Raw genomic sequence first — 144,179 nt, forward strand, 5'->3', positions numbered from 1 at the left:
TAAAAGTTTTGTAGCAGTAAATCCCTTCCCAAAACACTGGAGTTTTCAGTAATGCTGTATACACCATTTTTCTCAGCAATGAAATACTGAACTTATCCCACTTGATTCGTCCAGCTGTAGATCTTTTAGCATCAGGAGGCATTTCTTAATTTGCGGTTGAGCTATACAGAGATATGTACAGTATTGTTTCTAATGAAAGTAATACTTTCACCTGTCAGGCTACTGGCTTTATCAAAGCCATTAAGAAACATAAAATGTCACCTTTATTCTTTTCTCACTGATAGATCATAAAATACCCCGCTTCTAATATCTAAAGTAATTTTAAGCAGTGAAACATTCAAAAAGCTTTGGAAATTCTGTCTGTCTCACTTGAAAGCATAGTATTATGTTCTGTCATGTACTGTAATACTCTGCTGCAGTCCTTAACATAAAAATTAGACTTTAAGTTTTCCCATTTGGCTGTAAGTTCCACTGATTTCAATTTATGTGTTCTGAATAACATGTATTAATGCAAATCTAGATTCATCAACTTTTCTAATAGTTTCTAACTGTCCTACTATTTTAAGTAAGCAAAGGGTTAATGGGCATAAACAGTTATTAACATGAAATAAAAGCATAACCGTGTAATTATTTCTTGTATTCATTATCCATCAAAAGATTGATTATCCTATTAATTTTATTATTCAGCTGATAACAAAGGTCACACACACCAGATGTAAGTGAGAGAGATACACAAACACGCTGGTTTCTATTTGCCCTTGCAGTTAAAACTTTCCTCCACAAACACCCCATCAGAAACAGTCCACTAGCAATGAATGTTGCTGGCTAACAGGCTGTCACCTGTGAGGTACAGGCTAGGGCAGCATGAGATTTGAGGTTTTATTTCACTGTGAGTCCCAGGTGTCCTTTGGAAATGATGCGTCTCTGCATGAATTCACCATGTGGTCATTTGTGTTGATGCAGCAGAGAAGAGACCATTCCAGAAGGATTTTGACCCCACAAGGTGTGCCATCCTGTGTTTCATACAGGTCTTGAGTTCTTCACGTGGGGGGGGGGGAGGGTTGCATGTGCATATGTGTGTGTGTGTATGTGTGTTTGATTGGCATAACCCAAAGTCTTCTGAGGCAGACTATTCTCTGTGTGAAGTGCCTGCCATGATATAAGCTACTCATTACTTGGGTTGCTAGATGTGGCAGCAGCAACAAGAGCAGCAGTTTGTTTCTGGATGCATAGCATTGACTGATACAGGGAACATCCTGCACCATGTGTACTGAGAAAGATGCAGCAGCTACAATATATTTCTTACTGCTGATGGAGGAATCATGCTCCCTATTGATATTCTCCTCTGATATTAGGAACTGTACTCTTTCATTAGCATTCAGGTCTTCTGCTTGTAGAGAACAGCAGAAGGAATAGACGTGCTTCTTCTCTTTCTTTCTTGCTGTTAACGTGCAGAAGTTGGGGTTTTCATTTACGTATTTTGCATGGCAGAAGCGATAAGAACCAGCAGATAAAGTCCAAAGCGTCAGTGCAACGAGGTTCAACATGTCATCCATTTGAGTAAGGGACTTATCATTAACAGGGAGGAGTAGGACTAAAGGACACAGCTGGCCTTCCAGATAATGTTCTTAATCATATAGAACCTATCAAAATACACGGCAAATATGCTGAGGATTATTTATTTCTCATACTTGTGTGTACTGAATTTTTTATTGGACACAGAGGGGAAAATGACATAGGTCCTGTATCAGTGCTGTTCTTCTTAGGACAATTACAAAAATGAGGAGGTTAGAAGGGCTTAGCTATGGCTGACCTCAGACCGTCAGGAGGTGTTCTCATTGCAGGGCAGTCGTAATGGTGTCTGCCTATCTTTCTGATTGCAGAGACTACTCCATTTCCTGTGACAATAATCTTCTGGAACAGGACAGAAAAAGACAAACCTCAAAGAGATACTGTCATCATATCCCTTTTCTTTCTACCTTGCATTGGCCTCTTCTCTCTGGGGAGTGTACAGATCGCAGCTGTGTTCCTGAGAATAGTTGTGCTAGAGAGCAGGAAGTTCCTTGCTCCCATTAGCTTTACTGGTTATTATTCACTTGGCCTGACCCACAGGGTACACTACCTCACAAATACATTTTCATGAAGGAGGAATTCAGTTTTCTATTGATGCAGGACTCCAAAATATTCCAAGGCAACATTGTGGAATATGTACATGTTCAAATGCAGGCTTAGTGGCAACAGACTCCTACCTAACAGTCAAATCAGAATCAATAGCGGCATTGTTTTAGTGAGAACAGGCTTAAGGGAGGAATGCTGAGTTGGTGTTAGAATAACTTTTAATTAAGAAGCTGACTTGCTGTTTTGAATTTACAGCTAGCAGTTATTTGTGTATTGATGTTTGTGGCTGTATATTTGAGACAAGAATGAATACTTGAAAAACTAAAACTTCACTTTGCATAGCAACTTATTTTAGGTCAACTGTCCATGCACTTATCAAGGCTGAGTAGGCTTGCATATATCCATGCCATAATAATAGTACCTGTCACGCCAGTGACTGAAAGATTAGAAATACATCAATGAGGTTTACAACATGGAATTAGTCATGCATTAATAATTGTCTAGAGAGTTACACCGAAGAATAAAAAAACACCCAAACACCCAGGCATTACTCATAAGACGTTAGAAGATTTCTCTCTTGAAATCTTCTACATGTCCCTCATGCACCTTTTGCAAATACTACAGAATTACCTAAATTTCAAAAAGAGAATCATAATAATTGAAAGCAAGACTGAAAAAAAAAAGAAATCTGTCACAGAATTTTCCTTTTATTGACTTCTGGATCCTTTTTCCAGTCAAGTTGACATTTCAATTTTAAGTAGTACTTTGTTCAAAATCACCAAGGTATGAAATTGTTGTCTTGCAAAGAACAAAAATAGCTTAGTACATAGAGACAAAAAAGAAACAAGAGTCTCTGTTATAATAATGACTCTCATATTATTTGGATGCTGATCTCTCTCAGGCTTCTTTCTTACACAGATTCTCAGAAAACTATCATGCTGACCCATTACTGGAAACTGTTAACAGCTCTTACACCTTCATCCCAGTTGAGGATTTACATGGCAGTTTTCAGTGCCATTATTTCATCTGTGTGGTAAATTAAATTTCATCATTTCAGCACTAATAAGGTTACATTAGGAATACTGTACGGAGTTTGGGGTTCCCCAATACAGCAGAGATATGGACAGACTGCAAACAGTTCAACATATTTCCACTAAGGATAGGGGACTGGTGAAAATGCATACAAGGAGCAATGAAGAGAACTGAATTTATTTACAATGGAGAAGAGGAGGGTAAGGGGAGATCTAAATGTCTTAAATTATTAGTGAGAATTGTAGAAAAGATAATTAAACTTTTCTCAGAGGTACAAAGGAAAGGAGGAGAGGTAGGGATCTCAGGCTGCAGCAAGAAAAACTGTGATTTAATGCACGGAAAATAAATCCCTCAGAGTGTTGTGAGGCACTGAAACAGGCAGCTGTGGATTATAACCAGACACAACTCTAAACCACCTGATCTAACTTCAGATTTAATCCCACATGGAGCAGGAGGTTGGCTTCAATGACTTCCATAGCCTTTGCAAACCTGAATAATCCTTTGATTCTAATCACTACCTGGGTGAAACTCTCTCTACAGCTTCCTACAGATGCCACAATAGATTTTCACTATCTTCTAAATTTTGTTGATAATGATGACTCTTCAAGGCCATGTATGGAGTAGTATCCTTCTTTACCCTAGCCTAGCCCAGAAAGCATTCAAAACAGGGACAACATCTCCACGCTGTTTTCCATCAGATAGCAACTAAATTACTCATGCCATATCTCTGTCAAACAAGGCCACTGGAGGTGTAGTGCTATGTCAAGTAGAAATCTGACCCAGACCTAGCACAAGAAAAGAATTCAGAACAGTTCATGCTTTCCAGGTCCTAGCATGTGACTCACATAGTGAATGCTTTTGTCTTTAGCTTACATAATACCATTTTTACAAGTATTCTATGGCTTGGAAAACATCTTTCAGCCTTACTTTAAGCATGCAAACTTACATATATGCATGTATACACACATATCTGTGTATATATGCATTTACAGTGTGAGAATACATTCCTGTAGAGTTAAGGTTTGAAGAATGTTTAAAAATGGCAAGCTTAGTTCTTTCTTATTTTACATGAATGAAACTCCCTTTTTTCAGGAAATTACAAAGAAAATTCATTGCCTTTATGAAGACAATTCCTAGACTCATAGAACTATAGGTTGGAAGGGGCAACTAACCCATTCACCCATGGAAAGAAGGTCTGCTGCTAGCCCAAGGGCAACCACAGACTTCATGGGCAGCCTCTACCAGAACTGAACCACCCCCCTGAAGAGAAAAGAACGAAAATGCAAATTAATAGATAGATAGATAAAGAAGAACCAACATGTTGTTTCCACACCTATGTTCCTGAAAGTCTACACAAATATCTCATCATAGTCTTCTGGCAGTAAAAATGAACCTTATTAGTGATTACATAATGTGCTCTCATGGCACAAACCAAATGTGTGCAATGGTCTTGCATGTCTCTGTTTCTGTTAATGTTAGAATATACAGAACTTCTGTCTGAGTGTAAAAGCAGCATATGAAATATGTCCTACATCTGAACAAGCTTAGTTACAATGCTTTTCCCATGAAAGATATTTAATTTACCCCTACAGTGAATTCATTGTCTTCCCATCACTGACTAAGCTTTGGGCATGGTTGCACTACGAACAGTACGAATCCTTAGCCTCATTAGTTTCATTATTAGACCCGCTGGTTTTATGCATTTAAAATCCCCAAGTGTGTGCCAAATGACAGCTTTTGAGGAGTCTGCACAGCTTTCCACCATTGCAGAGCTACAAGTCTATCTGATCTCCCAAGGAAGCTTGACATTTTTCTATCATTTTGATCTGTGCAGCACAGTAATTATTCAGCAGTAGTTATTCAAGACAATAAAAAATGAATATCCACTCTTTAGAAATGATTTGGCCTTTTCTTAGTTGAACTGTCTACAGTTTCTGTCTGTTTTTTTCTTCATGGGGAAAATACTGGTATCTTCCCTGACCTTTTTCCAGGAATGAAGCTAATGTTTGGTTATATTTTTTCCATACATATCCATTTTGAATCAGCAGAATTTTTTGTTTTTATTATTTATTTTGCTTGCATTTTTTAAGTTTACTTACAGCACATAACTGCTGATTCTCAATTTCTTGCCTATATTTCAGCAAAACAATCCAATTATCATTTTCTAATGTCAGCCTACGCTGGAATGTAGAGTAACAGTCACAGCTAATACAGCAGTCATATCTCCAATATATACTTAGGTTATGTAACTTTCAAGCTAATGCTCTGAAACATGCATGTGCTGTTGTGACACTAGCTCCTCTTGGAATGGCATCAGGGCCAAGGGACGGAAATGCCTCTTGTAGCTCCAGGCACACCGAAGTGCCACATGGGATGCTGTGCTGCTTCATTACACTCTGTATGGCTAGACAGCCTGCAGCTCACACTGCTGAGAAAATCTTTCTCCTTCTTCTACCACCTCTTTCCACATCAGAGAGCAGAATCTGGATCCAGTTCAGCAGAGGAATTACTATACACTCAGTCAATATTCAGCAGAGGGGAACAATTATTTTACCTAAATGCAAGGACAGTCTAACCCCTGGTGTTCTGTATAGAACTGGCTTCTATTCAGATTTATTCATAGCTGATGGGTTGCTTCCCTGGTTGGTAGAATATGAGTGGGAAGGATAGGAATACTTCATTTCCTTTTTAAAAATGTGGTATCTCAGTCTCAAAGGGTAGCTGTCAGCAGCAATGTTGCCAAAATCCAACCCAGTTCCACAAAACCCATGAGTCTCCTGGGCATCCTGCAAAAGGCTAAGCAGAGATGAAGGGGACCAGAAAGGGTCAGGCTATCAAAGTCTCAGGAACAGTACTTGTGATCTCTGGAAAGTTTAGCAGAAACCTCACTGAGGATTGCACAAAACTGGTAGGGCTCCTGCAGCAAGAATCCTTGCATTACATACATTCAACACACAGGACAGCTGCAGTGGAGAAAGACAGTTTCAGTTTCCTTTCATCTGGACCCAAGAACCTGTGATTACTGCCTGCCTGTGCTCTGGGGAAAAAAAAGGAAAAAAATAAAAATAAAAAAAGGAAAAAAAAAAAGAAAACCCATAATGAACACTTGGATGTTAGCGAAGTTCCACTTTTCTCCGGTACCAGGAAGAAAATGCCTTTAGCTGAAGAAACACGTATAATTTTCCATCACCAGTAATGAAGCAGTCAGTGAATTTCCAGCTCTTAAGAGTGTGACTGATTGCCTAGCACAGACAGCAGGTGCTGATTCCCTTTTTTGCTGAGCCAGAGTTTGAGATCAGAAAAAGCCCAGAAGGAGCTGCAAGCCACTAATCGTGCCCCAACATAGGATTAGGAAGGAACCTGAGATTTTTGATGAATTTCCAGCTGCCCCACTTTAGATGTGTATTGCGATTGTTCAAGCAAAGAAATATCTAAAACTACTCCAAATCTTGTGGACATTTGTAACACTGAGGTGAACTTCCAAGCCTGGCTGGTTTGCTGACTGGTAACAAAATCTTAAAGGATGAGAAATACTCATATACAAAATGCAAGAATGGTAACTTATGTCTTGTGCTATGAAGCTATTGGAAAATAGTCCCCAGTTTCAGCTTGCCTTTAGTTTGTCTACAAAACAGAGATATGGATCTTGGCAAGAGGCTGTGGTGACTGGATCCTGTTTTCTGAGTTCTACTACTGCACTCAGTGCAACAAATGGTGCTGTTCCGAATATTACTAGGAAAGAAAGATAAAAGGATTTTCTTTTTTGCTTACTAAATTCCAGTTTTGAAATTAAATTGAAATTTGTTTATAGTAATTCCAAATTGAGACAAATCATTAATGAACAGAGTCATAGATTATTAGCTGCAATAAAAACATACAGACTGGAACAGCAATCCCACAAACAGTTTTCCTAGGATTTATTTTCAGCTGGGGTTATGCTAACATGAGGAAGGTTGTATTACAGTGCTGACCAGCCAAGAAAGGTTACCAGGATACTTTAATAGCAAATCTTGGTATTGACACATTGCTGAAGATGCCTCTGAAATATTCTCTTTTAGCCATGAGACTGGCTCATCAGTTTGTGATGAAATATTTTAAATGTTAGTTTCAGCTCAATTTAAAATGTTCCTAAGACTCTTTTGAGATCCCAGTTTTGCTTTGGTTAGGTGAGCTACGTGTATAAATTATTCTAATTTTAATATAGCCTAACTCATTAAAACACTGATATTGCATTTACCCAGTTAGCAAGTTCTGACTCCTTATAGACTGAGCAAATCTTATGTAGTTCAGCACCACAGTCCTCAGTAGAGCACAGAAGTCTCTCGGTAGGCACCACTAACCTGTTCTGCAGGTACCTGTGCTGTCTGTGAGTCTTACTCCTCCACAGCTGAGTCAGCAACAACACTTCAGTAATACAGACCTAAACCAAAATATCTACCAGGGCAGATGAGGATCAACTTTCATATTAGTGTATTGTGAATGGAGAATTCAGCTTGTAGGGCTGTAGTGTTATCCATCTGCTGGTATTCTTAGTCTGATTTCCTAAAGAGCATTCATAATAAGAAGTACAGGGCTAAAAAACTTATTTTGCATTTCAAATATGTAGGCTTCATGCCACTGGGATTGTTATCTCTACAAAACTTTGAGGCAACTCCCAGCAGCTTTGATGAGTGATCCAACATGTACCCAGAGGAAATTAAGCTTTTTTGATGGGTGGTTCTTCTACTCAGAGCCTTCATCTTACTCTTCAAAGTCTGTAATTAGCCCAATCTCAATGCCATAAAAAGCACCCATCTCCCCTCTTCAAGAGTTTTATTTATAATACCTCTGCTCCTTAGAAGTGCCAAACCCACTTGACCTTAAGCATTTAACATGTGAAAGCAGGAAACAAAATTTTCTCAGCTACTTTCACATAGCTCTGTAGCAGAAAGAAACAGAAATGGCCACAAATGTGTCCACCTGAGACCAAGATGTCAAATGCATTTTTGCAATTGGTTACATACACAAGGACAAAAACAATGATAAAAAACATACAGGAAATGTGTGTGGGGAGGTGAAAATAGAAAGTATTAGTAGAGGGCTGAGGGGAAGGGGTCAGAACTGCTGTGAAAGCAAACCATCAGTCTCACATGTACTTGTGAGTGCTCCCGTAGCCACTGAGAAAACCCTAACAGTGAGGAAGAAATAGCAGAAAGTGGAAGAAGCTTGGAGAAAAAAAACAACACAGTAAGTTAATGAGGAAAAGATCCCAAGTAGTAGGACTCGAACCTTAGCCAAAAGCATGGACCCCACAGCCTCTTATGGTATTTATTCAAAGGTGTTTGGACACTGGGTGGTGACAGTGACATAGGAGTGCAGAACAAAAAAATCCGCTTTTTTGGGGTGTTCTATGAAAAATGACTATGCAGAATTTTTCTTCTAACCAGGGGTGAAAGGTCATACATCCTGTCTCTAAGCTCTTTCTAACTTTTTAAGTCATTAAAAAAAAGAGCCTAATCATCCATAGCTGACATTCATAGGTGTCAAATTCAGGAGCTACATGAAGAAACCGAGAAACCAGGTTGGTATTTGCATACGCAGTTCTCATGTTATATACACTTTTCCCTCCTGTCTCTCTGCACTCAGTGTGTTCACCTATTTTTCAGGCTGCTAGAATTCATCAAGGGTCAGGTGCAGATTGTCAAAGGCAAGACCTTTCAATTTGTAGAACATGAAATGGAAAAAAAAAAAAAAAAAAAAAAAAAAAAAAAAAAAAAAAAAAAAAAAAAAAAAAGGTTGTAAAAGTCAACATTTAGGAAACACTTGAGGAAGTGAATACGATGACAGATACTGGATACTTACAGTTCACTTACTTTATGCATGAGTAATTATCGCAGCATCGCTGCCATAAGAGCATTGTTTGTACAGCTAATGCAGCAAGCCCAAATTATTTGTATACTGATTTTTATTTTTATTTTTTTTACAAATTTCCAGCTTTGTAGCATAGACTATGCTGAAAATTCTTGATTTTTTTAAACTTTATGTGACTTTTCTGTCTTCTTGCAGCTTAAATGTCTTTCACCTGTATCAGCGTACACACTAATCACTTTTGTCTGGCAGGTAAGTGCATCTCTTGTGTCACTGGATAAAATGCTAATGTCACTGCATTATCAACTTGAAATAGGAAACCAAGAGCATACTTGAGAAAAAGATCCTACTTCTCAGAAGGGGAAAAAAAGAAAGCCAACACTGTATTATTCAAAATGAAACCTAATGTAAAATAAATAATAATAATAAAATGAACTGTAAACGTACACAAATAGGTTAGTATACAACACAGGACAGACTCATGCTTCTTTCCCACAGTGTTGAAGCTATCCCTTATGTAGCTGAATGGTAAAGATGCTTACGCATATCTCAAGACACATTTACCGGTTGCCTTGTCCTCTTGAATGAAATCCTTATTTGTCTGTCACCATCCCTTTCTGGATTCTGTAGGCTCTGCTTTAAAGTACAGAAGGTGAGTAACATTTCTTTTCCTGAGGTGTTTAGTAATCAGTTTGGATCATCCCATCTTAGATGGGGATGAGCCACGGGAGGAGGCATGTGAGATGGACCCCTTCCCACACTGGACTATTGTCAAAGCCCACCCTGCAGCAGGGAAGGTGCACAGGTTCTTCCTTCCTTCTGCTCTGCCTGCAATGCTGTTTTTGCTTTTTGAACAAGAGAGGCACTTTTTTCCCAAGAGGTATTGCTCCAATATCTCAACATCCAGCTCTCCACACAAGAACATTTAAATGTGGTTTGTTGGTTGTTTTTTTCAACCATAGCTCAAGTGTACACTCACTGTTTTCTGATCTGTATTTTCACGGGTTTCTGCACAATTTTTAGCAGGTTTCTGAAAGCTGCATTTCTGAATGCTTGCTTTGCTTGCTACATGGTGTTCTAGGCCTTGTACTCTGGGCAAGCCCAGCTAATTTCTTATTTCCAGTCAGAGAATCATAGAATAGAATCATAGAATTGCTCAGGTTGGAAAAGACCTTCAAGATCGTGGAGTCCAACCACAACCCAACCATACTACCCTAACTAACAACCCTCCACTAAATCATGTCCCTGAGCACCACAGCTAAATGGTCTTTAAGCACATCCAGGGATGGTGACTCAACCACCTCCCTGGGGAGCCTATTCCCATACTTAGTTACTCTTTCTGTAAAGATGTTTTTCCTGATGTCCAACCTAAACTTACCTGGCACAACTTGAGGCCATTTCCCCTTGTCCTGTCACCTATATGCAGTGAAAAGAGACCAACCCCACTCTTGCTGTAAGCACCTTTCAGATACTGGAAGAGAGGAGTAAGGTCTCCCCTCAGCCTCCTCTTCCCCAAACTAAACAGCCCCAGTTCCTTCAGTCTCTCCTCATATGGCATATTCTCCACAGGCCTTGTTGCCCTTTTTTGGATCTGCTGCAGCACCTCCATGTCCCTTCTGTACTGAGGTGTCCAAAGCTGAACACAGTACTCGAGGTGAGGCCTCACCAATGCTGAGTACAGGGGCATGATTACTACCACCTAGTTCTGCTCACAGTGATCATACTAAGTGGAAGTGCCAATTTGATTTCATTTCTAAACACTGGACAAGATAAAGTAATAAAGAGGTGTTTTTTCTAAGTTTGAAGTTTTCTCAAGAAAAATGATTAAGTATAAAGACTGGACTGTTGCATGATATTCAGATTTTGACAGGTAATATAATGCCATGCTTCAGATGGTGCTTCAGAAAATCAGTACTTACATTTCATACTGTTCTAAAAGTATCCTGTTTACCTCTGCAGAGATAACATATTTATTATTTGGAAAATTAGCCTAATACCCAACATTAAATTTTAATAAAATTCAGATTTGTTTCCAATATTTTGTTCTTTGCTGTTCAAATAGGTGAAAGACACCACACTTCATAGCTTTAAAATACCTATTTATTTTTCTCTGGCAAAGGAGAGTATTTCATACAAGAACTAAATCCGGAAGCTTTTTAATGACTGTTTTTAGCTTAGAACAAAACAGACAGAGTACAAAAAATATGTTGAGTGAAACCTTAGCCCCAATGAATTCTGTGGCAAAATCCCCACTGACCTCACAGAGCCAAGACCTCACCCAGTAGCTACAGGATGAAGACAGCTGACACTGCACTACCATTAGAGATGGATGAAAGATAAAAAATCTCAATGTTCAAGATACAATCAAGTTTACATTTAGCTGAACTCTGAGCTAAGATCTAGCAAGTGGTTTCAGTCAGCAGAGGAAAATGATAGCTGTGATAGAATTTAAGTGTGCTAGGAACAATCAAAATATAGCTTCTTTTTAAACCAAAATACCAGGCTCTCCCTGTAATTTAATGCACAAAAAAAAACCCCACTCCATAACCTCCACAGGCTATGAGAGTTCAAGGATGACCTTCTAGCCTGGTCAACTGTAAAGCAATCTTCTGAAATACTTACCATGACATAAGGATAGCAACAATGGGAGTGGGAGGGCACTGGGGGGAAAGAATGGGACAAAGCCAGTCTGTGCATCCTGGCATAAAGGAGCGGAGGAGGGCAGAGTTCACTTTGGATGTTCTCGGTGCATCTTTATGTGTTTGCTTCCATGATACTGGAGTAATATCCCAGATATAACAGGAAAACAGGTCCTGTGTGCCTTCAGAAATACTATAACAGATCAAAGAAGAAACAGTAGATTCTTTTGATGAAAAGGACCCATACTATGTAGCATAAAGAATAGGGAAGGATACAAATCTATCTGAGCAGTAAGTACGTTTTACAGTCCCATCTAATATGAATGACAAAGGCTTATTGACTTCAGTATTGTGGCCTGCAATCTTTAAAAAGTATTTCATTGTCGTCTAGAGGGAATTGGAAGGCATCTGAAACAGCAGTGCTTCCCTCTCAGCTCTGTGGATCACTGTCTTTTTACATACCCTTCACAGAGAGAGGTACTTTTGGGACAGTACTGAGAAACGTTCTGCAGAAAATAATTGTCTTAAATTAAAAGTGACATCCCAATAAAAATAAGTTTTGTACAAGAATGACAGCACATTTAATGTATTTTTTTTTTTATTTGTGGCCTTAATATCATAACAAAATTATTGGTACTTATGTATTTTGAGGTAGGATATTAAGAAATAAGCTGCAAAAATGAGTTAATGGCATAAGTTGATAGATTTTCTATAAATATATGGCAAAAAGAAGGAAAGTAGGTTTATCTAGAACTGTGCAGAACAGAAATAACACTGAAGTTTCAAAAGGATTTTCAATTACCTGCACATGTAACGTTGCATGCCAGTGAGGGCACGCTCGCTGAGGTCTGATCCTCATGGAACTTAATTATACATCTATTAACTCTAAGGACACAGCTGACTGCACTGCAGTCACAGTTAAAATTAAACCTGTGCCTTGCTGTTTGGCTGAAATAGGGCCGAAGGTGAACTAAATCTTCAGCCAGGTTTGCCATATTCCTGGGCTCGCTCTAGGAGTCAGTGTGCAGCCAGGAGCCAGCAAGGGCGGTAGCTCAGGTTACAACCTTGTCTGACATTCAGTTTCCTACAAAAGCAACAAGGTCTTCTGGGACAGAGGAACAGGCAGGCTGGCTACCAGCAAGAGGGAAAAGGCCAGACAGTGTCCACAGCAGTTGTTTGAGAGCAGAGGATAGTGGGAACTGGATGGATTTGAACAGTGAGCAAGAAGGATCACAGAGAATTATTTAGAATACTGGAATCGCTTTGCAATTAAGGAAAGTCTGAATTCTTCAAAACCTTAATATAAGCAAGCATCTATGCCAAACTCATTTCATGCTGAATAATAGTGCTAGCACGACTTATATGCTCGGTATGTATATAATATCATATAACTGATATGTATATATCATGAGTAACTGTTCTCACTGCTGTCTTCTTGTTGCTTAAACTTGTGCACTGGAAACACAACAGTCAGTCTGGTCTAAAGCAAATTAAAAACAATCTGCAGTAATTCTCTCACCAAAGCCTTTTGTCTGAAGATTTTGGAAAGATATGAAGCTCATTAGGTTTCTCAGGCCATTTGCATTTCTGAAGCTCCAAAAATTAAACCAGAAATGAAGAAATATTTGCCTGCCAGAACACAGATCGGAGATGATGCCTGCAGCAGTGAAATATTCAGCAGATTTCATGAATGGTCATGAAGAGGGAGGGACAAACATGCTACAGTTTCCCCAGAGTAACTGATTAATCCTCCGGGGAAGCAACACCTCAGTAATCTTTGGTGTGTGAGTCAGCATTATGTGTGGGAGAACTGTTCACTTCTTTACAGCACATGATTTGAATTGGACAATTTGCAAAAAAAAAAAAAAAAAAAAAAAAAAAAAAAACAGAAGAAAAAAAGAAGAAAAAAAGAAAAAAAAAGTGCAAACTTGTAGATCTTTTGTAAGCTTTTCGTCAGCATTAGAACCCTTTTGCACTAAGCTGGAGACTTAAACAGATGCATGTACCGTAAACATTCTGCTGCTCGGTGAGAGTGATTTACTGGTCTGCTCTGTACTGATGTAGAATGGGAAAAAAAAATGAGCTTAAAGGCTTTATTTAAGTCTATTTCATTTCCAGAGCTTCCCTCAAATGTATGGTATAAACGTTATCCCAGAGTGCACTCCTGTGTTATAGAGAAAAGGAGCACAGATGTGAGAGCCCTTCCAATCCCTCATCTTCTCTGGTGCTCTGGGGGAGCATAGCCATGGGTCATTGGGCCTTAGTTGCCCAACAGGGTGTTTTACCCACAGAGAGTATGACCTTTCCCATAAAATTGATATCTGAAGGTAAAATAGGTCACTGATAGATAATCTGTGGCATATTTCAATGTTAAGCTCCCACCTTCTGAATCCAAATATTTGAGTTTATCAACAAGGCACTTTCCTTTCAGTCTGCCCTGCCTTGTATGATACCGGCTGTTTCATCTACCAGAGGAACTACAGGAAATGGTCCAGTGATTGTGGTGAAGTACTGTGCTTTCTTCTTCATACGTGCTGCGCCTGAGTATTTTTGTTGATGGGCAGCTACAATTCTGGTAATTATGTATCTCAAATTCCTCATGCACAATACTGCATTACAGCATTCTATCCATCACTAAATTATATATACAGTCAGCATCAGTTCAGGTTAACTATATGCAGGTATGGGCTGAATTACAGTGGGGAACTACCTCTGCATGGATTGTAAGGGATCACTTCTTCATTGTTACTTATACTGAAAAAGAAAGGGCTCTCAGAAGGAAGCTTTGTTGTTTGCTTTCCTGGACAATGATATGACATTAAGTCAGAATTAATCATGTGAACAGTCACAGGAATAAGTCAGAAAACAGCTACCCTTCCTGTCTACCACTTTACTTCTTGTCGTCATTGACACAACTCAATTATGTAAAACACTTGAGATTTACAGTGCCTTCACACCACATAGATTAGCTTGCACTCACTTCCCATTTCTTTTAAAATTTAAAATCAAGGCCTTTTATTTAAAATTTAAAATCAGGCCTTTTTTATTATTTCATCTTTGGGCATTTTAATGATACGGAGCTATGGGTTCAGAGCCTCTTTTAGGGTAAAACAAGTAGAAGGCTAAAATGAATGAATTCACTTTATTCTAGAGTGGCCAACTCTGCAGACGCCATTCTTAAGGAAAAGCACTGTAGACACTGCTACCATCTCTTTTTTTGTGCAATTCATAATAAAAATTACTTCATTTCCCAGACTTGCATCTTACTGTTATGTTCCTTCTGCTTGTGTAACATGCCAGGACAGAGCATTGCAATGGAAACTGAACAGGCAGGCCCATTACTATTCATTGTGTGGTGGGGAAAAAAAATGTTGCAAAACTACAAAGCACCAAGATGTAAGGCTTGAAGCATTCATATTCAGAAGAAGGTCAACTCAACAGATGAGCAGTGTTGTCTCAGCTGAACTGCCCTTTTTTCTTATTTCTTTTATACCTCCCAAGGCCATATCCAGTCTCCGTGACTTAAGTTTGCACAGGGATCTCTAAGAGATCAATCTCTTCCACCCCCTCCCATTAACTTCTTTCTAGAATATCAGGAAGTATAAAATAGCCACACAAAGGTTTTTCTAAGATCTGGTCAGTAGTGGAAAGCTAAGTGTCTTTCCACTCAGACACAGTAGAACACTGAGAAAATGACACAAAAAAATGACGATCTATAACCAGACTGGACCGAGTGCTCACTTAAAGATATACCACAGCCTACAGAAGAAGGAGTAAAGCATTTAGAAGTAGTTGAGACAATATCTCACAGCCCCCATGTCATTATGACAAGACAGAATGAGAGTACTGCTTGCCACCTGGCTTTGAAGACCTGGTCTAGATGTCAGCCTGCCAACCCCCACTGTCCTCTCTCAGGTCAAGCTGCCACCTAAGCCAGGGCCTTGAAGAGTTCTGTATGGACTCTCCTGGACAGGCTGGAATATCTAAACTGCTGGCCACTGGGGAAGTATGGGAAAGTGGAAGGGAAAGAAAGGTGTGCACACACCCAAAATGACAGGTATGGACAGATGAAAGTGGTCTGGATCCAACCATTCGTTTTTTCTCACTTGCCGGTCCCTGTGATGAGCCCTTTCACTGCATGGCCATAGGCAGGTGAATTTACATGGATTAGTATGTTGAGAGGGTTGAAGGAAGGCAGTAGAAAACCATGGCAAGTCTAGAGCAGGTAGAACTGAAATGACCAGCAGTAACAGTGGTACATACTGCTCTGGGTACAGTGAACCCAGCCTCTAATATGTTGATTGGATTTTATATAAGAAGAATATTTGACCTTTGGAGGATTTTGTACAGTCAGTGACGGATAGTGTTGGGATTCAGTCTCGATGTATTATCCAGCACTCAGAAAGTTAACTGTCCATCTGCTGCCCTCAATGGGAACAAGGCCAAGCGCATACCAGCTTCTTTCCAGCCCTTGTAACTCCCCTTGTTGTGAGCACCAGAGCAGGAAAGGACCAGCCTGCTACTGGACAAGACCCAGCAAAGTCACTCCAGTGTTCTCCCAGGCTAACCAGCAAGTGTGACAACAGCTGCAGGGTCTCTCTGAAGATAAGAGATAGGGGAAAGGAGGAGAAGCATAGTTGGTTGCTATCTTACAAGTTCGTAAGAGTTAGTGATAAAAGGAGATACAACATGCAAAGAGGCAAATCCTCATGAACAGCAGCTTATGCTGCTTGAAAAAAAAAAAAAAAAAAAAAAAAAAGCTTTCTTTTTTATCTTTTCTTTTACATCCTGTATTATGTTTAACAGCAGCTGATTTTTCTCTAATTATTTTTAGTCTGATAAACTAAAGAGGATGACTCAGACAGCATTCAGCTCCACGTGTTATGCAGAGCTGCAACAGAGGACAGCCCGTTTTTCACACAACAGCAACATTTTTTTCTGATCCTTCTAAGCTCTATTTTAAATTCTGTTTTTTCCTTACTGTGAAAAGATATCACTACAGCAGCAGACTATATTGCAATGGGTAATGCAGGGTGGTTAAATTAAGATGTTTTACCAATTGGAAATGTGTATATAGATTCATAAAGCAACCAGAAGATAAATCCCTTTCTTGAAGTTGACAGTCTACTACTAGATGTGCAGCATGTGTGTGCTAGGGAAGACCTGCTAAACCATGTTAAAGTTTCTTACAAGACTTTTGGGAGTGAGAAAATGACTTTTAACTGAATAACGGGTTAGGCTTTAAAAGATGTTACATTTATTGGTTAGCTGTAGAATGACCTCATAAACACCACAGCATGGCTATTAATAATTTTGGGGTATATGGGTGTTAGCTCTTAGATAAGAATTTTTTCACTAAACCTTTAAGGCTCCTCCTATTTGTAGATAGACATTACTTATTGCATTAATGGCGCAATGGCTAAGGATGCATGAAGATACACAAACATAATCAACAAGGGGCATTTTTTTCCAGTGTGTTTTTAATTACTTTGTTCATATCTCTTTGTTTCTGTTTTCCCCCTGACAGAAAATGTAGTGATTAAGGCAATTTTACAACTATACAGTTTCAGTCTTCATCTTTGTTTATATAGCTTGTTTAGATTAACATAAAGCCACTCTTAACCTCTTATTTTGTATTTTTACAAAATAATCTTGAATTTATTTAATTTCTTCTGTGTTTTTATCATAATACAACTCTTCAATTGAGGAAAATGGGAGAATGTAGAATATAATGATCTGTAAAATATCAACATTTCAGCAACTGAATATTTACTGTAATAGAGAAAGAAAGAAGAAGAAGAAATATTATTTACATTTTAACAGGAATGTGAACTTCATTCTCTTTACTCTTACTCACGTTGCCTAACATATAGTACTTTTAGTAATTTATGAGAACTCCAGCACTGATACAGTTGTTTGAAGACTACTAGCTCTCATAATGTAGCATGTATTCTGCCATTGTTTTTTTTCTCTTCCTGGTCTTAATTCATAGCTATTAGTTTTTCTTCCATACACTGAGAATATAATCAGAGTTGGAATAGGATACTTCTTAATCTCAAAATATAAATAGTGCAGCACTCTCAAACATTACCGTATTGTTGCTTTAAATGCATTTAGTGTTTTTAAAACATATTGATTTTACTGATTATACTGTGTTCTCTGTAAATCAGAGCAGGTTCATAGCGGTTCATATAGGTTCATAGCGACTAATTTTAGAATCACACTTTAGCTATTTCTGAAACTTTCCAACTAGTGAAGGCCTAAACTTTTTATTCTCTAACAAGTTTCCATGTGAGAAGATGATGAATGCTCTAGTGCGAGATTACATATCAGAACTATTTCCTTAAATTTACCCAAAGCAAGAGGGCAAAAATTGATGCCTCTCATATCAATTAATTAATTTTTCTTTAGACATTTGTAAGTTTTAATATCCAAGTATTCATTCAGCTTTAATAAAGGTTTTGTGATCACACAGTTTACCCTTTGTCTTTTATAAGACAAAGCATTATTTTATGCTGAGTAATCTCCATCACAGTGGGAGGGTCCACTCTTTAAAAGGGAGGAACAAGTCTGTTCTAGAAAGAAAGATTAAGGACATGTATTTATTCTACATGCTTATGGAGGTTTCTATTTTGTTCCTTAAGCTGCAATATTAAATGGCTATTGGTTCTCCTTTAGGTAGAGGACAACCAATAAACAAACAAACAAACACATAAATAAATAAAAGAGATGCAGATCACTGAGTAAAAATTATGGCATTGTAAATAAGTAGGCAAATCTTACTCCGGGTTTCATTTACAAGAGCTGGAACTGGTGTAGGTGGTAAGTACCACTTCTACTTGATGTCAGTAGGGCAGGAAATACTTTTCTCCATTCTGCTGCTATAAATTATTATTGTAAAGATTACAAATCATTCTTCAGGACCTTTAAGGTAAAAACAAGCATAAATTAAGTTAAATTTCACCAAGTGTGAGCTCACTGAGTATAAGAGAGGGGTCTGTTTGGTTGTTAAGGTACTGAAGGTGTTCTCCTGTAAGATCTATGAAGTGTACTATGTTAGAAATTTTAATGTAGACACTGTTGACATTGTAGACAAATGGTCTGTGTAGACAACTTACAGTCCTCACTTCAAAGAACTGATCTAAAAGGTCTTCTTAAGTCTTCTAAGAATCTATGCTTGATACACTTCTTGTTGTGTAAGCTCCCTTCTCACTGTACAAACTTCATGTTTATATTACCATGCATGTTGAGGGATTCAATGAGCTTCCTGTAGTTCAAACAATCTCACCACTGTAGTTCTGGGGGCAAATGTTTAGTGCTTCTCTATACTAGTATATACTCAGTCAGTAGCTAAGTTGTCTGTAGACATGCAACTTACAGATTTGCCTGCAAAACATAAAGATGGAAGGTATGACTAATGAACTTCTCACTGACCTAACCTCCTAGAAAAATGGACCTCTTGGAAATGTTGTGGTTAGAAGCAGAAGACTGATATGGAAACTAAGATATTTCACTGTCTCAACTCTGTGTCACAATAAAGTCAAATTAATCAGTAACTTCCAGGATGTCCAGTCCAAATGCTCACTCTTGCCTTTCTTCTGACTGTTCTCCTACTGCTCCAACCAGTAGCTTTTCCCTGTCAGATATCTTATCTCTTCCTCTGAAGGTAGAATCAAAGCAATGCTCTGTTTTCAGAGTTTCTCCTGTGATACAATCATGACACAGAGTGCAAAACTGGTAGGTAATCTCCTCAAGGCGTTTGGGGAAAGGTTATTGAAAGTGTTAGTGTTTCTTTAGATGTGTTACTGTGATACGTTCTGAGTGGTGCCCACAGGCATACTGTGTCAGGCTGCTTCACGCTACATGGAAGGGGCAGCCCACACGTCTGCCCTGCCACATAGCATGTCTTACATTGGAGATGCAGTTGATGACAACTCAAAGTGATCTATGATAATTCTATGGAGAGGTGATATCTCGGATCTTCATCCTTACTGTCTGCACTCCCTGGTACACCACTGCAATACTGAAGCAGAACTTATTGTCTGCAGCAATGCTGTTTTCTCTGAATAGGACGTTATGACTCTCAATATGGAAAGTACACAAGAAATCAACCGGGACTCTGCTACATTAGTCATCAAAATGTAATATTTAATTTTGCCTTATTTTAGAGTTGTCCAAATTCACAGTTGCTCCTGTATTCAGTAGCTAAGTCCCTGTGGTTTTACCCTTCCAGCATGCTGGAAATGCATTGCTTTTCAACAATATCAGTTTCTCAGGAACCTGTCCATAGAATCATTGAATAGCTTGGGTTGGAAGGCACCTCAAGGATCAACAAGTTCCAATCCCCTGCTGCAGGCAGGGCCACCAGCCTCCACATTTAATACTAGACCAGGCTGCCCAGGGCCCCATCCAACCAGGCCATGGTCACCTCCAGGGACAGGGCACACACAACCTCTCTGGGCAGCCTGTGCCACCCACTATAACTCCTGAAAAATTTTCACATGAAGTCCTCTCCATCTCTCTTGCTCAATTAACAAATTCAGTGCACACCTACTAGGTAAGGCCCTGCAAATAAATGTAGAGGTTGGCGGCAGTTGCAGCACCTCAGACCTCTATTGACCTTCCGCAGCCTGAACATTCACTGAAGGAGGAACAAAACCCAGAACAAATTTACTAAGACAGTATCTTATAATAGCCCGGAGTGGAGTTCTCTTAACTTCTACTTTTCAGGGAATCATTAAACTTTCACTAGGTCAGAGGCAGGAAAGAACAAGATAAGATTAACACTAAGTGGCTGAGGCTCTTGGGTAAGAAAGGAAAGCCTTACTTTTCCTGTTAAGCAGAGTGCTCCTTTTCAAAATTTAAATTGGAGGGAGAGAGTGGAAAGGGATTTCTCTCTTCTCCCTGATGACAATCATAAGAAAGCAGTGAGTTACAGTGACATTTCTTTTTTGTCTTTTTTTCTAGGGCCCAGTGAATGTTTAATAAGTCTGAGAAGATGAATACAGCTTTTGCAAGACACATTGAGAACAACGGTCTCTTTTCCATCAGAGGATACCATCTGCTCCAGTGGTCTGGGAGTAGAAAAGGTTCAAGCACCTATCCATATGCAGAACGAGAGCGATTTCATTCTAGTTACATTAATACTCAGATACTCCAGCTATTGGCAAGAGACACCACTGAGACTTTTCTATTTAAGAAGGTCTGTCAGAGGAATCTAACACCCAGGGGAAACTGGATGGCTGGAGATCAGTGTGAGAGTAGGGGGTTTCACTCAGACTAGACGGATTATATAATCTCATCATTTTCTGTTGGATAATACATGACAACTGATTCACTTCCGGGCCTTGCAGGAATCATATGCCTACAGCCTACATCTTTGCATGCACTGTATATTGAAAGCTGTACATGCAACTATGCAATGTAGTTCAGGGCTGAGGTATCCTAATAGTTGAGTTCTTTAATAATAAGATAAAAATCTTTGTGAACCAACATCTGGATTTGACATTTTCAATCTTCACTGTAGATGGCTACATTTTAGGAAGGATAGCTAGAAGAAATGTTGCTATTTTATATTGTTGCTAAGATGTCAAGGCTTCTGGACATCTTCCAGAGGTGACTGTTAGTTTAGTGGGTCAGTTGCCAAGAAAACTCTGCTGCTTGTATATACAGGTTTTACTCTTGTGATTCATATTGTCATTATTTAAGTGCATACAGCAGTCATGAGATATTATGGCCAGACTTATGCTGCCCTTCATGTAACATGAATCCAGGCAGCTGAGAACTTGAATGGGAGTTGGTATTTGTAATATAGCAAAACAGGACTGTATCAAAAAGAAAGATATTATCCTTAATAACTGTTAACTCCATTTTACCACTTCTTACCCAGACTTTGAGAAACAGCCAGCATCAGCAGGGTGAATCATCCTGTGTATGGCCCTGTATGGCATCCTGCAAACAGCCATCTCCTGGGACCATGTTCCAGTTTGCACATTTATCCCTACTGGAAGCCTTAGCTAAAATAAGGAACACCAAGTCTGCAATATGCATTTACTCTGCTGCCTGACAAAATAAGAGTAGATGAATACAAAAATATTTGGGGGCAGGATGTTTGGGGAATGAGGATATCTGAAGAAAGATCTTCTGAAGGCTGGTAAGGAATGAGATGCGGAAGTGTGGTCAGCAGGGGAATCTTTGTGGAAACTTGCTGGAGTTGCAGGAAACACAGGAGGTTTTATATATTTGGAGTCAAAGGTTAAATCAGGACTGAACACAGGCTAGCAGAGGTTATTCCCCACTTTTCATTTCAGCAGTTTACTCACTTTTCAGATATGCCAAATAAGAATGTTTATTCATTATCTTCCATCTGTTTCCAGAGTTAGATAACTTTCATTGTATTTTTTTTCTTAAGGGTTTTGGATGTACCCCACGACTAGAAACTGACATTCTAGGAAATGTGTAGTATGAAATGAGCCATCTACTAAAGGAAAAGAACCTTCATGGGCCAAAAAGTTACATTTTCTAAGAAACTGTTGAGCAGTGTGTGGCTAAATCTGGAGAGGCACTGTATGCTGCATTTTCCACTGATGTCAGCTATTAGGACATCATCTTATAAATTGCAAACTCTCTGAAGTAACACAGAGTAGTAGTGAGTGGGTAGGTTTAAAACAGGTTAAGAAATTAATGATATAACAGAGTGCACTGAAGGGAAGGATGATGTTTTTAGTGTCTTGTTACTTTTATGTACTCAGAGCCACGATACAAAGTGTGATGCGTGTTTTTGTGGTGTTTATGGGTGAAATGCTCTGCTACATCAATACAACTCAGAATTATGTTAATTGTTCTGATAGCCAGGTAATTTTCAGGCACTGTTTCCATTTAAAAGTCCTAATAAATGGATAATCAGTGAGAGCATACCTGATCTCTGCTGTGTGCCTGAGATTGCCCGAAATAGAGATGGAATTACACTAATTCTGTCACTTCCAAAGGTGTCTCACTGAAGTAGCCTGCTCCCTGCTTGACAAGCCTTTCCCTGTATTATTTTCTAAAACAGAATACATTGTACTTTGAACTGCCAACTCTATCTAAAATTATACGAAATCTATGTTATCGGGAACCAGTTCCTTCATTAAGCGAAAATAACCTTGAAATGCCCTTGATTTTTTAAAATATGCCATTTGCTTTCTTCATTCAGTGATTATTGATTGTAACTACCCTGAGGGAAATATGCAAAAAGACTAAAAGTGTTAATCATGGCTCACAAGGGGAGACTTTCAGAAGCACTTTGATCAAAAGAATCCAAGTCAATTCCCATTTAATATCAGTAAATTGCTGAATTGTTTCGATATTCCAGCTTGTGGCTCACTGTGAAAGACAGTGTTGGACCTGAGCTGTCTTTCTGTTTCACCCAGCACAGGACTAGCCTGAAAAATAAAGGTGTCAGGAAACTGTCAGCTATGAAAAGTCTAAATAACCTATGGAATTTCGAAAAAATAAAGCAAAATGAAGCACAAAAATGATCCAGATGTTTCACTTCTTATTTTTCTCATTTTCTTAAAGACAGCAGTTTCTGGTTTTCTTTAATTTCTGCTCCAAATAAAATTTAATACAGAAAATCTACTCATTTTTCAGCTAGTTATAGATTAACAAAAAGATGATTACTCATTGCTATGCCCTAATTGTCATTTTCTTTCATTCTGTATGAGGCTTAGATGTTTAGCGTCCAAAACAAGTATTCTGGATCAACCAGGATGAGTTATTCTTATGGAAATATACGAATAGGTGCTTATTATGCGATACGTCCTTACTTGTTTTTTGGGCTTGCTGAGTTATTTCATGCCCTGTGGAAAAGCCAGCACAAAACCTTCCCTTCCTCCATTTCATGGGAAGTTGGTTGAGATGTGCACAAAGGGCGTGGGCAATTTAGGTCAAATTCAGAGATGAGGTAAGAAGTTTTGTAATGTATGCATTTCTTTGTGGCTGTAAATTACACAGAATGGCTAGATCCTGTGATTTTCTGGTAGTCACTGTCCCGAATAAAATTCAGCTACTTAATGGTAATCTGTAGAATAGTAGCTACAGCCTTCTGATCTCTTGCCTCCATTGAGGGATGTATATGTACTGCTTAGGTCTTTGAAAGAAAAAGGATTCAACTTCTCTAGAAAGTCTCTGGATTTACATTAGAACAAATGGAAGCAGAGGCTACCAGTGTGCACCTGTGTGTGTGAGTATCTCTAGCTCACATCTCCATAAGGAGATCTCTGTGATTCTGTGATTCTTCTAAAGTCAAACATTCTTGAAAATCTGTGGGTTTAATAAATCTCCTGCATCTTTACCTGCAAAAACAGAATATATCTCTGGCTGTTTTGTGTTACTAAGAGGAGTCCTTTATGTCATTCTCTCGCAAAATTCAAACTTGCAGGATTCTTGGCCCTACAAGATACAGACTGTGATGTAATTTTCATTACAAAGCAATATCAGCAAAACTGTGCTCTTTATATCCGTGCAATTTAAAGGAGGAAGGAGGAAGAATGCCCAAGTCATAAAGCCTTTTTTTATTTTATTTTATTTTGATGATGATGATGATTATTATTTGGAAATTCCTCAAGAAGAGAGCTATACAGTGAATGCTGCATGAAGATGAGGGCACGGTGTCGTCATTCTGGTGAGATAATCATCTTGAGGTGCTATGTGGATGTCAAGGAAAAAAAGACTGATTAAGAGTCATTTTAAAAATCTTTTTTACAATAGAAATCCTTCTCAATTTCTACTGCAAAAGAAATCATTTATCTCTGCTAAGACTTGTTGAAATGTTGTTGCCATGAAACTGTACAGGCCAAGAAGAAAAATATATTTGTGGCTTGGCTTAGTTTACCGAGCTATGCAAGGAAGAAGAATGTATGAGCCACGCTTTTATTCCTCTGCACTGCCAGTGTGTTTCAGAGATTTCAGTTCACATCTGAAAGGGACTTCTTGGAAATGTTATTTCCAGTCCTGCTGAAAAGGGCCGAGTAAGTGATAGACCCTTGACTGCAACAGTCTCCATTTCCCTAGTTTCAGGCTAATGTAGCTACTACCCGTACATTCCCAGGAAAAGGCCTAGAGAAAAGCTCTCTTTACAAACAATTCTCCTAAGCCTATATGCATCTCTCAGGGATACTATGCCCCTTCCCCCATATCCGAATGTGAACTTTCTTTAACCCAGCCCTTCCTATTCACAGAAATGCCTTTTTGACCTGAACTATAAAGCAGTTGACCTTTCTACTTCCATATCCTTCATTCACATGCAGTTCTTCCAAGATATCTATGTGACACAGGCCATCTTCATCAGTGAATGCAAAGAACAGTTGGTGTTAACAACTTAATGATAATTCCCGTGTTATAAAAGCCCTCAACACCTAAAGTCTAATTTAGAAGGTATGAAATATGCTGTTGCTAGTTGACTGAGCATGCAGGGAACTGGGAAAGCAGGCAGTGGTAAGGTAATATTTGTTGAGGTGAAGATGCATGCAGTACTGTGACAAACTGTCCTTGACTAAAGAAGAAAGATTAATCATTAAAAAAAAAAAAAGCAGGTGAAACATACCTCTCCTTCTCTATTTTTGTACTATAAACCTTGTCCCTTTGTACAATAAAGAAATGCAAGAAACCGTATTTACTTCCATTCAGTCACCCCAAATGGAAAACTACACTCAGACATAGTACAAGAGTGTCTTCAGAGCAAAAGCTACATCTTGCAGTTTATTTGGTGTCAAGCTTAGTGTCCCTTCAACACCTTCTGCTGTTTTTGGCAAGTCTTTTCTGAAGGGCTTTTTTCTTCCACTGCTTGGATCCTTTAGACAAACATTTACTTCTGCTAGGAAATGCATCTAAAAATGGCTGTTTGTGAATACGTTAATTCACTTTATACAGATGTAAATAACAGTGTCACAAAAGAAAGGAAGAAGCTACTTGAATACCTTTCATTTTGAGTAATGCCAAATTTTCAGCTGCCAGATGCCATGCAGCTTGCATACTCTCTACAGTACAGCCCACATCTCATTTACACTAGAGGAAGAATTATGGCATAAAGTAGGCCAGCAAATAGCACTAGTTTTGGCATCTGGTATACAGTGCCATTATATGTTAATAGGATCTGCTAAGACTTGTTTCCTTCATCTGCTATTACCTTTTTTCCCTCCCCTGTTGCTTTTGTAGAGGGCAAGAGATCTTAGTGCATTGACTGCTTGCATTTGTTCTGCCAGGCTCTGCTTGCTGCATTGGCATCACTATAAATCTCCTTAAACAGTCAAGGTCAAACCAGCAACTAAGATCTCCTGTATTGGGTTCTATGTGCATGGCTAAATAAAGATTTTGATAAATATGTTCTAAAAGAGAAGTAGATTTCTTTGTTCTCAAGAGATGGTTCTAAGCTAGCTGCAATTTTTAAGAAAACAGCCAACCCATAAAATATATTGAAAGGAAACAGTCTTGAATCCTATTGCTGCATGAGTACAATACCAGCAGATGTTCACTTAATGACAAAGGTTTTGTTCACATGATATGCGGTTCCTGATTCATGAAGCAATCTTAATGTAATAAAAGTATTTCTCTTTGTCTGCAGAGGAAAGATTTTCCTCTCCACTTTCTGTGCAAGTTTTTGCATGACTGGACATCAACACCTATTAATATTCACATCATTAATCCCACAAAGTGAGACAGACCTTTTTAGAATAAAAAGCCCTCAGAAGGCCTGTCCTCAATTGTGGCATTCCCTTTATTTTTGTCCTCAAAGGTCTCAAAAGAGAGCAATCAGACATCTGGGAAATTCCTTGCCCTGAAGGAATTCTTAGATAGCAGAGATGTGTCAAAATCATCTCTCTGCCACTTGGTCACAGGTTTTCTCTCAGGCTAAGAGCCACAGTGGCCATTCCTGAGGTGTGATTGTTTCTGGAGTCTTGCCATGCATTGAGGTCTCCAGTCACCATGTTTCCCAGAGGAACTCACTGGGTGACAAAGCCTGGAACTGTTTGGGACTGTTACTTAAATGTTGAACCAACCATGTGTCAGGAGAATAAAATGGAAGTATATTGTCATACTTTTGTTTGGTTTTGTCTTTTTGCTTTCCTCTTTCTCCTCTGGAAGACTGTCCAGCCTCACAGATCAGAGCAATATCAGTGAGTTTTGACCATGCAGGAATTTAGTTTGGTTTCTATTGTGTGATCCATTCTGATACAGACTTATCTGCTTTCTGCCATCTGTTCTGGCTGATAGTCAGAGGCAAGGGATGGCCCCTAATGTGTGTGAAGAGTTCAGGTAGAATCAGACAGGACAAAATGCTCCAGAATGCAAATAACTTCCCCTTCACCCTCTCTGCTCCACAAAGACAACAGCTGTAGAGGGTCTGCTCATTGATAGATTACCTCAGGATAGAAGGTACATCTGTCTTTAGGACATAAATGTTCCAAATTCCAGAACAGGACAGAAGATGTTAACAGAATGTGATGCTAACCTTCATATAGAAACTCTTTAAAGTTTAAATAGTCTTTCTAAGGTGAATAAAAATAATAAAACTCCAAACTGGGGGACCCCAAAAGTGTAGCACATAATATAAATAAGACAGATAGCAAGATTTCAAAATATTTCAAGCATATTTATATGAACTCCCAGTATATAAGGAATTTAGAAAACAAACATAATGAGCAACATCAGCAAAAACAGCAGCTATTTAATGCCTTTTCTGTTTGTTTACGCTGAACTACAACTGTAGTGTTGTTCCTTTCATTCCATCATTATTCCATTTCCTGCAGTAAACATTTTGTGCTGATTTACTTAAGGCTTGTGATATACTGAGCTACTGTAGACAGCACAGAGGCAAACTGGTTCCTTTTTCTCCTAAGTGAAAAAAAAAAGTTGCCTTGACATTAGGTAGGTATCCAGTAGTTGTCAGTTTGGGTAAGTGGATACAATGCTGTAAGTGTTATTCTCTCTAAAACTGCAGTAGAGCCTCTGTTTCATTCTGAACGTAAGCGAAAGCCATCCTTAAAACACTGCAGTTCTTTCTCACTCCTGTGGCTTTCTATTCCAGTGAACGATGGAGTTAGTGTCTCAGTCCCTACTCTGACATATCCCATATTAGCTTCAGAAAATGCTGTAAAGTCCATCTGACAAAACCAAAACAGAATACTAGTGCAATTAGACAAAAAATAATTTTCAGAACATCTTTACGGATAGATGTATCCCAATAAATTCACTGTAAACCACTGAGTGATATTTTTGTTTATACATGGAACAAAATGACTCCAGACATTTTATATTCATCCGTTTTACTCATAATCAGAATATCCAATTAGTATGAAACAACTAAAGGATATGTCCTTTTCTTGCCCAGAAAACAGATGGAAGCACTATGACTTTGCAGTTGATACTGGACTGATTAAAGAAAAGCATATATTTTGGCTCTGAGTAATGGCTTATGTTTGACAGTTTTACTTCCAAAAATCCCACACCAGCAAAACCAAAGAATAAAAATTAGTCTGTAAAAGAAGTTTACTCTACTATTCTTCTTTGTTACTGTATGCTGCTGTGCCTTGAGATACTGATAGTCAGGTCTGAACCTGATGGCTGTGATTTCTAGAGCTGAAAGTTCTAGCTATTATTCTCATGGCTGCCCCATGGGAATGATAAACAGACTGAAACACAGACAAATACAGGCTGACCAACACTGTATTACTTTGCTTGTTTCCTTGATAACTTTTTTGAAGCAAAACTAAGCAAATCCTTGACAGCATACCTGAGATTTTTGATGCTTTTTGCAGTGACACATTTCTGAAAACTGCCACTCGACTCCAGGACTCAGAGGCTGAGTGAAATGACATTGTTTTATCAGCCTCTCTGGGGAGTAGGTTGCAAAAACAAAAACTAAAATAAAATGAAATTACAACAACAACAACAACAAAAACCCCAAGCAAAAAAAAAGCTTGGTTGTGCAAAAGGGAGGCTCTGAATCACATGCAGCATCAGGCAGCCTGTAACAGACCTTCAGAAATGCAAGACATCGTGTACCATTTGCCAAGCAGTGGGGAAAGTGTGAAGATGACTAGAATGATTCAAAGCCCTTTTAAAAGCCCTCGCATGCCTCATCATGTTCAGTTTTGCTGAGAGTAATTTCCTCCCACCACAACTTTTTTGCTACATTCAAGTGAAACTTGAAAACTGCTGTCAATTTAGGGTAGCATTAGTAGGAGATGCCAGCCTGCAGGTTGGTAAGCTTCACTAGCAATCAATTCTGAATAAGCTTCTAGGGGATAGAGCATTTTAAGGAAGAGATTATGTGTTCATCTCAAGGAACTAACCCCTCTCAATGCTCATTCAGGGTGAGGACACGAGTCTACTTACTCTAATGGATTCTTGAATTAGAATCTCAATCCTTGTCTCTCTTCAGGGACTGTTACTACAAATTGAATTAAAGCTGAATAAGATTATGAAAATTAGTCTACAGTGATAATAACATGCAAAACAATAAAATGAGAAAAACATGTTGTCTGTTGCCTATTTAGACCTGTTTTACCTATTTTGCTTGAATTTAAGAGAGCAATGTTCAGCAAGAGATGCAAGAGTCCATTGCTCATTACCAAAACCCAGACATCAGCTACTCCATCCCATGTGTATCTAAAGGGACAGAGAGTACAGAGAAATATGTATGGACTTTCATTGATAGATCACTTATTTTATTATCAGCTCAGCATGCTAGCAATATCTGGTTTTGGAACAGATTTCTTACCAAAGTCAATGAAGAACTCTTAAAATCATGCTAAGGCCCTTTGTGGTTTTATTATTGATTTCTGTGACAAATACTATCAAGTACTGAGGAACTGTAGAAAGTTAGTCTCACGAGTTTTGTAGAACACTGGTAATGTTTAATCTTCATGGCCCAAAAGAGTAATCTCAGGGTAGGTTACCTCCTGTCAGTTATCTTGAGAAAGTAATGCAGTCATTGCCACCTTTTCTCCTTTGGTTGGTTCCTTTGTACTCAGGGAGCTAAATTAAACTTTTATTGTATAACTAACACATTCAAATGTTTTTATTTGTCTCTCTATAGTGCATGTTATTCTTTTATTGCTCTCAGCATGATGATGAAACATTGGCCTGGCCCACAGTAAGTAGAAATGTGGAACATTAAATTGAATGAAGAAAAAAAAGTTAACATGCTCTATAATATTCTTTCAAGCTTATAAATTCCAGTTCTTCTTCAGTGTAGTTTTATAGACAAACAAGTGAAATATTCTAGTGTAAGAAAGTATTTGGATTGACACTGCCAAAGAGTCCCACCTAAAACAACACACTCTGTTTGAATGGACTTCATTTTTTTGGGGAGTTTTGAATCTCTTGAAACAAAAATCTCGAGTTTTACCTAGAAGGGGAATAATTAACATGATGTACAACACTTCATCTTTTATGAAACAAAATAAATAGCGCATAAACAGTGAGAAAGCCTTGCTGGTGCATGGTCACATTTGGCGGTGTCCATAGCATATGTCACTTTCCAGAGATCATGGTTGCTTCAGTTCTAGGGTTAGCCTTTTCTAGCTGGAATTAATCACAAAGCTGACTGTCATCTTCCATAGTAGCTGTTTATGTGCCATACAGCAGACCAAATGTTTCCTGTGTTTATACCATCTGGACTGCATTTGTCTTGTGGCTATTTCTATCAGTGAACTTTTCAAAAGTATTTTTCTATCCAAAAACACTATGAACAAAAACTCAGGTAAAACTGCCCCTGTAGTCCAGTCCCAATGTTGGGAATGGGTTTCTCTGTCACCTCATTGGAAAACAAATTTGAACTATCTGCTTTTTCTTCCTGACACTGTGAGTATAGTGAGAGTTTTAATTAAGTGGTCTGGATATAAGACTCACACATGACCAGGTGTAGGTGGAAAAATACTCTGACAAAATACTGACAGACATCTGTGACAGCACAGCTCCTATCAGGACATCAGCAGGAGACAGAGCAGGCACAGAGCTACAGCCATAAAATGGGCTTTAAGATGCGTGCGTTTCCAACCTCCTGTCTTAAAGCCCTGAGTCATGGAGCACAACAAATGGCTCTTGGTGAAGGAAATTTGTGGCACTGCTGCAGTTTATGGTCACGAGAAACAGCCCAGATTCTATGTGTAAAATAATCCCACAGAACTCGTAACTGAGGGAAGGACTACATAAAGGATCCTTGATGGAGATCTGGGAAGAAGGCAGACAGATCGTACTTTGGCCACAGCATTTTATTTGGTGAAATTCCATTGCAACAAATCTCCACTATGTTCCAGGTTTTGTTGTTAAATCTGTTTTTATTCACCTGGAAAATGAAATAATCTCAAAGCCCAGGAGGAATCTCTTCAGTGTCTCATGGTCTCACGTACACATTCCATACTTCCAGATTTACTGAGAGAAAAAAAATACTTGCTTGTCCAGAATGCTCTATTTCCTAGCTTTATCCTGCAGTGATTAATTGCAGTTGAATTTCAGTCCCTTGGAACCAAGGATTTATAATAGAAATACTGCACAGTGTGCTACTTTTGACAACTCTGTATATGCAGCCTGGGCACGTTGCTGCAGGTTTTGCTTACATCTTAAAATGCCATGCAAAAAGTGAAGCTCTTACAGATATTTTCAACCTTTCAAGACTGCACAGATCTTGAGTCATAGCCTTCTCAAGGCTGGTGCTGTATATGGAGCAGGCAGGAGAGAAGCTCTGTGCTGCCAAGCTGGCTGTGTGAGCGGAGGCTGCGTGAGCACTGCTACTGCCTGGCTCCAACCCAGGTTCTCGACACTGTTTCAAAGGGCTGAGAGCCCTCATTCTCTCAGCCACCTCTCTCTTGCTCTTGCAATCAGTGTCTCGTTTCTGACGCCTGCAATGTCAGAATAGCGGCATGGTTAATGTGTGACCTGCAGGTTTTATTTCTGATTGTATAGTGCTTGTCTTTGAAAATCACCTTTTTTTCTGTGTTTGCTTTTATTTCCTCCATTGTTAGGTGCAGATAATAAGTTAGCTATTACAAATGCTTTGACATTTTCCACACTGCTGTCCACACTACAGAAACTTGGTTACACAGAAAAACAGAGCAAAACAGACAGAAGCACCAGCGTCCAAACCTTGACACAAGAGCAATTTACCTTCCCTGGGTTGCTCTTCTCTAAGTTGCTTCTCCATAGCATTGGGAGTAACTTGTCATACACACTACCATTGCTGTTTCAGAGGATCCTGGTAATCCCAGAAACAGTGTTCCTGGATAGGGAACATGAGATGGGACTTCATAATGAGAGCACATGGTAGTCCTACCTGCACTGAGATCCTAGGTGAGGAGAGAGATAAGCAGTAGGAGGTTGTGGGAGGTGGGAAAGTGAAGTTGATGTATGAGACCTGAAGGCAGGTGCAGAGGGACAAAGGGCATAGGTACTGAGAAAGGCCTGCAAAGTGTGGGTAACAATTACCTGCCTCACAAACAATTATCTTTCCCATTGGAACCCTGGCATACCCTCAGTTTCAAATGTGTCTCAGCAACTTTTTCCCGCTAAATCAAAAGGAAGGCTCTGGGTGAGAGGGTCTGACACCTTGATGGGGTCACTGCTGGTTGTATATGTCCATTTCATAGAATCATGGAATCACAGAATCACCAAGGTTGGAAAAGACCTAAAAGATCATCCAGTCCAACCGTATTACCAATAGCTCCCACTAAACCATGTCCCTCAACACAACATCCAATTGTTTATTGAACATCCCCAGGGTCGGTGACTCCACCACCTCCCTGGGCAGTCCATTCCAGTGCCTGACCACCCTTTCTGAGAAGTAGTATTTCCTAATGTCCAGCTTGAATCTCCCCTGGCACATTTTGAAACCATTCCCTCTGGTCCTATCACTAATGGCACGTGAGAAGAGGCCGACCCCCAGCTCACCACAACCTCCCTTCAGGAAGTTACAGAGAGCAATAAGGTCTCCCCTGAGCCTGCTCTTCTCCAGGCTGAACAATCCCAGCTCCTTCAGCCTCTCCTCATATGGCCTGTGCTCCAGACCCCTCACCAGGTTTGTTGCCCTTCTTTGAACACGTTCCAGGGCCTCAATGTCTTTCTTGAAGTGAGGTGCCCAAAACTGGACACAGTACTCAAGATGCAGCCTTACCAGTGCTGAGTACAGGGGGACAATCGCTTCCCTGTTCCTGCTGGCAATCCTGTTTCTGATGCAAGCCAGGATGCCGTTGGCCTTCTTGGCTACCTGGGCACACTGTCGGCTCATGTTCAGCTGAGCATCAATCAGTACTCCCAGGTCCTTTTTTTTTTTTTTTTTCCTTTAATGATATTTTGCAATGCTACCAACATTCACAAAGTATTTCCAGCTTAAAAACACCTCCTGTAAGGAAGCTGTACTTTTCCCCATCTAAGGAGAAAACACTATTGGGATTAAAAAAAATGAAACCTCCTAAATCTCTATGCTTAATTAGATTTCTTTCTTTGCATTTACTTGTATATTATTAGTAGTCTTTAATTGGGGTGTTCAGACCATTGTAGGTCAAAATCACATTATTTGTTGGCAGGTATGTCTGAGAACCCATACTGATGACTCAGAGGGGACATAAATATTTGTCCACAGTGCTCTGCAGAAATAACTTTTCATCGGTTTTCCTTTTTCTCTCATTATCTTCTAGGCTCAGCTTACATGGTTGCACGAGTTTTAACAAAGTACCAGAGTTTCTTACTTGACAGAACAGGAAGACAATGGGTTTTGAAACTGAATGAAGTGTAGTAACTTCTTCAAATACCCGTAATTAGCCAGGTCATAAGACATGCATACGGCAGGTACCTATTTCTGTCAAAGCCCTGCTCCCTTAAGAACTTATGTTCTTAAAGTTATTCCTGAATCATTCATTAAATGCAGATTAGACTTGCTGTTTTACCTCATCAAGATTGCAGGCTGTGAATTTCCTCAGAATCTAGCATCATTAGCTCTTCAGTCACTGAAAGGCTATGTCTAGGAGTGATGACTGTCTGTGATGGAACTGCTCATTACTTGCTTCCCCATCCCTCTTGGGCAACTAGCTTCATCTGAGTTCTTGGAACATCCTTTAATAAAGCTTTTTTTTTTTTTTTTTTTTTTTTTTTTTTTTTTTTTTTTATCCCCTAAAGGAAATAGCGTGGCTTCTGAAATGCAGGGTATTTTTTACTGTAGCAGACACATGACCCAGTTTTAGACATTTCCCTGTCTAATATTAGTAGTGAACCCTTCAGAAAGTACTGTTTTAATCAAAGTACAAGGGACTGAAGATAAAGATAAAACAACTACTAACTAAACACACACAAAAAAATATTTTGCTTGGCTGGGTGTGGATAATTTGTTTTCTGGTGATAACCTGTTTACTGGTTTATTATTTCACATTCTTTCTAAGGCAAATGATCTGAGGATGACAAAAATAAACACTTTTCCAAAGGTTTTGTTACTGATAGAATAATATGCAGAATAAAGAAGGGCTTTTCTTTCTCATGAGTCAGGTCTGACATTTATCATATAGCCAGATACACTGCAGGAGACAGACATGAGGCCCAGAGTCCTATAAAAAATCATTCATACATTATGTTATTATTATTATATACAGAATTACTATTAACAGACACAAATATTCCTCAGAATGAAAACGAATTCAGTGTTCTATAAGCTTAGAAGTTTTCCCAGTTTATTTTCTTTCTTTCTGAAAGGCAAATATTTTTCAGTTTCTCTGCCTTCAACCTAGCTGCTCAGTGCTTGGAGAGCCCTCTGAGAAATAAAAATTGATTTTCATGTGGGAATGATCTGACATTTCCATTTACCTGGGGGCTTGACACGGATTAGATAACTAGCTTGAAATAGAGCTTTACTCAACATAAATCAAGAGCTGGATCCTGCCTATCACTTATAAAAGTGAACATCCCTACTGTCCAGGCTCACATCTGTCAGACAGAAGCCACCTGTGGATCAATGAATGGAGAGATTTCATCTTGACTAGTTTTATTGCATTACCTGTTAGACTGTGCGTTCAAAAGACATTTGCAAACCCAAGCTATAGTATGGAGGTTGAGACCATGCAGATGCCGTCTGATAACCGTATCTTCATTGGTGACCTCTTAGTTAAATCTACAGGGAACTGGCAGCCTTAAAAATCAGAAGCACCACTCATGACTTTCTTGTCCTTCAACCACTACCGTGGCTGTAAAGTAAAAGCAAGCACATGGAGCTCAAGTCATATAAACAGCTCACCATGCATCTGCTATGGCAATGGGAGCAATGCAGTGCTCATTTCTTTAGTGAACATTCTGTCAACCTACGATTCCTACAGGTGATTCCTCCAACCTATTCCCTTCCAACTGCTCTTCAGAATAATTCCGTAGCCTGAATTCCAGAGGAAAAAAAACATTCTAAACTTCATGCATTCAGCCTCCTAACTCTACTCCTCAGGCCTTTCTCATGTAGTGAGTGTGACGGGACAACATAATTCTGATTAAGGAATGTGATTATTTGTCACTGATAGTTCACATCAGAGGTTTCAGTTTTTCTGTATTTCTTCATCCATGTGATCTTTATCCCTTGATAAAGTGATGAGTTCTTTTCCAGAGAGAGAGAACACCAGGATATGCAGAGCAGAGCATGATGCGTGGGAAGTCACTCCAGGAACATTTTGCTCGTTCCAGGATTCCTGCATTTTATAAGTTTTATCATTCACTGAAAGTTTTTTTATGTCTCTAAAATTATTTTAAATGCCTCAGTTTCTAAATGCTGTCTGGATATGGTTTTTATTACTAGTCAGAGTATTTAGGAGAGTCTGGAGTCTGATCCACTTCTACAGAGAGTAGGAGGAGAAGATGTTTACCACCCTCATTTAACTGCAAAATGCTGTCCTTTCAAATCTCTCCTAAAAACACATCCTGAGTAAGGATGATTTTTCTTTCAGGTTTCAATTTTCTATTTTTTTAACTGTAAAATGCTGTTCCTCATTTCTTTAATATCTGTTTTCCTTCTATGGGCATGTTTTTTTAATGGATCTAAACCAACAAAAAATATGACAAGTGCAAGTATCTAGATACCTTTCAATTTTCATTTCGATTCAAAGAATATATTTCTTAAGAGAGGCATTTATATCATTATTTATTGTGCCTTTTTGAAAGAGTACAATTAATAAAGCGGTGAAGAGATGCGTCATCCAAATTGCATCATTTGATATACCATCCCATTAAATTATCTTATGTTCTTTCTGTTTCAAGTTCAAGTTGCTTTGTTGTGGAGTAATTTAGTGAGATGAAAGAGGAAGATCTTTTCTGACTTTGAGAGGCCACAAAAGTATCTTGGTACTACACAGTTTTGTGAAAACAGGGTCTTCGGCTATCCTTGTGTCATAGTTTTGTAGTGCTGCTGTCAATATTCCACATCATAACATCATGTGCAGTATAGATCATCCATACTCCAGTTCCGTAGAATAGTAGCATCCCAGGTGCTCAGCTCTCGGAGAAGAACTACATATCCCAGAGGACGCCGCGGCCAGAGATAAGTCACGGGAGGAGGACATCTATAATCTCACTCTCAGGCTGGAACTCTCTCTCTCTCTCTCGGACTCTCAGGGAGTGAGGAGCATTCCTGCCGTGTCGCCTAGACTTCACAGTAGGCCTCTCGGTTTTCGGGGACTCTCTCTCTCTCTCTGTTTTTGTTCGATTTATTAGCCCAAATCATTGTATTCCGATATCATATTTAGTAAAATAAGTTTTCCTCCTTAGATTGCTGCCACTGTTTTATTTTCCCTTCCTTTCCGGGGCCCCGGGAGGGGAGGGAGGGGAGGCCCTACGGGGCGGCTGCCCTGTCACAGATACAGGTAAATCTAGGTAACCTGTGACACCTTGCTACTTCACTTTGGTAAGAACACTCCCACCAGCCTCCATTTTCCTCCACATTTGGGGTGGCACATGATGAGCAAAAAGGAGCCTTGACTAGTCTTGTGTCCCACTTCTTCCACTTTTTGCCCTCTAGGTAGATTCTTTCCACATTACTCTCAGCTAATCCTTTGGAACTGGCCTTTAGCTGGTTATGGTCTGTAAGGAGCATTCAGGAGAGGGTCTATCTCTGCTTTCTGTGAAAGCTGCCAGCCTTGGCATATCTGTCATGCCTCTCAGAGCCACCTTTCCTGCTATCTATTTATTTCCATCATCATTATCCCTGGTCTGAGGAGCCTGTTCATACCAAGTCTCACACAAATTATTTTTAATTTGATTCTGGGACTTCACTGAGAGAATGTGGATGGTATTGTGCAGCAAATTTTCCATGTCCTTGAATAATGACTGAAGTTGCAAGACTCATTAAAACCTGCCCTTCGAGGAAAATATTATTATCCACCTGTTTCTTACCTACTGCCTGAATGTCCTTCTTTGTTTAAGTGTGTGAGTTCAAAAAAGAGACTGCTTCTTGTCACACATATACACAATGCCCACACAGTGCAATATTATGAAAACAGTGGTCGTATACTGCCTTTTTCAAAATGTCATGAGGATACATTTGTATTGTTTAATATGGTGCAGCACAATGATGGCCTTACTGATCAAAACTGACTGTCTTCTGGAATTAGGAGCAGCACTGCTATACCATGTTAGCACTGAACACTGCTTGAGCAAACCATCAGTGGCATCAAGGCAGCATGTCACTCTTCAACACATTGCCATCATACTGAAAGGAGAAGGTAGACAGAGCTAGAGCAGCCAGTTAAAAACAGATTAAAAGTATATCAAACATGGAGTGTGAGCAACTGCCACCAGGTTCTGCCTGTGTGAGATGCTGGGTTTTGGAAGAGGAAGTGGCTGATGTTAGGGGGTCCATGGGAATTGTTCAATAAATTGACTGCCTGTATTTTAATCACTGCTTGTTTCTGTGATATTAGACTTGCCACAGCTGTTGCTTGCAGGGTTTTTCTTTGAAGGGTTAGAAAATCCTAAAGCTGTCATTTTGTGAGTGATACTCTTCTATAAACTGTTTGGACTTCTATAAATATTGCTGACTCCATGCAGGGCATTATTATCTAATCTCCCAGGGAACATCTCTAATCACAGTCTACCCGCCCATGTCAATCTAGGACACATCCAACCCTTAGAAATAGCAGTGGAGAAATCATAAAATGTTCTAACACATGGAGTTGGCAGACAAGTGTGAGACAAGATCACAAACTGTGCAAAATGAACAGTTTGCAGTGGAACATGCTTCCCTCTTTCCTCCATTGAAGTGGTATCTTATGGCTTCAAATCAACACATGAATCTTCTATAAATATATTTTTTTCTTTTTTTTCTTCTAAGTAAATTTCCCTTTAATCAGAGATACCTGCCTGTCAGTAGCACAATTAGCTACACTGGATAAAATGTCAGCTTCTGGTCTATGATGAAAGTGGTTTCCTTTTCATTTTAGATCCATGAACAATTCCCCAGTTTTAATAGGTCTGATTGTTATGTTGGAATGGTTGTTGTTTTAAGTCTGCTGTGAAACGGTTCCAAGGCCTAATTATAACTTCTTTATATAAGTCAATAATGAAGGAAAACAAAGGTTAGGAAGAGCTGGATGGTGCCAGTCACACTTATCTTATTCAACTCATCATTCTGGAAATGGATAATGAATGCTAGGGAAATTACTTTCTTCATCTCTGAGTTGGCCTTAGCACATATGTCTCCCTTGAAAACACCACCCATTGAGCTAAAGTCCAAATGCAAAGAGTGAATTTGTGAGCAGCCTACGCGTTGTCTTATGCCGGGGAAGATTTTTGAAAGGATTTTCATGGGAAGTTCTCAAAGATTATCCACTTAAAAAAGAAAAATGGAAAGTGTTCCCTGGTGGACCACACGGTTGTCTTATAAACACCAGCCTGTATTGCTTAGTTCAACACAGAAGTACTTCATATTCAGCAAACATACAGCACTGGTGATGTTCCAGGTAAATAAGCTCGTGAAATCAAGATGATAAACATATAGCTGATGTCTTTGCCCGTTACTCATTACTTAGGGAACAACCTTGAAGCATGACAAATTTGATTTGAACAAATGGGAAAACATGGAATCACATTTTCAAAACTACTTGGTTGCCTTCATGCAAATCAGACTCTGTTTCTACCCTCATTTTCCCTCAAAAACCACACTTCTTAGTATTCCCACCCTAGTGAGCTGTTTTTTGGTGTGGTACAAAGGTATCACATGATAAATATGACTTACAAACACAATGTACTACTATGATAAATAGTTACAGAAATTGAGTTGTCCATTCTTTCACTCAAGACATGCCTATTTTCTTGAAGATCACTTTAGAAAACAACTACAGTGGTCTCATCCTTTCTGTATGATTCACCACAATGGCCTAGAGAAGCTACCTTACAAGCCTTGTAAGAAGCAGGTGTGTTTTTTGCAGCAGTAACTCCCTATAACAGCATCCATCTTGAACTCAGTCAGCTGTGTGATGTGACTGAGTTGTTCTGCAAGCATCAGTGTACATGTGCCCCAGACCTACAGTCTCTTCCACTCCACATCACCTCTTCAGGTTAATTTCTTATGAGCCCTAGAGGAAGACCCACTCTAGGAGGATGTTAAAGAAAATCATGGTTATTGCTGTTATTGCTTTGCTTTACGTGTTGAAAAAACAACAACATCAAAACCAACACCTTCTGGGGAGAGTGGAATTCCAACCCATGTCACAAAGAATGTAACACAGTGAACTCTTACTGTATGGAGACAAGAATTACCAATTTTCATTTAAACATTAAGTCAGAAGCTGGTAACACTCACCATAACATTTAGGAGGCATCCAAGCATTGATATTGGAATTCTGGTTGGGACAGGAATACTTGGATGTACAGCACTATAATAGCTAAGAGTGAGTGGATGCTGAGTCGCAGACTATTTACCTACACCCACATCTGACTAAAGCTGTCACTGCGTAAATATCAGGGCAAGCTACACAGCACTGCTTCTCATGACTCTCCAATGGTACAATGACTATTACATGGCTTAACACTCTCTCTCATTGACCTGAAGAGACACAATAGAAGCATTCCTGGGCTGTAAATTCATGCTGTGGATTATTTATGTAGCTGGTTCAGTTACTCTACATGTAGATGCCCACTCTATCCCCTGGCTGGGATGACCTGACCTCCGCAAGTGGCCACACTAGAGCTGTCTGTTTCCAGTAACAAAAACCCATTATGTCTACCGATGTGCTTCTCCACATGCTCCAACTTGAATCTAGGCACTCCTGAGCAGCTGACTATACTCCTTGAAGTCCATTCCAGATGGACTCAGTGAGGCTGATCTCCTTCCTCCTGCAGGTGTTGACCGTACGCTTAGGACATACTTATGTCATTGGACCACATACCCAATATTATCAGAGAATAACGATGGGAATCGCTTTTTCTTTAGTTGTTCAGTGTCCAGTGTATGCAACAGGGACCTCTTTCTGATGGATTTTTAGACCCGTTGTCTCCAGGGTACTGTTCTAATTCTCAACTAATAAGTTGAGAAAAGCCTTCCTTAGTTTGGCAATGGTAAGCCAGTATGTACATGAGATCGTCACTGGACCATAGGAAGAGAGCAAAAATTGGAGTGGATGAAAAAATGCAAAAGTATGTAGCATCCTAACATAGTGGCCTCTGTCCACAGTGGAAGAGAGGGCTGATTCAAGTCATAGTCTCATTTTTGGGGTGTGGAATATGATTTTTTATTTCGAATTGCAGCAGTGGTTAGAACTTCATAGGCATTGCCAGTTTTTACCCTAGCCTTTAGGCAGAAGTTCACATTGTTTGTCATTCACTAGCCTGTTAAGAATACCACCTCTTAAGAAGTCTTATTACCTAATAGTTAGGATGTCACAGTTGTCAAGGCATGAGTTCAAATTGGAAAATCTGGAACTCTTACATTTTGAGAGTGCCATAACACGTAGTCATTATGCAGAGAGCAGGGTTGCCACCTTTGGAAGCAAGTTCTAGCATATATATGCAAAATTCCAGGAATAAAGACAACGTATGTGAGAGCAAATGAGCACTTTGCACTTTCAGTAAACTTTCTGAAACAACTGGGTCATAAGCCTCTTAACTCTGCATCTATAGAGACAGAGACCGCCTAAGCAGGGGTTGGACCAGATGGCCTCCAGATGCTCCTTTCAACCTCAGCCACCCTATGATTCTGTAAGATGTTTCCTGCCAGCTTACTTCAGCAGCTTTAAACCAGGATGTGTTGGATCTATAATTCTAATTTTTAGAGATGTAACATCCCCTGCAATTTTAAAGGCTGTAAATAAGGTACTCAGAACTGTGAGCGACAGTCAGAAAGGTCAATCAATACAAAAAACCCTGAATTACTCAACACAGTTGTAGGAAGAGTACCTCCAGAGCTCCATTCAAAAAGCTGAAGTTGGAACAAATAATGTATGGTGTAGGAAAATTATTCTTTGGTTTTCTTTTTTCTTTTCCTCTTGTTTGCTTTGGGATTTTGGTTGTTTTTAAATTGGAAAGCACTTCGTAGAGGAAATTTGGCAGAATTTTCTGAAGATTTGTGGATACACTCTGAGAAGGCCTCAATTCTCATCTCACACACTTCAAGGTCCCAGGTGTTTTAGGACGTAGCCTACCCAACTGATGTTTTATAAATTACAGTGATCCCTGATGTGGTACCAAGTTCAACAGTGAACTGTCTTAAACCCTACTGACAATCCAAACAGATGAGAAATTTGAAGATGGCTTTTCACACAGCATCCAGGAGCCTCAGAAAGAGAGACCCCTTACAGTATTGCTTGGATCATGTGTGTAGAACCAATTTAAGTATCTATTATGAATGTGTTCACAAAAAACAAGAAATTAGACTGCAATGTTAGACTGCAATCTATCATCTGCTCTGCAATTTTTCTGTTGAAAACTCTTCTAGTGAAATTATTTATACACTATGATGCTGTGAGGCTGAACACCAACTCTGGGGACACAGTCTTGAAAGGATTTGTTCTTGTTGGAGAAACAGATTGCCTAGATGTTCTGCATGAAGATGAGGCACTTTGTTTTGGGGCTGTCACATAAGGGCAACGTTTATGCAACCAGTTTGGGAGAAGCTTGTTCAACAGGATGAATGTTGTTCAAAATTCTTGCAAGAGGATCTTCTATTATGCAATCAGCTTTACTGACAATGTGCAAGGGTTGCTCAGAACTAATAATTCCTTCTGCTGTCTAGCAGAGAGCAACTTAGATTTTCTTCTAATACATCCATATTATTTTGCACTCATCTCCAGTGTCATTGAAACTCACTCTTTATATACTAAATATTTATTGATAATTACTTAGCATGCCATGATGTGAACAGATTAATGACTTTTCCTGAATTAAACAACAACTTGGAAGCAAAAATATAAGTATAGATTTATTAGAGAAGTTATCTAAAATACAATTTTATTTCCCCCTTAAATTAGAGCATATATTATTTCAGTGAAAAGATATTTTGTACTCTACAGTAACAATTTTAAAAGATAATACTTAATTTAGGACATTTTTCATTAAAAAAATCCAACACACTACCATGAAGACATAGTCAAGGTTGTTGATAGCATGGGTAAAAATGCAAAATGGTCTTCAAAATATATACATGTCAGCTTCTTAATAACTAATTTTCAGTATTCACTTTTCCTTCTCAATATACTTTTTTCCTATACTATACCATACCTATATTTTTGTATTCCTGTGCTTTTGAAAAAGCTTCAAGTTATCATTAGTTATGTGTACTATCACACCAGTGGATGAGGTTTCTTAGAATGGCTTATTTTGTTATCACCATATGCTCTCCCAAACAGCCAATATATTGTTTGTTATACCAAAATGTCAGTCACAGCAAGTCATCAAAATGCACACAGCCACCCAACAGGCTTCCTCCAGCTTCACACATTAAGAACCCCTTCCTGTTTGACCAAGAGGCTTTCACATTGCATTAGATGGCATTTTAGATGCAGAACGAAAGAGAGAATGAATATGGGAGATGAGATGTTGCCAGGGCACACATGGTAAAGGTTTGATTTGTGCTTAGCAAAAAAAATGGATCCTCACAAACACAGCAGTTTCTAACACACTCATCACTGAGGTTACTGGAAGGAAGCTCTGACTTCCCTGCTCTTTAGAGGCTGGCATGGGCGCCAGTTGTCCACCATGTGGCACACCGGCTCATTCTCAGCACTGAAGCAAAGGCCACGGAGTTTGCACATCTGTGGAAAAAGGCACAAACATCCTCAGATACTCATTCCAACAGGACTATCTGAATTATATCTCATCATCTCAATCCATGGGACTCAACTAAAATTTCTTATCAACACTAACGACCTAGTGAGACATAGCCATAACTTGCATTAACTTTAAGGTTCCCTTAAAAGTTACAGTTTATTAATTGAATTGTAGCAATAACAATGATTACCATTTCCAACAATTCTTCCCTGTCATTTATTCTATCCCTTATTATGTTAGACCCCACAACAGATCAGCTGAACTTCCTCATCAGATGAATAAAACCCCTAGAATTAAGAGTATGGTTCTAGGATGGCTGCCATACATAAATGGGATTTAAGAGTTTGAAGGGTAAACTAAAGTCCTTCAGGACTAGTTTATATTTATAGGCTCCAGATTTATTTATAACTTCTGAGCACACAGATGAAAACCTCAGGATAGAATCCTGCCTCTTTGTAATTTCATTAATGGATGGTGCAGAAACCTTGGGCCAGGACTGATTTAATCTGAATGGACTCCTTCCCACAAGGTTGCATCCTCCTCAAGCAGCACAACAGAAAATGGGAGCCTTCTCAGACAGATGACTTCTGGAATCCAGTTATACATAGGATTTCCCTGCCTGTTTTGTGATTAGCAGTCCTCGTAAAATGAGTTCTGTATATCATGGAAATGCTCTAAAATGTCAAAAATCACCCAATCAGCTACAGATTTACGCTACTGCAAATGCAGAATGAATGCTCTTCTGATACGTAGAAACCTGCTGTTTTGAGGGTGAGTATGCACAGATAGATAACTTGTGCATGTGCAGCAAATGTGTTGATGCTCACAGTATGCTAGCATTTATTTACATATGCAAATAGTCTTTTCATGTATTCCATCTATTTCCTACATTATTTTATTTTTATTTATTTTTTTTTTTTTTTACAACACGGCACCTCCAACTTGATTACATTTTAAAACTCTTCACATTGCCTGGACTTTGTCCAAATGGAGGACAATCTTGCATTTTACATCAACCTCCACTTCCACATAAAGAAGTAGAGCTTGCCAGAAAAAGGCAACCACTTCAGATTCATATTACTATGTGACATTAGTTGTTTCAAGGATCACTTGGACGACTGAGTCAAAGCAATCAGTACAATTGGCGCTATCCCATAGAGTTACCTGCTCAGAGCTGACAGTGATGGGCTCCTTCAGAACATGCCAGATCACACATTCATTCAGTGGTGGAGTGGTCAGGGAGCCAGGGTACGTCCAATAGTCTCTGCAAGCAGGCAGCAGTCCAGTGGGGTCAAAGTTTGTGAAAGAAGCTTGTTTCCCCTGCAATAAGGAAAGTAGGCAGACTACTGTCAAGGAAGTGACAACATATAAACATTGGGCTTGTCACACTGCAGTCTTCTACAGAAGCTCTATATTTGGAGGAAGGGAGAAACTGGGTTGGGACTACAGGGTTGAGTACCTCTTGCAGTACAGGAAACATGTACATTCAGCACTGTATTCCTTATTTTTCAAGGCAGTCAAGACATTTCAGCATTTCAGATGCTGAATTATGGGCTTTTCACTTACAGATATGACTTGATCTTGCCTGAAGGAGCAGTGAGATTTCTAATGCACTTTACCCTGGGAATATGGAAACTGAGAGACCTGTTGCCCACTGAAGTAAAAGGCAACATCCATTTATGGCAAATGGAGACTGACAAAGGTGACAGGGCAGTCTCGTTCTTTACCTTTTCCATCCATGGATCATTGGCAAAGGCCTTTACCCACTGTGATTGTACTTAACTACTAAATAAATATCTATAGTTTCCAATTACTCAGCACATTAAGATCCCATATATGCTTTATACAATTTTTAAAACACAAAAGGCTAATTTTTTCCTCAGTTTTTATCCTGATCAAACTTCTCATCTGCAGGATGATTCCTACCTTACAGGTTTCAATGCAGCTGAAAGACAAATAAATGTGGTAACAGATACAGAATATTACCTTGGTTTGAATAGAGTTCAGAGCATCAACAACCTTCTGTATTTCGGGTTTGGCATTCCCTACCTGTAACACAAACAGCACGAAAAGAACTTAATGGCACAGTTTCATGACACCTTAGTTTTCTGTTACAATTCTCAAGGACGCATTTTGTAACACATTTTCTTATCACCATTTCATTACATAACAGGAATATTAAGCAGAAGTGACAGCAAATGTCTCCCTAAAAATCAAGCCAGTTGACAACACAAACAGGTCAGCTGAGGACACTGGTCAGAATAAAATTATTACCTCAATTTACAGCATGTGGATTTATTTTTGGATTTGAGCTGCTATTTTTTCGTAGAAGTCACCCTACTAATAGAAGACAGTGAGGCCAGGAGAGAGTATGCACAGTTAAATTACAATCACCTTCTTCAAGCAGCTGAGATGACAATTTGGCTGATATTAAATGCTCTGGACATTTAACAATAGTAGGGAAATTAAAATAGTTGTTAATTAGACTGGTCTTACTACCGATTCATATATATATATATATATATATATATATATACACTACTTGGTCAGTAATGCAAATCATTTCACTGTCCAGGTCACAGCAGTGCCACTATGATGGAGGCAAGCATGCTGCTGTAGGGTCATCACAGTGACAGATGACAGTCATACTTCACTGTAGGTGTACACTTTTTGTATGTACAGAAAAATCAAGAATCTGAAGCATCATTTGACTAGTTCTGGGCTTACAGGCTATAAAATAACACTGCCTTATTCTATGTTTTGGGCTCCTGGTTCCATATGCAACGTAGTAAGCGTACTACACTAATACAAATAGTAGAAAAAGAAGTTTAACTAACCTTCATGAAGATGCCTACCACTGACAAACCATCAGGATGCTTCACAGCTTCAGCAAATTTGCCATATTTTACATTCCAGTGAACAATATGAAGCTAGGAACAAGAAAACATGGAGCACTGTGAAAATTATATTCCATCCATAATATTTTACAAATGAGGATGCAGGAAAGTAATTTATTAAACATTAAGAGCAGATGGTGTTTTACTGCTGAGATTTAAAACTTTTGTGTACAGTTAAGAATTTGTTACATAATTCATTAACTTTGAAGTTTCATTTATGCAAAGAGATTTCTGTCATGCATTTTATTTTGCTTCTGACTCTTGCTCCCAGATGAGTTTTAAATGCAAACTGTGGGCTGCATCTTCCTGCTTTTAGTCTGGTAAAACTCCTCTTATCTCTACAATGAGTTTTTCCTACATAAAACCCACAGGATTTTGACACAGTACTTCTAATATAGCCAGGTATTCATGAGCTCCTATCAACACAAAGACATGGTCCTTCAGTGCAAGGACAGAAGACATTAAATATAGTTCTGACGTTCACTCTAAACAAAAACAGAAAACAGCAACAACAACAAAAAACCAGAGAAAAATACCAATGAACCATCCAGAACTTTTGGAAAGCATTTGAAAAAGATATCCCAAGAATAACCAAGCCACATTAGCAAAGATGCTCCTTCATTCTTTATTTCAGTGTTAGTTCATATGGCTGTTTCCCAATATTTGCAGCTCAAGCTGAACAAGTATTTATGGTGCCGTGAACAGATGTGAGGCAATGGCAAGATTTTTTCTGGATATGCCCAAAGTGAATCCTATCTCAGAAAAAAGCATCAAAGCTGATAAACTTGTGGGGCCATTCCCTCCATCTGTTCATTCAAACAGCAGCCATCTTCAATCAACATGTGCATTTATGGAAGGGTTAAAAAGGTATTTCACAGCAGTCATACATTTCTAACCTCTGTATTATCTTTGGAGACCTTACTGCTCTCTTTGAATACCTGAAAGGTGGCTGCAGTGAGAGCAGGGTTGGTCTCTTCTCACTGGAGACAGGCTACAGGATGAGGGGAAATGGCCTCAAGGTGCACCAGGGTGAGTTTAGGTTGGATATCAGGAAGAACTTTATAGAAAGGGCTGTTAAGCACTGGAATAGGCTCCTCAGGGAGGTTGCTGAGTCACCATCCCTGGATGTGTTCAAAAACCATTTGGATGTGGTGCTCAGGGACCTGATTTAGCAGAGGGTTGTTAGAGCTAGATAATATGGTTTGGTTGTGGTTGGACTTGATCTTGAAGGTCTTTTCCAAACTGATTCTATGATTATATGATTTGCAAAGGGCTGATCCTAATGTAGTACTGCACCAAAATCATCTATGGTAATCCCCCAGTCTCTTGCCCCATGAAGGTTTCTAGAGCTATTACTACCACAAGGGAAGGTGAAAAAACAAACCAAAATACTCATTAGACACAGAAGACTGGAAAGGCAAAGCACATCCTACCTCTGCATCATACTTCACGCCATCCACAGTGTGCTCAGAGCCCTGGCCCTCACAGGATCCCCAGTGAATATGAAACTGCACCAACCTGTAGACTCCATCCAGCGCTCCTCCTTGCAGCACTGCAAAGCAAAAAGCCTCCATTAGCACCTCCTGGAAATTCTGCTGTCAAGTCTCACTTTAGACTGGAACACCCACTCAAGTCTCCTAAGTGAATTAGTTTAATGCTCTGCATGCTTCGTGCTACTCCAGATTGTCTTCAGTGGTATGCTGCTGCAAAAAGCCCAAGTCAATAACAAACATATGAAACCATCAGTGACTTTACAGTGAGTGTCATCAGCAACTATGCATGCTAATATTACAGGTGACAAGGGAAGAGTTAAGAATGTAACTTTTCTGTCACCAAATAAATAAAAAAGTCCAAGAAAAAGACCAGTTCTACATTAAGGTTATTCTGAGAAAGTATACCTGAAGACCAAATCATCTTTATCTTAGTAACATACTCTATCCTCTCATTTTGGGCAGTTTATCCATAAAGGCAAATTGTGTGGTGAACTGGATCAAGTAAAACACTTTTGACTCCAAATTAAACCCAAACACTTGACTGAGAGCACATGCAAGGTAAAGTACTGGGCAGAGCACAAGGCATTGCAAAGATCCAGCTCTGCCCATCCCATCTTTTTCTTCCCAGTAATGAATGTAAGAGAACAGTGGTGAGAACGGCAATGCTGCAGAAGCCTTTTTTTTTTTTTAAGTTTGGTTTAGAAATGAGGCATTAACTTATGCTCCCCACTATCTGACATTATTCCTGTGATGTGCAGCCCAGCCACACATTCAATTACACAGGAGGAAACTCTCCAGTTCTGCCTGTTAGCTTTAACTTTGTACTTATTCTGTGACCAATCGCCATTACAATATGCAGGATCAAGCCCCATTACTGCCAAATGCTGAAGGCACAGACAGTATCTCCTCCAGTGCAGCATAAAGCCTGGAACAATAGCAAACAGTCCTGTTCAGTGGAGATATGTATCTAAGTTATTAAGGCAAGGTTTCACACAGGTTTGTGCTTTTTCTAAGTGTCTCAAATTCACTATTAAATCCCTGGGGTGCCAATATTTAAAAAATCAGAAATATTTTTAAAATATGACTTGAAATGCTATAATCTTACAAATCTATTTCTGTATATAGGTGCATAGTATATATATATATCAAGTGACAGAAGAGTGCCGACATGAGGTGTTAGATGTACGTGTGCTCTGTACATGTGCCACAAACAAAATGATTCTGTGGAGTGAAGAAGATGCTTGCCTCGGTCTGCAATAAGTCTAGACATGGAACAGTCACACGTGCAGGTGTGAAAAACATAAAGCAAATGCAGAGTGGAAAAGGTCACTGTTCAGATTTCTTCTGATTATACAAAAGCATGGACAAACATAGATACGGATCCTTGGAAATGGAGGAACTCAAAGTGGTGAGGATCTGAGTAAACAATCAGAATACATGGAATTTAGATGTAAGATGTATGAAACACATTAGTTTCCACTTGTGTGCATTACACATGCAGAATTTGGTTCAGTGGACAAATTCAGCATTTGCCCTGAGCTCCTTCTCTGGCAAATAATTTTAGAAGTCTGCCAACACATTTCTGTTTGAAAATCATGAATATATGTTCCACTATAGTCTTTACAGTTTCACTGCGTATAGCCAACAGAGCAAGACTTACCCCGCCTATTGCCAAACTACGTAATACAAAGAGGAATGGCTGTTTGAAGTAATTAAATAGGCACATATTTCATTCTACTCCTGTATTTCTACACATTCTAATTGCCAAGGAGCACAACTGTTTCCAGCACAGTACTATGAATTGGAACAAGTGTTTTTTTTCAGAATGGTTACTGGTAATGTGCGCCAGCTCCATTTCAAAATGTAATTAGGTGCTACATCTTTACCAATGCAAAATCTTTTAATCCACACAATAACATGTTTCATTTAAAAATGATGCCATGGAGTTGCAGCTCCTTTGGCTAATGGACTTGCTGCTTGTTGCAGATACAAATGGACCGTGGACTCACCATTCCCGAACTTCAGAAGCACCAGCATAGCAAGGGTTAATCTGCCATTATGGAAAGCATGCTGAAGAGCAAAACCATGCAATATTCTCAAATCCATTTGTGGTGTTATTTCTACACAAAGCTTGCTATAGCTTCATAAAACTTAAAAGATGCACAAAGTCTCTTCGCAGTTTTTGCTTACTTTTCTCACTCTGTGGTTCTCAAATCCAGCACTAGCTTATTTTGTCTCACAGCAGAGCATTCAAAGAAAGTAATAATTAGATTAGTGTGAAGGAATACAAACTCAATAGTCTTAGTTACACATCAGGCCTTCTCATTCTAGCCTCCATTAAGCAATTATTATTTTTCCCTAGTATTTTCCAGCCTTTCCAAACAATTAACATTTAAACTTAAAATATAAATGTGGAGATATTGTAATTATTTTTTCCTCAGTACAAGTTAGGCTTTTTTTTTGTGTACCATGAATAAACGTTACCAGCTTCTGTAAAGCAAAAACTCCTGGAGCATCCGAGCAACATTTCCATTGGGAACTTCCCTACCCTTGTACATATGACATAAGCATCAGTTCAGGCCTGAAAATAGAAGCTCAGCTCTTCTCTTTTTTTTTGAGGGATGGGAAAAATTCTGATCCATATTTGAGCACCTCAGCATTAGCTCTCTTGCTTTTGAGTTCAGTATTACTCTAACCAACCTGAAAACACAGATGTAGCTCTGTCCCCTTTTGTTCTATAGCATAGGTTCAGATGCAGAGTGAAGACAGCGCTGGGCAACTTGGAAAACACATGATTTTCCCATAGATTCCTCATTCTCAATCTACATCAATGAACTGGTCTCTACAGACATTTAGCAATTCAAGAGGTAACAGCTTGGAAATGCAGGTTTTCTTCTGTTTGACAGTTATTCGAAATACTGCAGTGAGACAGACTTGGAGCCATTTTGCTTACATTAAGAAATAGTAAATGTTCTCAACCTTCCACGAGTTACTGAAGAAGTTATACTGCTAACATCCAGCAATTACACTGCACTGCTGTTACATGACCTTATAACATTTTCTAAATTAGGTGAAAATAAGTACTAGCAGAGCTAATATGGAAAGCTAAATAACCACACAAACAGTTCTATTAACTTTTGGATTTCTGGGATAAAGAATTTGAACCATCTCTGTCTCCATTACATGCTCATGGGATATTTGGAAATGCACAGAAACCAAGGGGCATTGCACCCAGGACAGCTGCTCATTCAGGCCATACAACCTCACTGCTGTTCCCAAAGGCAGTCACTGGGCAGTTATTTTTCCCCATGTAGAACAGGACAGCTTCACAGGAAATTCTGTGGACTACTTCATATTTTTCTTTAGGAAGTGGCAGCAGCCACATGCGCTAAGTTAGGCAGGAATACCATGTAATTACCATAGCTCCCTGCATAAGGATGCAACAGGGCAGGAGACTAATAAATCTCACTGAAGCAATAAACTTGTCAAAGACAATCAAAATGGCTGAACTATAAGATTGCTTCCTGAGACAGAATGAATTCCTTCCTGTTATACAGATCGGCGTGATAAGAAAACGTTGTTCTAAAGTTCATGATTCTGAGACAAAGCTGAATGAGAAAATACCCTTTGAATGGAAATCACTGCCAGCAAAACTCTTTCCAGGAGAAGAAACAATCAGCCCACTGCAGCACGATGGACATCAAGAGCTCAAAATAGAAAAGGTAGTTCTAGATGAGATACCACCAAACTAAAACATAGCAACAGGACAGTCCAGCATATACCTTTGAGCGCAGCCCAAAGCACAGATTGCTTTAGCGTAAAGAAAGCCATGATTTTTTAATCTGCCTCCAGTAGATATGTGCATGCATATATAGCATTACAGATATGTACACGTAATGTACATATATTTACAATGTTAACATTGTGTAGGCATTTGTATATACACAGATATCTGTACATTAGAAAACAGGCCCTGCAGAGATAAAGCAGAAAAACATCTCAAGCACCATGTACTATTAATGGCATAAAAAGGCTCTTATGAGTATGTTCAGGGATTAGCCCTGTGTTCTTATGCAAGGATGGACTTCCCCATCTGACAGTCTAAAGGGTTCAGCTGAGGTGAGCTGTCACTTCTGTGAAACGTGGAGTACAGAACATTACATTTTGTGAGATGTTTCCTTCTTCCCGTTATCTCTTTCAAACATTCCTCCTAGGACACTATATCATGACAAGCAGGAGAGTAAGACAGGACGCAAGTGTATGATGATAGAGATCACACTTGCAGAAAATATCTGTAATGAGCTTCACCAAAAGAACCTACGTAACTGGTATCTCACATGCAAAAAAGCCCTGCTATGACCTAGCTAGGGGGCTAGCCTGATAAGGTAGGAAGGATGTTCTTGAGAGATAGACCAGAATTAAACAAGTGCCGATGTGTACCATGTCTGCATACGTGTGTATCAGCAGCTGCTCAGTGATTTCAATTCAGCCCTGCTGAACTACTTGGCACAGACTGGACAGCAGCCAGACAAGGCTCTGACCTGTTTAACCATCCTAAGTCATTCAGGTTCACATCTTTCCTTGTCAGCCCTTCAGGTCATTTGTTTGCGTGATTCCAACAAACATCTAAGGGGGAATGCTTGTATGCATGTAAATGTGTGCATATACCTGTAGAAAAGGAAACGTCCACTTGAGAGTGAATTAAGGGCAAATGGCAAGAGAAGTGGCTATTTAAAAGAACAGAATACGCTTTAAATTAATTATAGATGCAGCCTGGGAGTATTAAACACATGAAAATTTGGCATTATGTTATGAACAATCTGTTCACATGATGTATTGTCCCTAGTACAAGAAGGGTACTATTCATTTCACATGCTGAAACCCATTGCTCTCAGGACTAGGAGAGATTTTTTATGTATCATACGGCTCCATAGGGAATCCCTGATTAGCATTCAGTCTTAACCTTTCAACCCACATTATTTGACAAAGACTTCCAAAGTACTGAGTTGGAAGCATTAAAATTCTTTTAAGAGTAACAACTGGCTTCATTTCTGACAGTTGTAACTATAACACTTAACCTCAGAGGTTGCTTACAGTGCTGGAAATAATGCAGTGAACATGGTGCTCACACTACTGAGATATAAGGAAGGTGAGCAAGGGGAAGGAAGGTGTGAATATGGCCTCTAGGCACTCAACACCCCTTTCACTTATGAAAGTAAGTGAACAAATTGTTTGGGAAGAACAGTCAAGGTGAAATCCAGCACTAGGAAAATGTTAAGACATAACGCAGTCAAGTGGGTCTAAACTCAGATGGTAACTTGGTTTTGTAGTAAAAAAAATGCCTCTAGAGAGGAAATCTGGAAGAGCAGAAGGAAGTCAACAGGATTTTTACATGCAAAAGCCATGACAAGTTTCTGCCCAGAAGTTGCACATGTAAATAAATAAAGAGATAAATAAAGCAAGCTGGTTAAAGTCAGGAAGGGCACTTTTGAGCTCTGTAAAGAAATTTAGGCCTGAATTAAGCAGAACTGATCTCAAGCCCTATCATTTTCCTCCCTATTTCCTTGAAGCGCTACACTCAAACCACCCTCTTGCTTAGACTCTGTAACTCCTACTGATACCAGTTGAACAGCAAAGTTACACAGCGATCACACACTCCAGGACCTCTGACTTTCTGGTCAGGCAGTGCACAAAAATACTTGCGACATATAAGCAGGTGTCTGAACACAGTCCCCTTGAGCCATAAGTTCCTTGATTTATGATCCAGATGGGTTTTGACACTGCATAGCCCATACTGTACTGCAGAGCTTCAAGCTATGACTATATACCAATAACCTCCAATATTATTCTGGTGTAGCTAATGTTACATGTGCAGAGCTGGGAAGCCTAAAAATAGATGCCTGGCAGTGACTCTGCGTAAAAGCTTGGCCTTAAAAGCAGCAGATCTGCATGTTTCTTCCTCAGTTTACCTGCTGGGATAGAAGTATAGGAAGAGAGCAACAACCGCACAGCTTCCAGTGTAACCCACTGCTAACCACACATTGCTAATGCACCGACTGTTGGCAACAAAGACAACAAAATAGATTGGTCTGTGTACGGAGTCAGAATTCAAGACAGTTGAAGGATCTTCATTAATATTTCCCATCATAGGAGAATTGAGTAATCAATTATGACTACTGAAAGTCTCCGAGGGAATGTCAGTCCCAAGGTTAATAAAGTATTTTCATTTCCCAGGTCTCCTCATAATTGTAAAGTTTCATCATGGCTGAATTTCTATAAAAACATCAGATTTACTTGAGAGCCTGTGCTGGACTTTAGTATCAACAGCACAGCAGCAAGGAAAGAACAGGAAACGAGACTCATTTACATGCAGAAGTGACCTCTTTAGAGGTTTACACCAGAGTTACTGTTCACTTCTGATAGGTTTTACAGCTAAAATGTGATATCTTTATTTGTTACGGAATAATTAATGGCTGACTTTGACAAACACGTGATCAGAGAACACAGAACAGAGCACTCACTGCTACAAGCATTTCCCATTTGAGTATCAGGCTACAGGTCAACTCCAAAAAGTTTCCCACAGGACTTAAGAGTGAAAATAATATATATATATATATGTATATTATAAAATTGCCGTTCATGCTTTTGAGGCTCATTTGAGCACAGTCACTTCCTGTGGTTTTAGAGCTCTGAGAAGTCACCAGTTGTTTCCATCTTTCAAAGCGTATGACACAATACACATTTCCTTATGGCAGACTGCAATATGATTATGTAGGTACCCTGAATGAGATACAAAGCTCTCAGTTGCTATAAAACTCCTAAAATAAGGTATACTAGGAAAGGTCAGGGCTTATCAGCACCAGTGGATTGACACGTGTCCCAGTATACAAGAGAGGATAAACCTAAAACTGTATTTCTATTCCTGGCAACACTTCTACCATATAGAGGTTTTGCTTTTTACTTTAGGTTATAAAAACTTAAACACAAATGTGTACAAATACTTGCACTCTCACACTTGCTACAAGACAGTGAACAGAAGAACTCAAAAAGCAAGAAGAGAAGAGAAACTAAGGAACAACTGAAGGCAGAAATCCATTATTTGTTTCCTATATGCTTAAGAAAACATTCCAGAAAAGGGAAAGAAAGCAAGATAGGAGACAAAAATTTATTAAGAGGAAGTAATGGAATTTCAGCAAATAAAAATGTTTAGAAAGAGGCAATTCCAAGTTGTCAATTTACTTCCCATACATCCGTTCTACCAGCCAGCAACTGTGAAACAGTAAGGAAACAGACTTCAGGAACCAGTTGCAGCTTTAGAAGGGGAATACCACAGCCATCACATAGCCCAAGAAATTCTAAGGCTGCGCTACAAGAACTGAAATAGAAGGTTTGTGTTTAATTGCTTAGGAACAGGGATTTTTTTTAAGCATGTTTACTAACATCTACATTAATAAGAAAATAGAGCAAAGTCTAGTACTAAAGTGATCACAATTTTAACATAATTGTAAAGGGAAAATTGCATATGTTACTGGGATGGTTAATTAGAAATTAAGCCAAGTGCTACATCTATAGAGCTTCACCTATTAGTAAAGAGATCTTTTAAAAGGGCAAAAGGGAGAAAAACCTTCTTCTGAATGGGATATCCTCTTAAGAAATGCTATTTTTAACCCCTTAAATTTTCAGTTTTATATATAGGCAGGAGCTCCTGTGTTCACACATGTAATATTCCAAACAGACAGCGACAATCCTGCCCACAGCAGGGGCTTGGAATCAGGTAACTGTCCAACCCAGGCCATTCCATGAAAATATTTCATATCAAAATGTAGAACATTCTGGTAACCCCTTTTGTTTAATATTCAGTATTGTAATATTCACTATCTTCTGAACTGAAATAAGTAACTGCTTTCAGAGACTTCTATGCAAACACATTTCAGCTTTCTTGCCTACCTTCACTATGTACTTTTTATTACAAGACCTACTTTTGCACACCTTAAAAGCACAAGTGCTAAAATGCTCAGAACTGCTGTGTCATTTGTTATGTGCCTGAAGATACTTAATGAATGGATCTACATCTTTGTGCGCTATTACTCATGCGTTGAAGATTATTCACAAATAATGATCTTACTGCTTCATTTTACGCCTACTGCCACAGATAATTCCTTACTGCAATGGGACAGATCATGGAAGCAAGCACTACAGCCTGCGGGGAATATTCACAGGGTTTTATTCCCATGTTTTCTGAAACACATAACAGAACATCACATAATCTCTCCTCGTGACTGCTGTCTAACCAGGAATTGGAGAGATCATTATACTGTTAGTCTCAAAATTCAGGAACAGGAGTGAATCAAGCACAGACAAGTCAAAGACAGCTTTATTTGCCACAAAGAAAGTAGGTTACCCAGTTAGCTGCATACAAATGAAGCCACTACGGGTGCTGCCAGGTAGGTTTTGGGCACTGTAATTTTCAATAGAAGTGTGATATTGAAGGATCTGCCCTTATCTGGATACACAGAGAACCGTTTAGTGCTTTTCTTTCCCCCCCAAACACCCATCAGTTTCTGATTCACTGACAGAACCACTGAGAGCATTCCCACTTGCATCTTCTGCCCTCCCACTCTGAGAGCGGTATCTCTGCCTATCTGTCACAAGATCCCCGTCACAGATGTTCTGGTTCTGCACTGACTTCTCAGAAAGAGCATTCTTCCTATGGATGTTCCTTTAGATTACTTTATGTTCCTGTCATTTTTCCCTCCTATGTTGTCAGATACAAACTCCCAGACCTATGCATGGAGTAACCACACAGAAGCTGCGTTACACTGAGAGGACCCAGAGCTGCTTCCTCAGACTCAATGAGAGCAGACTTGCATGGATCTGGTGAACGAAAACAGGATCCCTTCCTTGTGCTTGCACTGATGGGACTTCTTCATCCTAACATTGCTAAAGCACACGCACTTCAGCTCCGGCCCCTCACTGGTTCAGAGCAATAAACGCTAAGAACTCAGAAGATCTTTTTCACTTCTTTTTAACTTGCTCACACAAGTTAAATCAGGCACTGCCTGGAGAAAGCAGTGACTTACAGTGAAGCTGGTTTTACTCTCTAAGTTCAAAACAGAGGCACGCTTATTGCAGCAAGGTGATTTCTGCAAGCCCAGCCACGGGAAAACTACAACTAAGGACAACCTGCAGAACCCTCCTTGCAGCCAAGCCTTAGATTCCCTCCTGCCCGCCGATGGGGCCATTCCCTCTATCAAGGTTACTGTAGGGTTTGCAGGACACTGTGCTGAACCTCACGGCATGGCACAGTGAGCCGTGGGACCTGGCAGGCCAGCTGCCTGCCTGAAAACTTGAAGGGAATGAGCCAGGTATACGTTGTCTGTATCTAGAAAGCCTTCAGTCAAGAAACATCATGGATTTTTCTTTAAGTTACAAAAGAACAAAGAAGTATTTCCTAATCATTCTTCTTTTTTCTGTACTAACCTGGGAGCATACTGGCTTCAGAAATATGAAATAATATTTTGGTAACCAAAGAAACTATTTTCAAACTATTTCTGCTCCATGTCAGTAACTGTAATCCTCTGTTATTCTACAGCCCGTTTCCTCCAGCAGTGCCTTTTGCCTCCTCATTAACCATTTGTTCAGTAGCTTACCATGAGCTGCACTTAGAACTGTTCTTAGAATCCACCTTTTCTGTTTTTCCTTCCCCCTCCCCATTCAAGCTCATACCCAAATCCTCCTTAAAGGAAGCAAAGGAAGAGTTCACTTCCACGGAGTTTAAAGCAGGGCAGCTCAGGCAGCTTCTTCTAAGAGAAGTCCAGTTTTCCAACACGTGTATTTTTACTACTACTAATAAAAACCCTGCAGCTGCAGTGATGCTTAGCATTAACAGCAGCGCTAACGACAGCGCCGCGCTCTGCCCGCACTCACACACAGATGCGCTCACCTGACTTGTCGGAGGAGTCGTCGAACTCCACGTTGAAGGAGTGCCCGTTGTTGACGATGGCTTTGGCCGTGCCGGCATCGTAGCTGAAGCTGAGGGGCTTCAACGCGGGGTCGTAGCGGGCGGCCTTAGTGCTGATGTTGATGGGCGACTGGCGCTCCCCATTGGCGATGGGGAATTGCTCGTGCCAGTGCGCGGGTCCTGCAAAAGAGCGCGGGGTGGCTCAGGGCTCGGGGGTCAGAGCTACCGCGGCACCTGTACGGCTGAGGGGAAAACCCGTCCGATGAGCGAGGCGCAGGCAGTCCGCGAGATGAGGGGAACGCAGCCAGACTGTGCAGGGGCACCCACTGCCCCAACCCCGCGTGTCGGAACGCAGAGGATGCTCGGCGCACCGCTCAGACGCAGGTGGCATCTCAAGGTTACAGCAGCAAAACCGAAGCGCCTCCGAGCTCAGGGAACGGCAGAGCCGCGGCGCTGCTTCCCGGGGCAGCAAGCAGGAAGGCAGGCAAAGGCGTCCCGCCGTGCCCCGCACTCACCGTTGTGGCTGTCGTACCCCCAGTGATGGGACATGGTGCACCGGCCCGGCTCCGTCGGTTATCGCAACGCCGTGGCCTCGGCGGGCTCTCAGGGGCTTTTATAGGCTCCCGCGAACTCCATGCCCTTCTCCGCGGCCAGAGGAAGGGGTGGGGAGCGCGGGCGGGGGCGGAGGGAGACTTCGGTCGGGGGCGGAGAGAGAGAGGTCCGCTTATAACCCGCGATCCTCCCGCCGTGGAGCCGCGCCGGGCCCGGTCGGGCGCCAAACGTTTTGTCGGTTTCCGTTGGGGGAACGAGAGGCGGCCGCGTCCCGCACCGCATCGTGCCCGCAACGCATCGGGCCCGCACCACGCGGGCTCCCGGCCGTGCCGCGCCGTGCCGCGGGGCGCTGCGACCTTGGGCCGGGGCAGCGGTTGCGGAGCGGGGCGCGTCTGTGCGAGCGCGTCCGGGGGCGAGCGGGGTGCGCGGGCGGCGTGCCGCTGCTGCGCCCTGCTGGGGGCTGCGGGAACGGCTCCGTGCGCGGGGCACGGCCGGGTCGGGCCGGGCCGGCGGAGTGCGGTGGGCGCGGGATCGTTCTCCCGTAGGTGCCGCTTTTGGAAGGGATTTACAGGGATATGGAGGCTGGGGGAGCGGCGGTCGCATTTAAGAAGGAAAAGGACACTCGTGGTTCTTACTTCAGAGCGTGCTTTCCCGGTCGCTCTCGGAGAAGAAAGCAGGTAGAGCGGTGCTCGCGTACACTCACCTCGTAGGAAATGCGCGCTTATTGCGAGAGCGGTTGAATCACCACTCCCACGGCTGGACGTGGGAACAGAACTGAGCAGTGCATATTTCAGATGTTTTCATATTGCCCAACACCGGCCCGACTGACGGGAGCACGGGATAAACGCAGACCTGGGAGCTTCATACAAAGCGCGGAGCACGGTAGCCCCGCGCCGAGCTCCGCTGCTGCTGCGCCGCTGAGGCTGCTGTCCCTTCGCTCACTCGTTCGCACCCAGCGGGACTGCAGGCGGTCCTTTGTGAATGTTGCGCTGTGTCCGCTCTGAGCAATGCATTTTTCTATTGCGGGACTGACTTTGGCAGCGCTGCGATATTTTATCCCATTCTTTTATTAAGAGAGTTTATCCAAATATGGGTTTTGTTGCGATTGAGCCCTAGGGTCCTAACTCTGCTGGCCAGTGTGAGTCTGGGATAGCACCACCGGAACGATCCCATCATTTACATTCAGCATTGTATGCTGTGCGTCATTTGTTTTTATTTGTGAAGAGGGAAAAAAAGTCCGCTGGTACAATGTGGTTACTGTTGCTAATACCAAAAGGAACCAGCTGGGAAATTCCATATAAAAACTGAAGGCTTTTCTCTGGGTATAGGCAGAAAATATTTAAAGCTTACTCCTGATGAACGCAGCGTGTGTTCACTCGCATTTGCATGCCTCTATTCAAGAGGATTTAGCAACCGCAAGACAGAAATGTGGAGGCAAAGCTGTATTCACAAAAGTTATTAAGAAGTGTGTGTGATGTAGAATAGCAAATGGAAATGCATGTTAGAAGTGTACTGGCACTGCCTTGTTTGCTCATTACAAATCCCTTCTGGCAGGCATGTTGGCAGCCACTCCTAAACACACATATAGAAACGTATGCAGGTAAGTGTCCTTGAAGAATAAAACAGAAAATATTCATTTATGCCATAGGGAGGAATAAGATTTCTGTACGTTTCGGTAAGCCTCCTTCCATTTAATCTTGTTATAAAAAAATCATTTCAACCCAATTCCTCTGTGCTCTTTATGTCAGGTCTCTACTGACGTCAGAGGCAGCACCACATAAAGAACAAGGAGAGGATGAAGCACGACACAGTGTTTGGCATGGCAGGCTTCCTCAGAGCTGCTCGGGGTGCTTACAGGGAAGTGGAGCCAGCAGCGCTACTGGAGGCTGGGGTTTTAATTACGTTAATCTTTGTCACGTTGCTTCTATGGTATGTGATGCATGCTAAGCACACACAGACATCCATCCGCAAATTCAAAGTCAGTACTTAAAATCAAGTCACATGCTGTTAAGCATGGTACTTGCAGGCTTAAGAAGCTGCTGTTGTGGGCCTGGCCCTGAATGGGGCTTGAGGGTGGCAGCTTCTTCCTTTTCCATCTCCCACCTGCATCAGGCTCCCATCTGTGACTCGAGTTTCATGGCAGAGCACGTGAATGAACCATAGAATGGCTCAGGTTGGAAGGAAACTTAAAGACAGTCTAATTCCAACCTCCTGCCATGGGCAGCATTGCCACCCAATAGATCGAGAGGCTCAAGATCCCATGCAACCTGGCCCTGAATACTTCTAGGGATGGAGCATACACTGATTCTCTGGGCAGCTTGTGCCCATGCTTCACCACTCTCTAAGTAAAGAATTTCATCCAACCTAAGGTTCTCCTCTTTTAGTTTAAAACCATTCTCCATTGTCCTATCACTATCAGAACATGTAAAAAGTCAGTCCCTCTCCTGCACAAGTACTGGAAGGCTGTAGTGAGGTCTCCCCATAGCCTTCTCCATGCTGCAGGTGAAGGAGTTGGGTGCTGCTAACAGCACAGCTAACACTGCAGAAGCTGCTAAACAGGGACAAAAAGCGAGATGTATTAGCAATAGCAAAAAGACATTACGTACATGAACATACATCTGCAGAAGCTCAGACGTCTCAGGTAAATATGCAGTATGATGCATAAGCTTGCTCCTCTGCTACAGTGCTACTGAAATCTGTAGAATGACGCATACAAGTGAGGCCTGCTAGCACATACAGAATGTGTAGGAGCAGTTCCTAAAGCAAATGTTCACAAATCCCATGGCAATAGAAGCATTATAAATACATTTCAAGCAATACAAACACAGGGAACAGATTAGATAATTAATGTACCCTTTTGATTGCTCACGACTCTGACATTAACACTGTGAGTAGAAAAGATGCCATTGTCATCCAATCTCCCATTTCTGTACTATTGCCAGCAATTACTGTGTGCATTTGCTCTCATTTGGAGCAATCTCCACACGTCGTGAAGGTGTTTAGAAACTAAGAACATTTCTCTTCAGCTCGCTTTTGTTTCTCAGGGTTAGGTCATGCTTAAATGTGGTAAACAAACAAATCTATGGATTTCATAGTACTTTTGAATCATACCCCAAAGTGCAAACAGAAGCTGTGCTGATAGCTTCAATAAATGCAAACTGTTCACCAAGTTACTTCCAAACTGTTCGTGACACTCATTCTTGGGCAAATGACAACACAAAGCTTATGCTTCACTTTGGCCCCATTTGATCTCACACATCCCAGCACAGTGGTTGACTCAGCACCAGAAAGAACACATCCTGTTTGTCCACGATCGTTATTATTTTGGAATCACTGAAATCACTGAAAATGTCAGTATAGATGAAAAAATGGCACAGGTCCTTCCACTGCAAAGCTTTTTTTCCCCCTTCATTTTAGTCAGTTGCCAACTTCTGTGAGTATCCTAGCTGCAGGAGTAGTCACATAAAACACGCATCGTCCTCCAGGGTGGTTTCAGCAGTAGTGCACACAGTGATCATCACGGTACTTGCAGTCTTGTTTTTGTTTTTCCTCTCTTTCTGACAGTGTTGTCTCTGCTCCAGTAGAACCATGCGACATTCTGATTTGTGCCAGCTGTTCTGTGTAACTTAAATTGTACAATTTAATACTTGGTCATAAACTAAAGTCAGGTGGAGGGAGATCTTTCCTTGTATTACAAATATATATATATCCTTTACTAGTAATTTTTAATGAGATAATAATGTAAGTATCAACATTGCAAGTCTTGTGGCATATCAGTGCAGTAGAAAAGGACTGCCTGCCTCTGCCAACTTCTGGTTATTACTGATATAGGCAGCTATGAAATACACGCTTAAGTAAACAAGTATACCAAAATGAACAACCTTGACTACATGAATAGCCTTAGTTTCCAGACTAAAGCTATGCCACGATTCAGCGAAATTACATCTATGGAGTAAAGCCCTATACACTGTAAATATGATGTCATCAAGGGCATTTCATTATTGGGTTTGTGTTTGACTGGAACACTTAGCTAGGTTGCTCCGTAATGCTTTCTATTTATTTCCATGGAAACTGCAAGAGATACAATGTGCACAATGACAGTGTTTGATAGACCAAAGTCTCAGCTACAAAACACTATTTTTCAACATAGTCACCACCATTAGAGGTGCATTTTCACCAGCAATGAACAAGAGCCTGCATGCCATGCTCATTAAAATCTGCATGAGTGGAAGTCACTCACTGTCACTGTCAGCAGTGCTGAAATGCACCACTCACTGCCTCACTGTGCTCATATCCATTGTTTGGTTTCCATCAATGTTCAGCAAGCATCCATGAAGGCCACTGGGTGCAATTTTTTCTGCTTGGAGGATTTCAATCCCACACCTTTGCTTTATATTCACTTCCATGTCAGACACCATTTTGTCAAACTTCTCCTCTGTTGCCATCTGTCACACAGCAAGAAAATGCAATGGAATATTGGTGGGAAGGTTCAAGTCCTACTGCCATTCCACCAACATCTGCCTCTGGGGTTGTGAGCAAACATAATCAGATAGGAGGCATTATATTCAGAGCAGTCCTCGTATCTGTGTACACACCTTCCCATTCCAGGCTGGTGTACTGGCTCACCAACCGCACTCCTTGATATTTTGAGCTGTCTCACAATGTGGCCTATACCTGCCTAGTCCTCACAGCTCCAACTGTTATTTCCTTGTTTATTGTTACTTCTTTATACGTGGAAGTGTCAGTACTCATCATCTTGACTTTTTGCCTATGTATCCTCTTGCACATATGCTCTATTAGTCTTGCAAACTACCTTCTTGTGACTTCTATTAAAATTGCACCAGATGGTGAACTGTAAGTCCTTGTTACAGGATGTACATAAGAGTATATTGCATGGATATGGCAGCAGAAGCTCACCAGCATGACTCAGTACAACACCGCACTAGCAAAGCAGTTAAAAGTGGTTTATAAACTAATAAAAACCACTAAGTTTCAGCTGTTCCGTAAGCAAGTCACTTCCTGTTCCTCTGAGGACAACTTCTTGGCAAGGAACACCAATAGTTTTTGGAAGGCAGGGAAGATAACGTACATGAGGTCAAGGGCAGCAGACTAGAGATTTCTCTTTTAATAAGTTCCCAGCAACCAAAGGTCTTGTTTTTGCTTCCAAGATCCTCAGAGTTCTCTTGGCCCAATGCAGAGCTCCCACCTTCAGAAGGCTGTGTAGAACTCACCTTCTGAGGCGGAAGAGATTCTGGAAATTCTATCTTCATGTTATTCTCTGTGCCCAACCTGCAGAGATGATAATGTACCCAATACCGTGGCCTGCTGAGATTTTTGCAGACTAGAAGAACCTCTCTGTATAAATGCAAGGAGATTTCAGCAGAAGCAGTGAGAATCCCAGTAGGAATCCCAGACTTGCAAAGCTTTTCTCTGGCCCCAGAATAATTATCCACACAAAGTCAAGTGTCTTAGCAGTACTTTCTGCTGGATCACATTCTGCATATGAGTCTTCTTTTCTCTCAAAATTTTAAAGACTCCTTGTGTTCCTAAACTGTGACATAATAAATAATGACTGTCCTGCATGTGAGCAAAATCAGATGCCTCCTGGTACAATTACCACAATGCAGCAGCAGAATGTGTAAGGTGAGCTGGTCCTATGCAGGACTGTGAGTTAGAAGTTGTGTGGTTATATCATGAAAACCTGTATGTGGAAATAATGAAGCATTTCTGAGGTATAAAGTGGCTTTTAGCATGCACTTATGACAAAGTGTTATCTCCAAATTCCCAATTCAATGTTTTCTACTTCAAAATCAATCTCTTCCTATCACCAAATTCTGAATCTCATACATGACATACATACAGGGGAATATCCTAACCCTGAACAGAATGAAGATCAGAACATAAACGTAAGGGAGCATTTAGGCAGAAACAATAAACAAGGCCTGCTCTGAAAGTAATGCCTCCTGTTTTATTATGTGAAGACACTGAAAGTCATACTCAACCAAATGTCTCTGTAAAGGGGCATTCTAAGATTTATTTTTTACTAGATCCTATGGTAAGCTCTTCATTTTAACATATCAGTGTTGATTCTCAAGGTAAGAAGTGCAAGCGAAGAAGATGATCTGATCTTCTTGTACTCTCTGGAAGAACTGTCAACACTGTGTGTAAAAATCATGTCATGAAAGTGCTTGTGGATTGGGAAAAAACAATATTGGACATGCAAAGGGACCACGGCAGCTAGGGATAGAGCAGTAACCAAGGAGAGGTTGCAGAGGATCTTTGGGAGTTGCCATAGGATAGAAGCTGGGTTTGAAAGCCATTGTTCACTGTGCAGAAAAGGCCTGCATTCTGCACAGAGATGGATGGTGCCTGAACAGCTATAAAAGCACTGTGAGAAAATACCAAGTGCCAAGGTAACAAATGCTCTGTTGATTTTGTTACTTTCTCTTGCTAAAGTTCCACATTTGAGAAAGCGGGAAATTGTAGAGAAAAATGTCTTATCACAAACAGAGCTTCACCCAGCTTTGTCTAAAAGCTATGGAAAACTCTTCATATAAATCTGTGATTTTTTGTCATTGATGGCTGTAAACTAGAGTGATGAATATGAGCCTTAGCCTTCAACCCAAAATTTACAGCTGAGGCCTCCAATTCTAGTGAAAAACTGCAAGCTGGGCTGGGTGATCCCAGCATCTATGTGAGTATGTCACCGAATTGGATGTGGTTTCAAAGGAGTAATGAAACCTGCCAGCGTCTGCAAATACTTCATAAATCAATGAAATAGCCACATAATAGATAGCCCTTTTTATTGTGTGGGTAAATAATTAAGCTTCGTGTTGAGAAAATATTTGTTTGTTTATATTTCTATCTAGAAATAACATCGTATGCAGTAAGGTTATGAGAAATCTATTTGCTATATATTTCTCTGTCAGGGTGCCTCTAAAAAACAGCTTTTGTCTAAGAAATTCAATAAGAAGTAGTGTTATTGGGCAAAGGACCTTCAGGTTTTTAAGTGTTTCATATCAGAATGGAATCTTATAACAGATAAAACTCAAGCCTTCCTCTCAGAGCTAATCTTTCTGTCCCTATACTCTTTTCTTCCCAAGTAATATACCAACATTATTACCTTATTTCTGTCAGCACTATATTACGTGCCACAGTCAGCAATATGGACACAGCATACTGACTTCAGAAAGAATGCTGAATTTTTTCTTTCCTATTTGTTTTGGATTTCAAAGGTTGCACAAACTAACAGGAAATACACCCATCATCATAGTCTGGCTTTGTTTAGATTTCCTGCCATACACTCCATCTTCCTTTCTCTTCATTCTAGAAATATGTGAGACACACACACACAACCACAACTGCACCAACATGACTTTTTAGGTCGGTGTATGATTGTAATGCATTTGTTGTTTTCTGTTGTTGTTGTTGTTGTTGTTTGTTTTTTTAAACATAGTTTTCAGCAGGGAAGAGATATAAATACAAACAGTTCAGCAGTAATCAACAGTGACTCTGATCATGAACAATGAATATAACATCACCTGCTTCACTTTTTAGGTGTTGTTATTTTTTTACCCCTGCATAATATTTCACTATATTTAAACTTTGCTGTTCTGGCTGTGAAATATTGACAATTTAAAACTAAATTATATCCACTGAAGTTGAAAGAGGAAAGCTCATTAGGGGTATTATGTATGGTTGAAGCTTTGTCTTTAATCAGCCAAGGTGCTCTCTCAAACAGCTACAGCCAGGAGTACAAAAGCTTTTAAACAGCTTAGTAAAGCAGCTGCTATCCATCTTGCACAGTTCACATCAGTTCCTTTTTCAGTGGCACATGTAATCAAAGCAGACTGTAAGTCCAGACTTGTAGGTCAGCCAAACTCTTTTTTAGTACAGGCTGTGAAAATATAAAGCAAAGGTGATTTTCTGAATTTCAACCCAGAATGACCTCTGCCGATTCAGGCTAAGGTGATATGAATAATGAAAGTAGCTTAGAGATGGTCGAACTAGTTTTTAGTTATTTCTTTAACAGATTTTTAAGTTCTTGAAAAAAAATCAGTCCCCATGAATGGATAATATCACTGATTAAACAAATTACACTTGTAAGACTTGTGTTGAAATATATATTGTCTTCACCCCACTCTATTATGTAGCCTACTGCCAGAGGAAGCTTCTACTTGTATGCATTCACAAGGGCATGCTCCTTGTGAATGCATACAAAGCAGAGGTTTTTAATATAGATTATTGCTGTGGTGAGGCCACATCTGGAGTGTTGTGCCCAGCTCTAGGCTCCCCAGTTCAAGGAAGACATAGAACTACTGGAGAGTCCAGTGGAGGGGTATCCAGTGGAGAGGATTATAAAGGGCCTGGAGCACATCTCTTACGAGGAATGGCTGAAACCTGGGACTGTTCAGCTTGGAGAAGACTGAGAGAGGATCTTATATATGCTTGTAAATATCTCATGGGTGGGTCTCAAATGAACAGGGCCGGGCTCTTTTCAGTGGTGCCCAGTGACAGGACAAGGTGCAAAAGGCACAAACTTAAACACAAGAAGCTCCATCTATGCATGAGAAAGAATTTTTTTACACTGAGGGTGGCAGAGCACTGGAATAGGCTGCACAGCAAGGCTGTGGAGTTTCCTCTCTAGAGATATTCAAGACCCACCTGGATGCTTTCCTGTGCAACCTGCTGTAGGGAACCTGCTTTAGTAGGCAGGTTGGACTCTGTGATCTCCAGAGGCCCCATCCAACTCCTACAATTCTGTGATTCTGTGACCTAAACTAATCAAAACTGAAATTTATAATCATATTTGAATTTTTCTAATTTGCTACATTTTGGTTAATCACATCTCACAAAACAGACTTTTCAATTCAGAAATCAAAGTTCAGTAATGTAGCTGCTATCTTTATAATTCATTCTGTTTTTCATTATATTTCTCACTCACGCACCTCTGAACATCCCTATTCAGTAAGCACTAGCATCCCTCAATCTTCTTAAGGATTCTGATCGGATTAGTATTCTCTCAGGACTGAGACACTATGCAGACCTGTTTTGAGAATACAGGTCATTTTTAAAGCCTCTCAAAATGTACAAATAACTGCATATTGTGTACAAAATTGTTATTATAGATACCAACAACCGTAAATAATTAGTAACTACTACCTATTTAAAATCAAAACATTACATAAACCACTTTTGCCCTTAAATTCAGAGTATCTTTCTATGTTGGACTGGCAGCAGAACATAAACTCTTTCCCATCACTCATTTCAACAAGAATATTTTCCAGAGAATGGAACTCAAACTCAATTCAGAGCATAGCAATTAAGTACCCCTCATTGTCTGAGTTCAGAGGAGAAACAGTCCTGATCCCCTGAAAGAAAACAAAGATTTCTAGGAAATAATTACCAGCGCAGAGAACATTGGTATCTTCATCTCCTTGGTCTTCTTGTTTACAAAAGCTGATTTCCACATTTCATTTCATTATTAAGCACATCACTTTTGGTACTAGTGATTTTGTTTGTCACTAATTCCTTGGGAAACAGGCTTGGTTAAGCTGTTAAACTATGTATGGGTCTTCAGCAGAATGTGCATCTGACATATTTTTGAGTAAGCCTGATTTTAACATGCAAATTGATGGTTTTGGAAACAGTGAAATAACTACATAATAAGTTCACAGCAAAGAAGACACTTAGCGCAATGGTGTATTGACCCAGAAAAAGGTCTGTGATAGTGTTGCATAAGCCATTAGAGCTCTTTCAGTGGCAGTGATGTGTTGCAATTGCCAGTGCAGGGGACAAGTCTTGTAGAAATACACTCAGAGAGAAGGTTGTTAATGTGAGGATAAAGATGCACACACATAATAAGCAACACAGAATATAGGATCTGGTAATAAAATTAATAAAAAGACAGAAGTACTCGTTTATAGCTTCTCGGATAACTTAGTACTGTGACTTAGAACAACAGAGCAATGTTGCACAATGAGAAAGAATTAAGAATTGCTTGCCTTCTTATTATATGTCACATGCTGTGTCTGCTGAATTCATGCTGTGGCCAATACCAAGCATTATGGCAGTCAATTATTGCTACCATTTGAAATTTCTACACACAGAGGAGAAAAATTTGAAGCAGCATCCCAGAATGAAAAGTAATACAGAAGGGCACATTGACATCGCTGCACTGAATAAAACTGCCTGGTGAGGCTGACTGTGCCCACTCACAAATACACTTTATTTGAAGAAAGTGCTTAGATTGTCATTTAGTGTGGGAGTGATTTAACAATATGAAATGGAAGCATCCTAGCTGATCTGGTGGCAGTAAAAAGGCCAGTCAGCTTCTTCTTGAAAGGGAAAGGAGCACTCAGACTGAGCTGTCTTGGTCAGGCTTACCTGCTGACAGATTGAATTGAAGTTAATTTGTCAACAAATACAGAATCACAGAATTATCAAGGTTGGAAAAGACCTAGAAGATCATCCAGTCCAACCATCACCAATACTTCCCAGCTAAATCATATCCCTCAACACAACATCCAAACGTTTCTTGAACACCCCTGTGGTCAGTGACTCCACCACCTTCCTGGGCAGTGCATTCCAGTGCCTCACCACCCTTTCTGAGAAGTAGTATTTCCTAATGTCCAGCCTGAATCTCCCCTGGCGCAGCTTGAAACCATTCCCTCTAGTTCTATCACTGATTACACGAGAGAAGAGGCTGACCCCCAGCTCACCACAACCTCCCTTCAGGAAGTTATACAGAACTATAAGGTCTCCCCTGAGCCTCCTCTTCTCCAGGCTGAACAATCCCAGCTCCCTCAGCTGCTCCTCATAAGGCCTGTGCTCCAGACCCCTCACCAGCTTCGTAGTCCTTCTTTGAACACGTTCCAGGGCCTCAATGTCTTTCTTGCACTGAGGGGCCCAAAACTGAACACAGTACTCAAGGTGTGGCCGCACCAATGCCGAGTACAGGGGGACAATTACCACCCTGTTCCTGCTAGTAACACTGTTTTTGATGCAAGCTGGGATGTCGTTGGCCTTCTTGGCCAGCCGGGCACACTGTCAGCTCATGTTCAGCCGAGCATCAATCAGTACAGATCAAGTTGCAGGAGATGAAAGATCTCTGTAGTAGTAAGACAGTATTACTGCATTCATGCACGGAGAATATCTAATTTAAGAACTCAAAAAGCAATTTTCAAGCAAATAATCAAGCAATTTCTATAGCATTTGTCCCTATGCAGAGGCAAGAAAAGGGAGAAGTAAAACCTAGACTTTGACGCCGCTTCCGTGAACTGACTAAAACCTCTGATGCAGTCAGAAATTGGGACTGAAGACTCTTTGAAAGTCTTTGTCCAACAGCAGCTGTTAATTTTGAAGAATCTCTATTAGATACAAGGCAAAGTAGAGGTCAGTCAAGATTTTTCTAACACTTTGTTGTAATGAATATCAAAAAATGATGCATTTTAGAGCATGTTCTGCTTGCCCTTTCTTAGAACATGTGATATGATGACCTCTAACCTCTGAAATAAGACCTCAGATTCAATTCAAAATGCAAAAGTCTTTTTTTTTTTTTATATGGTTTTTTAGGGTGGTTTAAAATAAACCGTTTGTGCTACTGATTCACTCACTGATGGACATTTCTGAGTGACATTTAAGGCTTCTTCTTGCTTTGCAAGTGCTCTGAACAAATTATTAACATTATTTCTTGAAAAGTTCTGAACAAGTGTGTGCTTTCCTTTCTGCATGCAACAAAAGAACTGAATTTTAAGTCAGTAATTAGTTTGTTTATATTACAAACACCTTGTATGACTGTGTCACTAGAGATACTATAGGTGGTCTCCTGCAACAGGAAGAAACGTATTTCTGTCAGATTCTCTTAGTGACTATGTTGTCCACACAGGATCAAGTTCTCTTCTAGATTAAAGATACACCAAGCGCTTGTACCTTCCTCTGTGTTGGACAGGTATAAAACCTGGCTTTTGAACAGGACAGACATGATTTCACAAACCAACATAGTACAGTTTATGAGGTGATACAAGCTGATCTATGCAGAAGCAGCATTTTCATCAAGCCTTTATTCACAGTAGTTCTACCATGAAGGCAGAACATGTTTAGATGCTTAAAGGAACAAGCAGCTCTTGTTAGGGAAAGTAAGAATGTGAAAAGATGATCTGCAACTGTTAAGAAAGGGCTCCAAGTATTGTATGATTGATAGTCCAAAATATTACTTGACTGTGGCCGTGAGTTGTACCAGATACTATGAAAAGCTGAGGAAAGGAAGAATTCTGGTGATGATTCATAGTGATGTCAGCTTGTCCTCGTGGACAAGGGTAAGCTGTGGGAGCTGTGTGTACAAAATGCGCTGGTGTGACTCCAGATTCTTCTTCCCACAGTTGAAGGCTGCTGTCCAGACCTTATGCTCACAGAGGCTCATTGCCATTCAGACACACCCCTCCAGCATGGAAGCTGTGCTATAATTGCTTTCAGGTTACAAGAAATTTACATGCCAAAGTATGGCTACCTCTGCCTTGGAGACACATAGGGACAGGTGCTGTTCATGTAAATTATTTGCTGCATGGGAAGCAAGGGAGACTAGGATGATGTAAGAACCCCCTGAGCAGGAACAGTTTGTATGTGGACTGGAAAGCAAGACAAAGGACTGATTGACAGCGTCAGCAGAAAGATCAGCAAACAGAAGGGCTCTGAACACCGCTGCAAATTGTGCAATACAAGATGTTGATTGCATATAGACCTGCAGTTGCTTGTCTGCTCACTGACCTTGAAAACACACCCACTCTGCTTCTGTCATGGGTTACCCTGCTTCATGACTATTCTTTACAAGTGATGTACACTGACAACAGTCTGACACTTCACCACAGGAAGGGTTCTGGGGAAAAGGTTACTCAGAATTCATTGTGGTCAGCTAAACTATTCCAGACCCAAAAACCAACTGCCAAACTGAAAGTCTCTCTGGAGAGTAACTATAGGGTGCTTCAATAACAAGTGATTATTTCATCAAGTTATATAATTTGTCCAGTTAGATTAATATGGTAGTGGCAAAATCAGACCTGCATAAATAGTGAACTCTCTTTATCATTACATTGTAGGATAATCTGTAATTGTGCTTAATGAAGAAATGCAATCAGAATCCATGCATATTTTTAATGTCTATTATATAATGAGAATATCTACTATATTATAGACAAAACTAAAAACAGTCTCCTATAAAAAATGTTTTAAAACTACCTCTAAACATTTTATCAGAATAAGCGTAAATTTAAATGAAGCTTAATTCAACATTCTTTGAACTTTCTGCTTGAAGGTATTTTCTTTAGGGACAGGACAAAGGGAAACAGTCATAAACTGGAGCATAGGAAGTTCCGCACCAATATGTGAAGGAACTACTTCACAGCGAGAGTGATGGAGCAGTGGCACAGGCTGCCCAGGGAGCTTGTGGACTCTACTTCTCTGGAGATACCCAAGACCCACCCGGACGTCTACCTGTGCAGCATGATGTAGGAAGTCTGCTTTGCAGGGAGACTGGACTCAATGATCTTTGTAGGTCCCTTCCAGCCCCTTCAATTCTATGATTCTATGATTTCTATGCATTATCGTCTGCATAGTTTTTGCCATTAAGATCCTTCAGGTGATGGAAAACTGAATTTTCCCTGAAAGCAACACATATCAGCCTTAAAGCCCTCCCACTTCTGTGTCTGAATCTAATTTATGCAAGAAAAAGGTAGTGGGTGTGGATAGCTCAGAATTAAATATATGTCATAACTGTATCTTGGTCTTTGTTAAAATTCTAGTCATTGAATGTTGTAGTCACTGAGAAGTAGATTTTATTCAATGGCTTGTATGCAAGCATTTCACATAAGCTTGTGCCTGGGAGACATGGCAGACTTAGAAAAGTGAGCAAAACTAACCTTAACAGCCTTAGGTTTGGTCAGAATTGAAATAAGTCTCAATAAAAGAATCTGTATCATCAAATCTGCCTGCTCTACAGGTTGCATGTTAGTATCTCATGCTGGCATAAAACCCATATAAATGCAATGTTGCATTCATCTATATTATGTTCTGAGAAGAGTTCTTAGAATGGCAGCAGTATTTGACTACAATGACCTCATTAAATATATAAATATATTTCCTTTAAAAAGATAGAAAAAATAGGTTACCCTTTACTGTTAATAAATGCTAAACAAACTTGACTGCATGGGTTTTGGCTCTGAAACAAACTAAATATTTTGTCTGGTTACAAGGCATGTAATAGCTTCTGGAGGAGGTATCAATCTGAGACATCTTCTGCTTTATGCTAATATTTACACAGGGGATGGATGGGGTTTTTAGCTTACGTGTCCTTAACACAGAAGTCAGTATGAATAATAAGAGCACAGACACACAATGTGATATATATTACCTTTTCTCTTAACTGGCTCCTATTTCACTTTACAGCATTCATAAACTACCAGGTCTAGCACAGCACAAGCTCGTGGCAGCATGTCATGTTTACCATGAACACTGACTTTCAGTTCAATACTTATAACTGGCAGTTACGCCACACAAGTTGTTCTTTCCTCAAAATATCCAAATTTATTTGGAAACATCACAGACTCTTTCCATATTTTGACTCAGTCTTTCTGAACCCTTGATGTGTTTCATCCTCATTTTAGAATCTAGTAGACATGGCCCAAATAATGACTTGTTTTTCCAGCTTCTCCACTGCATTTGTTAACTCTCTTTCTTAATGCTTCTCATTTCTCTCTGGGCAGCCTGGTCTGATGGTTGGTGACCCTGCTTGTGGCAGGGGGGTTGAAACTGGATGATCATCGTGGTCCTTTTCAACCCAGGCCATTCTATGATTCTGTGATTCTCTCCCTCTTTTCCTTACAATCTTCTTCTCCTGTGGATAATTCATCCAAATCATCCAGCCATTTTGTCTCTGTTTTTCTGTAGCAGTTTATCTTGCTCTGCTTTGTACTGTGATTTGATGAATTTCTGATAATATCAGTTCATGCCTTATTTTTCAAGCATTAGCATGTCTTTTGATCTTTCGGGCTGTTTTTCCAGAGAAGCCTACTAAATCCACTAAATATGGATTTCAACCTCGTTTTTCCCTTACGCTTTCTGCAGTGCATATGAAGCTTTTCAATCTGGTGGCAGAACATCTAAACTCTTCAAATAAAAGACATGTCTAATTGCAAGCATTTTTCCTGTTAAGTGACAGGTATATTCCATTCCCTCACTTAAGAATTCTGAGTCTTTATATGTCTACAGTGATAACAACCTGAGTTAGCTGGCTTATCTTTAATATGATCTGAATTTACAAAACAGTCCTATGAGAATGTATGAGTTTGAAGTGAAACCTGCCTTTTTACCTGCAAGTTTTTCAGACTAAATGTAACACTGAGGAGTAATCAGGCTGAGGCTGGGCCGTCCATGACAGCCAACAGTTTGCATTTCTGTGTCCTCTAGAAACATTCCTTTCCCCCTGCTCCTCTTTTCTGAGAACTGTAGAGCCATAATGAAGTGGTAGTTAATCTCCACTTCCACCAAATAATTTAAACATTAATATTAATTATAATCATTAAATTCTTCCAAACATCAAATCTAATTTTCTCCTTTCAGTTTGAAGCCATGTCCCCTTGTCCTATCGCTGTCAGACCCTGTAAAAAGTCAGTCTCCCTCCTCCTCTAAGTTCCGTTCAAGTACTGGAAGGCCACAATGAGATCTTCACAGAGCCTTCTCTTCTCCATACTAAACAATACAGCTCCCTCAGCCTTTCTTCCCAGGAGAGATCCTCTAGTCCTCCTCTGGAGCTGCTCCAGCAGCTCCACATCCTTCCTGTACTGAGTGCCAGGGGCCTGGATGCAGTACTCCAGATGGGGCCTCATGAGGACAGAGCAGAGAAGAACAATCTCCTCCCTATCCCTGCTGGCCACCCCTCTTTTGATTCAGCACAGAGCACTGTTGGCCTTTCAGACTGTAAGGTCACACTGCTTGTTCATGTCCAGTTTTTCATCCTTAAGGCCCCTGAGTCCTCTTCAGGGCTGCTCTCACTGAGTTCTCCTCCCAGGATATACCTATTTCTGTGATGGCCCAAACCAAAGTGCAAAACCTTGCAAAACCGTGTTGAATCTCATTAGGCTTACATGGATTTGCTTTCTGAGCCTGTCCAGGTCCCTCTGGATGGCATCCCTGTTTTACTGTATCAGCTGCATCACTCAGCTTGGTGTCATCAACAAACTTGCTGAGGGTACATTCAATTTCACTGTCCATGCCATTAGCAAAGATGTTGAAGAGTCAAGTTTCCTGCTTTCACAAAAGCTGCCTGTTACTTCTATACATTTGTTTACTTATTTTTAATACAAAAAAGGTATGAGAGCATTGTTAATAGCTATTTTCACATGGGTTGTTGTTTTCCATACTGTATGCTAATCTTATTCTAAGGGGAGAATACAAGGAAAAGACCTCCTATGCTTGCTTTCCCTTCCTTACCTTGTTCATCCTCCCTAAACTGCATGCTTTTCTAGCAAAAAGTGAAATACATTTCATCACCCAAAGCTCTTCCCACTTTATAATACCACTGTTGCAATTTTACAAGGAAAAGCAATTTGCAGGTAAAGGCAATCATTTTCTCAAACTGATGAGAGCAAGCAGGTGCAGCTGCTTAATTACACTTTGCTGTAAAACCACAGACCGTGACGTGTAGGCCTGTTTAACTGTTGCAGTTTTCAGTCTTGCAGTTACCAGGCATAGTCTTGGGCTGAATGGAAAATGTCTGGCAGTACAGTGTCAGAAAAAGCAAGAGTACTGTTAAAGCGGTAAATAGCAATGGTCAGCATGCTCCTTGTGACAAGCTTTTAGGCAATCCAGGTACTAAAGTTTGCAGGTTTCTGTTCTGTCACTTTTGCAGGTCCAGGCATCATGGCTCTTCAGCACTAGGACTATTCCAGACCACACAGATATTACTGGTGCAAGATTTGGGCACCTGTGGGGTTGCTGGGTAACCAGAAATTCCAGGCATTTGGGGAAGGGAGGTGCAAACATCAAAACAATGAGCTCATGTGCTCAAGCTGCTGCTGCACTATGCAAGGTGTGCTAAACATCTTACTGGGGCTTAAAAAGGAAGTACTCTGCAGACAGGCAGCAAATGACTGCTATTACATAACTCCTGCTAGGCAAGCTGCTAGAAAGCCTTTCTTTTGTATGTATGTTGAATCTCATTTTCATGAACCTAGGGTTAATTGTTCCACTTTTGAAATTCCTAGCATGTTCTGGTCTGCTTGTATTATCTCCCTGGCTGCTCTTGCTATATATATTTGCTTAATATCTTAACCTTTCTTGTTTACAAAGAAATAAATCTACATACCTATGAATTACGAGCTTCTCGAAAATGTAAGGAAATATCGGTTCCTTGGAATAAAAATGTATAGATGCCTCCATTATGTTGAGTCTGTATGAGAATTTAACAGATACTGACTGTATCAGGGAAAAAAAAACAACACAAAACCCAGTCAAACAATATGCAGTTACAAAACAACAACAAAACAAAGAAGAAATCCATTTCAATGTAAGTATGGAAAGACGTACCTAGCCACAGTTACAGCAACTCCATTTTCTAGGCTTCCTATATAACTTAAAAACGAAGCAATGTACAGATAAATCAATGCACCAGCTGTCCATTGTCAGTACAAACATGTTTGCATTGGGTCACTCAGACTTTTGAAGCACCAAGTGCTGACAACTCTTACACTGCTTATCTCTGTTTCTTGACCTTTGATAACTGTTAATACTTCAGACTATCCTGGGTGCACTCTTGGTAACTATTGGTGGACGGATCCCATCAGATCAGATTCCCTAAAAGTAACAGTGCAGTTTCTCGCAGACATGGAAAGGAAAACCAGTGATAGTAAGCACACTGAGGCACAGTGCCACAGATTAAGGGGAGACAAGAAAGACGTATTGGTTAAGAAATAACCCATGAGAAATCGTGCTGTGTGAACGTAGTCATTAAATGCAACATTAGAAAAAAGCGCACTCTGTTTTATGTGTTTTATGGTGTGTTTGCTCCTGTTGATAGAAAAAAAACAAACCACCAAACAACACGGTGATTTGAACAGCCCTAGGCTGCAGTCTAGCTCTTTGCTTTTTCTTTTTGCCTGCCTGAGACTGGCAAAATGAAAGAACAGTTAAGCATTTCTCCATTGGCTGTGTAAAGGTCACATGAGGACAGCCACTTTGATCACCCCGCTGATGTCTTCCACTGAGGAAGTGGAGGGACACTCTTCCTCCTTTTGTATTAGGGGCATTCCTGAGTTAAGATAAAATTAAATCAATCTATATTATGCAAAATAGATGCTGAGTAAGAGATGTTCCTGAGGTTATAGAAAATATTAGCTGTCAAGAATAGAAATAAGTCGTTCCTCCACTATTTTGGGGTTAATCTTGATTCTCTTTTCCCTTTTTAAACTGCTAAAGAGGAGAAGAGTTGGATAAATCTGACAGATACAACTGCACCTTGTTTACCAGCTGAAACACAGTAGAACATGTCATACCTGCCACCCACCTCTGGAAGCCTTACCCTGCAAGACACAGAGCATTATTTACAGAACCACGGAAACTCTATGGTGTTTTGTCCCTTTGACCTTTACTAGAAAAGACTTGATAGCCTTTCTACAGGTTAAGGCTTTACATTTTAATCCCTTTCACCAAACAACAGAGAGTCTTACTCTTACCTCCGACAGGGTTTATAAGGTTTCTTTCACAATGCAGATTTAATTATTTGGACACAATATGCATAGCGCCGTGTACAGAGATGATGAGCGAGCATCTGAAGGGCTGTAGTGGAATGCATGGTCGTGCTGACCCAAAAAGACCCTTCAAAAATGGAGATTGAAACCATCGTGTATTCAGAAGCCATAGCATCATATTCATCATATTCATTCATCTGTGTGCTGGCTGTATTGCCAATGTGGATATAAAAGCTGCTTATCTTCATTTTCTGTTACAGTGGGTCTTGTGATTGTATGGAGTTATATCAACCACAGAATCTCTACAGTGATGAAGTTTCTCTGAAATGTAAAAGGCCGGCATTTTTGTGACTAAATCCAACTTGCATACAGAGGGCGGAGGAAAGATTATATCAGACATGAACACACGGCAGCAGCATGCACCCATCCCCTGCAATTCTTCCCTCAGCGAGTTCAAATCCCCGTTAATCCACTCCCTGCTTTCAGCTCAGAACCAGTTTTATACCATGTTGTGTCCCACATTTCTCACAAGGCTCCGGGCCCGGCGTGGCTGGAGCTCACCCTGCTTCCCAGACAGAACCGGGGCGAGGCAGCAGAGTCCGCACCGCGGGCTGAGAAGCTGACCTTGCTGCTCGCTCACCTCTGTGCGCCGCTAGGATGGCACAGCGCAGCTCAGCATCAGGTAACCCGTGTTACGTAACGGAAACTGATAAAAGCGCAAGATACGAAGCGTGCTAGCACACGTACCAACTGATCCCCGCCTTCACTTCTTCATATGTATTAAAATACAGCATGATAACAGAAGGCCGGCGCTGTTTTCGGACTGTTAGGAGTCGCACCGCCGGTCACCCGACCGCCCTCACCGCTCGTACCCGCGGGCAGCCGACCTCACCACACCGCGGCCCGGGGAGAGGCGGTGCAGGCGGCCGGTGGGGGGGCACGCAGCGGCTGTTGGGTCACTGCTGCCACCTGGCGCCCAGCAGCGGCCGCGGCCTGCAGCCCTGGGCCTGGCTGAAGCGGGGTGACGCCGGCTTGAGGGTGCGATGTGACAGCAACAGCCTCGTCCCGTCTCTTTGCGAGGGAATGGCGGGCTTCCCAGCTGTCCGTAATTTATCCATCTGTTTTGGGCTGAGTCTGTAGCAAATCCCCCCCCCCCATACTGGAGATCCGTATGGCAGTGCTGGGAGATTACAGTGCTGGGGTGTGTACTGCCGACTTCTGGTGTCACAGATGGCACAAAATCACAGAATCAAAGGGGTCAAAAGGGACCTCTGGGGGTCACTGAGTCCAACCCATGCTAAAGCAGGTCCCTACAGTGGGTTACACAGGAAAGCATCCAGGTGGGTCTTGAATATCTTCAAAGAAGGACACTCAACAGCCTCTCTATGCGACCTGTTCCTGTGCCCCGCTGTGTTATATTGAAGGCCTCAGTGCAAGAAACCCTGTTTTACCACTGAAAGAAAGACACAATCATGTCTACTCTATTACTACTTTAAACTACTTTCTTCAGTTTCATCAACTATAAGCTACTGGTTTGTGCATTTAAGTCCCATTACAACTGTCTGCTGTGCTTTTTGTCATCTCTCATTCATCATTTAACACTAGCTCCTACATGCTATGAGGTTGTGCAATCGATCTTCATCACTTTCACATAAAAATATCTTCAGTCTCCTATATTTAGTCCTACATTTGCATAGGGATTCCCTGGAAATACCTGCAAACTGGTTTCACTGCTTTGTTGTTGTTGTTGTTCCCTTTGTAAACTTCCACTTTGTTATGGTGCATACAAAGAAGTTGGCAGTGATTAAACAACCAGTGTGCTGAGTTCCTTGTTTTTTGAGGGTAATTGTAAAATCCTTTAACATGCTTTTTTGCTGTTGTTTCCACTTAAACTTAGCCAGCGTAAAAGCCTGTGAATCCTTCACGTCATATAGAAAGCCCATGCAGCCAGCCTTTACATGTGTGTATTTCTTTTTTTCACAGCAATTATATCTGACCCAGTGGACCAATTCCAATCACAACTCTCTAAGCATTCACAGCTTGTGTTAGAGAAGAATAACCATTAGTCCCACAGATAACAGGCAAAAAAAATACCACATCATGAGATCAACTTTTCTGAGGTCATAAGGAGCATCAATCTGTTAGAGAACATCTGTGGATGACGCAGTTAGAGCTCACACTTTAGAAACTGAAGATGAACCTTGAAAAGTACATCCATAGAAATTAAGCTTCCTTGACTATACAAGGCAATTAACTACTATTTCTAGAGATCTTCTTTGAAAACGAAAGGGTGCTTTCTCCAGCTCTTGCTTCAAGAACTGAATCTAGAAGGATGGTGGTACAAGAGTCTAGAGAACGTTTGTGAAATAGAGTCTGCAGAACTATCTTAAGTATCATGTTCTTTTTCTACCCTAAATCAAGACATAAGTTAATAGCAGGAGGAAAAAAAAAGAGGAAGGAAGGAAGGAAGGAAGGGAGGGAGGGAGGGAGGGAGGGAGGGAGGGAGGGAGGGAGGGAGGGAGGGAGGGAGGGAGGGAGGGAGGAAGGAAGGAAGGAAGGAAGGAAGGAAGGAAGGAAGGAAGGAAGGAAGGAAGGAAGGAAGGAAGGAAGGAAGGAAGGAAGGAAGGAAGGAAGGAAGGAAGGAAGGAAGGAAGGAAGGAAGGAAGGAAGGAAGGAAGGAAGGAAGGAAGGAAGGAAGGAAGGAAGGAAGGAAGGAAGGAAGGAAGGAAGGAAGGAAGGAAGGAAGGAAGGGAGGGAGGGAGGAAGGAAGGAAGGAAGGAAGGAAGGAAGGAAGGAAGAAAGAAAGAAAGAAAGAAAGAAAGAAAGAAAGAAAGAAAGAAAGAAAGAAAGAAAGAAAGAAAGAAAGAAAGAAAGAAGGAAAGAAAGAAAGAAAGAAAATCCAACAACTACCAAATACAAACATCATCATCGTTCACATATAAAGAGGGTGTCAGAATTATTTAGTACGTCGTTCACTTCAGTGGTGAGTAGAGTCCATGATACTAAAGTACAGCATGTATATCCAGTGTTACTGACAACAGCATTACAGCAAACCTGTAATTCAGTCAAGACTTCAAGCACCCACAAACAGCTATCAGATATTTCATAGTTATAGAAAAGAGTAAAATTACCTAGCTGGCATGATGGAATCCATGGACAGCATTTTGCATCTCTCTCTCTCTTAGAGAGAGATTTTTAGTGAGGCTGTTTGTGCCTACCGTTGGCCACCAGGTCCACACACTATAATGAAAGTGCAACACACAGCCTGCAGATTGACTGTGGTGATGCTGTTGGAATGGTTGATTATGGCTGGTGTGAAGGAAACAATTAAACCCAAAATAAATGTGGTGCCACCCACACAAAGTAAATATCCATCAAATAGGTCATTTTACACTCTGCATCAGACCAAGTTCCAGCTGGGATCAAAAACATGTTGCAGATTGGACCAGTGAGTCAGACCTTATCTATTGTATTTTAAATGAATTTTATACTAAAATGAACATATGAAGGTGGGCAAGATGACAACATACTGACATTTTGGTCCCTGAGGCAACAGTGACTCAGTAATGACTGCTTTCCTCTGAGCCACAGAAATCTGTAGCTGATAACTCTGCAACGCAGATAGCTGAGTCAGAAATGAGTCTCTGAATGGACTTGTGTTTTGGAGACAGAAGCTAATGTGATTGCACCTGCATGCAAAGAAAAAATTCTGAATATCAATTTCAGTAAGAAGAATAAGATATGGAGAAAACCTTTCCAGACAGCTCTACATTCAAATGTTCTATTTGAATACTGATATTTAAACACAGCTTGTGCAATAGCTTATGATAACTTTACCCTAAGGATTATGTTTCACATCATATTTGCACCCTGGTGATACCATTGTAATCTGTTTTTCATGAAAAACAAACAGACGTACCTGTATGGGATACTAATGTGAGCCAAGAATTATAAGTAGTGGCAGAAATGCTTACACTAGGTGATTTGTACAATATTAATTATCATGAGCCCATAACAAGTTGTTTTTTTTTGTTTTTTTGTTTTAATACATATATGATAGTACATCAGGATATAAAAGATCTCTTAATTAAAAAACAAATGGAAGTTCACATTCCCACAGTGCAAGAGTAAGCACTGGGCGCTTACATGGACAAATACTATCTGAATAAGACAAATGAATGCTACAGGCTCAATAGTTTCAGTATCCTTGCAATGGCAGTGGAGAGGCAAAGTGCTCCTGTAATACAACTTTGTCTTAAGTACTCTTCAGTTTCCTAAAGAACGTTGATTATCCCAAGGCTGAAGCTATGTATCAGAATTATTCAATGAAATTTGCTCAAAGTAAAAGAGGTTCTTCACTTGTACAGTTGCCCCAGCAAACAGGGTAGAAGTCACTGAAAAGCAATGCTTTGGTTAGAATTAATTGAGGTGATCCCCAGATGTATTTGTTTTATCTAATAAATAGAGCATCCACTAGATTTTAGGAGGGAATCTGTTGGGTGGAACAGAGCTTTCCTTTGTCTTGGATGACTGAGGAAAAATCCAACACCATCCCCTCTCCACTGTCTAGCCCTAATCCTGACCCTCATGATCAGCATTGTGATCTGTGAAGAAACCTATCTAAAATAAAGTCCGTGTAGCTTAATAGGTTTCTGGGTGGGTCCACTGAAATGAAGTGTAATGAATTGACAGGACTAAAGGGAATGGTTTCAAACTACAGCAGGGGAGATTGAGGCTGGACATTAGGAAATATTACTTCTCAGAAAGGATGGTCAGGCACTGGAATGGACTGCCCAGTGAGGTTGTGGAGTCACCGACCCTGGGGGTGTTTAAGGAGCAATTGGATGTTGTGTTGAGGGACATGGTTTAGTGGCAGCTATTGGTAATATGTGAGTGGTTGGACTGGATGATCTTTTAGGTCTTTTCCAACTTTGGTGATTCTATGATTCTAGATTATGAGCATCTAGAAGAGGTATTTGTGGCTGAAGAAAGTAATGTTTCAAAAAGAAAGTTAAATCAAGGTGAAACCACAAATGCAAGATTGCTTTGTGTGGCTTTCTTTGCTGATTACTTCTTACAAAGTGTTAAATCTTCCACTAGGTATCAGTTCTGCAGTCTGAGGTGATAATCCACAATTCAAATTAAAGCAGCATGACTCTTCAGCATGTAAGATGTTGCCTTTGTACTGCTCCTTTACAACATGACAAAGGAGCTACGGATTGAAAAACATGTTAACTAGGTACAGTTGGAATCTAGAAATGAATAAGTATTTGTCTTAGAACAATGTTGTAATAATGAACAGCTAGGGAGCACTTTGCCTCTCATAAAAATTAGTTAATAAAGATTAATTTGAAATGTCAAAGGAGTTACCAGATGCAATTCTACAGATTTTCCCTCGTTCAGCAGGGCCCTAACTCAGGGGTGTCCAACTTTTGGACTTGCTTAGACTGCACTGAGCAAAGAGAAATTGTCTTGGGGCTGCATTTAAGATACATAATATAGGTAACGTATAGAAGCGACAAAACATATATTTATTATATGTTAAAAAAAGAGAGTGACAGAAAGAGGGCAACAAACAAAAGTAGTGGGACACTTGGCCTTGCTTTTGGTTAAACTTATGCATGAATAATGTGTAACAGTGAAGCAAGGGATCTTTCTCTCTGTTAATAAAGGTCTTATAAAAGTCCAGTCAAAATACATAACCAGTTTTTTGAGTTCAATGTCTTAATGCAACTCTGTACCTTCCAATTGAAAATTCATAGGTAATTTATTTATGTCAAATGGAGTTGCAAATATACTGAAAAATGGATGATTATTTAGTAACCATATAACCTATTCTCAAATTCCTACATCAAAATGCACATATGCACAGCTGCATATTTTTGACTGTTCACACGACTGTGTTTAGTCAAATGCATAAAATTATTTGCCAGAACTCGAGCTTGCTATAGTTTAAATCCCATTTTAAATGCTGTTATAGTTTGAAACTTAGTATTGATAAGCTGATTTTTACCTTGAAGAAGTGAGAACTACAAAATTACTCAACAAGTGACACAAGCGCATGTAATGTGTAGCACGTGTGGGTTTCAGTTTCAGTTCAAATGACTGTGCGGCAGTGTGAAAGACAGAGTTAGCCTGCACTGTGCCCTCCCCTCCACAGCACTCCACTGTCACCCGCGCAGTTCACGCTTGAGCTACACACAGTCTTCTCATGAAAAATATCACCAAAATTCATATAATATTGTTAGAATTTTACAACCCTCTGAGGCCACATTCCTGGCTGTCCAGAGCTGTGGGTTGGACAGGTCTGGTTTAGCGGTAGACCTGGCAGTGCTATGTTAACTGTTAGACTTGATGACTAGAGGTGTCTTCCAACCCAAATGACCCAAATCACTGAATGGCTTGAATTAGAAAGGGCCCCAAGGATCATAAAGTTCCAACCCACTGCCACAGGCAGGGCCACCAACCTCCAGATCAGGTGCTAGACCAGGTTGCCCAGGACCCCATCCAACCTGGCCTTGAACACCTCCAGGGATGGAGCATCCACAGTCTGTCTGGGCAGCCTGTTCCAGCACCTCACCACTCTCTGTGAAGAACTTCCCCCTGACATCCAATCTTATTCATCTCTCCTTGAGCTTAAAACCATTCCCCTTTGTCTTATCACTATCTACTCTGGTAAAATGTTGATTCCCCTCCTTTTTATAATCCCCTTTTAAATACCAGAAGCCTGCAATGATGTCTCCTCATAACATTCTCTTCTCCAGGCTGAAAATGCCCAGCTCCCTCAGCATTTCTTCGTAGGGGAGGTGCTCCAGTCCACTGATCATCTTCATGGCCCTCCTCTAAACCCTCTCCAACAGCTTTCCTGTACTGGGGCACTAGGCATCACTGAGCAACGGACTATGACATCACCAGGCAATGGACTGTGACTGCACGGCCCTCACTGCTTGTATTGGGGTGCCAGCAGAACATCAGCTCAGTCTGGGTCCAGCTCAGTCTGGATTGAACCTGGATCCTGCTGAGCATTTCTGAGAGGTTGAGCGAGGCTTTAGCTGTGCTGTGCTGAGCCATTCCTGTGGCTGCTTGCAGCAGCTCTCAGTGCTCATCCCCACAGCACCACTTGTGTTTCCCTGGCCCTGCCAAGTAGGGGAGACCCTGGAAAGCAGAAATGAGCGGTGCAGGGAGATGTCTCTGGGTTGGCCATGGGAGCCTGTTGCTGTGATGGTTGGAAGCAGAAGGTGACCCAGCCATAGAGCTGGGAGGGCTTCCTGTGAGGGACAGGGGATGTTGCCTCAACATAGGGAAACAGGAGAGGTTGAAAACTTAACAAAAGTGTAGAGCAGCTGTCAAAACAAAGCTGCAAATGGAAGAAGGGGTAGGCTGCAAAAAAACATTTTTTAGGTCTTATTTTTTCATGAGGGCCACATGTGGCAACCTAGGCCAAAGTTTAGCCATGGCATAAGTATAGGGTTAGGGAAAGGGTCAGGGTTGGGATAAAGGATAAGACTAAAATTCCTGTTGGAGTGGAGTTGCTTAAAGGACGCCAGTAGAAGCTGTAAAATGTAAAAAGATTTTTTGCCACTGCTTCTGAACTACTTGTCTATTTTCTTCTATGCTAGTCTGGATCCAAGGCTAAGTCAAGGTCAAGATTTAAGTCCAGGCTTGGTTCAAGGCTGGGAAAGATCCATAGCACAGATTTATCATTGGTATAAAGCTGAAAAGGAGCTGCCTAAAAAGCTGTAGGCTGCTAAAGGCCCTCAGCCTTGGTCTTAGCCTCTACTGAGCTTTACATAGAACTTTCTCAGCTCTTTGCAGCTCCAGTGGCAGACCTACCATTTGTGCTTTGTTCAGCCCTAAACCTAGCCCTAAGTCATGCTCCTCGCACAGCCTACTTCTCTATTGGCTAGGTGATGCAACAGGGCAGACATGCCCTGGGCTCTGCTACGAAATCTCCTGAGGTTTCCAGCCACTTGTCTCTGCTCAGAGCTACAACCAGCGTCACTTTAATGGGTGACACACAGTTAAATAACGTGGCCGTCGCTAGAGGGCAGAACAGTCCGCAGGAATCCAATGGCAAAGAGCTAGGAAGGAAGGCTTAGAAAGACTTGATAGTCCGTATCACACAAAAATTAATAACGCCTAGCTGGACTTTCTTTCCATGATACACCTAAGAAATGAAGACCCTTTGTAAAATACTGGACATAATTTCCAAGTGAACAGTTAACAGTGATTCCTCTCACTTACAGTTACCTGCCATGGAGCATATGAGGATCCTGGTTTTTTGGCACTTTCTGAACACAACTGCTGACTATTTCCATGCCACATATAAATCACAGCTTCAAATGCTTGCACACATTTCTGCCTTTCCTATGAAAATGAGGTTGGAGAACAAATGCATCTTCTTGCCTTCTGCATTCAACCAGCTCTCCAGGGAAAATCTTTCCCCAGGCCCATGAATATTTGCCCACAGCTGTCTACATTAAAGCCTAGGTCATATAACTCACTATGGGCAGATATCTTGTCTGTACCTCCTGCCCATGCTCAGCATGCTGTGAAACTGAGCTGAGGGGCTAACTGTGATTGCCATGTCACTTTGCAGTCTGTGCCTGCCACGATACTAAGCATTGTGCACACTGCTCTCCTTTCTTATGGAGATATGCCACTCAAACTACTGCCTGTATACCTACCTACCCCTGCCATTAGATCTTCTGTTAGTTTCAAGGCCTGGAATACCATGACTGTACTTGTAGTATGGATCCAAATCCTGTGATAAAATAGCAACTTTGCAAGGGATGGAAGGATGTCTCCTTTACTTTCAAGAACAGTTGAGCTATGTGAGACCCTGGAGACTTAACCCTTCACTTCTAGTCCTCGTCCTCATCCCTGTGCATATGAGAAGCTGTCTTTGCTATTGTACCTGGATCACCAATGGGCTGTGAACAACAGGCAGTTTGTCCCACAGCAAGTATACATGTGAGTGTGTGTGTAAGAGACCGGCATCTTAACAAAGCATGAGAGGGAATTCATCATGTAATCTCGGACTTTGTGGACAAGTAAAACTGAAACATAGACAAAAACTCACTCAAGATGCTTCTAAACAGTGGTGTGCAATATGTATAGAGTAGTACCCAAGCACTACTCAGATGCTGCGGGTCAAACACTGGGCATTTGGTAGTGAGGAGAGTTAATCTAATCTGACAGCAACTGGACTGTGAAGGAATTCCTATTTGTCCCCTTTACTTTCCTGGGAGGTCAATGTTCAGTCAAAATTGCACAACTAGCTTTGCTCGATAGCCAGTAATGAAAGGCACTTGAAAAGGGGTGGGTTTATCCCACATATATCAAGCACTTCTTTTAGGACTAGCCCACGCTGTTCCAGTGCTTCTGCTTTATGTTTTGTGGCTCTCTGAAATCCTTTCATAATTTTCAGGAAGATAAGGATCAAACTGAATCAAACTGCTGATAGTGATACATCGTTGTGCTGGGCACTCTACAAGCTGTCCATGAAATAAACCTCCACAGCTACAGCACAGTCAATGCATGACCATTTCTTCTGCTCCTTTCCAAAGTGTGGAGGGTGGGCTTTAAATGAAAGCAGTCAGGCCTCTTAAATTTTGTAGTCTATGGTGAGAACAATGACCAGATCTCATCTCTGATGAGATGCTGCTGACAGTATATATATATGTATATATATATATATGTGTGTGTGTGTGTGTGTGTGCATCATGATGATTGACATGTTATCCAGCTTTCCAAAAGAGGAGTTCTAAACAGTGACTCCACTTCCATTTGATGGCCACAGTCTCTGTTAAGTAGACACCTATATCTGGTGCTAACATATTTTCCTAATGAAGATCTGAATGGAGTCATCAAACACTAGCTCTGCATTACGGTACGTACCTGTTTGAAATGAAGGACACATCAAAATCTTGAAACTGCAAACATTTTGTCTGATCTTTAGCAGAGAGCAGACCAGGATGCTGGTGTAGGGCCCTCTATACTGATGCTTACCCAGCAAGGGCAGCCCATGCTGAAAAATGTGGCAGGGAAAAGTTGGGGACCAGCTGCAGGTGCCTCACCTCAGACTGACCCAGTCACTGTGTCCACCTGATGCACTGGGCAGTATGGGTTTCCAGGTAGCTCAGAGCCCTAAGGCTGCTTGGTCACTTTTTCTGGCTATAGCTTCAATCCTTAAGCAAAGACTTTCAGCATCGGCTCCTCACAAAACTCTCTTCTCACTTGAAATCTCTGCCGCTGCAGTTGGCTTTGTATTCAAACCCAGCAGCATTACTTCAGGCTGATACCTACTGGGGCTTGGAATCAGAGACAGTGATTGGGAAGAAAGATAACTGTGATTTTGTATTCTTAGTTGAAACCTGCCATTTGTAATTAAGTCTTTAAACAGCAAGAAGTTTCTGTCCTTCTGTCCTAGAATCTCCTGATTCTAGATCACCTCACGTATTTAATGAAGATGGGTCCAGAAGCTTTTCTATAAACACATTGTATAGGCGATGAGAAACACCACTGTTGTGAGAACTGGACTCTGCAAAGACAAAGATGGAGAGGGAGCACATCTGAAGCAGCATCAGTTCTGCCACCCCATCCTACCGCCAGGCTGATGGGTGTTAAATGCTGTATAAGTACTCACCAACATGAACAGCAATGCCCAGTCATTACAATGAAACGAGCAGTGTTGCTAGGGTCTTTGCCTATAAGACTGATTCAGGGGTTTTCTCCCAGTGTAGCTGAAGGCATTGCTTGTAGCAAAGTCCCTTGCAACAATGACACTTGCCACTTCCAAACAGTGACCAACAAGTCTGTTTGGGACTTTCAGCTGCCCATGGGACCATTACCCTATGCCAAAATTGTGAGATTTTTTTCCACCTTTTATCAAACACTCTGACCTGTTTGCACAATACTTAATAATACCCCATTGGGAACTGCCAATAAGTGAGTTTCCAGACCAGCAGAGGCAGCACTGGGATAATCCCTATAGTTATACCTCTCAGTGTTAGAAAAGGAGAGCAGATCCCACTTGCGCAGCTCACTTTCCAGCCTGCTCAGAGGGCTGAGCCTGCCCTACTTCTCTGCTTTTCCTGAGGAGCTTTGTCTCTAGCAGGCAATATATTACTGCAACACATTTTCTCCTTTATTTTCTAATCCCACTGCACCACATCTCTGATGACAGTCCAAAGGAATTAATCCTGTAACTTTAATGTTACAGTTATCTGAGTTTGAACTTGCCTTCCTTCCTCCCTTTCGCTGCCCAGATCTTCCTGTCTCTGGACACAGAATCTATAAAGTACAAAGGAAAGCAGATGTAGCTGTTGCTTAATAAGTCACTGTATACCTGTGACAAGATATCGAAGCTATATCTTAAGTTATTCAGGAATTTCAATGAGAATAGCTACGCTCTTTAATAGCCGTGTTTGTGTTTCTATATATGTGTATTATTTTTTAATTGTGATCCATGTGACCTACGTGAAGCAAGAAGACAAATGTGGCCATAGTGATGTGGTAATTCCGCTGGCAACAACATCTCTCATTGCTATGTTGATGAGTGTCTGAGACAAAATTTATGGCTGGGCTTTGTTATGCCACGCACTATGTAAATCACTGACAGAAAAAAAAAAAAGAGTGAATTATGACTAAGCATTTATTTGATCTCACTCTCCTGCATCTAAAACAACCCCACGCATAAAATAAATAAATAAATAAGCTAAATATATTATGAGAAGTTATAATGAACAAACTGATATTCAGGCTTTTAATTTCTGTGGTGGGCTTTAAAAATCAAAGCGTGACTTTTCACATTTCATGCAGAACATGCAATCTATTGAAACCTATATTTTAAATCAATGCGTACACATAAAGGTGGTAGCATGGAGTCTTCATAGATCATTATATGGATAATCACATTATTGGGGAGCTATACTCAGCAGTTTTAGAGTGATTCTGTGGGAAACTCTTCAGTGAACAGTCCTTAATATAAAGCAGAAATTATTACCAAATACCACACATTTCATCACTGGCCATGAAATACTTGTTTCCCGCTTCTTCTTGCCATAGCATACCTTGCAGAGTTGCATACCTCGCCCCCTGCATTGCATACTGAAGAAGACATGAAGGCTGCCTTTTTGGCACAGCTCTTCTTTGAAATCCAGCTTCTGGAGGACTCCCACAGTCAGACAGAGGCGGCCTCAGAGCAGCTCAGGTACTTGTTAGTCTGACTGTCTATTGGGCTCGGACCATTAACGTAAGCTGTGTGGTACAGTAGTCAGTTACACTCAGTAAGGCTGAAGATACTGCAGGGGGTTTAAGGACAATTCATTCATTCCAAAGCTGAAATTCTGGCCAACAGACCCTCATCTCTGTTCCACTTGTTGCAGCTGTAAAAGTAGCTGCAGAGACTAGAACACCTGAGACAAGGACTTATCTGAAGCAACATAACTTGCATTAGAGCATATCTCTGTTCACGACAGCAATTCTTACGCAGTGTGAAAATCCAAGCAATGCGTAATCAGTACCATACATTTGTTGTCCCTAGAGTTACTCCAAGCCTTGTCCTCTGTGTCTTTTTATTCTCATTGGTGAATTCTCAGTTTGCATCCTCTGCTTCTATTTCATTCAGGGTGACACTGAACATATGTGCAAGTCTATAACATCCTTAAACACATGCATCTAGATTCTCTGCCTTATTTTCAGAAATCTTAAACATCATTTATAGCAAGGGAGATAGAAAAGTAGCACAGAAGGAGAGTTAACCATTTGTAGGCACCTAGCATAACAGAAACTGTCTAATCTCATGTCCTTAGGTTTTGCCTAGAGTTCCCTGATCTGTACAGTGCACCTTCTTGAAGCAGTACAGATCGGTTTTCTCAGGTTTTGCACCCATCAGCATTTTTTAAAAGAAAGGAACCGTAAAAGGAGAATGGGCAAAATTAGCTGCATGGAGCAGAAATGTATCAGAACAATATGGGGTGTAGAGATCTAGAACTAAACTAAACCTAGCTGGGAGGTGATGGTGTGCAATTCGTAACAGTAGAACTGAAAGTACTCAGGAGTCCTGAGGCACTTTTGGATGTTCCTCAACTCCATACTTTCTTTACAGCCTGTGTCCATTTATGAGTCTCTCAGGGGTGCTTTGCCAGAGAAGCAAAGAATGAGAACTGAGCATAACATTTCCTCAATACATGCTTCATAAAATATTTAATATACTCTCAATAAAACCTAGAAAGGTCTAAAGATGTCAAAAAAGTTAGGTAGTTCATCACTGATCCCTAGCCTTTCTAAGAATATGATGTTACATTTCATTTGTTACATCCTTCACAAACAAAAGCACACAAAGTGGTGCACAGTGAACGCTCTCTTTCCTTAGGTGATTATTGCCACACTGTATGTGCTCTGACTTCGATGGCATGCTTGCTGAAACTGAAGACTCTCATTAGGAATGAAAATTTGTCTTGATCTGTCTGCACAAATGTGCTCTGGCAAAATCTGATCAGAGTAACGCAGCAATGAAAGTCTGATCTAAGCTGTTTGTTCTTGTCAGCTCCACAGTCACTCAGTATGAAATGCCACAGATTGGTGACTTCCCTCCCCCAAGGCCAAACTTGTGTGTGACACATACCCAATCACTTGGGGACAGCTCAAAGGCAGAAAACAGAAAACAAGGGATGCAAAGAATTGGGATAAAATTTCAAGGCTAAGAGCGCAAGTAAAACCATCACTCTTTCATAAATGTCAGCATCAACTGTTTTCTCAGGATAAGCCTAAGATCACAGTGATTCTCACTAACAGAAAAAGAAACTTTTCCACATTTAAGAAGTGATCTTAAATCCTAAGTCTATCTATGCAAATTTCCAGTGTCCACATTTTCTCTCAGAGAGAGCACATCTAGAGAAGTCTTCCAGCCTAGACTGGAAGTTAACACAACACCTAAAATTTCATCAGCATGCAAATGAACATACAACCTAAACTCAAAAAGTTGTCATATTCTTCTTCAAAGAGAATCCACGTTGCAAGCATTTTATTTTTCCAGCAAACACAAAACAAAGTGCACAATAAAACAATCTCCAAATGCAGGTTTTGTAGGCGTGCTTTAGAAGGATTGTTGGGGCACTGCATACGTGAGACCTTGTAGTTATCCAGCCAGTGGGAGCTGAGACTTAAAACTTGATAGCCAAGGTTAATATGCCAGTAACTAAGTCCTTAGTAATTCTTTATCCTCCAAGAAATGGAGTTGATAAAAAAAGAAAATAGTAATCAGAGGGATCTGTAGGGAAGGTTCTGTAGGAAATACACCCTGGTCTGGCAGGAGAGAACAAGACACAGTTGGACATCCAAGTGTCTGAGATGAAACCCGTCTGTATCATCTCATAAATCTGCCAGAGTAAACAAAGGAATATATGTAAGCTATGTGGCTTTTATATAGAGCAAATATACACTTAATCTTCCAGTGAATCACCTTTTTCACACAAAGATCATCAGTGATCCCTAGCAGAACAGCTGCTCAGTCACATTCGGCTGTGGCCTCAGAAAACTCCCACACCAATGTCATGAGTAAAAAGCTATAAAAGAGTTGCTCTGCCAGGTTGGAGGGTCAAATAGCAGCCTGTAAATGTTTGTTATAGAGGAGAATGCAACTACAGATATTCATCCTTCTCTCTTAATGGCCTTATGCAGAAGCAAAGACCAAGAGAATTTTTCATAAGATAGTAAAACGTAAGTCCTGTCACAAGAAATGACTCATTTCCATCACATTTGATTTTTCGTTTTGTTGGACTATGAGTCTCAGCTTTGAAGTTGCCTTGGTTTTATTATTATTCTTATGAAAAAAAAAGCATATATAAGAAAGTGTCAGCTCCTGAGACACTGACCTAGAAAGATCTGTTGATTATCAGCCTCTTCTGAAGAGTTTCACTCTTTTCATTTCCTCAGAACGAGAGTGATTTAAAAATCCTGGTAGCAAAGAAGAAAAACTTCTGTTTCAAACAAGAATTGCTAGCTAAAAAAAGCTAATTTTTTTGTTATATGCTATTAATTAAACCCATTTTCTCAGGTTCTGTCTTCAGCTCATACCTGCAGAATTTATATTGCTACAAGTGAATTAATAAATTTTAGAAAAGCAGTAATCTCACAAAAAGAGTGTTTTCCCTTCTGAGTGTCAGCAACCTTTCTGAGATCATGACGTTTTATTTGGGCTCTCATATTTTCTTGATTCTTCACAATCGTCATTTTGATCTTTAAGAACAGATAAGTGGTTTTATTTGCCGTAACAAAAAGTGCATGTGCATATTCACTTGTGCACGTATCTGACTGACAGTCCCTCCTCAACACGTCTGAATCCATTGGCCAAATCTGAGTAAGAAAGAAGGTCTTCAGGTTTTCATTTCTCTGTTGCATGGAGCATCGAGAAGATGTGAGGAGACCATACTTCCTCCCTCTGGAGAAGGTCTGTATCTCCAGGCACAGCAGTGTCGGTTCCAAAGCTTCAGTGGTTTTACTGTACAGTCACTTGTTTCCAATACAGGCAAGAAGAATCCCTTCTACTGGGAATTCTAAAGGGTCACGGTGGCCTCTGAGGATTGTCTGTAGTGGATTTTACCCTGATACTTGGCAGACCGAGCTATTCACAAACTATGTAACAGTATTATCTTCCATTCGAGACGCACAGAAAATATATCAGTACCAAAGCAGTAAGAAGTGAGTAATGGTTTGTCACCACAGAGTGTCACTGACAGAGTGTGTTTGTCTGGTTTTGTTTCTATAAATCAATAAAGATAAGACACTTTTATGTGAATGCACAGATAACTGTATTTTTTCTTAGAGTCTCTCTGCAAGTAGCAGAAGTGCTATGGATTCAACATTACTCTGCTCTGTTCAAAGGGAGAAGGTAGGAAAGGGTGGATCTTTTGTGTCTATGTCCTAGCCTATGGCCTAGTTCCATAGCTGTATTTGCATTGTATTCACACTGTTAGTGTTTCTGTCCTCACCATTCTGATGCTTCTAATTGAATACACATTTTGACAGTAAATGCATTATTGTTCTTGGGAAGCCCCAAAACTGTTCTCATCATTCACTGTGAACTGTAACAACCATGAGACTTGTCTACCAGGTACCACAATCTTCAGAATATAGCCCAAAACAGAGAACTCTAGGACCTGAGCCTTCAAAGTGTTTCCACTTGCTTGCTGACATGGTTCCATAGATTTCTGCTTTCATTCTTCTCACCTTGCTTCTGTAGATAGTCGCAAAGTCAGACAGTACCGAGCCTCACTACTGAAGAGTACAACAAGTACACTGGCACTAAGAGAAGTAAACCCAGAAATAAAAAAACACAATGCCTTTTTGCATAAACTTTTTCCCACAGGAACACAAGGCAAGATGGTCTAATGAACCATCTACTGGAATGAAGGCTCTCTGTCTCATCATCAACTAAACATGAATGTTAATGCTACCCTGTGCTTCCGTGTTGGATCACTACATCTCTGTCCTGCTGCAGCATATAAAAAGCCACAGCCACCTATCTTCTTAAAGGAGTTGATTTCCGCTTACCAATGAGTTACACTTCTGGTTTTCAAGAGACAGAAGTTGACCACTTCCTAGTTTTAGAAATTCTTCCTACTTTCTCCATAGTGAATCCTACCATTAGATCAGTCTACACATCTACCGTGATCATCTGTATCTGGTGTTACCTGCCCAGTTTTCTCCAACTCCTTCTGAGACCTAAGAAGTTCTTCATCTTTTTTCCTTCAGTCATGACCAATATCAAGAAAAATCTGCTTCTTCCTCTTAGCCTAATCAGACACTCTTCAGCTTCTTCAAAATTAACACTGCGCTTTGTAGACTGGAGAATAGAAAAGGCAACTGCCCCAGTGATCTCAGAAATAATCAACTATTCTGTTTTGATGGGCTTTTATTCTTTTTCTCTCAACCTGCAGAATATTTCCAGTTCTTGGAAAGGGAAGGACAGGGAGCTGTTTCCTTCCCTACTTTGTTCTGCAAGACTGCTAGATGGGGCAGGTTTTGTAAAAGCAACAGTAATTTCAGTAGAAAGATGCTTCTTCTCCTGTAAGTCTGAAACTAATTGTATTTTCAGTCAAAATACATTACATCACATTAAAAAAATAAAATAATAACTGTAGTTTATTTACACAGCAAATATTTCTGATATTTATGATTACGCATTAATATCTATAGACAAGCATTAGGCTTTAAAAGCACAGAGACACAGGTCTATGGGAAAAGTGCTTTGAGATGTGGGATCAAACATCATCCAAAACATGCCAGATTTCAGCATGTTCTATTGAAGGCATGATGTGTTATCTAATGATCATAGTTAGAGATTAGCACATGTCCTTCTGGAAAGATGGATTTCTCCAGCTGTCAGATTGAAGAATTCTGGCCTAGGGAGATGACACTAATGTAAAACTGCCCATGAACAGGACAGAATGCGCATGTCAGTCAGTTCTTGTCATCCCAAATATTTATCATAGGATGCTTTATAGCAAGGTCACAAAAAATGCATGACAGACAAATTCTAGCTGTAAAGAAAACCTCCAGTATTTTCCATCATCAAAAGATAATGCTAAAAAAGTGTTGAGGAGTGATGTTACACCCATGAAATGGGTTCCCAAATGCTTACTGAAGAGGCTGAAAACAAGACATTTTTCCCTGAACACCGAGGAAGGAACGTAAATTGAGAGATTACAGTGGGAATATGATCTTATTACTTTCCATGGAGGGAGTACTAGTAATACTCAGGCTGATGAGACTAAGGGAGCAGACTTGACACCATACTGCAAGCACAACGGACATTGCTGTGGATTCCCTCCCTACGAGGAGAAATCTGAACTCTTCACAACAAAATCTGAAACTTGAGCAAAATAATTCAGAATTTTTCTCAAGGTCTTTATAGCCAGGCGCATCGTGTCTTATTTAACATAGAAGAAGGGGTCTTAAAATCTGCCCCTTATCATTTAGATGACTCCAGTGAAACGTCCAAGGAATGAATCTGGACACAGAATAAATCTCATTTAATCAAGTGTAGTCCAAATCTAATTAAATCCCCATTAAAATACGTGTCTATTTTAATAGAAAATTTCAGATCAATATGTGTATCTACTTCTTTTTGCCTGCCTTGGATATTTCCATAAAGTGAGACTGTGAGTTGTTTCCTGCCTAGCTGCATACAGTTATCATAAGGATACCTTCTCAGACCAGCATGATGTTGGGGCTACATCAGAGACTCCCAATGAGCAATGTGAGAATTCATTTCTCACACGTTTGTCATGGACATCTTTTAGTTTGACCTTTAGGAGGATCCTACATAAAACTGATGGTGATTCATCTTCACTGTTGATAAGCATAACTACCTCTGGAGCTATAAAAAAAGCTACGATTCTTTCCATATGCACCTTCTTATTCAAGAAAGCCAGTAACCTGGGTGCACGTACCTCTGTGTCTTTAAATGTTTCAAGCTTCAGGAAGACTCACAGCAGTAGAGAATTAGGCCCAACTACCTATTTTTGATATCTATAGAGGATGAACAGTGACTTAGAGAAGAGGCTGTCAGTGAGCTATTCAACATGGCTGAATGTCTCATGTCTGCACTTCTGTTTTAAAGGGAGGGATTGCTCCTTTTTAGCACTGTAATACCACATATGTCTTAGCCATATTAGATAAAGTACAAGTCCTTGTTTTCCACTGCATACAGATGAAAATTCTATTCTCCCTATTTAACAGGTGGTTTTCTTTTTCTTTTTCCAGCTGAAAAACAATGATCCAGGGCTTTCTGCTCTCATTGCACTTAGCACTACCACCCTCGCAAAGGAAATGTGCAGATAGAACTAAGATGTGTGGGATGTTATGACTACAGTGACCTGTGTTCTTAAATTCATTCAGATCAGTGATTAATTTTTCTTACAGTTACAGAAAGCTGCAAGCTAAAGGCACAGAAAGACATTTGTAAAATAACAATGAGCATGGCCAGAAGGGAGGGAACACGTTCTGAATGCTGACTCACATTGCCTCCCTTGCTGCCTTCAAAGCTCTCCTTAATCTCCTCATACTCACAGTTAACAGCTCAATCTACAACACCAGTGCCCTTGCCACCCCCCTTCTTAAGCTTTTTGTTTTCCTTGTACTCCTACATTTCTAATTTTTTTCTGACTCTGGCAGTGCCCCTGTGTTCTTGATTCATCCATTACCTCAGACAGTCCTTCAGGCACTGCAAGACAGTTCACAAAAAGACTGCTGGAGTATATCTGAAACTGAGTAAATCAGTCCTGGGCCCAATTTAGTCTACATTTCACTAATTATTAATAAATATACTATGGAACCACCTGCATGAGAAAGTCAAATTACATTTTTTTTTTTTTAGAGGTTACTTAGTCTGCAATTTCAAAAGAGCATCCTTTAGAGATGATGATGAAAGACTGGGACATACATTGGGACATTGGGACATCTCAGGGTTTCTTAAATGGTGAGATGGTTTCCCAGTCACAGTACCTAAAGATGTATCTCTAAAGGAGGAGGCTGATCCTAGCTTCACTTACAGAACCCAAAGATTTCCTTCACAAAATGTGACTGGGAAACCATCTCACCATTTAAGAAACCCTGAGATAGTATGTCCCAGTTTTTCATCATCATAAATTTCACAAAAGATACAGCCTACTCCAAGCCCTAATATATACAACTTAGTTGTCTTCATAAAATAACCTATCTATCTTCCAGTTCATGGTATATATATTACAGAACTGACTGGAGAAAAAGAAGTAGAAAGATATTCATAATATTGTTTTCATTGTTTTTGAATGTTGTTTTGGCATCAGGAAATTGCCATTTTCACCCAAAGGTAGGAGACACAGGGTATCATTTCTCAGATACAGAATACTTACTGTTTCTGTTTTAGATATTTACTTAAGATATGAGATAAATAAACCTTTGTGAATTAAACCTGACTCAAGGAGAAAGCAGAATCAAACAGCACATCCTTATCCCTACAGCTAACACTGTGTTGCTCAAACAAGAAGCTATGCTTTGAGTTGTCTTGGAATGACCTCTCTGGGAAAAAACACATTTAATCAAGCATTTTAAAATATATGCATATATATATTTCAAACATAAGAACCACCACAGGCTTTCTGATTGTAATCCCGAGTAATTAGAATTATACATAACTATGTCAAAATCAGAATTTTATATGTGCAACATAGAAATTATTAACTAACTCATTTGAATCATTTCACAAGATGGCTGCAAATGAGAAGCAAAAAACGTAAATACTACAGTGCAACACACACGGAATTTTCCTAGCCAACATACTGCCTAACTGAAGGAAGAATGCAAGGTACAGAGACGGTCCAGAAGCACATCCCCTGTCACATGAGTAAGTTCAGCAATACCCTCCTGTCCTAGAAAAGAGTAGCAAAGAATTCACTCATGGCACAGACACTGCAGAGCTTTGGATTTTCAGAGCTGAATCTAAATTACCATTCAAATTAACGGTTTTAAATACAGACTGAACTTTTCCAGCACAAAATCAACTTGTGAAGGAGATGATTCATGTGATATTACAAGAAAGCCAGAGACAGAAAAAGGTGATCTCACTAGAAGAATTGATGTGGATCTCTCAGCCCCATACCACGTTTAAGATGTTGTTTCCTTGCAGTCATATAAAATATTTTCAGTACTCCGTAAGTCCAAGTTAAAAGTCTGAAAATCCATCAATCATCAATTTTCATGAGAACACATTACAGTGGATGCTGAAAAGTCCTTCTTTAAAGTTTTGTTATTTTTTCATGCTCCCAAAAGTGGGAAAAAAAAGCCATGCAAAACTAAAATCCTTAAGTATATGTATTTATTAACATTGGGTTTTTAAATGCAGAGATGCTGTTATTTCAACTACAGGCTTACAATCCTGCTACATTGCTCCTGATGCCAAAACAAAAGAGAAAGAACACCTGGGTCTACTGCCTTTTGATCAGGAGAGTCAAACTGTGCATTCAGATATTTACGCACAAATCTCATTAATAGCAGAATCAGTTATATTTGCACATGAACAAAATAATTGCCTCAAAAAAGCACTAAAAAAATTAAGAACTTTTACTATTTTAACAATCTTTTAAGAGAAAAGCTATTAGCATACATGGAGAAAATATATATATTTAGAATACTCAGATGAAGTTCTCAAAATAAACGTCACTTTGACTGTTATAATGTTGAAATACAAACTAGTCTTAATATGGACAACCAGTTGTGACACAAATAGAAATAGCTCTTCATCAATTCCATAGTTTTATCTAAGTATCATTCAGTGAATACAGTTTTCAGAATAGATCTCTGTTACACCTGTCCTTTGTTTTATCAAGTTAAAAGCTGACTTTGAAATCAATGGTAACAAAGCAATTTGCTATTCTTACATATTTAATATGAATATCAAATATCAGCAGTGCTCTCATTTATTGATGTGCATAACTGGTGCAGCACAGAGCAGAACACGCTTAATCTGAAAGCAATTACTGAAAAACTATGGTTTTATTTTGAAAACAATTACTTCTCTTTACTGCAATCTCTTTAGTTTGTAATAAAGCAAGCACCAAGAGACACAGGCAATGGGAAATGCTTTTATATTCATTAGTAGCATCTTCTTTATTCCTTCATACTAACAACAAAAGCTAATGCTGAAGCAGTTATGAAGAGCCTAACAGATTTTTTATTTCCATTTTAATAATAGGACTTTCAAATGGAAATTTTATCCTCTGAAATTCCCATTTCACATCTCAAAGTTTCAGCCTCCAAACCTACACCTGGAGTCCTGTACTAATGCAACAGAGGATCCAAAGCTGGACCATCTCCTAGTTCTAGGGATCACCTCACTGAAGGACAACAAATCTGAGCCAGGTCCTAAAGGAATGATGCGCTCACCATCCTGAAATACCGAGGCTGAGTTGGGCGCCAGTTATCGACCAGGGGGAGATCAGGTTCATTCTCAGCATTCTTTGATAAGCTACGGAGTTTCGCCATCTGCAGGAGAGCAAAATCAAAATGTGGTCATGGAAATCCCTTGGGATCAAATCCCTAAGCCCGGTATTTAAATGAAAAGAATGGTCCAGATCCAGAAACGGGATAAAGCCTCCTTCAAATTCTGAGGACGTTCTTCACCCTGTCACCACAATAACTGCACTCACCTTGTTTTCCTACCAGTAATATTCTTTGAAATAAGAGACAAAAAATGGGCCATGTGTGAACAGCATTGTGAGAAATTAAGTGCATTGTCTACAGAACTGAGAACAGCTACAGAAATAGTAGGAAGTCCTCAGAATATGGTTCAGAATATCCTCAGAACTGGCTCTGGGCAGCCGGGTCTGGTGGGTGGCGACCCTGCACATGCACGTGGGGTTGAAACTTGATGATCACTTAGGTCCTTTTCAACCCAGGCCATTCTATGATTCTATGAATATGTGACTAGAACAGCCTAACAAACTTCTACTATTAGCTTATGTCCTAATAAACTTCTGCTTACTTTAACTCCACCTTAATCTTTGACTGTTTACCAGCAACTGGAATTGGAAAGTGTTAAAGGGTGTAAAGACTAAATGATATACTAATTCATTACTTCTGTGGTGGGTCTGTAGCAAAGGATATATATATCCTGCTGCTGAGACAAATAAATTATTAGTTAAACCTGGATAATGACCTGGTCAAGATAAAATGCTATAAAAATTCTGCCCATATTCTTCAAAACCACATCATTCTCTTCTGCTGCTGCTCTCTGATCTTCAGAAACACACACCCACTCACAGATACATTATGTTCAGTTGTTGCCACTGCCACATAAGACACTAGACAGAAAGCATATCAGCTGTGATTCACACACTTGACATTTCCCTTTCCCTGGCTTACTTTGAAGAGGATGCATATATTTTTCCTTGTGTACACCTGAAAATGTATCCCCACGCACTTCACAAGTTAAATTTCCTCACAACCAGCTTCAGCACACTGATGTATCTACCTTCTATAGAACAGAGTTCAAGCCTAATGGAAGCAGAACTTCTGTCTGGGGTGTAAATCCACATTCACCACAACTCTATTCATTCTAGATTATGGGTTGAGCCAGCTCATGGATCTCAATGTTGTCCTTCACTGCAAAGCTTAGAAAAAGCGTGAGCAATGACAGAATCACATTTATACTCAATATGCATCAGGTAGGTTATTCATCTGAAACTAAGTTTCCTATTTCAAATGAACAGTAATTTGTATGGGAACAGTAGGACATGAAAATAGTTCATCAGTTTTGTTAACACTGAAAAAGTACTATTAGAGAAGAGACTAGTGGTTTTCATTACGTTTTGGAAGATGGGTCCCACCCAACCTGGCCTTGAATGCCTCCAGCTACGTAAGGGTGAAAAAATGAGTTTGCAATTGAATAGAATTATTCCAAAGTTAAATCCTACCCTTTAATGAAACTAAACCTGAACAGCCAGGCTGCCCATATTACATCTATCACAAAGACTTCTGGTGAACTGATTTTTCCTGCTGAGTACTGATTCTCAGTGACTGCACTTATGCTTCTATCTAATATGCTACTACTGGCTGGCTACAAAAACATCCAAGCGATCCACATGCACATGCACTTAAAATAAATACTAAATAAATAAATACTGCAGTGGCAGCACACTTTCCAGGATAAGAGATAATGGGTAACATGATTGTGTTTTTATGAATACATTATAAGGACTGCAGACACTCTGGAGTAAGAAGAGTCTATTGTATATGGCACCATGTACACACTGATAAATCTGCTTCTCAGGAAGAAGCCTATGTCCAATCTCTGCACAGAAACATCCTTTTTAACTTAAGCACTCTTTTTTTCTGCAGTAGGACCAGTTACAGATCTGCCTGTATATGTCCCAAGACTCACCAACTTCAGATAGCTGAAAAAAAGACTACAATCCAAATAGATCAGTGACCAAAGAGCCTTCTGATAGAGCTGGATCAATGGCATGATTAGCCATTTCTTGCCAAACTCATTTTAAATTAGGGATTCTCAGTAATGACTACATCTTCCCCAACAAAATCAGAGTCAGAGTCAGAGCATATTTGTATTTTTCACACAAGTATCAGCTCTGAAATATCCCATGTATTTTAGAATTTGGATGGGCAAAGAAAAAGGAGACAGATAAATTCAATAAGCTGTGAAAATTACACTGTAAGTTATATGAATACATTACCACGTTTCACCTCTTGCCAGCTAAGGTTCACATCACAGTATCACAGTATCACAGTATCACAGTATCGTGCGAGTTGGAAGGGACCTTAGAGATCATCGAGTCCAACTCCTGGGATTCGAGCCCTCTGTGTAGCAGAGCAGCACTTCTACCCCCTGCGCCACAGGGGGGATTCGAACCTGGGCCTCCGGTGTTGCAAGCAGCACTTCTACCACTGCACCACCAGGGCACAATACCTGAATCATACCTGAATTCTATTCTTCTATTCATTCATCATACCTGAATTCTATTCTTTGAAAGATAAAAAGCCAGATAAATACATAGTAGCAAATAGACTTTTTTGTGATACATGCCCATCAATCAACAATGAAATTCCTTATCACCTGATGATCTAAGATGAAAAGTTATGCGTCCACAAATACTACATACATAGCACGTCTGTCACTTGATTAACATGCAAATTTCACTATGCTGAAGTCTTAAAAATTGTGCTATCACATCATTACAGTCTGTTAAATAGAGGAATAATCTCAGATTTAAAAACTTAGGAGAACCACTGGGTGATAAAAAAAGGGCATTCAAATGTACATAAATGAGAGTGAGGGAGAATGAGCATTAACACAAACACGCTCAGAGAATTTGTTGAAAAATCCCTGCACAGTCAAAATTGTTGGTGTAAACCCAACAACAACCTTCAGCTAAATGTTTCAATGCTCCCATTTAAATGGTCTCAGAACACAGGCTAATAGCTAGAACTTTCCAGTATTGGGTCTTGGAAATGCAGGGTTTAGAGCTCAGTGTAAAATAAAAGGTGCAAACCACGTGCAGCTCCTTCCTTTACTATTAAAAAGAGGACAGGAGGACACGGGGAATCAAAGAGAACAGCCTCTTTTCTTTAGCTGATGTCACAGGAGGTCTTTTGTCCACGAGAGCATTAACTTTCTATACTATTTACATTCTACAGTAATTACTGTAGTAATTACTGCATGCTATCAATCCTGCCTCAAACTGTTAACATCTCCATTGTGTTACAACTTTCCTGATTTATAAAGCACTCTGATATCTGCTCACTGAAGCCCCCTTTCTGATGGGGACATTGAAACAATCAGCTTTATTTTATTATCTGGGCTCGTGATGTCAAAGGCGGATGTTGGTGGTATGACAGTAGAGGCTGAACCTTCTGTCAATATTCCATTACATTCTGTTGTCAAGTGACAAATGGCAGCAGTGGGGCAGTCTGAGAAAATGGCATCTGACATGGAAGTGCAAATGAAGCCAAGGTGTGTCACTGAATTCCTCCATGTAGAAAAACCGGCACTTGCTGACCTTCATCAACATTTGCTGAAGTTTACAGAGATGAAGCTGTGGGTGTGAGCACAGTGAGGTCGTGGGTGGTGTGTTTCAGCAGTGGCAACAGTGGGTCACCTCTGCTAGTGCAGATTCTTATAAGTGTGGTATGAAGGCTCTTGTTCATCGCTGACAAAAATACACAGTTAAAGGTGGTGACTATGTTGAAAGATAGTGTTTTGAAGCTAAGATTTGCTTTTATTGTGTTCTTTGTATCTGCTGTAGTTTCCATGGAAATAAACAGGAGGCATTACTTTTGGAGTGACCTACAAAGTTACAAAGGCATTCAGTTCTTCACTGTACTTTTAATCATGGAACTTCTCACAGAAGCACCCAGCTTCACTGCCAAAAGAATCAGAGCAGCTTACAGCATGCAACTAAAATGAAGTGAGTAAAATATTATTTGCTTGAAGCTTACCTGGTCAGAACTGACTATGATAGGCTCTCGAAGAACAATCCAAGTGATGCACTCTTCACAAGGTGGAGTAGTGAAAGAACCGTGGTATGTCCAGTAGTCGTGGGATTTCGGGAAAAGAATTGATGGATCAAAGTTTGGAAAAGGAGCTTCTTTTCCCTTTAAAAAACAGCAAAAACAAAAACAACAAACAGATTATACGCCAACAAAAAAAAACCTTTTCAACAGCTCTAGTCAAGATTAGGTAAAAATTCAAGCCTGGCTTAAAAAACCAGCATGACTCTTGTACATTAAAAACACATGCGTGGTCTGAAAAAAGCACTCCTCTAAACAACACAATCACAGAATCATAGAGTTGCCTAGGCTAGAGAAGACCTTCATCAGGAAGTCCAAACATTAACTTTTAACATTTAACTTTTTAGTCTGAGGAAGAGAAGGCTGAGGGGAGACCTTATTGCCGTCTTCCAGTACCTGAAAGGTTCTTACAGTGAGAGTGGGGCAGGTCTCTTCTCACTACTGACTTGTGACAGGACGAGGGGAAATGGCCTCAAGTTGCGCCAGGGTAAGTTTAGGTTGGATATTAGAAAGAACTTCTTTACAGAAAGGGTGGTTAGGTACTGGAATGGGCTCCCCAAGGAGGTGGTTGAATCACCATCCCTGGATGTGTTTAAGAGCCGTTTGGATGTGGTACTCAGGGATATGATTTAGCAGAGGTTTGTTGTTTTTTAGAGATGGGGTACTGGTTAGGCTGCGGTTGGACTTGATGATCTTCAAGGTCTTTTCCAACCTGAGTAATTCTATGATTCTATGATTCTATGAACTTGACCTACCAAGATCCATCACTAGACTTCGTCCCTTTGTGCCACGTCCATACATTTCAAATAACGATACAGTACAAAGGCAGCTGGACTGAATAACTCTCACGGATGGAGAATGACACAACTCCATGGTAATATTTTTTAAACTTGACCTAACTCACGTAAAGCAGCATTCAGTACCAAAGTGTCTCACTCCTTTCTGCTCTCTTCTTTCTGGCCTGCTTTCTCATGGCAATTCTGCTTATGTTTTGAATCGGGATGGGTCACTATACAGTGAAGTATGACATACTTAACATTTTTAATATTTGTGTTGATAACAAAGAAGACAGCCTAGCAAATGTATATTAATGGTGAGATTCTTAGCACATGAAGTTTTCTGAGACACAGATGCCTAGTTAGTGGCACTCCTAGAGAACCATTAAGCAGACTATCTCAAGGCAGAGTGAAGTATTTTCCAAAGGTGCCCTTTCCTCCTAGCTGTCTACCTCAGGATTAATACATGTCTAGTTTCAGGAGAGTGAAACTTGGTGAAATGATTCTCATTTTCACAAAATGTTGCAAGGTCAATTAAAGTCAATAAAGGCTCTTATGAGAGCAGGAAACAAAAACAACTTTTCTTGCTAAGGAAAGTTACCCTTGATTTTATTCACAAATATACTCTGGCAATGTTGCAAAGTACAATTTGAAAACTACAAAGTCATGCCTCTTGATGTTTTTTTAATCCTGAGAATTCCCAGCAATCTTATTAAAACACCCCAACATTGTTACCTTTGTTTTGATAGCATTTATTTCTTCAAGAATTCTTTTCATCTCTGGTTTGGGTGTTTTCCCTACCTGTAAAGAAGAAACAGTGACCAATCCAAAGAGTTCTGCTCGTCAGTTTTCTTCTTTTTAATATTCTTTACATGTGCATCCAAACATAAATCAACTATTAATTATTAGGCATCAACCAAACCTATAACTCCTACCAGATAAGTAAGATACGTCTTCTGTCTGTACCTTCTGTCTGTACTCTAATAGGTACTGTGATTCAAATGAGGAAATTACATCAGTATAGAAGCTCAGCAGTGCAGATAATTTTGCAATGCAGTAATTCCTTTTGACATTGTAGGCAAAGAACTCTTCAGATTCAAGTATAGACTTAGGAAAAGTTTCACACTAGTGTGAAATTGAGACGTGATCATATCTACTGTTGACAACTGCTCATTTCAGAAAGATGTTGATCTTTTTTATCTCCAGTGTATATTAATCAAACAAGACATAGCAAAGGCCTGTATTTCAAGCTAAGACTTCATGCCTCTAAAAGGATTAATTTTTTTTAAGGATGAGTTACATGTATAGACTGTGAGTTAGTTTTGCCTGGGAAAAAGTTCACAAATAGCCTAGAAGTAATACCTGTCCTTGAAATCAGCCTATGACTAGCACAACAAACAGCTGACTGCTGTTGGTCCAAGGACCACTACTGACACTGTGTCCCCAAAGCAGGGGAAAATACATCTGGATTTACAGCTTCCACCAGCCACATAGTGACACTATAGCTGCTGGGACAAAGTACTAGATACCATTTGAAATAACATGACTCATACTCTGTAACTTGAAAAGTATGCACTACTGAAAGTCAAGCCCTTCAGTGTGATATGAACTCTAGAAAATATATTCAGAAGGTTTCGTTTTTATAACCCTGCAAGAATAGAAACCTCTACAGTAGCTGTACAAAGGAGGAACAAGAGCTCCTACTTACTTGCAAAAAAATGGCCAAAACAGCTATACCATCTGTTCTTCTCACAGCATCAAGGTAATTACTGTATTTTGGATTCCAGTGTAATAAATGTAGCTGAAAATAAAGAGATAAAAAGAAATCCATTACTGAGTTGTAAGCCATTAGAGGCTTCATATAGAGTTCTTCATGTATATGACAAATTTTGGGGCCACAAAAAATGAGGACTAGGCCTCAACAATTTAGACAGCAGTTGAAATATGAATTATACCAATCACACTATCATTGAGAATATGATTTTTATTAAAATAATCTACAAACATATATAAACAGCAAGTAATAACAGAAGCCTCATCTTGAAGCTAAAGAAAAGATATTTAAGTAGGCAGGCAGAATATACATGTATATCAGTAATTATCTATCTGTACATGATTCATTTTAATTTTTTTCACAAATTACAGCAATTTTAGCAAAGATTTCATAAGAATATATGCTCTATTATTAATCTACAGTTCTTATCTTCTCTTACCACCCTCAAGGCAGAAAATCAACGTAACATATATTTTTATTTCCATGGCCATGATTCTTTCTTTTGCTTTCACTAAGATGCTACTCCTTCAGAATAGTGTTTTACTAAGTTTGCATTGCTTCTCAGTAATCTTGATGCCCTATTTTTCAAGCCACAATGGCTTGAAAACATAGGAACTTTTGCTTCAGACAGTCTTTTTCTTTTCTTGCGTTATAAGAATTACTTTAGCTCACAATCATAATTATTTTAACTCGCAATCATTAAGAATCCATGGAAGAAGAAGAGATAAGATAAAATATAAAGGAAAGATAAATTAAGTTTGACCTACTTGAAAAGCAGACAAATCATAATTCTTGCCTACTCCCCCAAATGATAATGAGAAATATTAATTTATAGCCTATTTTAAAGCAAGAAGTGGTGGCACTTACCTCTCCTGCATATCTCACTCCATTCACGACGTGCTCAGAACCATGGTCATCAGATGAACCCCAATGAAAGTGAAGCTGACGCAGCCGGTAGACTCCCTTAAGTGGCCCACCTCTCAACACTGTAATTGACAATCTGCATCAGCATTAGATTCGGATAGATATACTTCAACTAACTTTTAAGAAATGTAAAGAATTTTAAAAATATTTACATACAATCACCATATGGAGGTCCTGCATTCCCAGAGTGCCACCTACACTTTGGAATTTGCAAGAGCACTTCAGGCAACCATTTTCAGCCACAAGCACTTACTGGTACCAAGTGCCTAGGCTTTCATTATAGTCAACTGAGATCATTGTTTTAATTCTACTGTGTAAACATGAGCAAGCTGAGATATGCTGAAGATGTCTGCACATGGCAGATGTGATACAAGATCTGTAGGAGAACTGTACACTTCTAAAGCAGCACCTGGAGCAAATCGATAGACATTACGTCATCAAAACCAGCACAAGATACCTATCATTTAGGTAACTGAAATAGGCTTCTAATCAGAACAACTGAACTGCTAAAGTAATTCTGCTTGCTTTAAGCAGACACTGGGCAGATGGTGAGCTGAACTGCTCTCTAGACTCCACTGATTCAGTGTGACTCCACCTCCAGTGAATAAGATATGAGTTTCGATACATACCTCACCTACATTTAAAATCCCACATAAGACACCTAAGCTTAAGTGTCTTAATGTCCTTCTAAATTCCATCTAATGTTTACCCATGTCAAAGCACACAAAAATATCCATGAAACTCTATAGACTGTGTCTGGTACAGCAGACAAAAAAAAAGCTAGGAAAACATTGATGCTGCTTCTGTTATAATGGCCACTTCTTCTGGCTATGGTAACAGCAAATGAGCCAGAAAAGCAATCACAGAGAATGCAATCTATTGTCCTGAAGAAAATTTCAGCCTGTGACAAGCAACAGTCTGTATTCTAAATAATCTCAACACTTATGCAGCAATGGAAGTGGGTTTCAAAACAACCCACACTAAATAGGGAAGAACTTCTCAACATTCATAAAATATTAATTAACATTCAACTTTCGTTTGTATTATTTGGAGATAAATTAATAAGCATTCCATTCAGCAGTTCACAGGAAGAGGCTTTTATAAGCTAAATACCCTTTAGTCTGGAAAGATAAGGAATAAAATTCATGGTCACCTCAAGAAATAAATGATTGAGAACGTAAGGAATACATTTTATTGAATATTAAGAGCAGGCTGTTACTCTCCACAAATGACTTTTACATGTTCCACAGACATGCAGTACCAAGACTAATGCTGACACAGATACGGTAACAGTAGTAGCTAACAAGGCCATCAATTCTCCATTAAAATAGATCTGTAAAACCAAATAATCCAGTTTAAGACCAAAATGTGTCATTATTTACACAGATGGGCCATCAGCAGACATTTTTGATCGGGTATTGTGTGAAGCTCTGCATTACCTCATGCCAACACATCCCTGCTTCACTCCTCTATAAATAGACTAATTTTTACTTAGGACATTTTGAGCAGACAGAATGATGCAAAGATAGTGATACCTATAAATCAACATTTGTCCACAAACAAAAAGGGTTGGTTTTTTTTTTCCTGTTTCATTCCAAGTGAATTGGCCAAGAAGGCCAATGGCACTCTGGCTTGTATCAGAGCAGACAGCAGGAGCAGGGAAGTGATTATTCCTCTGTACTCAGTGCTGGTGAGGCTGTACCTGGAGTACTGTGTTCAGTTTTGGGCACTACAGGAATGACACTGAGGCCCTGGAGCATGTTCAGAAAAGGGCAATAAAGGTATGAAGGGTCTGGAGCACGAGTCCTATGCGGAATGGCTGAGGGAACAGCTGTTGTTTAGTCTGGAGAAGAGGAGGCTCAGGGGAAACCTTATTGCTCTCTACAATGATATGAAAGGAGGTTGTGGTGTGGTGGGGGTTGACCTCTTCTCCAAGGTAACAGCACTAGGACAATATGTAATGGCTTCTAGTTGTGCCAGGGAAGATTCAGGTTGGATATTAGGAAACATTTATTCTCAGAAAGAGTGGTAATGCACTGGAACAGGATGCCCAGGGAGGCAATGGAGTCACCATCCCATCCCCAGAGGTGCTCAAGATAGATGTGGATGTGACACATAGAGACATGGTTAGCGGGCATGGTGGGAGTGCATTGATGGTTGAACCAGATGATCTTGTAGGTCTTTTCCAAGGTCAGTGATTCTATAAGTGTGCAGTATAAACAAACAAACAAATAAATATGAAATGGCAATTTAAGTAGAAATTACCACAGTAAATGAAAGTCTCCAATGCTTTAAGAAGTGTAAAATAAAACAGTTGCAAGAATGAAGTTTTCTACCATCTAGAACAAAACAGTCCAAAGCGATGCCTGTAAAGCTCCAAGTTAATGAAAGGAATCTTCGTTTTGGTTAAACATGTGGCTTAGAACATAAGTTCTAGATTCATTCTCCTGGGATCATCCAATATACCAGTTAGAAAAAGAGTATTTGATCAGTTCCAGTAAAAAAAAAATCTCACTTTTCACTTTATCCCTCATAAACTGAGCAGCATGAGACAATGGCTTAATACACCTTTTATCATTGCCAGTGTGGTCAGTTGGGCAGGAGCTTTCCCCAGAGAGAGCAAAGGAGAATGCAGCCTAGGACAAATTATATCTACACAAACACCTTCCCTGGTGGCTGCAAAGACATTCTATGGAACTGGAATAGCATAGGGAGCACCAAACAGACTCATGAAGCCAACTGTCTTTATAAACAGGACAAGAACTGCTCTTACAAGGTTCACCATCCTCACATGCTGCCAAATCCATAAAGCGGATTCCACAGTGAAATGAAATTAGTAAGGCATTACCGCAAGACAATTGAAGGCCACAGCCTCAGAAGGCCCTTAGCTGTTCAAGCATTTATAGCGTCAACAGTAATGCAGAAGTCCAAAGTCAACAGAAACCCAATTCCTAAATCCCCTGAACCCAAGCCCTGCACTGCTCATTAACACTAAATAACTTCATGAAGACAATACAAATGATAAATGTGCTAAGCACCAAAGGAAGAATTTATCTTTGCAGCCTTTGGAGGTATGCAGTATACCACCCAGTGGTATGCAGCATAGCTACTGGGGTACACAGGCACTGGAATTAAGCCGTGCTATTTCTGTAACACCTACTGACTTCTTCTTGTATCACTTCAGTACCCAGGAATCAACAAAATCTACAGCATGCACAGATACACTTGTCAGTTGAATTTACTGGGTTTTGTCCTCGTTGTAGAACAAGTCAACAAATACGCTTCTTCATCAGAAGCTGATAATCAAAAACTTATTTTATTTTTAACAGAGATAAGTGAGATTTCCCACAAGGTGGTACTCTTAGACATGGCGACCACAAGTGCTGGTCATGCTAAACAAGAAAGATAAGCAACAAGCTCTCACTATTTACAGTAACAGTCTGCCTTTGATAAGAAAACAAGAGATTCTGCCAAAAGCATCAAGACAGCCTTATAAAAAGTGCGCCTGCACAGTGGTACTCCAAGCCCTTAAATGTCATCCATCAGAATCTCATTGGAAGGATAAGCAGGAATCCACTTTGGCCAGTGAACCTCCATAGAGTATATTAAAGAGATAACAAAAGTGCCATTTCACATTGCCTTAGCCTAGCCTATCTTTCTCCAGCAGCTGGGGCTGTGTTCCAGAAAAAGACTTAAAAATCTTCACTGCTTATTTAATGATTGAACATTTGGTCTATCCCACTGCCCACAGAAATGACAAATAAAGCTACAGTCATTAGTGCTAATGAAGTTAGAGGCTACAGAACTCATGCAACATCATGACAATGCTACTTCCAGCTGGATGGTATCAGGAAGCTCCTCTGGTGCGAATATTTTTGGGAATTCTAAAAGCAAAAAGACTCTACTAGTAGAAATAACACTGCAGTGCTATTCAGAACAAAACAGTTACCATTGGATCTAAAAGAATACCTGACTTGCCATTGCAGCCAAGAAATGTGGCATTGCCATGTACCTGATGAACAGGTAGACTGCCAAAGTACCCCAGAGTGCAGGGTTTTCTTGCGGCCACCAAAAGGTGGCACAACCACCTTCTTCAGCGTAGGTATGGCAAGAGAGACAACTGAGTCCACAGTGATCTGTTAACTTTCACAGACAAGCAGCAGAGACACAACATAGCTCCTAAAGCAAGTATCTGTCAGGAACGTCTTCAGTTATAAAGCTGATTCTTGAAGTAAACCAAATATATAAACCCCAGGAATAGGTCCAAAGATAAAGCAGTACGGCCCTCCGCAACATAAAATGTTAATTACACTGGACTGCACTTTTTCCAGAAAGTTCTCTCAAATAATTTAACAAACTGTCCAAATGGTGAATATTAGAAGCTTTCCTGGTAGAGAAAATACAACGAAAGTATGACTCTGAGAGGTCATTTGCAATTTACTTAGCAATTAGGGAAGGTATAGGTCTATTTCATCCACCACTAATGAAAATCTAGATTAAGCACAGACCACAAGTATGACTGTTCTAAGCAAAAAAGTTACAGTAATAAGTCCTTAGTTTTCTGGCTAACTAAGAAATAATTCAGATAGATAGAATGACAGGCAGATAGAATGGTTTTGTTCCAAGGGAACGAAATATTTAATTTGTTATGATTGTTATTGTATAGTTTTATAGTATGCAGCAGGTGGTTTCTTTACAGAGAAAATAAGCTACTGTACATATCAAAAGAAACTTAAAACTTGCTCAAGTCGGTAGGAGCATGCACAGTGGAATTCGTCCTGCAATTAGCACTATATTAGAAAAGGAACACCACCCACAGACTGCAGATAATGGTATAACAAAAGGGCCATAACAGTAAACACTGGCTGTTCCTTGCCTTCAAAGACTTCAAAAATACACCTACTTTTCTTCCAATGAGTCACTTTTTATTTCTGAGATCAGAAAACAGCAGTTACTGAGTGGTTTATCTGAAAAAGAAATTCAGCACATTCCAAACCTTTCTGCTCTTTCTAGCTGCAGTGTATGTATTGCTGTACCTGTACATTCCCCATCATGCACGACTTGAGTAACTGTAACACTGACTTTAACGCAAGAGATGCAACGGTTGATATATTTGATGCTGTTCCAACATGCAGAGAAGATGGTTAAAAAAAAGTCAGCAACAGACGCAGAGATCCTCGTAACTAATGTGCAGCGCCATCTGACATTAAGAATAATATTTTAACTAAATAATAGCAAATATTCCCATTTTGCTACAAAGTTAATCAAAGACTTCATATTCATTTCTGAGTTATGATAACGTATTAACTAGTTCTCCTCACCTAATACATTTTTATACTCATTTTTCATGAAATCCAAGTCATTGAAAATCCAGCTTTAATTAATGCATGTAGATATTAAAGACCAACAAATTTATTAGCCAAATTTCTCCTACGATTTCTTGCAGTCAATGTTAATTATATATTAAGCTTCATTTGCCACTACAGTATAATTAAGTGTAAGTCTGTGCACTGCAGAAGACAGACTTCCAATATTTTACTAAAATGGCCATTTTTTCCTTACCAACTCATGTGCTATAAATAACACAAATCTGTTGAACTCAATAAAAGAAGAAAGAGAAAGGCATGCATTTGATTTTTCCCTTTTATCTCAGTACTAATGCAATTTCATACTTCTTTAATGCAATGTTTTTTCCTTTGAAATATAGCCAACAGTATCAACATGAAACTGCAGTGGTTACGCCAACAAGTTAAATACTTCTAGCACCTGTTGAAGAGAACAGACATAACTCTTCTAAATACATGGCCCCACTAACTCTTAAAAGGTATTCATTATATACTGAGCATACACTTCATCTTAGTCTGAGTAATAAGATTAAAGATTTTGTATATCAGAACATTCTGGACATTGAAGATGAAGCGTTGGAATTTCTCAGCCTTCTAGTTAAGATAAAATCTCATGAATGCTAAAGGGCATTTTAACTGATTAAAGTTATAAGGTGGCAACATCTGGTCCATTTCTTCATTTATCAGAAATCATACAAGTATAGTTTTCAGATATTGTGACAGTTACAGATGTTCTTCTGGGCATCTCAGATAGCCTTATATGCAATTCAGTCGTCACAGTCCTCTGTGTCTCTAGGAAGCAACACAGCAGCACTGGCCTTTGCAATTGCAGAAACTTATCCTTCACCTGAACCCATCCCTGCATCGAGCTTTTCTACAGCTCTCTTAATTCCCTGGGATTTTACCTACAGACTTCAAAAGTAGTTTCACACCTTTCCTGTCAGATGTGTGGAAGGCACAGAATTCTGCATGCCACACACAGGCTCTACACAAGGACCTTCTGACAGCCATGAGCACCCAGAGTACTCACCCAATTCGAGAAATATATGCTAATATATAGCAGCAGCTCAAGCTGAAAACAAGACTAACCTGATCTATCAAAAGAATCATCAAACACAACTCTGCAGGTTTTCCCGTTATTGAGGATGGTCTTAGCTGCACCAGGATCGTAACTAGCAAACCAGGGCAGCAGGGAGCGGTCATAGTGCACGTCTTTGTTATTGATCTCAATGGGGGACTGATGGCGTCCTTTGGCAGTAGGGTAATTTTTGTGCCACTGATCAGGTCCTAGAAAATAAATAAATAAATAAAATCAGAGAAACATTATGAAAACAGCTTCCAGCTAGGTAAGAATTGCATTGTTTCTCAAGGAATGGAAGGTTGGCATTGCTGAGCTACGTCAGTATAAGTATTAATAAGTGGATTACTAACAGCAGGCTGTTAGTCATGAGCTGTCAAGAGCGGCACTGTTGCGAGCATTTAGATCATTCTAGCTGCAACATTACTGCACAATATTCATATGAACCCAAACTCAAATCACAAACTGCCCTTTTTTCCTTACTAGGAGCCAGACAACACACCAAGTGAAAACCAGAGGTGGATTTGGACCGAAGTCCATCAGCGCCCAGAAACACGATAGGATACACCCATTGACCCCGCCATGACAACACATAGTCAACATGAGACAAAGCCCGCGGCAGTCAGTGGCGGGCAGCTGTTAGTGCCGGCCCGGCACGCCCCCGGCCCCCGTTCTCTCACCGTCGTCGCCGTCGTAGCTCCACGGGTAATAGTTGGGGTTGATCATGGCGCCGCGCTGCCCCTCGGCGCCCCTCGGCAGCTCCGGCGGGACAGCGGCTTGGCATCACGGCGGCTTTTTATACGCTCCCGCCAACTCCATGCCCTTCCCCGCCGAGAGGAGCAGCGTCGCCTCAAGCCCCGGGGGCGGGCAAAGCCGTGCTCCCTCGCCCCGCCCGCCCTGGCTCCGTTGCGTGGGGCCCGGCGGCGACGCGTGGGAAGGCTGGCATCCCTCCTCAGCCGTCCTCAGGTGCACGGGGATGGAACCGTTGCTCGGTGCTGGGAAGGCCACCCCAGGGGGCAGGTGTGCTGCTGCCTGCCCCAGAGAGAGGGGGATGTAGGAGCGTGTGAAGCAGCTCCAGACTGTCAAAGAGAGCAGTCCAAATACCTTCGCAGATTTGGACAGCTTCAGGCCAGTGAGCGGCAGGAGCTGTAGCTTCCATCAGCTTAGTTAGTTCTCCTTCTCAAACGGGTGCTGTGGTTCACCTGTGTAGCAGTATGGGCCTGCCCTGCTGCTCTGCCACCACATTTCTCCAAGCTTGCTGGGCTCTTTATGGCTGTTTTTGGAAAGCCTGCTGTCTGTGAGACTGCATCAGGATAGATCAGACTCGGAGTCCCCTGAGCTGTGTTTTCCCCACCTGTATGTATTACGGCATAGATTTAAAGGTCAGCTGAGGGTGAGGCACCACGTCCAACAGCTCCTGTGTGCAAACAGCTCTCACAGATTCACACCCATCCCCATAAAATTTCCACATATACAGCTGGAATCCAGCATGGCTCCCCAACGTGCTGCCTGCCAGTGTTAACATAAACAGCGTCTCAGTGGAGTTAGTTGTACTTGGCCTTTATAAAGGGACTGCTGTCCTATTGCAAGGGTTCTTAGACAGTGCACATCCTGCCTGCTCCAAACAAAACCTTAATTGTCAAATTAAGCACGAGATCTGTTTGTTTTGCTTCGGCTCTAATTCTCTTTTCATTTAGCAGGGCGTTAATGCATCAAACTGCACTTAAAATTGTGAGCATACTTAGCATGCGTACGCTCCTTAGGTGACTTGTGTGTGACACACAGAACTCAGATGGCTTCTAAGAAATATTCAGTGTTCTGGCATAACAGGAATTATTAAGAGAGTTAGATAAGATAGACATTAGCACCAGTGTTGTAAAGTGAACCAAGGGACTAATGAGGCAGCAGAAAAGACATTGCACTGAAAAGGGGAACTACTGTGGTATAAGCTTTAGTAGACATTCTGTATAATATATATATATATATATACATATATATGTTAATAGTAATGAAGGGGAAATTACATCTTTCTGTACTTATACTTCAGACGGGTATACATCACGAAATGAAAAGCGTGACTGAAGCTGAAGAACTAAGTCAGCCAGTGAGCAGATACAGATAAACGAGTAGCCAAGAAACAGAGGCAAGATTACTTGGAGGCACCCAAAGTAGTCTATTAACTTTTTACTGGGAAGGTGGGGACATGAACACTGTACACAGGATCTGTGTATTTATGCCCTACAGAGCATATACTATTTCCCACTTCCTCCTTCTGTTATTCCTGTTTCACTGTCTTCTCATTGCTTTGCCCCACAGACAAATCTCCAGGTCAGGGCATCTTTTGGTGACTCAGAGTATACTTAACTGTTTTCCGGATGGAACTACATTGTGAACGTAGCCACAGCTCATATGAAGTAGCCAAAGGCTATGAAGAGAACCCTGAAATATTTATAAGAACCTCTATTTCCAGTCCAGCATTCAGTCACCTGAGACCTATCTCTCTTCTCATTTTCCAGTTTGTCATTGTATTTTTGTTAAAACAGCTTTATGTTGTTTCTTAAAGCCAAATTAGAAGTAAGTCAGGGAAACCACAATGAGAAGATGCTTGGGAAGGAGAAAAAGAAAAGGAGTTCTGTTGTATGTGTACAGGCTCATGCATTGAAGCTAATTCACTCCTGTATTCTGCAGAAAGTCCCTTAAATACGTTGACCTTAGTAGCAGAAAATCTCTTTTTCTGCTGAAAGAAAGCTATTAAAAATCTTTGCTGGGCTTTTTAATTGCTGGACATGGCCTAAGTTGTCTGCACACTACAGACAAGAGAAGTGTTATAAGTAAATGTATGGATGGCATTGAAAACAAAAGTGACAATTAAATTTAGTCTAAAATGGAGACTGAAACTAAAAGAATTTTCATAGAGCAAAATGACATTTAGTATTGGACAGTTACATATCCCAGTCTGCTACAAACCATGTTTCATTATGCACATTGAAGCAGAGATACTAGATTAAATGAAATACTGTTTCAGGCACCATGGCAATAACTGCTTTTAAAGTGGTAGGAGTTACAGGAGAGGAAAACCCAAATATATCAACATATTCTCTATGTGATCTGCATGGAACTCTCTATGGCAAAAGAAGAAAAAAATATTTTCCCCCAAAATACGCTTTATTCACATGCACATTTATAGACTCTATTACATCCTAGGATTATTATTGTTGCTATTTACTCCTTATGTTTAGCAGTAACAGTCAGAGGACATATCATGCTATATATCTCACAAATACATAATAAGGCTCTCTTTAAAGGCCCGAAAGACAGGTGGGAAAGAGGCAGGCAGTCAGTAAGAGTAGCTCGGAATTACAAAGCAATTTAATGACAGTTTGATACAGGATTCCAAGACTCTTGATGATTTATCCAAGGCACGGATCACTAGAAATTTGAGTTAAAAACAAAACACTGTTCTTCTAATTTCTTGCTGAGATACAGAAATTTATTTCAAGGCAGAATTCAAGTCACAATTTGATGGGTCCTGTCCTTGTGCTGGAACTAGTAAATATAGTAAATACTGCTGCTTTAGATAATGGCAACAAGAGATAAACAGATTTGATTTCTGATTTAAAATCCATTTAAATAGTGCTGAGTTCAAAGATAAAAAGCAGGCGTGAGGTTAAGAAGTCACCAAACAACATCAATCCTTTAAAAAAGTAAACAGGCACATTCAGTAGGCAGAATCCTGTAAGCTAGGAGAATATCTGCTATGATGTTATTGTAAGATTACCCACATGGCATGCACACTGAAATCGAAGTTTCCATTCAAGTATGAAATTTGAGTTGATCTATCTGCTCATGTCTGCTTTAGCACTGAGGCATTTTTTAGAATTATAGTGCAAATCTTGCCCCCAACCTACATTTCTGAAGGATTTAAGTATATCAGAACTGAAACTGTTCAGCAGTATGGCTAGTTAGAGGAAAAGTCCTTTGACAGAAAGAACAGCATGAATCCACATTGCTTACATGTCATGGAGAAGTGCTCAACAACAGTATCTTCTGTGTCAGTATACTAAAAACGGTGGGAGAGCAGATCTGCAATTGTGAGGATCCATCAACCAAATCCTTGATGCATCTGGTGGTGATAGGGACAGAGATACAAAGACTACTTCCAGAAATAGATAATAGGTTGTCTTTGCTCGTGTTTCATAACCCACTTCCATAGAGTGGAGGAGGTTGCTATTTCTAGCAATCCTGACATAGAGATTCCTCCCAAATTACTTTGTTTAAATTTTCTAAAGAGAACAGGAATTAGTGCAAGGTCCTTGACTGATTAGCAGACTATCACCTCTATATATTGTTTTCATCTCTCTTGATTATTCGCTTCTACTTACATATGTGTAAGATAGAAAATAATTAGCTCAAGAGTGTGTAGTCCCATTTTGATTGAGTGCAAGAGTAATTCCAGTTCAAAGAGGCAGAGGCACATAGCTGGCCAAGAGATTTAGGCAGGGCAGTTACATTTGCTTCTCATACATTTGTTGTTTGGACTTTATACTTAAGCTACGTGTTTCCACATAATACTAATCATGGTTAAAACCAGGGCTTTGTTAGGGGAGGTGGAGAAATGATTAGAAGCTTATTCTGAATTTGTATCCATGGCATGCACAAAACTGTTTTAATAATAGGATAACTACATTCATAGGATCAGTCTAAGAATTGCTGTATTTCTCAGTAGCATAAATCTATCCATACTGACATTTTACTGAGGACATGAGAAAGAAGCTAAGAAGCTGTGACATCACCTAGATGCATCAGAGGGTCAAATTATACAGTCAGAGGAAAGACTTAATATTGCCAGTCTCTTTCTTTCATAATAAAAAAAGTGAACAGTAGGATATGTCTGGTATTTTTGTAGATCCTGCTATGAAGCCTAGGAAGAACCAGGCCCTGCTGTATTAGCTTATTAACCAACTCTCATCCAAATCATTTTGTTAATTGCATGCTTTTTTTTCAGGACTAAGTGAGGAAACAAATAGAAAGATTGATTGAGAAAGTCTACTATTGCACTAGAGAAATTCATTCTTCCATTATGAGGCAGATCAACTGCAATATGCAGTAAGATAAGACTTCTATTTCATTATGTGCTTCTACTTATAACCCAACAGAGGATTTGGCTGATTCATATAAATACTGATTTATACCTGCATTTTCAATTCAAGTATTTTTTTTTCCCAAATAGTATTTCTTCCTTTTCTCCTTGCTCTTTCTACTATATCCTACCTTATTTCTATAATGGAGAACAAAGCAATGGAAGAGCAGAGCTCACAAAAGCTGAGCCTCTGCTAAAAGTCTGTGTCTACTAATGGCGTGCTTCTTTAAGGATATATCAGGTAAAGGAGCAGATGGCAGTGGAGATGGTGGCTCTACAGTGGTTTCACTGAAGGCTGGAGGAGCTAGAGCAGTGCATGGGCAGTGGTGCCTGAAAGTTGCCAATAATTTTTGGTGGATGGAAAGCTGGACACAGACCAGCCATGCACCCTGGCATCTCAGAAAGCCAAGTGCATCCTGAGCTGCATCAAAAGAATCATGGCCAGCAGGGCGAGGGAGTGATCCTGCCCCTCTATTCTGCTTTGGTGAGGCCTCACCTGGAGTACTGCATCCAGATGTGGAGTCGTCAGTACATGAGAGATATACACCTGTTGGAGCTCATCCAGAAGAGGGCCACAAAGATGATCCAAGGTATGGAACACCTCTCCTATGGGGCAAGTTGAGAGAACTGGTTCTGTTCAGCCTGGAGATAAGAAGGCTTTGGGGAGACCTGGTAGCAGCCTTTTCATATCTAAATGGGAGCTATAAGGAGAAGGGGACGGACTCTTTAGTAGGGTCTGTTGTGACAAGACAAGGGGAGATGGTTTCAAACTAAAAGAGGAGAGATTCAAATTGGATATAAGAGAGGTTTTTTGGGGGGAAGGCAGTGAAGCACTAGAACAGTTTGCACAAAGAGGTGATGGATGCCCTATCCCTAGAGACATTCAAGGTCAGATTGGACCAGGCTCTGAGAAACCTTATCTATTTATACGTGTCTGTGTTCATTGCAGAGGAGTTGGACTGGATGACCTTTAAACGTCCCTTCCAAATCAAATGATTCTATGATTCTCTGATATTCAGATTTGTAATACTGAAAAGTGCTTCTGCGAGAGTCTGAGCATGGTAAATCACCTATTCAGTTCTGTTTTACCTCCCAAATAAACTTTTAGTATAATAGTTACAAAATAGAATAGAGAAGGTATAGATAAGAGATCTGTGGGAAAGTTATCCAAACTATCAGTGGTGCTCAGATTGTAAGCTTTGAGAGAACAGCACATCTTTAGTAGCAGTTTCACAGATTACATCCAGAGCCTTTACAAGTGAAATCTGGTGGTAAGTGTGCAGACCAGGCTTCAGCAAAGACAGTGTGAGAGCTGAAATTACTTTGTGTATTTTGGGGATCACCAAAGGAGATCAAAGAACTCATTCTTTGTAAGAACTGCTAGCAGCTGTTTCTCAAGAATACTGGCAAAGCAGTTACTGGAAGAAAGAAGGACACAGAAATACTGCATTTCCTCCACCTTTTTTGATTGTAACCCCCCAAAAAACACAAAAATCAAGTGATCGCACCAGAAAACTGACTAAGAAATATTAAGTGGAAAATATTTTCCTATCTGTCATGTCATGATTATGGCTCAGCATAGTTGTGTGTTTGAGGCAAAATGCGCATAGAGTGGTTTTTGTATTTTATCTTCAAAAACAATTGAAAATACTGCTGATGGCAATGGTGTGATCTTTTAAGAGAGCATATGAAACTTTTCAATAGGATATAGTCAGAAAATGTCATCTTAGTTTCATATCTATACATGAAAAGCATTTGAAGACGATAAAAGCTCAACTGCTGTCAAGCTACAGTGCTACAGGTGTTTTACAGTAGGTATATTGTTCAGTAAATCTGAAAAATGCACACATACAGCAGAGTAAATGTATGAGGGAAACAAGCTTACAATATGGAGACATTTTAGTACGAAAATTTTTATGTATACAAACTGATCTATAAAGACAACCTGAGAACTGTTTTGAGATAAGCACCACATAACCGAATTGGCTAAACATTCTGACATCATCTTCATGACATTTCTCTCTCTGTCTGCTTGGAAGTAATGTGATAACTAAAGAATGGGTAGCACCATAGCATAAAATACCTCTGCAGTTTTCTGCAGATCAAATAAACAGCCAGCTGGTCACACCAGTTAATGCAGCCCAGCTATAAACTGAATGCTTTCCCTATTCATCTTCCTAGTTAGGCATATTTACAGGTAAATCACTCGGTGATTTATTGGCTGAGCAGGAAAAATCAGGAGAAAAAAAAGAAGAGAGATATGAAGCATTTAATGTGTGGCAGAAAGAATAGCCTGGGAAGGAAGGAGAGTGGGAGCTGAGAATGGGAAATAAATAACAGAGAACAATAAGAATTCCCAAGGAAAGCAGAAAGGATAGAGAAAGGAGACTGAATAGGAAGGGCAGCGGTGAAGAAAGAGATGGAAGATGATTTGTGGCACAAGAATTATTTGCATGACAGAAGATAGCCTGGTTGCCAGTAGTCCATAATCCAGAGAGGAGAAAAGAAAGACGGCACACAGTGTTTGTGAGTGGAAAAGTGAAAAGAGCCAGTGGCAAGGTCAATAAATATGTCCAGTAAAAGCAGTAATGCACTGGGACAATCCTTTAGTATGCAGAGACTCTCCATCCTTAAAATTCTGTGCAGTGACAGAGATTATGATAATTTAAGGGAAATTAAGATTGCTATTTATTCAGGTATTGTGAGCAATGGTTGTTACAGTAGGGTGCCCAATAGTGTCTTTGAATGAAAATTAATTTGTTTTACTTAATGGCAAAACTATAATAACCTGTACAGCGACACAGAATACACCTTCAGTGGATGAAATCCAGAGCTGCTCTTCAGGGACACTGAGACAGGCTGGGGAGTTGGTCTGACAAAGGCATAGCAAGGTCCTGCCACTAGGCAGGAATAGCCCCAGGACCAGGACCAGGACCAGGACATGCTGGCCAGCAGACATTTGTGCACAAAGGGACGTGGAGTTCCTGCTGACCATCAAAGAGGCTGTGGTATACCCTGAACATAGTACACACCAAGGTGTGCCATCAGGAAGAGGAAGGATAATTTCCCTCTCCTCAAAACCTATGCAACTGCTTCTGGAATCCAGTTTTCAGCCCACAAGCACAAGAATCATAGAATCATAGAATCATAGAATCATAGAACCATAGAATCATAGAATCATAGAATCATAGAATCATAGAATCATAGAATCATAGAATCATAGAATCATAGAATCATAGAATCAGAAAATGGCCTGGACTGAAAATGAGCCACAATGATCATCCAGTTTCAACTCCCCTGCCAAAGGCAGGGTCATCAACAACCAGACCAGGTGCCCAGAGCCACATCCAGCCTGGCCTTGAATGTCTCCACAGCCTCCTTGGGCAGCCTGTTCCAGTGCATCACCACCCTGTGTGAAAAACTTCCTCCTAAAGAAGGAGGAAGTTGTTGAAGGGAGAAAGATGTTGGGAAAGTATTTTGAGTTCAGTGGAGGGCTGTTAAGATGTCCAGTGGCTAGAGCACATTGCCTGCAAGGAGAAGCTGAGCATGCTGGGTTTGTTCAGCCAAAGAGCAGACTAAGATATGATTGCTCTCATTGTTGCATAACAGTGCCTTGATGCAGAAAGACTGCACGATATCACAGAAGAGTTCCAGAAGAGTTCTAGAAGAGTTCTCTGTCTACTACAAATGTTACTATAGCATACCTTTCATTTGAACTAGGAATTTGTGGAAAATAATGCAACAAAAGTGAAGCAGCAAAAAGCACCTTACTGTTTTGCAGCACATTGCTCATTGTATGCCTGGCAGTGTGCGAGAGACATTCCCATTGTGCTTTTCATTGAGCATGCCATAGTTGGTGTGCCATGTCACAGCCAAGAAGCCAGTTTGTCATATGCCTTCTACTTCACTGAAATTCATGCCAGGCTATGGAAAACATGGCAGGCATGAATGGAAACCTGTCAACAGCCAGATCTCTGTCTGCCAAAATAAAAAGAACAGCATACTGAGTGAAATCAGGTTGCTAATATGTCACAGTCTCCCTGTTTTCCTCCAGTTTCTACTGGAGCAGAATCTGATGCTGGCAGACTCTGAGTAGGTAGCTCTATAGAATATATTTCTGCCAGGATTTTTTCTATTTCTATTGCTGCTGATCTACATCATCACATAACTGTGAAGGCTTTCTCCATTTTAACACTTACATTGTTTTTGTCCACATGAATAAAAATCTACACAAGAACAGGAAAAAAATGCAGTTTGCTAATATCAGTAACTTTGTCACCATCTCAGGTAAAGGTTTTTATATGTGGAAGAGATAAGAAAAACCCACCAAGTAAACACATCTAGGTTAATGTTCAAAGTGTGTTGGCATTGTTGGCTGGAACGCTGGATAAAACACTTGCTGTATTTCAGCACATGTTCCCCATCTACTCACTTTGCAATGCAGTGCATCTACAACACATAATTGTGAGCTCATTTGGATACCTTCTGAATGCCACCCAGCCATTTCTGTCGACTGCATTGTTTTGTCTACTACCTTTCAACTCCTTTCAAAGCCCTGGAAAATATTTGCTTTTGTACGCATGTGCTCACACAACCATTGCCCATGTGTAATTGCCAGAGCCAACAAGTATGCTTCATTTAATGTACAGGGGGTGACTTGAACAACAAAAGCATGCCCAAGAAGTGTGTTAATGGGTGGACAGAGAGCCATGTGAAGCTCTGCACAGTAGCTAGTATTAAGAGAGTAGTGGAGATGTTAAGTCAAGATAAATAAGAAACAGGTATTTCTGCAGAAATCACTTGTAAAAGTATATCTGGCACTCATGGATGGGTCAGTCAGACTGCTGCCCAGAAGGAAGCCAGCAAGTCTGGCAGATCTAGTCAGCCTGCTTCTACACAAAACCCAACTTTTTCTCCTTTTACAGTTTGCAACCCACACTAACCATCTTCTAAGCAACGGGAAGTGTGATTTTCTTAGATCAGATGTAAAAAAGCAAGAAAATATCATCATTAAAAAGACTGATGGTGGAAAGGACCTTCAAAAGCCCTCCAAAATGTAAAAAGATAATGAGACTAAAGTCTAGAACAGAGCCTGCTGCCGGAGAAAACATGGGCACAAGCTAAGCAGAGATGGCCAACAGGACAAAACATCGGTCTTGTTGGTACATTTGCACAGAGCAGAAGGAAAAACCATGTCCTCAGCAAGACCAGAAGCTGAATACATAACACTGAAGCATGGATTATTTTGGAAAACAAATGAGAGGGATCTCTGGGCTATGGCCAGTTTAATTATGTTTATGGAATTGAATTTAGCTTCTGTTCTGGAAAAAGCCATACAATATCCTTCCTCAGGTACCATCAAGGACATGTTCCAAATCAGTAACTGTACATAACAAGGTTATTTGTGTGTTTGATGTAAATGTCGATACACTGATGAGAAAAAAAGACATAGAATCAAAAAATAAATCTGAGCAAACATTAATGTTCAGAACAGATGGATTGTATGGCGATTCCAAGTGACAAGAAGCAGATAGGAAAGCTTTCTGCAGGTGGTATTAGCTTGGTGCCCCATCTATCTGAACTGCTGGCAAAACTCCATGTACTAATTTAAAATGATATGGACGTTCTCACTGATTTCTGCCACCAGTTCCAGTTTCTGAGGGGTGAGATTTTATATGCAGCAAACAGACCAGACGGTGAATCAGAAGCTGAGGTGAGGAGATGTCCCACAGCTTCTCTCCTGCTAGCTGGTTATAACCATCCTTTGCTACGATGCTTATTCACCAGTTGTGATTTTTATCTCTATGGATGCATCAATTGAATTGATCTACCCCTTTTTCTGCTACATAAAGTATTCTGTTCCCTTGCTGGCAAGAAATTATGTGTACATACATTCAAGATGTCTATCTATGCAACATGTTTTATAGAGGAAGTCTTTTATTCAAGAAAATATTGCCAAGTAAAGAGGTTACTCATATGAAAAATACGTTGTGAACTGGACCTCACAATCCTATAATGTGAAGGTTTATTTTAATAAATCAATCCATTCTGCAAGTAGAATGACCTAGATGGCCTACAACAGCCTTTAATGACAGGATATCAATGCCTGCCTAAAGGTGTTTCAATACAACAAAAAAGCTTGATTGTAGCGCTGCTTCTTTTTTTCCTGTATTTAGATAATTGCAGAGCAAGAGAATGGCAGAAGTATTTCAAACTGGCTAACCCTTCAGTCAGCATCTGTGACCAGTGAACACCATGTTTCCAGCATGGGCAGCATGGGGCTCAGCAAATTAGCACAAGCAGCACATTTTGTCAGCTTTCTGAAAATGACTGCTAATGCTTGCTTTTATTAGTTTAAATAATAATAATAATAATAACAACGATACATTTTCTATTCAATATTAACCATTAAAAGTTCAAATTGATCGAAGTACAGAACAGCAGAAAGTGAAACTCCATACAACTCAGATCATATCCTTGAGTAAAAAGTCACAACTAGGGAGCCAGCAAGAAATTCCTTTTATAAAAAAAAGCTGGTAGGGAAGATTATTTGCTTATCCCTTCACTTCCCATCAACTCCAAGATGAGGAGGATAATGGCTGCATCCATAGCAAAGGCTTCTTACAATGGCATTGAAATGGTCTATGCAATTGTCTATGAAATGGTCTAATGCAATTCTATGATGATGGACACCTCTGTGAAAAACACTTATTTTAACTTTTAATTAATATTGTACATTTTACAATGTAAAACATGGCTTGATTGCTACCTTAAAGGTAGAAGACATATTCAGCTTTGTTTGGATTTCACTCATCCCGTGCCTTTTCCAGATTGTTTCAGTGGTAATTCTAGCCAAGTGCTCTAAGGCATTTGACGTGGAAAGAATTGCTTCTAACTGGCACCTCTACCTTTCCTGACAGAGACAATGAAATCACTGTTTCAATTATAGGTCTTACACACTGTTGGGCAACAAATCAAGTTTCATCTGTTTATTCAAGGGTCAGTAGCATTTGTTTAGCTATAAATTAAGGTATATTGCAGACACTGATACCATCCGTTGCTCTATGATGTCTGACAAGAAAAATTATTCCTTGATTATACTCTTTCTCCAAATGAGATTTATTACACAGGCAATGCACAACACTGTGAGAGATGTTAAATTACTGCTCAATGGCTGCAAATCTGTAGTGTTAAGGAAAAATCATCACTGATCTCTGAAAGATGTCAATTTTAATGGAAATGTCTTTGTTTTAAATTCAACCGAGAAATTATCATAACCACGAAACATCAAGTGCAGAGAGAAAAGGGTTGGTAGGTTGAAAGAGACAGTCAGACAGCCTGTCAGTAATATACAGGGCAATGTGTCCTGCAGTTCAGGTCTCATAATTACTCAGGTCAGCAGCTGATGTGGTGCGTATCAGTGAGAGGTTCTTCATTGAAAGGGCAGTCAGGCCCTGGAACTCCCTGGCCAGGCTCCCCAGGTCACAGCTCCAACTGCCAGAGTTCAAGGAGCCTTTGGATAATGTTCTCAGACATATAGAGTGTAAATTTTGGGCTCTGCTGTATGGAGCCAGGAGATGGACTCTGTGATCCTTGTGGGTCTCTTCCAACTCAGGATATTCTATGATTTTGTGATTCTGTGGTATTGCTCCCAGCTACCTCTTTTCAGAATTTCATCCAGCTGTCCTCTCGGTCATGTAAATAAATTGCTGCTATACTTTGTGAAGCTCTGGGTAGAGAATCCTTCAAGTAGTGTCACTCATTTCCTATTGCAGGTCCACAAAAGGAGCTGTGAATGAGAACCAGGATCTTGTCTCAGGATGACTCAAAAAGACAGGAGGAGGATTTGACAGAGATGTCTGTAGCCAGTGATATTCAAAACAGTACAAGCAATATTGAAGGCAAAGTGTAGGCAACATATGATGTGTGTGAGGGGAGTAAAGTGAGGTTGGGACAGCCTCTCTCACGCAGCATTGTTTCTTTTTAGCCTTTATGATTTTCCCCACATTGCTCTATTTCCTGTATCTCCATTTCCTCTGCTCACAAAACCTTTTCATCTCCATCAGCAGACTTTTAATTAGCTGAATTCTGTTCCTTCGGTCACCTCTTCCACAGCTAAAGAACAGAGATGACTACGAGGACACCTCGCTGCTGTAGAAACAGGGGAAGTGGTGTAAAGCCCTGCCTGTACCTCTGCTGAGCAAAGAGCACTATGGCTCAGCTGTGGGCCAGCATGACAAAGCTGCCAGATACTTGTGTGCCACACCAGGTGTACCCCACTGGCTAGCATGGCACAGATTGACCACCTTCACCAAATATTCTCTGTTTGTCATCTGAACTACATTCAGGAGGGAACTCAACTTTTCTCACAGGTAGATGGAGATAGGACAAGGAAAATTGGTTTTAAACTAAAGGAGGGGAGAGATCCAGATTTAGCAGTGCTGACTGTTCAGCAGGAGCCCCTGAGTTCCAGTCTGTGCTCTTGTCCTGGCTCTCGGCACCACAGAACAAAGCCTGTCTCTGTCCTCTTTGCACTCTCCCTTCAGATATTTGTGGACATTGATGAGATCCCCCTGACCCTCCTCCAGGCTGAATACCCCAGCTCTCTCAGCTTTTCCTCACAGAAGCGTACCAAGCCCTTCATCACCTTGAAAACCCTTTGCAGGACCCCTTCTAGGAAGGTCCAGATCTCTCCTGTAGTGCAGTAGCCAGGCCTGGACACAGCACTCCAGGTGCAGCCTCATCAAAGCTGTTCAGAATGGAAGGATCACTCTTGAATGCTCTATTGGTGATACTTTGCCTAGTGCAGCCAACAACCAGCTTAATACAAACTTGCTGGTTTAGTTGGCCTCCCTTAGGTATACACTGAATTTAGATGAGAGAATTCATTATAGTTGTTTGTACTCTGTAAGAATTTGAAATCAGTGGGTGTAAAGGAAACTCAGCCACAGCCATTTTTCAGTGAATGGTTTGGTCTTTGGTGTTTTGTATTCAGATCAAATCACAGAGTAAACTAAAGGCAGCATATAGAGCAAGATGTCGTCTCCTTGTTCTGATGTGAGCATACACGTACACTTGTGTGCCTAGGTGGGCAGGTCTGGGTGCTGCATGTGGTTAGGTGAGAAGACAGCCTATTATTTCTGTGTTGTCTTTGAAGATCTCCTGTGTCATTCACAGGGCTTTGAGCAAGACCATCTACTTGGGTATTGCACTGAGGAAGTGCTAAGGCAGGAGTGACAGAAATGAAGACTGGCCCATGCAGGAAATAAAGTTCAAAATATCTGATAAATGATCAGCAATTTCTATAGGAATAGCATGGAATAAGCCACACCTCTGTTGTTCAATACCTTTGCTTCAATGCTTGTTTAATTACTTCTATGGGAGCATAGGAAGCCCAGACTGTGCTGTAACACAGGTTGCTTGTTATTGGCAAACGGTATCAGAAAGTGTGAATGTTGAGGAACTAGCTCCACCGTGTGGACTATGGAAAATGAGTATTAGGAAGTCTAGCAAAAAAACTTGAAAGGACTTCTGAATCATGACAATAAGGAAATACATTGTACTGTAAGAAAATATAGCAATATTTTGGTCTTTCTATAGGTTATCTGTTAGCATTAAGTGCTATAGAGAGAGATATACTCAAAAAACAGGCTTTGGTAAGATAAAAATTTCATACCGCATTAATGGTGAAACCCCATTCTCCTACACAAATGTGAAGTGAGATGTATATAAAGTGTTATTTCTGTTGTGTACAATAAGTACCAAGATCCCCAGAGTGTCCCACAGGCAGAACTGCTTCTGTATTGACAGCATTGGTATTCATTTCTGAGTTTCTCAGCACTGTTGTAATGACTCTTTTCACATCATGCCTGGATCTTCTTTGGTGGATTGTCTGCAGGCAGACAGTGTGTTTTACTTGCTCCAGCTGATCCACGATGTCTGTGGGTGAGAGAGATAATACTGCTCTACCTGACAGCAAGTTCCATCATGGGAAACATCTGTGGAGGGCAGCTGACAGCCTCCCAAAGGACCTGCAGCATCCAGGTGGCCTGCTCTGCAGAATGCATCAGGCACGACAAAGGGAAGGAGCTTCCAAAGGAATAACATGGGGCTGCATAACATTTATGGCAACTTACTGTATAACACAGACATTCCTGGCGAACCTGAAGGAAAATACCTTCCTAACAGGGACACTGTTTTGATTTGATATACTTGCATTTCTGTTCTGCCTTTAGTAATAGAGTATCATTTTGTAAATTTTAAGAAAATTAGTTTTTTCTAACCTATAAGCCTCACTTTGGGGGTTCAGAGTTTTTTAGTGGTGATTATAAAGGAAAGGAGAGGTAGGAGAACTCCCTTTTTCCAGTTTCCAGCATCTTGGTTGCTCACCTCTGAGGTAGGTCCTGTAGTGCTGAGCATGCAGTAAGTTGGTATCAGAAGCTGGAGGCTTTGCAGGAACATTCCTACAAACCAGTTACAGCAGACAGGCTTTCCTGTTCTGCAATGATTGTATAACTTACTTCTTTTTCATAGGAAATGTAAGCATGCAAATCACTGTGCTAAGGGATAAGCCTGTATATAAGTGCTCGCTGCAGAGTGGCTCATATTAAATAGACGGTTACCCAAAACTGTGTGCAACCTCTCTACTCCTGGAAGGTAGTTTACCTGCTTTCATGTGCACTACAGGGATCTGAATAAACGCAGAAGAAAGGCAGACACATGAGGTGGAACACACACTGCATAGCTTCACTTGCTGGGGACAAAAGGCCTCAGGAAGAAACAGATTTTATGTTGCTAATACTGATAAACTTAACATTTTTAAGCTCTAATTACTCAAATGATAAACAGCAGCAAGCACGTGTAGGAGTCTCTCCTTGAGATTCAGTAAAAATAATCCATATTCTTTTCTTTTTGTAGTGGAAACGTATAACCATAACTGCCTGTACACCTAGGGCCACAGCAGGAATTTACAGCTCATTTATGAACAACTGACTAAAAGAAACAATCACAGCTAGTGGGAAATTACTTCAGTCAATAAGAAAAAGCTTTGAAATGGTAGGAATAAGCTTCTAATTCCCTAGTATTCACTTATGTGAGGTGTGAGAGGGGTTCCCTCAGTCAAAACCTGAGATGGTAATCTATTTAAATCATTTCCCTGCCCTGCTTAAGGAAATACAAATGAATCAGGAAATTCCAAAATGATATAAATATTCAGCTCATTCATCAACATACTTGCAAGAATGCACAATTAAAATTCAAGTTAGTGATGTTCTCACACTGATCTATGATCCTGGGGAAGATATGACAATATTCGTGTACAGGCAAGAAAAACAACACTTTTTTGTACCTGAAATTTGAGAATTTGATTGATTGGGTCTATAGAAGTCATGTTGAGAAATTAAAACTAATTGCAACAGATGAAAAGGCAGTCGCTAGGATGTCTGTCCGTCCTTATAACGCTAGCATATGTTTCAAAGAAAAGAGTAGCAAGTCTTTCTAATAAGTTGTTACTTTCCATCATCATTCATCATTAGAAATAAAACAAAAAAATACATAAATCAGTTTCTTGTGTAAGTCACTTTATTGGTTCTCTGAAGGCACAAAAGCTGTTATTTGGAGTGTGGACAATCAATCCTGTCTGATTGCTTCAGTAACAAGAAATCAAAACATCACAGTTAACAGCTTTTAAGATAGAAAGGCTCAAATTCTCATCTCGGTTATTTGCGTAGCAATTTTCTGAACACTAAAATCAACTGCATACGGATATGAGAAAAAAGATTTACATGTAAGACACAGTGCAGTAGAAAATAAAGTTTCTTATGAGCTTTCTGTAGAAACATTTTTGTGTTGAGATGTACAGTTCAAAGACCTAAGAGTCTCTTAAAATTAACGCTGTTCCAAGTGTTGCACACCTAAAATCAAAAACTGACCTGACAAATGGCAGAACATTTGTAAACCGGATTCAATCACTATGTTAGTTCTGCTAGCTTGGCTTTTAAAATAAAATTGCTTTATACTAAGCAAAGTAAGATTCTAATAAACTGAAATATTAGTTCTCAATGGGAATTCAGCAATTCCTTGAAAAATTCTAAATACAAAGGATCAAACACCACATTCAGTTTCATTCCTGAATTCTCACTGAATTGTGCTGGTAATAATTGAATTCGGCCTACGTTGCCTATTCACTGCTTCACTGTTGGAGAACCTTTTTTTGTAGCAAACGTGAAAATTGAAATAGTGAAAGATAATTGGGAAATTCTCACTTTAGCTGCTTGTATTCCTGCTTCATTTCAAACATAGGCATATTCCTTATGTAAACGCATTCCTTATGTGAACATGTTTATTACAGGATCTCCAGAAGAACTCCCTCTGCTACCTATTGATGAGTTAGAGGAAAACAAAGAATCAAGAAGCTTCATACGTGCCAGCTGAACTGTCTCCCCAGAAAGCGAGCAATCTAAAGCAAAGGTACAGTAAACTAACACTTAGGTGACTTTTCAGTAGTAGGGAAGACAAATGGCACGAATCATCAGCAAAGACTCTCTCCATATGCAAAAAAAACCCTAAAAGGTAAAATCATTAATATGTAAACTAAGATGCCAAAAAATAAAAAAAACAGGCAGAGCATCAAAGGCAAAACTGCATCATCTGAACACGTACCAGCAGAGCAGCAGCAGTAAGGCTCTTCCCTCTTAGCAAACCTAATGTTGCTATACTAGCAGCATGATATCAGCAATGCTGTGGCTTGATGGGTGAAGTAACAGCAGCAGTGAAATAGGGCAGCAGCAGGCCATAGTGAAGACAGCCAATACTACAATGACAGCAAGATACCTTTTTTTCTTTTTCACGTGCAAAAGCTGAACATGCCTAGTTGCATTCCCAGAATACTAATCCTGGATAACACACTGTGAACAAGAGAGGGAAGGAAAAAAATGTTGTATGTTAAAGAGAAATTTATTCTTCGGATGTTCACACTGGAGATGGGATATCTGAGAGATCTCTACAATGGATGTGGTAGGTAGTGGGCATTTTACCACCTGTCCATGTACAGTTTGACCCAGCCGCTACTTCTGCTTTCCTAAACTGCTGGTTCATTTTTTTTTGCCTCTGTGAAATTCATTTAAATATTGATACTGAGCCCATTTTTCTCCAAGACCACGTGGCAGAGAAGTGATGCTATCACAAATGCTAAAGCACTTGTGGTCATGGAACACGTGTATCTCACATTTCCTCCACAAGGTTAGTAATTGCATTTGCCTTGAGTATTTTTTCTGATTTAAGAGACAGATTCAGTCTTACCACTCAGAATTTTAAGCTGAGAAACACAGATCTTTATCCAGCAGACAAAAACTAACTATGCTGCTTTAGGATGAAGGGATTTTCTCACTCGGGTTCCACAGAGCTTTACTTGAATGATGCTCTCACTATCCTGCCCTTCACAGGCTGAACTGGGCGCCAGTTATCGACCAGTGGGCACATGGGCTCGTTCTCACCATTCTTGGAAAGGCTACGGAGCCTCGCCATCTGCAAGAAAGAAAAGTTACAGCATCCGTGTAAATTCATCTGGAAACTGCACCTCGATGCCTTGAACAAAGTGAAGCAGAAGATGATTTGTTTTAATACAGTCATTCAAATTAGTGGGAAAGATTATTGATAGAGATCTCTGACGGATCAGTACAAGAGCTACCTTTTCATTATTCTACCATTACAAAATACAAACAAATAATTCAGCCTGCAAATCTGAATAGCCTCAAATTAAAGGATAAGATGCTTGCAGAAGAGTAATCTTTTAAATGTTTACTTGTTAGTTTTGTTTTTTTTTTTTATCATGCCCTTCTTATTCTCAAGGTCAGCTTCACAGTTTGATTCAGCTCAACTCTTTTAGCAGGAAATTCCTCACAGCCTTCAGATAAAGCCTTCCTTGTCAAAAAAAATGTAAGGTAACATATGGCTTGCAAACCATCACACTGACATGGTTAGAGACTACTGAGAAAAAGGGGTTAGCAGAACTAGCTGGAACTTACCTGGTCTGGGCTGACTTCAATGGGCTCCCTCAAGAGAATCCAGGTGATGCACTCCTCACAGGGGGGTGTTGTGAATGAACCATGGTAGGTCCAGTAATCCCGAGATTTAGGGAAAAGAATTGACGGATCAAAGTGCTGAAAAGGAGCCTCTTTCCCCTTACAGAAAGGAAAAAGAAATCTTTGCCATAACTCTAGGGATATACAAAAAACAAAACAAAACAAAACACACCAGCAATTATGTTATACAGAAAGTAATTAAATATCAAGATTAACAAAAGAGACCAACCTCCTTTTCTTCTTCTCAAGTATCTGTCCTGAAATTAGTAACAACTGTTTTTTTTGTTTTTTTACTTTTACTTCATTAATAAATTAAGAGAAATTACAATCTGAATTGTGCAGGACCAAAATATATCCAATTGTTGTATTTTCCTATTACCTACACCCTCAAAAAATTCATTTGGGATTATAAAGCCCTGGAATAGGCTTCCCAGGGAGGTGGTTGAGTCACCAACCCTGGATGAGTTTAAAAACCATTTGGATGTGGTGCTCAGGGATATGATTTAGCGAAAGGTTATTAGAGTTAGAATAGCATGGTTAGGTTGTGGTTGGACTTGATCTTGATGGTCTTCTCCAACCTGAGCAATTCTGTGATTCTATAAACATACAATTTTAGCACTGAGGCACTGCAGGCACTAATAGCATTTTTACTCAAAAGAACAGTGGCCAAGCATTTACCCAACATTCATTCTTCCTTACCTCAAGGAATTCAAATCTGCATCTTACTCTTTTCCAAATTATGCTCTACGTACACTGTTGTGGCAACACACTCAATCTTTTTGTTGGCACTGTTACACTTAAAGTAAAAAACTGAAATATCCCATGGAGGAGCACAGGACCACAAGTGCCTTATCACTACTGGTCAGTATCACCAGAATAGTTCCAGACAACATTTCTCAAAAGAGGCTTTCTTTCCTACCAAAGCAGATACTCAAGAGAATATCTCCACAGTAGCATAATCAGACTTTCTTTTGTCCCCTGCAGGGGAAGAAGAATTAAATAAAGTTTTGTTTTCTGCTGGTGCTTAGGAAGCAATTCTGGAATGCAAAACCAATACTTCCTCATTTCCATTTCTCTGGTGGAGAATCTTCTCTGGATAAACATGAAGAATTATCATACAAAATATAGTAAAAGGAGCTGAAATCTTTTCCACACGTCCTTGCACAAAATACTGGCAGAAGGAATAGCATCAAGACTCCAAATGTGTCTTCCTGACAAATTCAATGTGAGTTTGCAAATAACTTTACAAAAAAAAAAAAAATATATATATATATATATTGTGCTTTTTAGTAAATATAGCACAGTGTCCAAGAAACTCCTCTGCCTGTAATGTATTCTAGCAATTGAGACTCCATGCAAGATAAATACACTGATGATACCATCTGCTAATCTGTCCTGAAAAATAGCAGTCTTGGTAAAATATGTTACAACAGGGAAAGAACATTAAGAAATAAGATGCAAGATGTGAGTGATTGTAGGTGCACCCATCTTCCTCTGCTTTTTTTGGAGTGTTGATTTTTTCCAGAACAAACAATATCTGTAGGATCCTGTTTTTCTTTTAGAAGTCTTAAATTCTGCCTGATAGGCAGTCTTGGATAGAATGTAAGGGAGTATTTATCACTACCACCGTGTTATCACTGTATGATACAGGGCTTCAAAGGGTAATTTATGAACTTCTTATCACCTGTGGCATATAAATCTTCTGCATGTAAATGGCCAAAAAATGACACAGGAGTTGTATGAGGAAGCTGAAACTATAATAAGACTTATCTTGTAGACAAAGTAGGAGGAGAAAAGGGTAGGATAAAATTGGTCACCTTCTATTCTCCAGGAGAAAGAAATGAATTGTATATGAAGACTAAGAAAAGATTGAAAAATTAAAACTAATAAGCCTGAGTTGGTAAATCACAGATTTCAGACTTGGATCCTCACATGTGTTTTACACAAAACCACACTATGTAGATGCTTAAAGCAAATGCAAGAAAATACGCTAAATTTGGAAGAAAATGCATATATAAACTTTGTAAAACTGAGTCCTAGTAAACTGGTGCTATATTCAACATCAGATAAAATAAGAGTTTGGTTTTTAGCACCACTGGAATCATGAAGGTCATCATGCAGGACAATGCTAACGTGTACTGAAGAGTTAGGTTTATAGCATATAATGATGTTAAGTAACAATAGAAATAGTAATGATCTTTCTCTGCAAAGAACTCTCTTCTGCAGTTTTACATATGTAATAGGTATGGACTTCTGTCCTTAGGTAGGCATCTATTTATGCTGGATCAACAGTGCCTGCAAAGACTGAAAAGCATCCTCTACAACAACAGGAATAGTAACAGAAGAGAAAAATTACATGATTACTGAAGTAAAAGAAAGTGCCCTACTTCCCAGTCCCATCTATCACCTCTAGTGCTAATGTTAGATACCAGAACAGCGAAAAAAAAAGAGTAAATCTCAATTTCTGATTTCTGCTTCTGCTGCTTTCCAATTGCATTATAATACAACACATTGTTTTGATACCTTGGTCTTTATATTATCAATTTCTTCAAGAATTCTCTTCATTTCTGGTTTGGGAGTTTTTCCAACCTGCAATGCAAAGCAGAAGTACTGTATTTTTTCATCACATTCCACAGTATTTAAAAGAAGTTACATCACATCTTTTAAGTAAGCTAGTAGTACTGTCAGCACCAGGTAAAGGCAGGCAGAGGTATAAAGACACACATTATAAAAGAACATCCAGAAGAGCTGACTCACGTAACTGCCCTTGTAATTCAAAACATGCTGTAAGACTCTACTGGGCATCTTTCACTGTCTGAGTAACAAACTGTGCACCCAAACAGTGTCAGCCAGAACCCACTGGGCCCAGCCCCAGGCTCCTGATTTGAAAGCAAACAATCACAGTGAGATGTATGGTGTTCAGTGGAGTGGTGGTAGTCTGAAGAGTAGACTGCTTTTGCAGACACAATATTCCATAGCACATCTGCAGTCACATCAGACTTGATGTAAGACTAATCCTGGGGTCAGTATTGCTTATCTTCATAACATTCCACACCTCCAAAAGAACTGATGTGGCTCTGCATCCGAGAAGAATGAAGATGGTATGCAAAAGACATGATTTTATTGCCACATCTTTTTCCAAAAGCAGATAAAATTTGATTGTTCAGGAGATAATGTCCTTCTTTCCTCTCTCTTCCTTCCAAGTTTATAAACAAAGTCAATTATAAAACATCTGTATTATATTAGTTTTATTAACCTGCTGAACTTCAAGGTTAAAATACTCAGTGAGCTCCTTTTACCATCAATTCTTTCAATTACCTGGTCTTCTGGAGCACTCCCAACTCATGGAGGGACCAGCAGGAGACCAAGGAAGTGGATCAGTCAACATAATCTTGCTGACACGTGCTCCTCACCCAGTACAAATCAGAGCACGGAGCTGAGCAGCTATCAGGGACAAAGTCAGCAAGTGCCCATAGAAGTTGTGCATACCTCAATCAATTCTACTGTGCTATGTGCCACTAGTGTCATGAATGCTACCTGAAGTTTGCTCTGAATGTAAGAGGGCATAGAAACTGAAGGGCCCAAGGGCATTTCATTACTTCAGCCTGTGCATCACTTAGAATGTTTTCCTGTAAAAATAATATAGTTCAAGGAAAAAGAATAGTAAAAGATTGAAAATACAGAAAAACATACAAAAACTTAACATTTGCCACTTACTTTCAGAAAAACACCCACAACGGCCACACCATCAGGTTGTTTCAAAGCTCCAGCAAAATTACCATGTTTTGGATTCCAGTGTACAAGATGTAACTAAAAAAATCAATAACACTTTAGTTGTAAATGCAAAGAAATTGCTAACAAAGCAGCCTTGCATTAATTAACCTTACATTATATTAAGAAAAGTTTCCAATACATTATAAGTAAAGGAAGGAACATGAAAAATATGTTCCTATGATTCCATATGCGCACGCTTTCTATAAACATTTGAAACATAAAGAAAAGGAAATACCTTTTATAAACTCAGCAGACAAATAGCTCAATCCAAGCATGTGACATGCACACATGCAGTGTATAAAACACCTACTGACATGCACTTCGCACGGGCAGATTTTTAGACCTTCAGGTTATGCAGATATCACCTCAAGGATTTACACTGGGCTTTATCCAGTACATTTGATATTGCTTTGCATCTCTTACTAGTCTCTACACATCATACTGGAGAGTAGTAGAGATTCTAACTTGGCATTTCTTTCTCATTTCTACTTTCAGCAATGCTATATTTTCATCATACACCTCATGTTTTATCACAAAAAGCAGTGTCTGGAACATAATATCATACAAACCAGTCAGAATTTTCTGCATATCCTGAATGGAAATCCCATCTCTTCTCGAGGAAGTTTTTAAAGAGTTTTCAGCAAACAGAAGGCACTCTACCAGTCCAAATCGCCTTTAAAGTAGATCTAATTTTAAACATCAGCTTATCAAATGCACTTTTAGCCGGTTTTTCTGGTCATCAGTAATGCCTCCTGAAACTAACTTAGTAGTTTGAATTATGCTAGAAGTTACTAACAGCCAAAACGGCATCAGCAGAAAACAGAGCTTTTTATTTGGAAATAATGTCTCATTTTGCCTCAAATACTTTTGAAACCTTCTACAGAAAGAAAAGAAAAAAAAAAAAAATAAACACAAACCCTCTTTCTGGGTTATGTCATGTTAGTATGTATTTGCAAAGATGTATTTGTTGGTAGATACAACATATCTCACTGCACAGTGATGAATATTCATGAGTTTCATGGACAAATTATAAGTAAAGCTGATGTTAGAGAAAAAAGTTAAAGGACAGTTGTGTAAGGGAGAATGGTTAACCTCTTAGTCCATTCAGGTGCACAACTGAATTCCAGTTAGTGCTGAACACTACTATTAAAAGTAACTCCTACCTCTGCTGCATATTTTACCCCATCTATAACATGCTCAGAGCCGTGGTCATCAGAAGAGCCCCAGTGCAAGTGCAGCTGTCGCAGCCTGTAGGCTCCTGTGAGCGGCCCACCTCTCAGCACTGCAAGTGATAACCTGAGTCAGTGCTAGCCTATAACACGGGGACACACACATTTACCAAATGGGGACCTGTCCCTTATACATTTGTAGCACCTCTTGTAAATCCAGCTGGTTGCAGCAGAAGCCACGATACTCACCACCTGAGTTCTGTATAACTCAAAATGAGTACTATTTGAATTGAGAACTGTACCAGCTGCCTTTCAACAAGCACAGAACCAAATCTCAGCTGCCCAACAACCCCCTTTCCCCTTGCAAGCGGACATCTTACAGTTCCTGCTGTGGAGAGAGAAGGATGGTATTCACAACTGTTTCTTTTCAAGACAATGGCCTGTTGTAAAATGGTTCAGATAGAACTTTGATGAATTCAAAAGTGCTGTGAAACACACCTACAGTGTAAGACCCTCATACTTGTTAAAATTCAGTCATTCCAAACTATGATTCCAGCATATTTGGATGCTTCCAGAAAAAAAGAAATACATATGTATTTTTTAAGTGAAGGATGAGAAGAAAGTTGAGCTTAAATGAATTATAAAAGTGTTCTTGAGCAAGCAAAACCTTCAGTCTGCATTTGACATCACCAACAAAGAAACAAATTAAGAAACTACCTTTTCTGATGTTGCCACATATCTGCAGCTGACATAAACTCTGCCTTTCAAAACACATCTGCTCTTTCAGCTTGGGGACTTCTTTGAGCAGGGACTGCTATAGGATAAACTCTCAAATGTATTTTTCCTTCATTACCTAAGACAGGAATGAAATGAGTTTCCTTGCATAGAAAGCTGATAATGCTGCTCACACCAGCGGTGCCCAAAGACCTTGTTTAAATTGCATTCAAGTTTGAACTTCTAACAATAGCTTTGAAGTTCAAAGTTAGCATATTTTAAACTCCTGTATCCAATGGTGCCTAATTTATTTTTGATATCATATGTGTTGGAATACCTACAGATGTGTTAAGCACAAAGCAAAAGGTTTAACTTTGCAGTTTGTAGTTGGCATGTGTCACAGCCACTGACAGGGTGTGGAGGACAGAAACAACTGCTTCGAGTTCCAGGCACTCGCTCCTCTTATATTTTGAGTTTGTTAATACATGAATTATTGTAATTTACTAAATATTGTAGAGAACCTTCAGTGGAAGATTATAATATATCACAAGATATTCTTCTTGCTTTGCTTTTGAATGTAGGAAAAAACAGGGCTTAGACTCCACAGCCTAAATTCTTAAAAGTAGTTGCTTGTCATTTTACACTGGAATCAATGCAAGGCAGGAATTCTCTTTGGGTATTCGACCTGCACTTACAAACTAAACTAACACCAGAGTTAGAAACTCATTTAGCAGTGGCTTCTTAGAAAATGGCCCTTTCCAGAGCTCAGATACTGTGCAGCACATGGAAAGGGCACGTCATAATGGTTGGCAGATCATTCTGTCATAAATGTGTGCAACATGCAAGACTTTTCCATTAGATTAGACAAAAATAAAACTATTAGACTCGTGCCTGCTGAGCTCAGCTGTTGCCATCATGGAGTCAATGAAAGAAGGTAATACGTGTTTTTGAAATCACTTTTGCTGTGGCTCTTTAGAGCTATCAAACACTGTATTTGATTCCAAATAGATAAACCTCCAGGAAACAGAAGCAGGAAGTGAATGTGTGCATTGGGCGTCCAGAGTGAAACAGAGATAACTGGGAAGGAAGGGAATGGAGGGAAAAAGATTTACAGGACAGGCAGGAAGGACTAAGCCAAGGGCTACACCCTTTATGACCAAATAAGGGTCTATCTCCAAAATAGTTCCCTGGGCAGACATTTTCTTGAACGGCCTCCTAAATATTTCAGCTTTCAGAAATCTGCAAAGACAGAGCAGAATCATCCAGAAAGGTTCATAATCAATATACCTTATCACAGGCTTTGAGCTGTGGTATTGATTTTATACAGTCGTTGTGAAAAAATATTCTATTTTATAACAAAAGTCTACTTTATTATTTGCCTGCAGCCTCTGTATATCAGTAATGGACATTAACACACTACAAAAATACATGACAAAAAGATGGTCCATGTCCTAGATAGTTTGGATTCCGTCCATGAGATGTGGAGCAATAACAGGTAGCTGTAATGGTAAACAGAGGAGTCCAGGAAACAATGAGCTCATCAGAACAAACAACAGTGATTGTAACCTGTCAAAATACCGCAGATGTATTTCATTAATTATATAGCTTACTAACAACAGGTTTCCAATACAAATGCAGTCAAAGCTGATGCAGAAAAAAATACAATGGAAAGTAACTCTGTGCTCAAACACACCGGGACTCTGAAAATCTCAGAATCTGAAATAACCACTTGGCTGAACAGAGCAATCATCAACCTGACTGCAAGGGTCTGAATCAAACAAAAGAAATCAAAGTCAAAGTCTATGGCAATGTATGAGTTTTTTGTTTACAAAGTGTCTAAGACAGTGCACAAAGTGCTTCTGGATGAAATTCTCTCACCTTACACAGCACCTGGGGACTTGGTGTCCATGCTGAAGGTTACATGAGGAAGTGCCATCAGTACTGCTGGCTGCAGTTAAGAGCCTACCCCACTGGATCTGCTTAGAGTCTACAGCCTCCTGCCCAACTTGCTTTCAACATAAAAATGGCAGGGTGCACCAAAATAAGTGCTGGGTCCACCTCCCTTACCTACACAAAAGTATTCATTTATGTAGGGTAGCTGTTATGGGATGCTTAGATTCCAAGCACTTTGCAACCCTTCATTCCTAATAACCCCCCAAAGGCAAAACAGAAGCTGACCTGATCTATCAAAAGTGTCATCAAAGACAACCCTGCAGGTCCGCCCGTTGTTCAGGATGGTTTTAGCTGCCCCGGGATCGTAACTGGCATGCCATGCAGAAAGAGAAGAGTCGTGCCGCACGTCTTTGCTGTTGATCTCAATGGGGGACTGTTTGTCTCCTTTGGCCATGGGGTAGTTCTCATGCCAGTGCTCAGGTCCTGGTGGAAACGCAAGGGATGGTCACCAACACCTCCGGCCGGGCTGTGAGCCCCCCCAGCCTTCCCCCCAGCTCCACCCGGGCATTTCATTCTGAAGGATGACAGCAGACCCCGAGCCCTGCCCACCGCAAAGCCAGCCCGGGCTGCGCCGCCCCGCGCTTCCTCTCACCGTTCTCGCTGTCGTATCCCCACACGGACTGAGCCATGATGCCTCAGATCCCCGCGGCTCCGGCGACACGGCGCTCCTGACCCTCCCTCCCCAGAGGCTTTTTATAGCCCGCCGCCGCCCCACGTCCCGCCCTGAAGAGATGAGCCGGGGTGGGCGGAGGGCGGTGGGAAGCGGCCAGGAGGGCAGGGCTGGGGGCGGACAGGGGTGACTCGGCTATCCCGGGGCTGTTCCCTTCCTCTCAGAGCCCCGGGCAGAAGGATGGATGTGGAACGCGGCCTTTTGTCCCTCTCCCTCACAGCGTGCCCTGCCCTGCGGAATATTTTCCCCTGTTTGTGGGCAGCACCACTGGTTGGAAATGCACGTGGATGAAGCTGGGCAAGCTCCCAGCGTGGACACACTTCAGAGTTCAGTCTCACGTGGTTACTGCAAATGCTTCTCTGTTAATGACTACAAAAGGCGCTGTACCTGTCTGAAACGATATCTTGGAATTCAAAATCATGTTGCTATGCTAAGTCAGCCTCTGTTGCCTACAAAGTGAGTCCATTCCTTCCTGTTTGGTTAAACCCCAGTTTGCTTTTGTCCACTTGCTTCCCATGTACAAAGGGAGCTTTGCACCGGATGAGTACAAAACCTCACGTGCTTGCTGGCCATTCATCCTGCAGTGGTAAAGGCATGTGGGTGTATGGAGTCTGCCATAGGCTGTGGCCCACAACATGGATCCTCCATTCCCCACAACTCTGTCATCTGCTAATATCTATCAGCAAGGAGTGTGGTTGAGGCCAAACTGCTGAAATTCAATCTGAATGTATTGTAGAACAAGACCAGCTGTTGGCAGGAGACAGCCACACCTTCGTATTTCAACCTCTACATGAAAACTAGCTTTCACCATGTCAAGCTACTTAGCAATTGATATTTTGGTTAGGAAAACAGCTGTTTTCCAGATGATGGAGAATTAGAGATCACTGTGGTAATAGTTCGCTTTCTCCCTCCATTTCTGTTGAATGGTCAACGCTTTTCTTTCAAATGCCACCTTCACTACAATATCCCATGAATTTGGCAGTCCACGTTATCACTACTGCAATCATTATCTACCTCAAGCTAAATGCTACCTCAAATTATGTTCCTCAAGCTAAATGTTTGAGGGTCTGCCAAAAGGGCTTGCAAACCATGGAGATTCCCAGCAATAATTGCAATGAGGTTGATCGTGTGCCCATCCGTACTGGAAAGCAGATTGAACTTAAAACTGCACCTTAGAGACGGCACAAGTTGCAAACTACTTGTATTGACGGGGTACAGGGAAAAACTTGAGAAGATACAATAAACGGAACATAAGGTTGATTTGATTGTATTTTGCATCCCACAAAAATCTAGAGGATAAAAGTTCCACGTATGATTTACTTACGTTGCTAGGCTAATAAAGAACTGAATTTGGAATGTAGTGTTCAGTGTCACTACAATGATTTTTCAAACTTGCTTAGTAAATTCTTCTTACTCTGAGATTACTTATAGGAAGAGACTCATGTTTTTGACAGAATGCTTGGACAAGATCTCTCACCTAGGAATCTGCTTCTGAGAAGACTTATATAGGGTTTTATATAAAAACTTTTATATACATTCTCTATACATGCTTATATAGAGAACATAGGTTGAAACTCATAAAATCTTAGATACTTACAAAGTATTGTAAAAGATATGTTCATTATTGATGTGACTTCTACAAAATGTAGTTCCTCCTATCGTCCTTAGACAAAAGATAATAATTAGAAGAAGAAGAAGAAAATGAAAGAAAGTTATTTAGAAGCAATGATGTGGAAAGTTATATCTTTTCACTTCAAAAGGAGTAAAAAGAACTCTGGAGTTCTGGAAAATAGAATCTTTTACTCTGTCATCAATCAAATGGGTAATGCCACATTTGTTTGCAAGGACAGGCATGTAAAGTTGACCTGTTGCAATTTTAATTCAGAAAGCTCAGGCTTTAATCCTTTTCAAATGGTTTATACTTTATCTTGGTAGAGAGAAACATTTGTGAGCTCATGAAATTCTAATTGGAGCAACTTATTTTCTTTCTGTATAAAGAGACTGTTTTAGTAGGCTTGATTATTATAGGCTCAGGTATAATTTTGGTCAACTTCATGCACACACAATGAGTGCTTATTAGTGCCATTTATAGAGGTATGACACAAAAAGGGGTATGTCAGTGTTTCATTTCATTGTCCTACATGAGATTTTACAAAATCTTCTCTGTTATAGAAACCTATGACAGCGGCAAAAGTCTTCACATTGAAGTTTTCCAGTGAGTTAGTCCTGTTGTATCCATAGGAGCAGCTCTTCTGTCATCTTCAGCACACGTAAGGTGCTGACTTAAATGTGTAAGTGACAAATAGTAGGATCAGCAGTGTGGGTACTTTGAGTCAGCCCCAGATGCTGACTTGTATCATAGTGTTTCATTGACTCTGTGTTGTTCCTCTTTTGCTTTTATCATCAAAGGTAGAACAAAAAGAAAATGTAGTAGCTTTATCTGTATTAAAAGGTAATCAAAATAAAATGTTTTTTGCATCCCTTGAGACCTACTTTTGTATTTATCCAGTACTGGCAGAGAAATTCATTATCATCTAACAGGCTTAACATCATTTTCTCTGGGAAGTAAATGCTTCTGTCACATAAGGCCCCTATAATTAAGAGAAGCCCACATTATTAAACATGGAAGAAGAGTGGTAGTTCCTAATGCATTCAAACCTGCATTGCAGTAATTTGTTTCTTTCTTCGATCTTTTTGCTTCAATCAGTGGTTGTAGACTCTCATTTGAAGCTGATACCCTATCACGGGACCACGGTTTACTTTGAAATTTGTCTGATTAATTAAAACATAGTTGTGCTGTTTATACTTGAGAAAGCAGTCACTGTTCATCCAGAAGAGGATTTGTCTCCTAAATGAAATACTGAAGCAGAGGACCAGTCCTAATTAACATGCTTTAGCAATAGGGAACTTTCTGAGGGATTTGCAATTCAGATGTAGTGTCTGCTTCTGCCCAGCAAACAAAAACATAATGGAGTTCATTTCACATATGGAAATACCTGTCCTGAAGCCAAAGGCACTTTGAGTAAGGAAAGGAAGAATAAGCAGAGTCTGGAAAACAGCTCAGATTCTGGAACGTGGCTTTACTCAGGGCACAGAAAGCATACATAGGAGAAAAGTGAATTACTTTCTTCTGCTCTGGACCTCACCAACTGTAGCTGGATTGGCCAATACTTCGACATAACTAGAACAACCCAAGTGCTGTCCCACCTCACAATACCACCCACTTTCCAGCAGTATCCAGAGGCCAGAGTGACAGCTAGAACTGGCTGACTGTAAGGGGTCGCACGCAAGTGAATATGCCAGCAGGATGTAATTCAAGAGTTCCCCTGCTAGAAGATAAGCTTTCCTGGTTCCACCATGCTTAGGGCTATTTCCTATGGGTGATTTCATGCAAAGGGCTTTACCAGACGGAGCACAGAGCGTGCCTGTGATGAGCACATTGTTAAATAAGCAAAAGCATTTACGCAGTCCCCGTGGCCAATCTAAATATAAAATATCTTCCATTATATTTAATAGCTTGTGGAAGAAAACAATACAACATAAAGGAATCTGGTAATACAAAATAGGGAAGGGGCAGCAATATTTTTTGACATATTGCACATTGCATGCCCGGCAGTGCAAGAAAGGCATGTCACTCAGTGCTTTTGATTGAGGGATGCCATGCTGGCATGCTGTAGCCAGAAAGCCAAATTGTCATATGCCTTCCACTTCACTGAGATACCATGCTATGGAAAACATTGTAAGCATGAATGGAAACCCCTATTAACAGCCAGACTTATGCAGGAAAATCTGCCAAAGGAAAAAGAGAAGGATATTGGGTCAATTTTGTTGTTTTTTACATGAGCTATTTAGCTACATTTAGATTATCTGATGAAAAGCAGGATCCAGCACATCTAGGCAAGCAATAGGTTTTTTATGCATATTTACATTTCAGGAGACATGTAGTTAGTTCTAGAATCTCCAGTTCAGACTCTTACGAGTTTGCTTGCAAAATCCCATCATTCTCCTTCTATGGTTCAGAACCTATGTTACCATTTGCAGAACTTAGTGTTTAGTCCACATGAGGCAATAAACGTGAAAGCAGCAAAACAGAATCCACATTTGGAAAAAGGAACTTAAACAAGTTTTCCTTGTGGCAGTCAATTAAAATGAATACAGACTTCTAGCCTGTAGCAAGT

The 144,179-nt window shown here is 40.2% G+C and overlaps 4 protein-coding genes across 5 annotated transcripts; 1 reads left to right on the forward strand and 3 right to left on the reverse strand.

Annotated features, from left to right (window-relative positions):
- Positions 1-42,032: 42,032 nt before the first annotated feature.
- Positions 42,033-57,900, reverse strand: LOC140247674 (carbonic anhydrase 2). Its single transcript, XM_072327491.1, has 7 exons — positions 57,760-57,900; positions 57,227-57,424; positions 47,224-47,342; positions 45,731-45,823; positions 44,880-44,942; positions 44,058-44,213; positions 42,033-42,877 (listed from the first exon to the last, which is right to left on the reverse strand). Exons 1-7 carry the CDS (start codon positions 57,791-57,793, stop codon positions 42,758-42,760), a joined length of 783 nt encoding a protein of 260 aa, XP_072183592.1. The 5' UTR covers positions 57,794-57,900; the 3' UTR covers positions 42,033-42,757.
- Positions 57,785-75,224, forward strand: LOC140247673 (uncharacterized). Its single transcript, XM_072327490.1, has 3 exons — positions 57,785-58,473; positions 59,545-59,725; positions 71,106-75,224. Exons 1-3 carry the CDS (start codon positions 57,785-57,787, stop codon positions 71,202-71,204), a joined length of 969 nt encoding a protein of 322 aa, XP_072183591.1. The 3' UTR covers positions 71,205-75,224.
- A 22,151-nt stretch (positions 75,225-97,375) lies between these two features.
- LOC140247675 (carbonic anhydrase 3-like) lies at positions 97,376-113,383 on the reverse strand. Its single transcript, XM_072327492.1, has 7 exons — positions 113,181-113,383; positions 112,512-112,709; positions 106,021-106,139; positions 105,088-105,180; positions 104,115-104,180; positions 102,532-102,687; positions 97,376-98,562 (listed from the first exon to the last, which is right to left on the reverse strand). Exons 1-7 carry the CDS (start codon positions 113,224-113,226, stop codon positions 98,443-98,445), a joined length of 798 nt encoding a protein of 265 aa, XP_072183593.1. The 5' UTR covers positions 113,227-113,383; the 3' UTR covers positions 97,376-98,442.
- Positions 113,384-129,199: 15,816 nt separating this feature from the next.
- LOC140248349 (carbonic anhydrase 3-like) lies at positions 129,200-140,025 on the reverse strand. Of its 2 annotated transcripts, XM_072329020.1 has the most exons (7): positions 139,924-140,025; positions 139,557-139,754; positions 136,659-136,777; positions 135,439-135,531; positions 134,245-134,310; positions 131,665-131,820; positions 130,717-131,164 (listed from the first exon to the last, which is right to left on the reverse strand). In XM_072329020.1, exons 1-7 carry the CDS (start codon positions 139,958-139,960, stop codon positions 131,045-131,047), a joined length of 789 nt encoding a protein of 262 aa, XP_072185121.1. In that variant the 5' UTR covers positions 139,961-140,025; the 3' UTR covers positions 130,717-131,044. The 2 variants fall into 2 exon arrangements, with proteins under 2 accessions (XP_072185122.1, XP_072185121.1); XM_072329021.1 differs by lacking the exon at positions 136,659-136,777 and having other exon boundaries at positions 129,200-131,164; positions 139,924-139,999.
- Between the last annotated feature and the right edge of the window lie 4,154 nt (positions 140,026-144,179).

The sequence above is a fragment of the Excalfactoria chinensis genome, chromosome 2, assembly GCF_039878825.1.
Source record: "Excalfactoria chinensis isolate bCotChi1 chromosome 2, bCotChi1.hap2, whole genome shotgun sequence".
NCBI classification, from domain to species: domain Eukaryota; kingdom Metazoa; phylum Chordata; class Aves; order Galliformes; family Phasianidae; genus Excalfactoria; species Excalfactoria chinensis.

Excerpts from the sequence above, each read along its gene's own strand:
- LOC140247673 (XM_072327490.1), top strand. The coding sequence starts at position 57,785 with ATGGGACATGGTGCACCGGCCCGGCTCCGTCGGTTATCGCAACGCCGT. Across the intron at positions 58,474-59,544 it reads GCTCTCGGAGAAGAAAGCAG|GTCTCTACTGACGTCAGAGG; the intron begins GTAGAGCGGTGC and ends TCTTTATGTCAG. Across the intron at positions 59,726-71,105 it reads TTTGTCACGTTGCTTCTATG|GTATTTTCTTTAGGGACAGG; the intron begins GTATGTGATGCA and ends TTCTGCTTGAAG.
- LOC140247674 (XM_072327491.1), bottom strand. The coding sequence starts at position 57,793 with ATGTCCCATCACTGGGGGTACGACAGCCACAACG. Across the intron at positions 57,425-57,759 it reads GGGGTACGACAGCCACAACG|GACCCGCGCACTGGCACGAG; the intron begins GTGAGTGCGGGG and ends GCTCTTTTGCAG. Across the intron at positions 47,343-57,226 it reads CGACTCCTCCGACAAGTCAG|TGCTGCAAGGAGGAGCGCTG; the intron begins GTGAGCGCATCT and ends TTTGCTTTGCAG.
- LOC140247675 (XM_072327492.1), bottom strand. The coding sequence starts at position 113,226 with ATGATCAACCCCAACTATTACCCGTGGAGCTACGACGGCGACGACG. Across the intron at positions 102,688-104,114 it reads TAAATGCTATCAAAACAAAG|GGAAAAGAAGCTCCTTTTCC; the intron begins GTAACAATGTTG and ends TGTTTTTTAAAG. Across the intron at positions 98,563-102,531 it reads TCATAGTCAGTTCTGACCAG|ATGGCGAAACTCCGTAGCTT; the intron begins GTAAGCTTCAAG and ends GCTCTCCTGCAG.
- LOC140248349 (XM_072329020.1), bottom strand. The coding sequence starts at position 139,960 with ATGGCTCAGTCCGTGTGGGGATACGACAGCGAGAACG. Across the intron at positions 139,755-139,923 it reads GGGATACGACAGCGAGAACG|GACCTGAGCACTGGCATGAG; the intron begins GTGAGAGGAAGC and ends CGTTTCCACCAG. Across the intron at positions 131,821-134,244 it reads TTGATAATATAAAGACCAAG|GGGAAAGAGGCTCCTTTTCA; the intron begins GTATCAAAACAA and ends CCTTTCTGTAAG.